The sequence below is a fragment of the Carcharhinus amblyrhynchos genome, chromosome 23, assembly GCF_965287045.1.
Source record: "Carcharhinus amblyrhynchos chromosome 23, sCarAmb.v2.hapA, whole genome shotgun sequence".
Taxonomy (NCBI): Eukaryota; Metazoa; Chordata; class Chondrichthyes; order Carcharhiniformes; family Carcharhinidae; genus Carcharhinus; species Carcharhinus amblyrhynchos.
This window is the reverse complement of record NC_137346.1, coordinates 35,031,654-35,175,832: the sequence shown is the minus strand read 5'-3', so window position 1 is coordinate 35,175,832 and position 144,179 is coordinate 35,031,654. Positions and strand designations below refer to the sequence as shown.

At 41.6% G+C, this 144,179-nt stretch overlaps 2 protein-coding genes across 4 annotated transcripts in view; both read right to left on the bottom strand.

Moving 5' to 3' along the window:
- Window positions 1-24,385: 24,385 nt before the first annotated feature.
- On the bottom strand, window positions 24,386-101,511 carry baz1b (bromodomain adjacent to zinc finger domain, 1B). Of its 2 annotated transcripts, XM_080210403.1 has the most exons (19): window positions 101,168-101,511; window positions 94,291-94,407; window positions 88,243-88,387; window positions 87,534-87,738; window positions 83,701-83,822; window positions 82,214-82,411; window positions 79,806-79,832; window positions 62,920-64,841; window positions 61,812-61,933; window positions 60,787-60,904; window positions 59,751-59,849; window positions 54,455-54,632; window positions 51,678-51,854; window positions 49,363-49,510; window positions 43,704-43,851; window positions 41,126-41,253; window positions 38,379-38,533; window positions 29,583-29,689; window positions 24,386-26,472 (listed from the first exon to the last, which is right to left on the bottom strand). In XM_080210403.1, exons 1-19 carry the CDS (start codon window positions 101,281-101,283, stop codon window positions 26,034-26,036), a joined length of 4,671 nt encoding a protein of 1,556 aa, XP_080066529.1. In that variant the 5' UTR covers window positions 101,284-101,511; the 3' UTR covers window positions 24,386-26,033. The 2 variants fall into 2 exon arrangements, with proteins under 2 accessions (XP_080066529.1, XP_080066530.1); XM_080210404.1 differs by lacking the exon at window positions 79,806-79,832.
- Window positions 101,512-125,682: 24,171 nt separating this feature from the next.
- The window catches only part of mks1 (MKS transition zone complex subunit 1), a 61,733-nt gene continuing 43,236 nt past the window's right edge, over window positions 125,683-144,179 (bottom strand). Inside the window, exons 13-19 of one of the 2 annotated variants that reach the window (XR_013889315.1) lie at window positions 141,622-141,691; window positions 139,346-139,453; window positions 135,190-135,320; window positions 130,821-130,903; window positions 129,384-129,481; window positions 128,190-128,583; window positions 125,683-126,886 (exon numbers count right to left, since the gene is read on the bottom strand). Coding sequence is in view for 1 of the 2 variants with exons in the window: in XM_080211103.1 (XP_080067229.1) it covers window positions 128,489-128,583; window positions 129,384-129,481; window positions 130,821-130,903; window positions 135,190-135,320; window positions 139,346-139,453; window positions 141,622-141,691 (585 nt within the window). In the remaining variant the exon portion in view is untranslated. Of the gene's footprint in view, window positions 126,887-126,960; window positions 128,584-129,383; window positions 129,482-130,820; window positions 130,904-135,189; window positions 135,321-139,345; window positions 139,454-141,621; window positions 141,692-144,179 lie in introns of those variants that run through there. The other variant, XM_080211103.1, reaches the window with a different exon arrangement.

Here is a 144,179-nt window from a genome sequence, read left to right as displayed (position 1 = left end):
GTAGGCTAATCCCATTTTCCAGCACTTGGTCTGCAGCTATCTGTGCTGTGGTGTTTCAAGTACTCATCTAAATGGTTAAATGTTGTGATGGTTCCTGCCTCTGCCATCCTTTCAGGTAGTGAGTCCCAGATTCCCACCACCCTTTGGATGAAGAGGTTTTCCCTCCAATCCCCTCTAAATTTCCCACTCCTTACCTTAAGTTTTCATAAAAGAAATTTAAAATTTGACTCCATCCTTAAAGTTACAAAGCCAATGTCCAGGATGGACTGGGCAAACTCGATTCCATTCTTTGTTTGTCCCAAAAATCAGTTTCAAATTGAATCCAATTCATGGTCCCCACAAGAGAAAGTATAATGATATTCACCTTTTCTCCAGAGATCAAGATTCACTCTGAGGTGCTTCAGTTCACTAATGAGGACATTACATATATTTCAATTTTTTTCATTACAGAGTGTAAAACTCTTTCTAAACAGTATATATATAAGTTATGTTGGTGTCTGAGGTGCTTCAGTAAAGTTACACACAAAATTAAACACACAGTCCACTTACTACCTCTGTGGTCTACATTGGCTGAAAGGCCTTGCATCTTGGCAACAGTTGCTCCAAGCTTCAGTGCGTTCCTCAGCATGTAGTCTACAGCACTCAGTCAAGGACAGTTCTTCACATTGGAAAATCAACAAGACCACTGAGTTGATGGCCCTCCAGCAGCAGTTGATGTTTATCTTGATGTGTATCGCTGGGAACAGCCCATAGAGCACAGAGTCTTACGTCACAGAACTGCCTGGGATGAAACTTGACAAAAACCACAGCATCTCTCTCCAGATCTTCTTTCCAAAGGCACATTCCCTCTGGGGGTGTGCGGCCAATTCATTCCCCACCAACTCCCCCACCCCCACAGTCATTTTAAGGGCTGAGTGTGGCAGTGCAGAGACTCCAGGCTTGTAGGAAGGATTTGACGGGGAGGGTCTTTCTCACCACCAGACAAGCTGGGTCTTGGTGCTTGTTTGAAAGTTCTGGTGATCAGGCACTCTGCCAAATGACTGTGACAGTTTGCTCAGGGAACATACGATAGGATCCACCATCTCCTTTACTCTGAGGGCCTCGAGGACATTACACACTACTTGATCGCCTTGTGGTCAAAGGAGTTTTTCTAAACAAATGGTTCACAAGATTCAGGTGGTGCAACACAGTCCAACAACTTGGAGCGTTCCACAGCAGTGCAGCCAGAGCCGACCTTCACAACACAGGGGACAGGTAGAACCTCAGTACGTGGTGACACAACACAAGGGACAGGTAGAACCTCAGTACGTGGTGATACAACACAGGGGACAGGTAGAATCTCAGTACGTGGTGATACAACACAGGGGACAGGTAGAACCTCAGTACGTGGTGACACAACACAAGGGACAGGTAGAACCTCAGTACGTGGTGACACAACACAAGGGACAGGTAGAACCTCAGTACGTGGTGATACAACACAGGGGACAGGTAGAACCTCAGTACGTGGTGATACAACACAAGGGACAGGTAGAACCTCAGTACGTGGTGATACAACACAGGGGACAGGTAGAACCTCAGTACGTGGTGATACAACACAAGGGACAGGTAGAACCTCAGTACGTGGTGACACAACACAAGGGACAGGTAGAATCTCAGTACGTGGTGATACAACACAAGGGACAGGTAGAACCTCAGTACATGGTGATACAACACAAGGGACAGGTAGAACCTCAGTACGTGGTGATACAACACAGGGGACAGGTAGAACCTCAGTACGTGGTGATACAACACAAGGGACAGGTAGAACCTCAGTACGTGGTGACACAACACAAGGGACAGGTAGAATCTCAGTACGTGGTGATACAACACAAGGGACAGGTAGAATCTCAGTACGTGGTGATACAACACAGGGGACAGGTAGAACCTCAGTACGTGGTGATACAACACAGGGGACAGGTAGAACCTCAGTACGTGGTGATACAACACAAGGGACAGGTAGAATCTCAGTACGTGGTGACACAACACAGGGGACAGATAGAATCTCAGTACGTGGTGACACAACACAGGGGACAGATAGAATCTCAGTACGTGGTGATACAACACAAGGGACAGGTAGAATCTCAGTACGTGGTGACACAACACAGGGGACAGATAGAATCTCAGTACGTGGTGACACAACACAGGGGACAGATAGAATCTCAGTACGTGGTGATACAACACAAGGGACAGGTAGAACCTCAGTACGTGGTGATACAACACAAGGGACAGGTAGAACCTCAGTACGTGGTGACACAACACAAGGGACAGGTAGAACCTCAGTACATGGTGATACAACACAAGGGACAGGTAGAACCTCAGTACGTGGTGATACAACACAAGGGACAGGTAGAACCTCAGTACGTGGTGATACAACACAGGGGACAGGTAGAATCTCAGTACGTGGTGATACAACACAGGGGACAGGTAGAACCTCAGTACGTGGTGATACAACACAAGGGACAGGTAGAACCTCAGTACGTGGTGATACAACACAGGGGACAGGTAGAACCTCAGTACGTGGTGATACAACACAGGGGACAGGTAGAACCTCAGTACGTGGTGATACAACACAAGGGACAGGTAGAACCTCAGTACGTGGTGATACAACACAGGGGACAGGTAGAACCTCAGTACGTGGTGATACAACACAAGGGACAGGTAGAACCTCAGTACGTGGTGATACAACACAGGGGACAGGTAGAACCTCAGTACGTGGTGATACAACACAAGGGACAGGTAGAATCTCAGTACGTGGTGACACAACACAGGGGACAGATAGAACCTCAGTACGTGGTGATACAACACAGGGGACAGGTAGAACCTCAGTACGTGGTGATACAACACAAGGGACAGGTAGAACCTCAGTACGTGGTGACACAACACAGGGGACAGATAGAACCTCAGTACGTGGTGATACAACACAGGGGACAGGTAGAACCTCAGTACATGGTGATACAACACAAGGGACAGGTAGAACCTCAGTACGTGGTGATACAACACAGGGGACAGATAGAACCTCAGTACGTGGTGATACAACACAGGGGACAGATAGAATCTCAGTACGTGGTGATACAACACAAGGGACAGGTAGAACCTCAGTACGTGGTGACACAACACAAGGGACAGGTAGAATCTCAGTACGTGGTGATACAACACAAGGGACAGGTAGAACCTCAGTACGTGGTGATACAACACAGGGGACAGGTAGAATCTCAGTACGTGGTGATACAACCCAGGGGACAGGTAGAACCTCAGTACGTGGTGATACAACACAGGGGACAGGTAGAATCTCAGTACGTGGTGATACAGCACAAGGGACAGGTAGAACCTCAGTATGTGGTGATACAACACAAGGGACAGGTAGAACCTCAGTACGTGGTGATACAACACAGGGGACAGGTAGAACCTCAGTACGTGGTGATACAATACAGGGGACAGGTAGAATCTCAGTACGTGGTGAGACAACACAGGGGACAGGTAGAACCTCAGTACGTGGTGACACAACACAAGGGACAGGTAGAACCTCAGTACGTGGTGATACAACACAGGGGATACGTAGAACCTCAGTACATGGTGACACAACACAAGGGACAGGTAGAACCTCAGTACGTGGTGATACAACACAAGGGACAGGTAGAACCTCAGTACGTGGTGATACAACACAGGGGACAGGTAGAACCTCAGTACGTGGTGATACAACACAAGGGACAGGTAGAACCTCAGTACGTGGTGACACAACACAGGGGACAGGTAGAACCTCAGTACATGGTGACACTCAGTGTTTGCATACTGAGGATCTACGTACAGCTTGATGCAGCCGCACTCAAAGGTGGCCTTCAGGATGAGGGCGACTTTGGATACACTTTTCCCTCCCTTATCCAGAGACTTGTACATGGTGCCCCTCTGGACATTCTGTGTTTGCTAACTCAGAAACTGAACTCCCAGTCATTATCGACTTCCCTGAAGCATCTGAGAAAACAGACCCTTCACAAAACCCCCTGAAAGCTAACATCCTCTTCCACCCAGCTCCCGAAGGATAACATCTCCCACATCCACGAAGATCAACGGTGAGATCATGGAAAATGTGGACCATTTTCCACATCTCTGGAGACTCCTCTTGACAAAGACATAGATGATGGGGGCAAGGTGTCACTGAACCACAGGGGCACTGGGACATGGGTTCAAATCCCACCACAGCACTTAATAAAAGTATGGAATATAATGCTAGTATCAGTAATAGTGATCATGAAATGATTCTAGTAAAAACCCATCTGGTACTCTTAAGGCCTTTAGGGAAGGAAATCTGCCATCCTTATCTGGTCTGGCCTATGTCTGATTCCAGACCCACAACAGTATGGTTGACTATTAGCTGTCCTCTGAAATGCCCTGGTACGCCATTCAGTTCATGGGAAAATAGGGATGGGGCAACAAAGGCTGTCCTTGCCAGTGATGCCTGCATCCCGTAAAGGAATAAAGAGAAAAAAAATCAAAGTTCATCATCGCCTCCAAAGTATCAACTCAGCTGTTGACTAACTGAGTCGAAGAATTTCAGGACTAATATCTCAAACCCAAAACTAAAGTCATAGTTTACTAGGTAGCAGTGACCCCTGTGCTGCTATATATGCTTCAGAGACTTGGGGAATCTACAGCAGGCGCCTCAAGGCACTGGAGAGGTACAACCAACATAATGGTCACAATGCCTTCCTAATCTGGCAGCAAGAGAGACATGTCCTGTCCCAGCAGCTGATCGTTCAAAACCAGCACTACTCGGTGTGACCATGATGTTAGTGTGACAGACACCTAATTCACAAAGCAACTCCGCTACTTGGAACACAGTGGTAGCAGCAGACTCCCAGGTGGACATTGGAAACACTTTAGGAATTTCCTCAAAGCACCCCTGAAGAGTTCAAACATCCTCACAAACGAATGGGGGACCCTGGCTTATGACCAACAGTTTATTTGCAAATGTAGTGAATACACCAAGAGACTTCATTATGAACATGCAAAGGTAAAGTTGAGTGAGTGCACAAACCTCCCAACAGCTCATCTACCCACACATCTGCTCGAATCCTGGACCAGGACTCCATGGTATATTGTGAAGTCTGACTTGACCTCACCAATTTTTCTATTTTGGCATTATTGTAAGGAAAGGATGCTTCACTCCAGGAATAATTTCAATTAATCTTTTATGTTTCAACAAGCTTTATTATTAAATATAGTCCTAACAAAGGAAACAGCTTAACCATTAACAATTGAAAAATATTTTAAAAATGAAAGAAAACTCCAATTTCTAACTATCACTATTTCAGTTCCAAATAAGCAACATTCTCTTACAGACTCAAAATTCCACTTTAAGTACAGTTAGCAACCATAAATGTACTTCCTGTTAGGAGTGTACACAATCTTGAAGCATTCAGAGAGGACTTTGTGCAGAGAGCAGCTTGCAACCTCAGTCTTTAAACAAGCCCCAGCCAGAACTGAAAGCTGTTACATACTTAGCTCCTCTCATTAACCATATTATCACATGATCCTGTCAAACAACCTAATCAAAAACCCTATGGAAAATCTGCATCTATAAAAAAGTCCATTAGCTCTCTCCTAAGTAAACACTGCATTGCTAAAATGAGTAATTATCCTCCTCTCCTGCTATCTGAGCTGTATACCCTCCAAACATACTGACTTCCTGTAGAAAAAACTTTAAAACAGTCTCCTTAAACATAACTATATATATATTTACATCTATAGCAAATATTATCATCACACATTCGAGTACCAACTGCCCCACATGAGACAGAGTCTGCAGATCACATATTGAACATTGCAGCATCTCCGAACCCATCAAACTGGAGTGGAAGCAAATCATCCTTAAAACTAACATTTGATTTTTTGCCAAAGGACCTGGGTTCAGATAGAGTTGGACAAAAATAGCCAGCTGGAAGAGTCATTTTGATCATGTTCAGTAGAAGCATGAAGTGTTGAGCTGGCAGCAGGATAGTAGAGGCTGGACCCGTGAGGACAGGGTAACAGCTAGTTTAATCTACACCAATGTTCCCTTGAGTCTTTTCTTTGCTAAACCTGACCTGTTTGTTACATTGAGCAGACCCTTTAAGTCTGTGGCCACACACCCGGACCATCTTAAAGTGAACATGGGTTGTGAACGGCCTGTAATTTTACTGCTGCAAGGCGGACAGCTTCGAGCGAACATTGGTCTCCACATGGTTAGGCCAAGAGCAGGATTTGCATTAGTGCAGTGCTCCCGAAACCACAAGTATTTTATAAAGACACAATCTGATCCCGGTAATGAAGGAGTAAGGCAGGTCTCCGCTGCAGATTGATCTGTGGGCTGTATGTGGCCATATGGTCGTGCAGAAAGGGGTAGGTGTGGCTCTATAACCTGCTGTCCTTTTAACCCTTAACTCCTGGTGTGTAAAGATGACCTTTGTCGAGGTTGCAACATCGACACAGACTGAAAGCGGGATTTACGGGCCACCAGCACCTGTTCTCAGTGTCTGGGGAAAGAAAAGCTCTTGTTTTGATTTTTCCGAAATCTGCGGTGTGTTGAAATGATTACAGGACTCGGACAGAGTGAAGTGGCATGAGATAATCAATCAGGCAGACTATGCCTGCGCTGACACTAACTTCAAGAGAGTGTGTGAGGGGAGGGGGGTGCTACAGGGGGAACCTGAACAAAGATTTATTAGAAGCTGGATTCTGGTGAGAACGTTCCGCATTTACAGTTGTACATAATGCTTCCCACATGCTGCCCCGCATGGCTTTCATTAGGGACAGGGTGCTCAGCAAGTGGAAAGCACCGAGGGAAATTTCTTCATCATAAAGAGTCCAGGCCTTCAGGAGGCTCAGAGGAACAAATGACAATTAACAAAATGTCCTTTACTTCCTTTCATTTACCAGTAAACAGCCCTTCAAAACATCACCCAATCACCCAGGCCTTCATCCAGGTAAACGCTGGTTCAATATCTGAAGCTACCTAATCGTGTCCACACACAGGATGTCCATCAGGGAAGGTGATGAGGAACTGGACTCCTGGTGGATTATTTCTTTATCTGTTTGAGGGGTACAGCTACGAGATCTGATCCAGGGTTGAGAGGTTCGGCTATGAACTCGCAAACCTGTCAAACAGCTGTAATCTCAGGATCCCAGCGTCATAATGAGCTCAAATCTACAGAAATCTGACCTGTGCAGATATATAGGTAATTGGATTACAGAGAATTATCATGTCAGGTGAGCAGCCCGCTGGAAGCTCTGTTCACATATTGTATGCAATCGTATTATTTGTTTGCACCATAAATGATCCCATTCATGTGATTTGCTGTCTCTGTGTGAGATGTGTTCATTCTGGAGGTTATTCTGTTGCAGAGATCTATTCACATTATGAGAGATTGCATTTTTTGAGATTTATTCATCCTGTTATCCAATCTCATTGAAGGAACTATTTACACTAGATTCAATCCCATCATTATGAAGATCTGTTTGTACGGTTTAAAATTATGTGTAAAGACCAATCTGATTACTTCCTGTCTCATGGAAACTGTTCCTTTGAGATGTTGGAGTATTCCAATACATGGACAGTTAGTCACACCTCCTTAAAAGTCATCAGCATCAGTCCAAAGATGTGCAGGTTAGGTCGATTGGCCATACTAAGCATTTTTATTATAGAATCCCTACAGTGCAGAAGGAGGCCGTTCAGCCCATCAATTCTGCAACAACCACAATCCCATCCAGGTCCTAGTCCCATAAACCCTGATATTCAGCCTACTAATCCCCCTGATATTAGCATCAATTTAGTATGGCCAATCAATCTAACCCAGACATCTTTGGAGTGTGGGAGGAAACTGGAGCACCCGGACAAAACCCATGCAGAATGTGCAAATTCCACACAGCCAGTGACCTGAGGCCGGAGTTGAACCCAGTATTGTTATTGGTGCAGGCTTGATGGGCCAAATGGCCCCTTTCTGCTCTGTAGGGATTATTTGATTCTCTGTTTTAGGTGGATAGATCAGTGTTATGGTGTACTGTCGGGAGAAAGTCATTGTTTAGGGTGTAAGGCCTCTCCACATGGTTGCATTATTGATTTTATTTATAAAAGCTATCTAACATCTCTGCTCCAATAGAATGACTGTCAGTTAGATCACGTCATGAAGTACCCAAACTTTTCCTTTTTACTGCTTCCTGGGATTCTGGGCCTTCACCATGCCTCAGTGTGTGGTGCCTCAGGAGATGGCAGCAGCTTCCAAAACCCCATCCATAAGTCATTCTTAATTTGAAGGAATAATCAACATGTGTCAGCTCAGAATGAACGAATAACCCAACTGAGAACTGGAGTTAAACTCAACAATAGCAATACCTTGTAGCTATAGCACCTTTTAACATAATGAACATCCCAAAGTGCTTCACAAGTGCTTTATCAAAGAGAATTTGACAAAGAATCTCATGAGGAGATACTTGGACCAAAAGCTGGGGCAAAGATGTAGGTTTTAATACCAGGCTTAAATGAGGAGAGAGAGAGAAGAGAGCCAAAGGCTGGAATTTTCCAACCTTTCATGCCAGGCAGATCTTCCAGTCCTGCCAATGTGTACAGAGGTTTCAGTGGCTCGCCAGCCCCCTCATGGGGAAACCTCTTTGGAGGGTGGAGGGAGGTGGAAGGGGCGCAGGCAGCAGAGTGTTGGAGATTTTATTTTCTCTCGATTGGTTGAGTGATGAGGGGCTGGGATCGAAACAATGTTGGAATAGTCAAAGCTACAGGTAGCATAGACTTTGAATGGGGGTGAGGCACTGTTAGAGAGCTGGAAATAGGCAGTCGGTGGCTTGTGACAGTGTCAGCGGCAGACAAAGACAATGGCTTTGGACTGCCCAATATTTACTGAGGCAGAATTTCTCTTCATGCAATACCTGATGGCAGACAAGCAGCTTAACAAATTACAGACAGTGGGGGAGTTGCAAAAGAGAGTGAGAGGTGGAGGTGAGGTAAAGCTGAGTATTGACAGAATATGTGTGTCACCAAACATACGCTGCTTTTGGACAATGTTGCCTCTTAGATGAGAAACAGGAAGAAGCCAAAGAGAGATGTGGGAATAGGAAGAGAAATCACTGCCGGAGACTCTGCGACTATAACCTGAGAGTGAAATCCACTGAGTGCAGTCCCACCCAGATGAACGATGGTGGAGAGGCTTTGCAGGAAACCAGGCTCCTTCCTTGAAATAATATGCTGGCCTCTATATCTCGAGATCTCATTGAGAAGCACCATCAGGGGAGGGGTGATTGATGTTATCTTTAATCAGAGGTTACCCTCTCTCAACATGCTAAAGTGCAATGCATTAACAAGACAATTATTCCCATTAGCACATCAAAGTGAGAAATTCTGCTTACTCTATGATGATACACGCTGATAATGTACAGCTAGACTGGGTCCTGCACTAACAAGACCCATATTCACCATTATGTTTGCAAAGTCTGACTTATCACTTTTACACAGTGAAGTTTTAATTAGACAGATACACAGCTAGAAACAGATACACTGACAGACAGAGAAGACCCACGGATAGACAGACAGAAATACAAACACATGGAGAGACAGAGGGGAACAGACACACAGAGAGACAGAGGGGAACAGACACACGGAGAGACAGAGGGGAACAGACACACGGAGAGACAGAGGGGAACAGACACACGGAGAGACAGAGGGGAACAGACACACGGAGAGACAGAGGGGAACAGACTCACGGAGAGACAGAGGGGAACAGACACACGGAGAGACAGAGGGGAACAGACACACGGAGAGACAGAGGGGAACAGACACACGGAGAGACAGAGGGGAACAGACTCACGGAGAGACAGAGGGGAACAGACACACGGAGAGACAGAGGGGAACAGACACACGGAGAGACAGAGGGGAACAGACTCACGGAGAGACAGAGGGGAACAGACTCACGGAGAGACAGAGGGGAACAGACACACGGAGAGACAGAGGGGAACAGACTCACGGAGAGACAGAGGGGAACAGACACACGGAGAGACAGAGGGGAACAGACACACGGAGAGACAGAGGGGAACAGACACACGGAGAGACAGAGGGGAACAGACTCACGGAGAGACAGAGGGGAACAGACACACGGAGAGACAGAGGGGAACAGACACACGGAGAGACAGAGGGGAACAGACACACGGAGAGACAGAGGGGAACAGACACACGGAGAGACAGAGGGGAACAGACACACGGAGAGACAGAGGGGAACAGACTCACGGAGAGACAGAGGGGAACAGACACACGGAGAGACAGAGGGGAACAGACTCACGGAGAGACAGAGGGGAACAGAGACACGGAGAGACAGAGGGGAACAGACTCACGGAGAGACAGAGGGGAACAGACACACGGAGAGACAGAGGGGAACAGACACATGGAGAGACAGAGGGGAACAGACACACGGAGAGACAGAGGGGAACAGACAGACAGACAGACAGAGAAACACAAACACACGGGCAGACAAAGAGGAACAGACACATGAACAATAACAGACAGGAACAGGCACAGAGATAGAAACAGACAACAGACTGCAGACTGCAACAGACACACAGACAATTACAGACACACAGAAACAGACAACAGGCAGGAACAGCTATACATATAGGAACCATAGAGGTAGCAGCAGAAGTAGGCCATTCGACCCATCAAATGTGCTGTGCCATTTGAAGAGATCATGACTGGTCTGATGTGAAAATCCTCAACTTTATTTTCCCACCTTATCCCCATACACTCTTGGTTCCCTTACTGATTAAAAATCTGACCATCTCAGCGTTTAACATAATTAACCACCTAACCTCTACAACCTTCTGCGGCAAAGAATTCCACAGATTCACTACCCTCTGAAATTCCTCCTCACTTCTGTCTTAACTTGCCTTTATAGCGAGGGGGATAAAAGTAGGGAGGTCTTGCTGCAACTGTACAGGGCACTGGTGAGGCCGCAGCTGGAGTACTGTGTGCAGTTTTGGTTGCCGCACTTGCGGAAGGATATTTTGGCCTTGGAGGGAGTGCAGAGGAGGTTCACTAGGCTGATACCGGAGATGAGGGGGCTAGCCTATGAAGAGAGACTAAATAGACTGGGTCTGTACTCATTGGCGTTTAGAAGGATGAGGGGGGAATCTTATAGAGACGTATAAGATAATGAACAGGATGGATAGGGTAGAGGTAGAGAGATTCTTCCCGCTTAGAAAGGATAGCAGGACTAGAGGGCACAGCTTCAAGATAAGGGGGGGCAGTTTAGATCAGAGTTGAGGAGGAACTTCTTCACTCAAAGGGTGGTGAATCTCTGGAATTCTCTGCCCGTTGAAGTGGTGGAGGCTACCTCGCTAAATATATTTAAGTCACGGGTAGATAGGTTTTTGACAGACAGGGGAATTAAGGGTTGTGGGGAGAAAGCGGGAAAGTGGAACTGATCTACTTCAGATCAGCCATGATCTTATTGAATGGCGGGGCAGGCTCGAAGGGCTAGATGGCCTACTCCTCCTCCTATTTCTTATGTTCTTATGTTCTTAACTCGGTCCTGTGGGATTATGCCTTCTGGTCCCAGACTTATCCATAAGAGGAAACAACCTCTCAGTTTCAAACCTGTCAAGACCCCTGAGAATCCAGTATATCTCAATGAGGTTGCCTCTCGTTCTTCTAAATTCCAACGATTACAGGCCCAACTTACTCAACCTCTCCTCATAAGAAAGTCCCCCCAGTATCTTGGATTAACTGAATGAACCTGCTCTGGACTGCCTCCAGTGCCAGCATATCTGATCTTTGCATGCCAGCTTTTTGTGATTTATGCACGAGAACCCCCAAATCCCTCTGTGCTGCAGCTTTCTGTGGTTTTCTTCATTTAAATATTCAGCTCCTTTATTCTTCCTATCAACATACATAATTTCACATTTCCCTACACTATATTCCACCTGCCAAGTTTTTGCCCGCTCACCTAACCTGTCAATAGCCCTTTGTCAATCCTTTGTGTCATCCTCACCACTTGCCTTCCCACCTATTTTTGTATCATCTGCAAACTTGGCAACGGTACATTCACTTTTCTCGTCCAAATCACTAATACATACTGTAAATAATTGTGGCCCCAGGACTTATTCCTGTGGCACTCTACTTAATTACAGGTTGTCATGCTGAAAAAACCCTCTTATTTCAACTCTGTCTTCAATGCTCTATCCACGCTAATATACCACCCCAATACCATGGCTCTTACCTTATTAAGTAGCTTTTTCAGTGGCACCTTATCAAATGCTTTTTGGAAATCCAAGTATATTACATCTACTTGTTCCCCTTTATCTATCCTTCTTGTGGCCACCTCAATCAGACAGAAATAATGGACAGGCAGAAACAAATTCAGAGACAGAAACAGACAACAGGCATACAGACAGAGACAGGAACGGGCACGCAGACAGGAACAGATATGCAGACAGGAACAGACAACAGGGAGAAACGGACAGAGACAGAAACAAAGGCACACAGACAGGAACAGACACATGGCAAGAACAGACATGCAGACAGGAACAGACACGCAGACAGGAACAGACAGGCTGACTGCAGCAGACAGGCAGACTGGAACAGACAGAAACAGATACGCAAACAGGAACAGACACACAGATAGAAACAGAGACAGAAACAGCTATGCAGACAGGAACAGACACACAGATAGAAGCAGAGACAGAAACAGCTATGCAGACAGAAACAGACACACAGATAGAAACAGAGACAGAAACAGCTATGCAGACAGGAACAGACACACAGATAGAAGCAGAGACAGAAACAGATACGCAAACAGGAACAGACACACAGATAGAAACAGAGACAGAAACAGCTATGCAGACAGGAACAGACACACAGATAGAAGCAGAGACAGAAACAGCTATGCAGACAGAAACAGACACACAGATAGAAACAGAGACAGAAACAGATATGCAGACAGGAACAGACACACAGATAGAAGCAGAGACAGAAACAGCTATGCAGACAGGAACAGACACACAGATAGAAGCAGAGACAGAAACAGATATGCAGACAGAAACAAACATACAGACGGAAACAAAACAGAGACATAATCAGATATGCAGACAGAAACAGATAGAGACAGACACAGACACGCAGACAGAAACAGATAGAGACAGAAACAGACACGCAGACAGAAACGGACACACAGACTGGAACAGCCGGAGACAGAAATGGTCTCTCTCTATTTTTCTTTGGTTTAGTAATTGATAAACTTACTCCTTCTTTGAAAGTGAAGTCTGGTCAATGTGACTTCCAAATAAATTGTTGTTAAAGTTGAAACATTCTGCCTTCTCAAAAGCTTCACCAACTGACCCACCTCCTGAGAGTGGATTGGTTGCTGGTTCCTGACCTGCCCCCATTATACCTGGATGTGGGCGGCGCTCTGTATGGATTTGAACCTTTCTAAGTTTCCATTTCTCACCTGATCCAATCCCCTGCATTTCTGGAAGTTACAATGGGCCTCACAGACCATGTGACACAGACTGTGTTTCTCTTTGTAAACCTGAACAAAACTCAATGGAGAAAACCCCAGCTAGGAAATGTTTTGTTTCAGCTGAACAAAATGATCGACTGCTGCTTATTATTTTTGCATGACAACAACAAGACTCGTTAGGCTGATTAACCAAGTGATTCCAATCATTCCTGCAGTGCTCACTTGTTGTGAAAGGAAACAGTGTAACTGTTTCTGGATTCATTTCACCATGTGGTTCCTCAATCCACACTGAAGAGGTCTACGTGCAGACACAAGGTCCAGCACTGAGATCACAAGGCAGCCGAAATAGATATTGGCCACTGGGGATCAATTTCAGAGGCATGGAATCGTCCGATGGGAGTATCCAATACCACTGAACCCTAGAAGGTATCTGGGGCTGTGTAAAGGAGTATGGGGGTTGTGAAAAGTTAAATAACTACTGTTCTCTCTTTCATTTAGCAGGACTCGTATATTACAGGTTTATGACAGCAATCAATGTCAGACATGTGCCAGTGGCAGTATTATTACAGTATGCCATCGCTAAGCGATCCAATGCAGCTGTGTAAATGTATTTAATGCTTTTTTAATGTAAGTTATGTATGGATCAGTGTGACAGAATGGACCATCTCCCCATTTCAGACACTAGTCTCCAAATAGTCGTTCGTGATCAACAGGTCGATCCCAGAACCTCAAAAAGTCAATTGGCTGCCAAACCATTGCAAAAAATGAATGGAACTCGGGCTCCTCACGATAATGAGCGAATCAGCTCACTGGCGGCCGAATCACAGGCACCAAAATGTGGACTAGGCTGGGTGAAGACAAAACAATGAGCGAGGAGCCAGGCACCTTCAAGACAGCAAAAACCTACCAGAGATTTTTAGATCTGCTTCCTGAAACTGTAATCTTTCTTCAATCAAGAACTGAGGTGGACAGTGAGCTGTCACGTGTGGTTACTAGACTTGGCATTTCTTACAGACATAAATGTAAAATTGAACAAACTGAATTGTGAACTGCAGGGGAGGAACAGAGACTTGTCAGACAGGATCAGTGCAGTGAATGCGGTCTAGTTGAAACTGGCTTGTGGTTCTCTCAGTTAAAGATCAAAATTACTAAGCACCTCCCAAATCTGGAGAAAATCCAACAACAGAAAGGGCTCCAGAATGGCATGGTAGCACAGCGGTTAACGTAGCTGCCTCACAGTAGTGTGACCCTGGTTCGATTCCTACCTTAGGTCACTGCCTGTGTGGAGTTGGCATGTTCTCCCCGTGTCTGCATGGATTTCCTTCCACAGTCTGAAAGACATGCTGGTTAGGTGCATTGGTGATGCTAAATATTCCCTCAGTGCACCCAAACAGGCACCAGAGTGTAGCGACTAGGGGATTTTCACAGTAACTTCACTGCAATGTTGATATAAGCCTACTGGTGACACTAATAATGAAACTTTTTAAAAACTTTTTTAATAAACCATTCAAACAAATTCTGTGAACACCTGAACAAATTGGAAAAGGAATTAAGGGACGGTTTTATGATGTAAACAGTTGGAACAAGTAATTATGTTTGTCTCAAATTCCTTTCTTCAAATGGATATGGAAAAACAGACAGCAAAATTTCATCAGGCAGTGAACTTCACATGGAAATATTCACCATGCAAAATGACAGCTGAAAGCTAGGCCAAGGAGCAAAGATTTTGGGGACACAGAGAGAAGTACCCTTTTCTGATATGCTGTGTAGTCAAGGAGAAGACCTCCTTTGGTTCCAGACCTGTAGATGGCTTTTGCCCAAGTGAAAATCATTAAGTCCAAGTCTCACACTCGGCTTACATTCACCCATCTGAAAGACTGTAAGAAACTAGGCATCTCAAACTATGAACCAGACTTCTCAGCACCCTTAGATAGTGTGACACCTGTACTTGTACACTAAGAATAGGTGAGTGTTATATATCATTAGGTTTTGGAGAGCTTTAGTAAAGTTGAATTTTAAGAGTCGATCTCATGCTGCATTTTGATGCTAAAACTGACCTAGTGCTGAAAATGTTTGGAGACCAGGTGCTATCACTTTAAAGTAAAACTACTGCTATTCTGCCCTACATTGATATGCTTTTATCAAAATCAATGACAAGACTGAGACACTTTTTACATCTCATTTGTGCCATGGTCCCTCCAGCTAAACCTGCCAATTCTGTGCTGGATGAGGCTGATTGTATTATTGAGAAAATTAATTGAGACGATTTAAACTAATTGCACGCAGGAAGGTATCATCACCAGAGCGGAGTTTAGATTATCGAAAGGCCCAAGTTAAATTTGTTGCACCATAACCCTTCACTACTGAAACCGCAAGAGCGTCCATTATAGCTTTGAAAAGTGGACTAGAGACCAAACTATAGTTTGAGCATTACTACCCAAGGTAGATGTGTTAGGCTCGAGGCCTTTGACATAATTCACACAATCAGAGGGCAGCATAGTTCCTTATAGTATAGCTTGTAGAAACCATTTTACAAATAGCCCTGCCTTCATTCTCATTATACTGCAGGATTTCTGTCGAGGATTGACTTCAAACGTCTTTGCATTTAAGGTCAGTTTAATGAAAAGTGTTGGTTGGCTGCAGATCCTCGTCCAGTGTTTGGAGCACTCTTCAGGTGGAAGACAACAAGTGGAATAGTTTTAAAATGTAGCAAATACAGAACTCCTTCATTGGACTGATGGCAGACAACGTTTGATACTGAGCTACATAAGGAGACATTAGATAAAGGGAGTGAAAAGCTTGGGTATAGAAGTAGGTTTTGAGGTGTGTATTAAAGGATATGTGTGAACTGAGGAGGCAGAGGTTTCAGGAGGGGGGACTGCAAGATGTAGGACTTGAAAGCACTGCCCCCCATTGGTGGGAATGAAGGAAGTCCGGGATGTGCAATAGGCCGGAAATATATTTTTGGGGAGTTGTAGGGCTGGACGCAGTTAGAGGAAGGAATGGGTGAGGCCATGGAGGGACTTGAAAAACAAGGATTAGAAATGTAAATAATGAAAACAGATATCATGAAAACCAATTAGTTTGTATGAGGTCCTTGACAAAACCTTGCAGCTATTTGGCTGGATGGTCCAGGTAGCATTGAGCAGAACTGGACAAAGTATCTTAGGCCATAGCAGCCTATGCTCAAGCTGACAGGCACTCCTTATAAACAGCAGCTCAGGAACTTTTCATCAAAACGTTTGAGAACCAGGAAAAACCCAAAGCAAGACCTGCAGTAGCAGGAATACTGTTACTGACGCAGTAACCGTCCTGGCAATATAGTCAGGACTTTTTCTACAGAACAAGCGAGTGACTGGGTGGCTGCCAACAACTGGAACAAAGGGCGGTGCTCAGAACAAAGCCTTTGCCACATACCTGCATGCAAATCGATAATGCTCCTGAAAGCACAATAATTTTACAGCAAGTTTACATCATTCTGAACTCCTTCAAATTGAAGCTGGCACAAAATCATTGAAACTTCAATTCAGCAGGAGGCCAGTTAGTGTGTGTGCAACATCAGAACAGGTCATGCTAATCCCACTGCCCTATATCAGTTCATCCCCACTCCCCAGCCCCCCACCTTCTACTGTTTATCTAATTCCCTTTTAAATGTCATGATTGACTTAACTTCAATAGTCAATTACTGTAAACTAGCTCAGATCCTGCAAACAATTTGCATGAAAGGAATCCTTCCAAACTCTCTTTCTAAACTTCGAGTGTTAATCAAAATATGTGCCCTCTTTGTTATTAATTCAGCTATTAGTAAGGAATCCTTCACCAATTGCATTCTCAAACCCTTTGAAAACTTTCAGCTATTTGAGTAGATCCTCTTAACTCTCTGTTCCAATGAACACAGGCCCAGTTTCATTATAATTTTAGGTTGTCTCTTGCCCTCAATAATGAATTTATTTTGCATATTTTCCATAGTTCTCATTTCTGACCTAGAATGGGATGATCTGAATTACTCATGGTGTGATCTGATTCATAGCAAGTACAATTTCATCACCATTTGCTTACTTTTCAATATAGAGTACTTCAGATGAAAGAATGGACTTGTATTTCCATTGTGACATTCATGACCCCAGGATTTGTATTCACTCTAGTAACGTTGGAAAGAGAGCAGCTGCATAGCAAAATCCCATACACACCTATACGATAATGACCAGAGGATCCGTGTTAGTGATGGATGCACTAGTGCGTGAATCACTAAAAGCTAGCATGCAGGTACAGCAAGTAATTAGGAAAGCTAATCAAATGTTTTCATTTATTGCGAGGGGAATTTATTACAAAAGTAGGAAGATTATGCTTTAGGTGTACAAGGCACTAGTGAGACCACATCTGGGGCATAATATACAATGTTGGTCATCTTATTTCAGGAAATTTGCAAATATGTCAGGAGCAGTTTAGAGAATGGGCAGGTTGTCATATGAGGAAAGGTCGGAGAGGTTAGGTTTGTGTCCACTGGAGTATAGAAGAGTAAGAGGTAACTTGATCATAACTTTTAAGATCCTGAAAGGTCTTGATAGGGTGGTTATGGAGAGGATCTAAAACTAGGGGTCATTGTTTAAAAATGAGAGTTTGTTTGTTTAAAATGGAAAGGAGTTGAGTGTCTCTGGAACTCGCTTCCTTAAAAGGCAGTGGAAGCAAAATCTTTAAATATTTTTAAGGCAGAGTAAGATAAATTCTTGAGCAACAAGGAGCTGAAAGGTTGTTGGGGGTAGGTAGAAATGTGAGATTGAGATTACAGTCAGATTAGCCATGATCTTACTGAATGGCAGAGGCTTGAGGGGCCTCCTCCTGCTCCTAATGCATAAGGGATAAACTTTGAGCAGGATACAGAGGCTGACTCCCTTACTCTGCGATAATTCTGTGGAATCTTTTACATCTGGCTGATGGAGCAGGGGAGCATTCATTTAACAGCTCATCCAACGGACAAAAGCTCCTACCATGCGGCACTCCCTTTGTACTACACTGTGGTAGTATACTGGAGTGTCAGTTTAGGTTGAGTTCTGAAGTGGGGTTTGCACCTACAAAGTCAGAACTTAGAGACAACAGCACCAACACTGAGACATAGCTAACACGTGTGTAATGGCTTTCGGTGCTCAGGACTCCAAGTCCATTGTTGATGTGATTTGTCTTTATTTGAGGATGGCATTAACCTATAGATATGTGTCTTAGAGCAGCAATTCACAGCTGTCTGATGTACAGCTGAGTTACACTGGCAGCTGTGCCTCCACTAAACTCAGCAACAAAGAAGGCTGCATTTTGTGTACTAGTCAGTTACTATTTGATGTCAAGAGATGGGCTCCCAGACACAAAATTATGCAGAGGTTTAAAAGAAACCAACTGGACAGCCTGTTAGATTACAGAAAGGATTTCTTTCCTCATTCTGTGATCCCAGCAGCACAGGTCAGAGACAAGGCAACTCACCCCCCACTGTGAGAGCAGTCCTCAGTTAAGAGTAGTGGATTGGTGAATTTACCCAGCGTGGTGTAAAACTTTAGCTCATTCCACAGGGCACTAAAACTGCTACCCGTCAATGAGAAGTTCAGTAATAGGTACCTGAGTTGCTGCAGGCTAACTTCAACCAATTAAGCAGAGCCCTCTCCTTGTCATCTCTTTAATGGTAAAAGCTCATGCCTGTTCATGGAATGGAAGCAGCTGCAGGTTTTCACAGGTGAACGCTGCAGCTGGAACCGGCTTAGTGAAAGTCAGGCCTTAAGGAAAGTGCTCAGCCCTGAGGCCCAGTCAACAAGCCAGCCCTTCCCCCAAATCCATTATTTCCCTGTGTTATTGAGGAGGCAGCGCGTAATCTGCAATTAACAGATAACTCACTCAGTCACAGGTGTGTGAAGGCCTCACTTCATATCTGGGGCCAGGATAAGCTCGTAAAACAGGATTTTCAGAACGATAGCATCTGATTTGTCTTGGTTAATATGACAGTTAGAATAAGGTCATGTCACATTGACAGCCTTTGAACAGAGTCCAGACTACTGTTTCATAGTTCACACTAGAAGATTTGTTATGCTAATAAACTTAGGCACTTGTTTATTTGTGTTACATTCCCTGAAGTATTGTTCTTGTTCTGAATCAGACTTATTCAGCAGTTTAAATAAACCCTGCAGGTGTCCAATTCGAGTGCCACATTACCCAGAACACAGACCAAAACTTCCAGCCAAAAGCAAGAGAAATCATAGCAAGACTTATCCAGAGAAAAGAAGAAATGTCAGCCAGGGTCCCCGTCCCAGATAAACACATTTTGTTGCTATGGAAACCTACTGATTGCATCGTTGGAAAGACTATCAAAGATGGCACTGGGCCCAAACAGATTGCAAAGTGTCGAAGTGGGATTAGTTTTGATGTTCCAATGTGTTTGGTACAGGGCAGATATGGGGTCACACAGGGTCCGGGTGAGTACAACTGGACGGTGCTCTTCAAACACAGATTATTCCCAAGGTATAGCAAGGAAGTAGTCATGTTACGAGATTAGCAATTCAGTGGCCTGGGTAAAAGAGCTGCAGAAATGAGTTCAAATCCCACCAGTAGAGTTTAGGAATCTGATTTTTTTTAAAGCTTTTAAAAAAAACTATTATTCACTAATCATCACCTGTACCATGAACATATTGTATTGTCACAAGAATCCATCTGCTTCACTAATGTCATTCAGGTAAAGGAAGCTGCTCTACCCACATTGGCTTATATATTATTCCAGATCCACAGTGAAGTGTTGACCCTTGAATGCCCTTGAAATGCCGAGCAAGGGACACTGTTCCAATCAAGAAGGTGGCTCATCAATTCCTTTTGAAGGCTAACAAGTACTAAGATCTAGCTTGGCTGATGGTGAAAAAGGCTCAGACGGTCAGATCCTTCCTACACACCCAGAGTCTCACACCATATGCATGTTGCTATCCAACTGGTTGTAATAGGGAAAGAGACTGTTGTCTATCTCCTCGTGGAACGTGCCTTTGCAAAGGTGGAGAGAGATGAGGCGTTTTTGTTGAGGTTCATCCCAAGCAGCTCTGTGACACAGGACTCTGTTTCAGATATTTTACAAATAAAGTATATTTTTGTTACAAAAAAGGTGACTATGAATGAGCAATGAAAGCTGGTCTGACCAGAGTAGTTACATCTCAGGGATAAAAACCAGCTGGCAGCTTTGGAACGAGGGAGATGTTACCTTTCAACTACAAATGTTCTGAGATTGTGGCTTTCTGTTTTAGGCTCTTGGTGTGAGACTTACATCTTAGACAGATGTAGATATGCTTCCAGCTGCTTATCCAACAGTAATATCTTGAAACAGGTTGAAGTAGGCATGCTGCTTCTAGGTACAATTTCAAGCTCTCTCTCAAGATTAATGCATGACTGACTGATGTCAGTGGTACATCATCAATTACATCATGTATTAGCATATCCCATCTGTTAACCTTTGACATTGCGAAGTCAGAAATTTCACTGCTTGGTTTGCCTTCGAAATTCCTGTGTCCAAATTAAAGACGATGAATCTTTTAATTATGATGTAGTCATTAAAAACCAAATGCCTATCTTGCCTCCTGATACAAATTATCCCAGAAATGTGAGATTTCTAATTTGTGAAGCAGGATATGCCTGCTTTAGTAAAAAGAATTGTTGAGAGCTTCTTTTAGTTATCCACTCATATTCTAGGCTAGTTAAAAAGCTCTGTTAGTTAAAAAGCAGAAGCTGGATAGGACTCCTCCCAACTTTGATCCATGTCCAAAGCATCAGGCAAAGACACATATATCAACCCCAAGATCATTTGTGACTACTTTAGTCACAAAACTGCAAGGGTTAAAAGCTGTTCTTATTGCCATATCCACAGTCAGATGTCCACTACTTAAAGGAATTAAGATGGAGCATCTTTTCTGGGAGATAAAAGTCATTTGTGGGTTGGAACACAAGAACTTTACAGAAAGTATTCAATGAAGAATAAAAGATAGACTTGGCCTAGCACAAGACTCATGACACCATCTGTAATTCAGACAATCGATTTGAGTGTTTGTTGTTCCTGGTTCATTTCCTGTGGAGCAAATGCTTAATGATCTGGAACAGTGCTTGGACAGCAAATGGACAATTTTGTTCTTTCTTTAGTCCTATGCTCAGTTATTACAGCGGGAACAACATCAATGACAGATACTTGCTACAAATGTTTTTTTTAATGCAACCATTAGCATCCAACCGACAATGATGATACAGAACTTACTTCAAGTTCAAGCAAAACAGCTGAAGAATATGGAGGACATGAAGGTGTAGTTAAAAAATGTAAAGTCACCATTAACCCTACAAAATTGAGGGAAAAAACAGCTTCTTGAAGTTTACATAGAAAGGAGCAGACCATTTGGCCCTTTGAGCCTGCTCCGCCATTCATTACGATCATGGCTGATCGTCTAACTTAATAGCCTTATCCTGCTTTTTTCCCCATAAACTTTGATCCCAAGTGCTATATCCAGCCGCCTCTTGGATACATTCAGTATTTTGGCATCAACTGTTTCCTGTGGTAATGAATCCCACAGGCTCACCACTCTTTGGGTGAAGAAATATCCGCTCGCCCCCCCGTCTAAATAGTCTACCTTGAATCCTCAGACCGTGAGGATTTTTGATTTTCTTTGTATGGGAAGCCATGATACACCAACTAGTGTGCAATTTCTGTGCAAGTACTATCTAATGAATCTTTTGAACCTTTCAAAGGTATTTTATTACCAAGTATCAAATATATAGGGAACATTCATTTTTTAATTAACAGGCTAAGGAACTGGTCAGTACAAGGGAGTGATGAAATCCACAACGTTTTTGATGAAAAGCTTGTAGTCTCACCTTACATTGTGGTACAAAAAATTGTTAAACAAAAACAATTGTACACCATGGTTGTGTAGTTCATCACACCACGTGTCACTGAATCATAAGGGAAATATTTAGAAACAAAGTCAATGATCTGAAAAGGTGTCAAATGACATTTTGAAACAATGGGTTGATTTAATATAAAAAAAAGCCACGCAAGTAATAAATGCATAGTAAAACTATGATTTTTGCTATGTAACTTGATGGGCAGCATTTACATTGTCCCAAGTGGCAGAGGAGGGGTGGGAGCAGCTCCAGTAATTAGCAGACAGTTCCATTAGGATATCACCACACTGATATTGACTCGCAATTGCCCTCTCAAGGGCAACCAGGATGGGCAATAAATGTGGGCCAGCCAGCGACGCCCATGTCCCATGACTGAATCAAACAAAATACAGTGGAACAAACTCTAGGTGCTTTGCCGAGTCAAAGTGGCTACAGAGCAAAATTCAATCCATGTGGGTAGAGGTTAAGCAGTTATCTTGAGGTAGAATGCTTACCTGTATATTTCATCTCCAGGAAGAGGTACATATTTTCTTAGCTGATAACTAAGCAAATAAAATTACACAAGGCAGGCAAACTCTTTCAGTGTGTGACAATTGACACATTCAAAAGGAAATTGCAAGTCTAGAAATTTCTTGACTGGTGGTTTGTTGGGTGGGGTGGGGGGGGAGACACGTTATGATTTGAGCTGTTGCATTACTTAACTCAAGAAAAAAATTGATGTAATTAGTTCAGAGCTGATAGATTAAGATATGTTATGCAATAAATTTAATATTTTGTTTTCAGAATTTATGACAACAATCTGCTTAAGGCTTGTGGGTTACCAATGTCTTCAATGAAAATACTGAGGCTAAACCACTACCCTCTGGACCAAAGCTGTGAACCAAGCTCAACAAAATACCAAAGCAAAATATTACAGATGCTGAAAATCAGAACGTGCTGCAAATACTCAGATCAGAGAGCAGAGGGGAATGTTAACATTTCATATTGATGGCCTGTCACCAGAACTGGGAGAAGTCAAGAGGTTTAGTAGGTTTTAAGCAAGTGTCAAAGAGAGGGTGGGAAAAGAATAAAAAGGGAAAATCCATGACAGTGTAGACGATAGGAGAGATCAAATAAGAGTTAGTGGTGCAGGGTCATAAAAACAAGAGTAATCAAAGTCCAGAGTTGCAGATACCCTCGTCTGGATTTCCCTCATAGATAAGCATGACTTCAATTGCCTGGAAGGAATCGAGCATAAGTCTGCATTCTACTCTTAAAAAATGGTTTTGAAGGTACTATAAGCACCAAATATACCAATGAAGCACTTCTGAAGTGTGCTCGCTGTTGAACTGCAGAACTCAATTACAGAAGTCACAGGTGCCATATTCAACAAGGGTGAAGAGAAGAAAGAGGACAGAGGGCAGCTGGCCTTTTTTGCAGCATTCCCATATTACAGACAGAACATACATGGGGGTCTGATTGCAAACAGAAAGGTAGCTATATACAAACAATAAAAGAAAATCACATAATGCACTGTCCTCCAACAGAAAGATACTCGCATACATACACAATTAATAGAAGGGCAAATGCACATCATGACAGAAACATACTACATCCTGAGAAGATGAGCAGCAGAGAAACTATAAATGAAAGCACATGCCAGAATAGAGCAGGGGGAAGTGAGGAAAACAGACATACCACAGAGGAGAGAGTAAGCATGAGAATAAGACACAGGGCGAGTTCTTGAAAGATGAGCATAGGGAGTGAGGAAGCAAGCCTGGAAAGATCACCCAGACTTGCATTCAAAGATCAGAGATATACTGATAAACTCAAGAAGCAAAGTCAATCTAAAAAGACAATATTCAAACCCTGCCAGCCAATGAAAACAGTTTCAGTCTTCAGCCAATCACTCTTTAAACAAATGTCCAAGAACCAAAATGACTACTTGACAACATTGACAGATAAGCCATTTTTATGCAAAGTTTTAAACATAATTGTTTTTATTTAAAAGTCCAAAAATGTTTTTAATACAAGCATAGCCCTCGCCAAACAACTACCACAGACACTTGGGAAAATATACAATGTCAAAATTCCACTGCTTTATTCTACATCACTTACCTACACAACTGAGAGTGACTGGGAAGGGTGAGAAAACGCCAAGTGGAAAGAGGGGGAAACCCACATAAAAAGAAAGAAAATTTTAGATCAGTGCTTTCCTTCCCCCTCCCTTCCAAGAAAAAACTGCAGATGTGAAAAGGACTTTGAAGGACTTGTTGCTCACAAATACTCAAATAATAAAGAGTTATTTATACAAACTACAGTAACAAAGAGGCAGATGGAAACAAATTCAAGTTGTGCCACACAATTTCTTTGACAACTTGAAGCACAAGAATCTTAATCTGGTTAGATCTACACATCCGTACGCACTGTACAAATCTCCGCACAAAAAGGAGTATTTTACAATTCTTCAGTTTAAAAATCTAATGGTGTCTCACGAGAACTATTTGGTCAACAGGAATGGGCAGACCAAATGAGAACCTTGCATGTCAAATGCAGCCAACAGGTGAGAGACATGGTAGAACATCTTCATTAAGTCTGGGTGCTGTTACCCTGCATCAGAGTGCATGGAAGCAAAGTATAATCTTTTCTCAGTGACTAGAGACACAATGGATTGAGCATTCATTTGGTTGGACCCTCAGGTGGTCCAGGACAGATGGTCTAAAGACACAAACCAACCACCCATGCACACTGCAGGTGGAACAGATCATACCTCAGTTTTGAAGTCAGTTGACTTGGAACGAAATTTCCCCCACCAGATCTGACATGTTCGTCAGGCAATTAGCTGCTTCTAGATCACTGTCAATCAATCAGGCGACAAAAATTACAAGATGGCTGGTGGCTCCAATGAAAAACTCAACTGATTGCTTCAGATGCCAAACATTTGAGGGTAGGGGTTCTCCCTTGGAAGGATCTCATTATAACAAAGAACTGTACATTTACAATATTGTGTGAAATAATTTTGCACATATTCAATCATATGGTCAAACCAAAAACACAGCTGGATAAAACAGATGCTGGTGATGCAATGTGTCATCTGGCACTGTCTGTGAAATGCCTTGGCCTGCGAATCAGCTGGAATTTCCATTCATTGTACACTCTCTCCAGCAGATCAGCATCATTAGAATGGGCCAAGGGCTGACCAGCTAGGGGCTTGTCTAATTCCCTGTATTGATCATCTCTACAGCAAAGATGAACAAATAAGAAAGAGTCTGTGCAGAAAGCAGATACCAAGGGACAGAAACCTTTGTGAAAGTTCTACACTGTGGTGATCAAATCAGTACTACAGAGCTCCTCGTCTGTGGTCTTAATTTCACAACCATTTCTAAAATAGGAACTTTCAGCCTTTTGTCCCACCGGTTCTCTCAATCCAACGAGATTTTTTAAAAAATCTGTAAGAGCTTTTGATTTCAACCTCTTTATATTCCTATGAAAATGTTCAGGTAAGGTTGAAGTTTTGTATTTGATCCAGTATTTTAAATCAGTCAGCGTAAACATTTAAAGTACAAACATGTCTGCAGTTTTCAAAATAATTACTACATCCATTATTCAGAAAGCTCAGCTATTCCCAATTCACTTCCGGCGTTTGCGCGGTGGGATGGAATGTTCACTTGATTCTGCCTCACTATCAATATACTCGTCACCGTCGTCTTCTTCCTCCTCTTCTTCATCTTCCACCACCTCTTCATCTTCCTCTTCTAGCTCTACCTGTACCAGTCTTTTCCGTTTCTGGATACTCTTTCGTGGTTTGCCTCGTTTGTAGCTGTAATTGGGAAGATGTTTTTGCATCATGTCAATGAAACAACGTTCTGTTTTTTCCACACAGGTAAGGACCTGGCTACCTTCCTGATTATACAGTTCTGCGTTATTAAACACCAGTTTAATATCCTCAAGAAATTCTTCGACTGTTTTGTAGGTACCGCACAAACATTTGCTTTGCATGGTCTGCAAGTCCATAGATTTGGTAATTTTTTCAAAATAATCTTCAGCTTCATCAGTTGTCACAGGCTCTCTGGAAAAGGGGAAAACAATGTATTAACTTTAGCTCTAAACAGAAAAACAGCAACAACTATTTCTATCAAATTCACTTGGTTTTAATGGAAATTCTACACTGGACTGATCGTACATCAGGTTACAATCCTCTGGAACGTGGGTCCTCTAGACAGAGTCTGGGAATGAACAGAAATAAAGAAATGCTGAAAGCATTTGAACAGATATTTTATCTGTCTTCACTGCAAAAGGTACAAATAACATCCTTAAAATACGGAGAAATTAAGTAAAAGGAGGGAGGATTTTAACAATTACAAACAGCAGAAAAAGGATTTTGAGAAAACTATAAGAACTAAAGGCTGATAAATCCCCAGGACCTGATGGACTTCATCCCAAAGGTCTTAAAAGTGGCTGCAGAGTTTAGTAGATGCATTGGTTGCAATTTTCCAAAGTACCTTAGATTCCAGAAAGGTCCATCAGATTGGAAAATAGCAAATATAACTCCTCTATTGAAGACAGACAGAAAGAAAGAAATTACAGGCCAATTGTCTTAACATCTATCATAGGGAAAATGCTACTATTATTAACAAGATTACAACAATGGCACATAGAAAATCTTAATGCAACTGGGCAGAGTCAACATGGTTTTGTGAAAGGGAAATCATGCTTGACTAATCTGTAAAAGTTCCAAAATGGAACCTGTACATCCAAAAAGCATTTGACAAAGTGCCACATCATAAGTGTGCATGGGGTAGGGTGTAACATATTAGCATGAACAGAAGATTGGTCAGCTAACAGAAAGCAGGGAAAAAGGGTCATTTTCAGGTTGGCAAAATGTACAAGTGGAGTGCCACAAGGACCAGTGCTAGGGCCTCAACTATTTATAATCTATATCAACGACTTGGATGAAGGGGCCGAATGTATGGTTACTAAATTTGCTGATTATACAAAGGTAGGTAGAATAATAAGTTGTGAAGAGTCTGCAAAGTGAATGGGCAAAAATTTGGTAGATGAAGCATGCTACGGTGCAGAGGGACCTCGGGGTCCTTGTGCATGAGTCGCAAAAACCCAGCCTGCAGGTGCAGCAGGCGGTCAGGAAGGCAAATGGGATGCTGGCCTTCATAGCGAGGGGGATTGAATATAAAAGTAGGGGGGTCTTGCTGCAACTGTACAGGGCGCTGGTGAGGTCGCAGCTGGAGTACTGTGTGCAGTTTTGGTCGCCGCACTTATGCAAGGATATTTTGGCCTTGGAGGGAGTGCAGAGGAGGTTCACTAGGCTGATACCGGAGTTGAGGCGGTTGAGCTATGAGGAGAGGCTGAATAAACTAGGCTTGTACTCGTTAGAGTTTAGAAGAATGAGGGGAGATCTCATTGAGACATATAAGATGATGAATGGGATGGATAGGATAGAGGTGGAGAGGCTCTTCCTGCTCAGAAAGGACAGTAGGACTAGAGGGCACAGCCTCAAGATGGGGGGGGGGGGGGGGGGTTTAGAATGGAGTTGAGGAGGAACTTCTTCACGCAAAGGGTGGTGAATCTCTGGAATTCTCTGCCCGTTGAAGTGGTGGAGGCTGCCTCGCTAAATATATTTAAGACGCGAGTAGATAGGTTTTTGATAGGCAAGGGGATTAAGGGTTATGGGGAGAAGGCGGGAATGTGGAACTGAGCCACTTCAGATCAGCCACAATCTTATTGAATGGCGGGGCAGGCTCGAAGGGCTAGATGGCCTACTCCTGCTCCTATTTCTTATGTTCTTATAGGAGAAAGTGTGAATTTTTCCACTTTGCCAGGAAAGATAGAAAAAAATCATTATTTAAATAGAGAGAGATTGCAGAGCTCTGTGGTACAGAGGGATTTGGGTGTCCTGGTATATGGATCACACAAAATTAGTTGAAGCATACAGTAAGTGATTAGAAAAGCAAATGGAATATTGTCATTTACTGAAAGAAGAATGGAATAAACAGTAGAAAAGTTTCGCACACTAGTGCAGAGATTTGGCAAGCCTATATTTGGAGTACTATTTACAGTTTAAGTATCCTTTTTCAAGAAATGATATAATTGCTTCGGAAGCTGTTCAGCGAAGGTTCACTCAACTAGGATAATGGGGTTATCTTCTGAGGAAAGGTTACGCCCCTATCCATTTGGGTTTAGAAGAATTAAGTGTGATTCTACTGAAACATACAAAATCTTAAGAAGGCTTGACTGGGAGGATGGTGAGAGAATGTTTCCCCTTGTGGGAGAGGCTAAGACTAGGGAGCACAGTTTCAAAATAAGATGGAGATGGGGAGAAGAGGGCCATTCATCTTTGGAACGTTCTTCCCCAGAGAGCACTGGAGACAGAGTCATTAAATATTTTTAAGGCCAAGTTAGATAGATCGACAAGGGAGTTGAAAGCTATGGGGTAGATGGGAAACTACTACCTTTTCTGGCAACATTATAAGCTTCTTGCAATTTAATACAATCCTTAATTTCTCCAGTAAGCCACAATTAAATGTGCACATTGCTCATTTACCACCAATTTTTTAAATCTAATTTCCCAATTTACACTTGTGAATTTGCCCCTAATACTTACAAATGCAAAATACTTGTTTCAGACTTAACCACATCACTTAAAACAAGTGAAATTCTATCATATTATGATCACTGAGTGAATCTTTGAACTGCAAGATTAATTAGCTCTGTCTCATACATCTGAAACAGCTTTCCTAGTTGGTTCTTTTGAGATACTGCGCTGAAGTTTAAATGTTTATTTATTAGTGTTACAAGTAGGCTTACATTAACACTGCAATGAAATTACTGTGAAAATCCCCTAGTTCAGCACCTGTTTTGAGTACACCGTAGGAGAATTTAGCATGACCAATGCACCTAACCAGCATGTCTTTCTGACTATGGGAGGAAACCATGCAGACATGGGAAGAATGTGCAGACTCTGCACAGGCAGTGACCTAAGCTGGGAATCAAACCAGGGTCTTCGGAGCTGAGGCAGCAGTGCTAACCACTAGAAAACTGGCTCAAATGTTTTCCACGAAGTTATTTTCAGAGCTACTTTTGCCAATTTTTATTTGTCCCGTCCAATCTATACAAGGAATAAAGACACCCCTATCAGGTGCAAAATGACTTTTTTCTCCTTACCTGAAGGGCCAACTATATCTGGATCTGATTAATTTGTTCAGGATTTCTTCACACTTTGCCAGTTCCAGGTTTAATCTCCGTGACTTGTATTTTGTTCTTTGTTGCACCTACAGGCACAAAAACAAAATCAGTGATTAGGAACACAACTATGTTTCAATATTTTGCTTTCTCATAAAAAAAATTCAAATAATCAGGATTGCAGTTTTTTTCTTTGGTTTTCTCTTCCTGGTACCTCACTCTATTATTCAGGTGTTAATCTCTCCAGTAAGGATGCCAGTCATATCAGGTCCTATCTTCACCTTTGTCCGTACAACACTATTTCAGCAGGGGTCACTGGCTAATGATCAGTGACAGCATCCGTGGTTAATTTTCCCACTAGTCCAAGATTATTCAGGCCAACTACAAAATCACTTCTACTGCCTCAGAGATCAGTTAACTCAGCACAGATGGGATTAAATCCTACATCACTAGCTCACATTTGGCTACACAGTAATTAAACTCACTGAGCAACTGACCACAGATCTTATTCCAACAGACAGAGGTCACAATCATTAACATTTCATATGATATCACAGCCTCACTAACTATAATCCTTGGTTTTACATTTTGTAATGTATGTATTTTATTAATAGTCCAGTCAAAGTTCTGTGCTAGTACTTGGTACTATGGCAAACTGCTGTAAAGCTCAGTTTCTTGCAGGTTCTAAAAGGGGCATCATTTGAGATTATCGTAAATGAATTTAGAAGTCTAAAAGTAAATTTTATAACATGCCTCTAAAGGTAAACACAAGTAACGGAATTGAGTATCCCCATTGGCTCCTTTCTTTTTGGGAGCCAGAATGAAGTCTCAGATTTATATATAAAATGCATCAGATATGAGGTAGAGTAAAGGAAATATGAAAACTGATGAATATTCATGACATCTATTAACTTTGGGAACAGGGATTGTTTATTCAGATGGTCCTTCTAAGAATTAATGGGTTGATCAGCCATCAAAAGGGAGATTGTATACAATCTGCAAAAGTAATGTATTTTTTTGCTCTGTGCTTCATGTCGCATTGCAGGGTTTCAGACCAAATACAACAAGCCAAGGAGTCAAATTCTAAAATTAGCAAGAATGGTGTTAATTAATTCCAAATGGGACAGTTGAAACAGAAAATAGGAGCCATATGTCATTCAACCTCTCAAGCCTGCTCCACCATTCAATATGATCATGGCTGATCCACTATCTCAATGCCATATTCCTCTCTCCTTTTGCTTCTTGACATCTTTGGTGTCTAGAAATCTATTTCCTTCTTAAATATATTCAGTGATTTGGCATCCACAGCTTTCTGTGGCAGAGAATTTCACAGGTTCACTATCCCCTGCATGAAGAAATTTTTCCCTACCTCAGTCCAAAATGGCCTACCCTACATACTGAGCCTGTGACCCTTTATTCTAGACTCCCCCAGCCAGGGGGAGCATCAGCCCTGTACACAATCTATCCATTCCATCAGAATTTTATACATTTCAAAAAGCTCCTCCTCATTCTTCTAAAAACTCCAGTAAATACAGGTCTAGTCAACCTAACCTCTCCTCGTATGACAATCCTGCCATCCCAGGAATCAGTCTGGTGAACCTTTGCTGCACACCCCGCGTAGCAAGTATATCCTTTGATAGGTAAGGAGATCAAAACTGTACGCAATATTCCAGTTCTGGTCTCACCAAGGCCCTGTACAGCTGCAGTAAGACATCCTTGCTGCTGTACTCAAGTTCTCTTGCAATGAAGGCCAACATACTGTTTGCTTTCTTAGTTGTTTGTTGTGCCTGAATTCTTGCTTTCAGTGACTGGTGTACAAGGACACCCATGTCCCTTCATACGTCAACATTTCCCGATCTATCACTATTTAAATAGTGCTCTGCCATCCTGTTTCTCTGTCCAAAGTGGATAACTTCGGATTTATCCATTATACAGCCTCTGCCATTTGTCTACTCACTCAAATTCTCTAAATCACTTTGAAGGCTCTTAACATTCTCCTCACCACTCACATTCCCACCTAGGTCTGTCTCATCAGCAAACTGGAAAAGATTCAATTTGGTTTCTTCATCTAAAATCATAAATATGCAAAGTGAGTAGCTGGGGCCCAAGCATTGATCCCCGCAGAATTCATTCTGAAAAAATCTCATTTATTCCTGCTCTGCTTCCTGCCTGCTGACAAATTTTCAATCCTTAACAATACATTACCCCAATCCCATGCACTTTAATTTTACTCATTAACCTCTTATGTGAGACTTTATCAAAAGCTTTCTGAAAATTCAAAAATACCACATCCACTGGTTATCCTTATTTATTCTATTGGTTAAGTCCTCAAAAAATTCAGTAGGCTTATCAAACATGATTTCACTTTCATAAATCCACGTTGACTTTGCTTACTCCTGAAGTGTCCAGTTACAACATCCTTCAAAGCAGACTCCACCATCTTTTTGCCATTGTGGTCAGACTACTGGTCTATAATTTCCTGTTTTCTCCCCTCATCCCTTTTTCAGAAAGTGGGGTTACATTTGCTACCCTCCAATCTGCCAGTCTCTTCCAGAATTTCAGAAGACGACAGCCAATGCATCCACTATTTCCATGGCAACCTACTTTAGTACCGAGATGTAGATTATCAGGCCCCGGGGACTTCATTCCCATTAATTTCTCTAATACTACTTTTTCCAATATTATTCATTTCCCTCAATTCCTACTCCTCATTAGTGTTTCTGAAAAGTTATTTGTGTCTGGTTCCGTGAAGACAGAACTAAAGTAGCTGTTGATTTGTTCTGCCATTTCTTGTTCTCCATTATAAATTCTCCCATTTAAGATATTTGTCTTTACTAATCCTTTTTACTGCGCACTTTCAATTTATCATGGATCTGCCTAGTAACAACAAGAATTTAACAAGGAATGATAGGATATGATCTGCCCGGCAACAAGATGCTCAAACTCAGGGCTCCAGGGAAACTATTTGCTCATCTTCAAAACAGTGTGCCGCAGGATCTGTTACATCCACCTAAGCAGGCAGATGAGGCCTAGTCTGAAAACACGGTCTATATCTAATGTCTACTCAATGCCTAATGGTATGCAGAACATCTTTGAGGCTGAGTTTGCTCCAATATAGCATGTTGGCAAAAGAAGATGCAGCGTTCAGCAGAGCGTTGGTGGATCTTCAATGGGATCCAGATAGGTAGGCCAGTCACTGGGGATTTTAGTTGGTTGAACATCAGTTGTGACTCAGTTGGTAGCAAACTTGCTTGAGTCACAAGGTTGTGTGTTTATGTCTCACCCCAGGACTGGAGAACAAAAATCAAGGTTGATGCTCCTGTGCAGTGCAGAGGGAAGATTGCACTGTCAGAGGTATCAGCTTTCAGACCAGGCCTTATCTGCCTATTCAGATGGACATAGAAGATTCCATGGCACTATTTTGAAGATGAGCAGATAATTTCCCCGAGTCCTGACCAATTTTTAACGCTCAATCAACATTCCAAAAGAATTATCTAGTCATTATTACTTTGTCAGTAGGAGATTGCTGTCTGCAAATTGTTCACCACATTTCCTATATTACAATAGTGACTAGACTTCAAAAGTACTTCATCAACTGTAAAGTGCTTTGAGATGTCTGGTGGCTATGGAAAAAGTGCTCCGTAAAACTAAGTCTTCGCTGGGGATTCTCAAGCCTGAATCCAGTCCAAAGAGTTGCAGATTAGGTAGATTGTCCATGGTAACTGCGCAGGGTTACAGGGATGATGCAGGGGTAGGGGCCTGGGTAACGTAGTCTTTCGGACAGTTAGTGCAAACTTGGTGGGCTGAAGGTCTTCCTTCTGCATTGTAGGGATTCTATGGACTCTGCACAGTCTATTTCTGCACATGAATGTGTGGGATGTCAAGAAATTATAGACTTCATGACAGTTCAATGGAAATATTATTCATGTCTGTTTGATAGCTTGATTGAGAAATTCATACATAGTGGCAGGTCCTAGCTTGCATCAGATAACTATTTTAAAATCCTACAGTTCGATAATGCAAATATTAGCACTTCTATAACTGGAAGACAAATTGATAAATATTGAAACACGAGCATAAAAACGATCCTCAATCATGAGGCTTGAGCGCATTGGTTTCAATACATTATCACACTTCCATCATTATGCTTTGATGTGTAAACATCCTTGTATGAAGTTCTGTTTTCAGTATTTTACCGTGACCAGTGATAAGGGCTGTAAACAGCAGACCAGATCTGAATGCTTGGAAAGAAATATCTATATTGGCACTGAGAATCTTACAGGCCCACTGCATCTTACTGAAATCCTTGTAACAGGAATAGCATGGTTTTTCTTATACAGTCCTTTTAATCACAATCCCGAGTATAGACACACATACATCCCTAAAGCACTCTGCACAGGTTTTATTCTCTAGAACCTGTCTGTGATAAATGAGGTTGGATTATCAGGTCAGGTCTGAACATACTGTTTATTTGGTCCCCTGATAATTGCCGCCCGTGAAAGACGACCCCACTTCTGTTTGGCTGAAGTACAACAGGACAGCTGTCAAGAGTGCTGCGACTCTCAGCAACCCCAGCAGGCCACCAACAACTGTCAGCAGTACAAACAGTCCGAGCCTGCGGCTGCATTACTGGGATTCTGATACTAATTGGACCTCCCAGCCTACGGATACACTGAGTCCTATTTTAAACCTTCTTAACAACCTATGAATCATCTCACAATAATCCACAAAGTGTAAGGGTTCAGAGCATCTCTGCCGAGATATTTGTCAGAAGTCTTCTGCTGATTTCTTGTTCCCTTTGTCGAGCCCAGAATAATTTCCTGGCGTCTCCTGCTTGATCTACTCCAAGTCGGTGAAGAAGAAAAGACCCGACAGCATAGCTGGAATGCCAATAGTGATTTCTCAACGGGAAGAATTTCATGACTCTGGGTCAGAAGGAACATTTTTGGGAGGCAGGGTAGGGGAAGAATATGGTGAATAGTGATCCTTATGGTTGCTAACTTGTCCATACTGAATACCTATTTTCTGAGATATGAACAATGTTAGCAACACTACAATTCCGAACTCTAATTGGTCATTGGTACTTTCTCCTTGATTGGTGTTAAGCACATGCTCAGCAGGGACCAAGTGCAACATTTGGTTTCTGATATTTGCTGTCCTTGGCCTGGTGTCCTACACCCAGGCTCTCTTTACCCTCCTTGCCCTAAGTAGGCCTGTTTCCAAATCCCTATCTGCCTCCAAAAGATTAGTTTCCTTCATGTTTCTCTCCTATTTATGGGTCCTGCAGTGAATAACAGATACTCTACAACTAGAGTTCACAATTGAACCTTTTAATTACTGCTTTAAAAAGTGAGTAGAGAAAGCATCATCAAGTTGGAGATCCACAACAAAGGCCGGATAGTCAACTGAATTTCCCTCACACCACTGCTAAGCCCTTGCAAAAACAGTTCACAATTTAAAAACAAATTAGATAGTTGGTGATGGGAGCAGGCTACAAGCCTTCACATTTCTGTGGTCATTAGCCTCTTCATAAAAGGAGGTTTGGGATTCTTTTGAAGCCCAAGAGAAGGCCATACAGCCTGGAGCCTTACTTCTGGAGAGATAAAGACAGAGAAAGGGAGAGACAGTAAGACAATGTGTGGTTGGAAAAAGCAAAACTGAGAAACAGAGGATAGTTGAAAGGAGACAGAGGACAGAGACAAACTTAAGTATAAATGGAGATCATCTGGCTTATGTGAAAAAAATGGGAACATAACAGAAACACACAGTTAGCCCATAAGAATTCTAAAAGAAATTATAAACTCTTAAATTGATCTGCTAAAGTTAAGCCAATGGACAAGACTTTATAAACTAATAGGCCCATCATATATTGAGCAATCACAAGGTCAGGATTAGCCCATGGGCTTCAGGATCCCGCCATCAAGCTCAAATTCCCATACTGTGGGGAACAGACACATCTGTGATGTTCAACAAATTGGGCAGAGAAAAAGGTGGCCTCACCTCCAATTAAGATGAACAAGAGGCTCTCTGAGCTGGAAGGCCAAAACCACAAAAAATGAGATAGAGACTCTTTCCAACCTTTTTAATGTTAAAAAAAATTAAAAGCCTTTTTCAGCTAAGCCACTATTATGGAGAGAAGTCTCTCCACAGTGCAGCTTGCAGCTGAAGTCAGGTACGGAGGGAGAATCTCTACACTTGCCTGAAGCACAAACATCCTTGGACTACTGCCAGGAGACCCTCTAGCAGCTGCCCGTTTCCTCATACCTTTGGGGACTGAATGGGGCATAGAAGGGGGTCAATTGGCAACCACTATTTCTCCCCAGTTCTGCTTCTGGAAAGTGGCCCCCAGTGAGATGGAGCTAAGAGACAAAAACCATGTCTGTTCACATTGGATACAAAAAAGATCTGCCCATAGAGTTAGTTGTGGCTCAATGATAATACTTCCACGCAAGTCAGAAGGTGGTGGGTTCAAACTCCATTACTGATCTTCAGCACAGAAATCAAGGCTTACACTCTAGTGCAGTACTGAGGGAGAACTGCACTTTGGGAGGTGTCGTCTTTCAGATGAGATTTCAAACAGAAACCCATAGTTGAGCACAAAAAAGGGCCTATCTAGGCCAATATTTATCTCCCAATCAGCATCATACAAAACAGATAATCTGGTCATATCACATTGCTGATTTTGGGAGCTTGCTGTACACAAAGTGCCTTCCTACACTATAACAATTCCTGCGCTTCGAAAATACTTCATTGGCTGGAAAGTGCTTTAGGACACCATACTGCAGAGGTTCCCAACTTTTTATACTTTGTGGCATACCTCTATGCTATAAAAAGAATTTGAGGCCTATTTTCTGTCTTTTTCCCTTACTGTGATTTCATTTTTAACTTCATGCCCTCTCACTTTTTTTTAAAACCGCTCCATCTCTCTTGCTTCTCCTACAGTTCTTACCCCCCTTTTAAGTTTACGCATTTTGTGTGGGCTAATGGGATTTTTGTCTTCAGTTCTAAGTCTCGATGGTCATGCGCACAGACCTAACCAACGTAAAAAATCTAAACTCTGCACATGCATTCCTTCCTGCCCACGTATGCACGGGAGGCCTGAGATTCATTGAGTCTTGCAGATGCCAAGCACAGAGCTGAAGATGAAGGTTAGTTTTAGTTTAATTACTAGATTTTGAATCTTTCTTTCATGGCAACCTTGGGGAGTCTTCACTGCACTTGATTGGGAAACACTATCCTGTAACCATGAAAATCAGTATGTAAACACATCTTTATCAGCAGCATTTTCTCTACATTTTCCCCTTTTCCTGATGAAGGATTTTCTTGGAAGGAGGGATTTTAGGATATAGCCAAAATATTTTTGGGCACAAATGCCAGGCTGCAGGCCAGCAAGTTTATGCTATAAACATTGTAATTTGAAAAGCTCAAAGCCAGAGGTAATGCATTCTGCTCATCATAGAGTTACAGATCTCTGCTGTTTGCATAAAAATATTTCTAAAGTGCAACAACAATTGATTCTTGGAAATATTTTAATAGGGCAAGGTTGCAGTGAGTGAACATACTGCCAATAAGAAATAATGCATCAACAGCTGGCAAGCAAGGTAATTAAAAAAACTCCCACAATAATGGAGCTTGATTATTACTTTCTGGAGGAGGTAGCAGCCTATAATTTGCTACTTGATGAACTCAGTCCAAACCAGGTCTTACATTTCAAACTTAGAGAAGAAACAGGCTGCAAACTCAGTGTAAGTACACAAGATTTCTGTCAGAATACCTGTCTTCATTAAATCATATCATGCAGAGTTTTTAAAAATTCAGTTATAGGGTGTGGGCATCACTGGCTCAGCCTGTATTAATAGCCCATCCTTTGTTGCTCTTCAAAAGGTAGTGGTGAGCTGCCTTCTTGAACCGCAGCATCCCTGGGGTGTAGTCGTAGATACACCCATAGTGCTGTTAGAGTGTGAACTGCAGGATTTTGACCCAGCGGCAATGAAGGAATGGCAATATATTTCCAACTCCGTATGGTGTGTAGTTTGGAGACAATTGCGTATGCAAACCTCAACAATGAGCATTTACCCAGTCCTCAACATACACTTCCTAGAGGGTATTCAAAAACCAAGCTGCTACCAGAGACAATTTCCTCCTCCCTAAATCCAGACCAGCTGAGACCATCTCCACCAGCCCAATAAGATCTGTACAGCTGGAGGCTTTTCTGGTTTGTACAGCTCAACAACTCAGACATCAGGATTCGGGAATGGTGTGGTAGGAAGCAGATGCAAACACTTAAATATGAAACACTGTGCACACTTTGTTCTACAGATATTAGTCTTGAAAATTATATCCCCAATGTCAGGAATACTACACAATCATCATTCCTGTTGAAAGTGTTACTTTTGGAACCAGATTTCAGGGGTTAGTACTATTTGCCCATTACTTGCCTCCAAGGCTAACATGCATCTTGCATTGCCTATGACATTTACATAAGCATTATTTAGATATGTATAATCTTGAATAATAAAGCAAATAAAAAATGAATTGGTGCTAAGAAAATAGGAAATATATTCATTTCTGTTCAAAATAAAACTACTTAATGTTTTCCAAAAGGCACTGCTCAAGAAGCTACAAGCTAGTTGCGTCCATCTCCACGGAGTTGATTATCTGTTAGCTTGAGTCTGGATTGCAGTGCACAACACAAGATTAAAGCATTTGCAGACAAGCACCTGTTCATTTTATAACTCTCTTGTTGCCAGCCCTGAAATGTTGGCACTTGGCACTCACCAGCTCATCAATGTCCACTCCATTGACAGGTGACGTCTTGTGTCGAGTGTTTCTGCCGTGACTGTGTAGGGACTGTTTCTTCCTCGGCTGTTTTGCCTGCCGCTGAGACCGGGCCTGAGGGGCTGATTTTCCTTTGGCAACTTTCCTGGATCTTGCTATAAAGAGCAAGATTCACACGTGATCATTATGCTGGCATAAAGATCCTTTCATACTTGCCACTCAAATGGCATTTCAACAGAGATTCTGTCTGATTTGAAGTTACATATTATCAACTCTTTCATCCCACCATACTTCTCCTTCCAATATCAAAACTAAAATAAAAGCAGGATTATTCATTTGTGTTAAAATGGAAACTTTAGTTTTTAAAACTCCCTGACAATTTTCTGCCGTTAAAGATGAGGCCTTGTGTTTGTCATGTTGTTCCAGTTCTGCACTCTCCTCCCAGGCATCTAATACCTTCCTCTGAACAAAAAACAAACAGATGAACAAGAAGCTGTTCAAATTGTTACAACCATGTGAGGGGCATGGAGTCCCCTGATTTTCCACTTCAGGACTGACTGTAACAAGGCTTATTGCGAATTTGGTGAGAATATGCTTTAGCAATAGTGGAGGAGTCCTACTATATATGCTTGCAGATTATAATGAATTAATTAGACAGATTGAGTTTAAAATCAAGAACAAGATAAAATTTATGATCCTATTTTGCAACCTTAAAAACTAAATAAATTGTAACCCTCATTGATATAATCTCACACATTCCTTGGGCCCCAGAAAAAAAAGGTTAGATGCTTTTTGTGAGCAGCTCATGTGATACAGCGATGTGGCTCAAGAGACAAATGCATCAAAGCCTGAACCCTACAGCTAGTAGACTATGCTAGCACTCCTACCAATACATGGTGAACCCCTGAAAGACCGGTTCAGTGGCTGCAAAGAGAACTAAGGTGGCAAACTATTTAATCAATACTCCTAGCCGTAGGGAACAAAAGAGCAACTGTGTCATGACAACATGTTAAAGCAGTAGCACAGCTGGGGAAGAGACAAGCGGACAATGTGGGTAATCTTTAAGTGATATGGTTGAAAGAATAAACTCCCATTGAAATTGTCTCAAAATTCTGGTTAAGTGGTTGTGGACTGTGAAGATAGTGGCCTCAGTATAGTCATTTTGGATATGTATCTAAAGCGTTTGAAATGAAGTAATAATCCTAAGGTTTTCTCCTCCACAGTGATATTGCGCTTCTGATATTGTTCAGTTTCTTGAGAAATATACGACTGGTCTCCCTATGCCCGATTCATCCTTCTGGAGTAGGACAGCCACTACCCAAAAGTCACTAGTATCAATGGCTAATTCAAATGCTTTGTTGAAGTCTGGAGCTGCTAACACCTTCTTGTTTGCTAGAATGAGTTATGAGAAGAGACTTAAAAGATCTTTACACAGTTCGTGAAACAAAGAAATATACGATTAACTGTCCTTTGGCTGGTTTCAATACACTGATTCAATGTTGCAGCCATTTTGTCTCTTCCTGGATTTAGCTTTACTGAGTGGATATTCATGTTTTATCTCCAAGAGGTCTTGGTTTGCAGTAGAATGCTGTATTCGGGATGGTTACTCTGCAATATACATACACAATACTTCCAAGGGCGCGTGACAGCTTTTTTCAGCTCTCTGGCTTGGTAAACAGTTCTTTAAAAACCTCGATGGCTGTATATTCCAGAGGAATCTGATTACAGTGTCTGCTGTACTCATTGTGGTGCAGCGTTGCAAATTCCATTTTTGATGTCTCATCTCAGAAACTTTTGACAAGTTTCAAGATTGTATGAAAGCCAACAGAGATGGGGTCTCTCCTACTTCTCAGGGCATTTGAGTGTTTGTTCCCTTTACGTTCCAATTAAATGGAATGCAAGTTGTGTATTACAGCTAGCTAGCATTATTTTAAGATTAGTTTATTAAAATCCACCCAAAATAAAGGTATTAGAAATTGTATTTGTCTTAAAGAAAAAAATCCTTGTAATGTAACCCAAAATTAATGCAGTCACAGGATGATAGTTAAGGCTGGGAAGTAAACACACTTCCTAGTTAACTCCACATTTTTTATTGAATTCCAATCATAATGGCAACATTGCAACTCACGCAAAGAACTTTAATTAATATCTATAAATTAAATTTAGCATAGGTCAAGGACAGGGCAATGCTTTGCAGCTCCAGTGCACAGTATCTTGTTGATACACTTGATGCTGAGCTGTGGCACTCAAATCACCCCCCCGCCCCCACTTAAATTCCCAAACACACACACTGGAGGAGTTGTCCCAGCTGTTCTGTACAGCTACCAGGAAACAACCTAAAATGGGGGAAGCAAAAATCAAAGAAAACTTGTATGTAAGAAGTACAAAGGTAATATTCAGATTCCATAGATGGAAACATATGTATTTTTGGAATTAATGATGTAGAAATTTCTATAATTTTGAATTTGAAAGTACTATTGGAAATAAATAATTGTCAAGTACTGATTTAATTAATAAAAATAAAAAGCTTTTATATCTGACAGTTTATGGTAATTCCCTTCAGTTGTCCAAATCCAAATCTTATCATTTAGCAGCTTATACAAAATTAAGTTAGGGGAAGTGGTGGCGGAGACAGAACCCTAAAAAAGGAAGCAGATTCCAATCTAACATGACATTGTCAATCCAAACTTAAAATCCAGCCATTAGACATTTGAAACTATTTCCTAGTAGCTAACTTCACAACTTACATCTAAGTCTGGGCCCTCCTCGCTCCTCATAGTCTTCGTCCTCTTCCTCTTCTTCCTCCTCCTCTTCCACCTCTTCTTCTTCCTCCTCTTCTTGCTCATTGTCTTCATCTTCCTCCTCGGCATAATTTCTAAAGAGGTAGTGATAGTAGGTGGATTGACTTAATGCACATTTAGATATTTCAATTCAGTTTTTAAACAGAGATATAGACTTACATACTGAGTGCCTCTCCATATTATCCCCTCCTTGTGACCTATGCTGGTAAAGCAATATCTTGATTTTAAATCTCTCATCTTTGTTTTTAAGTCCCTCCATGGCCCTTTCCTATCTCAGTAGTAATCTTCAATCTTAACCCTCCCAATATCTGGGCTCCTCTAATTCAGTAAAAAAAACATAAGTGCTGAGAAACTCTGCAGGCCTGGCAGCATCTGCTGAGACAGCGAAACATAGTTAACACTTTGAGTCCATACGACCATTCTGTAGAAGGCACGTATGGACTTGAAATGTCCTCTCTCCACAGATGCTGCCAGACCTGCTCAGTTTACCCAGCAATCCCTGTTTTTAATTACATAAATATAATGTCCTGCTGTTGCATCTCAGCTTGTTCTGGCAAAACTTAGAAAAACATCCTTCCTCCCATCTGTTCCTACCCATTAAGGGAGAATGGAGGGCAACAACTCAATTTCTGCTACAAGAAAAAAAGACAATGCAAATTCACTGCTCTGAAGTAAACTGTTTCGTGTCCTGAACTCTTAAAAATGGCAGTTTTAATACAATTTCAAAAGTCCATACAGAAAATAAAACTTCATTATAACATACCATGACAGAGAAAGCAGTTTTTGTACCAATCACACATACATGATTTAACAGAGTCTTGGTCAGAGTGTTATTATGTTTCAAAATTTGCAATGATAAGATAGGAAACTACGAGGATAGTCTTGAACTTCAAAAGGGCATAATTCGTGGATGAGGTAGACAAGTGGCAGAAGTAGCTTAATGCGAAAAAGTATAATGTGATTTATTTTGGCAGGAAAAATGTGGAGAGACAGTATAAACTAAAGGGAGAATCTCTAAAAGAGGTGTAGAGGAACCTTGGTGCATATGTACACAAATCATTGAAGGTGGCAGGGCATGTTGAGACAGCAGTTAATAAAACACATGGCATTCTAGGTTTTATATACAGGAGCATTGAGTACAAGAGTAAGGAGGTCACATTGAACTTGTATAAGACACCTGTTAGGCCTCATCTGGAGTACTGCTTCCAGTTCTGCGCATCATACTTGAAGATGTGAGGATCTTGGAGAGAGTACAGAGGAGATTCACAAGAATAATCCCAGAGATTAAGAACTGTAGCAATGGGAACAGATCGGAGCGGTTGGGACTGTTTTCCTTGGAGAAAAGAAGGCTGAGAAGAAAGTTGGAGGTATTCAAGAACCTGATGGGAACGCGCAAATAAGTCATGAGAAACCGTTCCCACTCAAGGGAGCATCAAGAACTAGAGAGCACAGATTCAAAATAATTGGCAAAAGGAGCAAAAGTGAAGTGAGGAAAGATTGTTTTTCACCCAGGGATGGTTGGAGTCTGGAACTAACTTCCTGAGGGGGGTAGTGGAGATATGTTTGAGATGTTCGAAAGGGAATTAGATTGCTATCTGAAAAGGAAAAATGTACACAGTTATAGCAAACGAGGCAGGGGAGTGGGACTAGGCAGAATGCTCTTTCAGTAAACCAGTGCAGGCTCGATGAGCTGAATGGCCTCCTTCCAGACTATAAAAACTCTGTGATATGAAATAGCTAAACCTCTGCCTGGACCACCCGAAGGTAAACTTGCTCCCCAGATGCCCAGGTCTCAACTCGGAGTCTATTATGGGTCTCTATGTCTCAATCCCTAGCTTTCTACTTCTGCACTCTAGACTTGGGTGGACTTGAGAGACGAAGGGCTGACAAGTACAACTTGAGACAGTGGACAGACCAGCTTTTAACAAAATCTGAACTGTTTCAAAGTAGGTCTGGCTAAAACAGAAGTAAATTACTGGTCAGGAGCACTGCCCCACAAGTTGATTGTGCCAACACAATCCAAAACAACCCAGTGAGCTGGTTTGATACAAATCTGTTCACCAATGGAAAGCATAGACCAGAATTCTATCAAAACCTTTTGACTATTTGATCAGTTGGGAATCCATATCAGCAGCAGCACAACCCATAGAAGCCCTACAGTGCAGAGGAGACCATATGGCCTATTGAGCCTGCACCGACTCTACCTAGACCCACTCTCTCCACCCTATCCCCGTAATCCTGCGCATTCACCACGGCTAATCCACCCAATCTACTAAGGACACTAAGGGGAAATTTAGAATGGCCATTCGACCCAACATACACTTCTTCGGAATGTGGGAGGAAACTGGAGCATCCTGGCGGAAATCCATGCAGACACAGGGAGAACATGCAACCTCCACACGGTCACCCAAGGTTAGAATCAAACTTGGGTCCTTAGCACTGTGAGGCGTAACTGTGGTGTAAAATATAGCAGATCAGAAGACAACATGATGACACTGCAATGATAAGCTGGTTGCATAGTTACCTATCACGTGTGCCACGCCTAGCTGTGGCTGGCTGACAAGCTGGACACAGCCATTCTCCATCTGGTATCACATAAAGAGCTGGTCTCAAACAGAATAAGTGGAAAGCCTTATTACATTCATCACAAAGGATCAACTTGTCATCTTCACCTGGAAAACAAGAAAACAAAACGTCAACCAAACACACATGGGTTTGCAGGCCATGGGAAATTCAAACTGGTGTTAGATCAGTTTTTTTTAAATAAGATTAAATACAAATATATAACCAGGATACATACAAGAAAATGTAAAAACAAGCAAATAAATCCTCCTTGACTTCCCAGATGACTACAGTATATTTTAAATAATGTCGCAATTAGATGTAGGTGTGCACAACAACATAAGCAAAAAACAGATACAAATTGTTGACCCTGCCTCAGGTGAAACCCAAATCAGAACATCCACTTACAAAAACTTAATTTGGAACAAAATTCTCTTTTTCTCAGTTCCAACTAATTTCAAAGCATCACATTGACAACACTATCCAGCTCTTATTTACAGGAGAAAACGTCTGATGAGACGCTTTAAAAATATTTTGGACAAGTCCTTGATTTACTGGAGACATTGTGAGCCATGTTACCATTGCATCAGTCTTCCCAAGATGTCCAACATTGAGAAATGAGTGAAACAGCAATGATGCATTTGATGGACAGATGGCTTTCAGATTCACACACTGATCAAATGGTATGATATTCAGCAAAGAAACTCCATTTAAAATTGTTTTAGAAATTGTACAAGGTGGGTAACCTTTACCTACTGAGCAAAGTCTGGTGAAACGTAAATCAAATACTTTGAACTGATCAAAGACAAACATTCACATTGCTTGCTTTATGATCCTATCCATAAACATACTTCACACCACTAACCTAACACAAAACAGCTCTAATTCATAGTAAGATTTGTTTTATTTAGAGAAATATTCCGAGTCACTTCACAAATGATGTCCAAAACCTTAACTAAAAATACACATAAGAACATAAGAAATAGGAGCAGGAGTAGGCCATCCAGCCCTTCGAGCCTGCCCCGCCATTCAATAAGATCATGGCTGATCTGTCGCTGCTCAGTTCCACTTTCCCGCCCTCTCCCCATAACCCTTAATCCCCTCTCCTATCAAAAACCCATCAACCCGCGTCTTAAAAATATTTAGCGAGGCAGCCTCCACCACTTCAACGGGCAGAGAATTCCAGAGATTCACCACCCTTTGAGTGAAGAAGTTCCTCCTCAACTCCGTTCTAAACCGCCCCCCTTTTATCTTGAGGCTGTGCCCCCTAGTCCTATTGTCTTTTTTGAGCGGGAAGAGTCTCTCCACCTCTATCCTATCCATCCCATTCATCATCTTATACGTCTCAATGAGATCTCCCCTCATTCTTCTAAACTCTAACGAGTACAAGCCCAGTTTATTCAGCCTCTCCTCATAGCTCAACCCCTTCAACTCCGGTATCAGCCTAGTAGACCTCCTCTGCACTCCCTCCAAGGCCAAAATATCTTTGCGCAGGTGCGGCGCCCAAAAATGCACACAGTACTCCAGTTGCGGCCTCACCAATGCCCTATACAGCTGCAGCAAGACCTCCCTACTTTTATATTCAATCCCCTTTGCTATGAAGGCCAGCATCCCATTCGCCTTCCTGACCACCTGCTGCACCTGCAAGCTGGGTTTTTGCGACTCATGCACAAGGACCCCGAGGTCCCTCTGCACCGTCGCCTGCTGCAGTTTTTCGCCCCGTAAGTAATAGTCCTTTCTACCATTCCTCCTACCAAAGTGGACCACCTCACACTTGCCAACATTAAATTCCATTTGCCATTTTCCGGCCCATTCGCCCAGCCTATCTAGATCCTTCTGCAGACTCTCCACACCCTCCGCACAATTTGCCGTTCCCCAATCTTGGTGTCATCAGCAAATTTCGACACTCTACACTCGGTTCCCTCCTCCAGATCATCTATATAAATGGTAAAAAGCTGAGGCCCCAGCACCGACCCCTGGGGCACTCCACTAGTCACCATCCGCCAATCCGAATAGCACCCGTTGACCCCCACTCTCTGCCTCCTATTTGACAACCAATCCTCTATCCACGCTAACACCCTACCCCCAACTCCATGTCCCTCGACCTTCTGCAATAACCTCTTGTGAGGCACTTTGTCAAACGCCTTCTGAAAATCTAGAAAGACCACATCCACCGGCTCTCCTCTATCCACCGCCCTAGACACATCCTCATAGAACTCCAGTAAATTTGTCAGACACGACTTCCCTTTAATGAAACCGTGCTGCGTCTGCTCTATCAAGCAATTCCCATCAAGATGCCTCGCAATTTCCTCCTTAATGACAGATTCTAACATTTTACCTACCACAGACGTTAAACTAACCGGCCTATAATTCCCCGCCTTTTGCCTGGCACCCTTTTTAAACAACGGCGTAACATTAGCCGTTTTCCAATCATCCGGCACTTCCCCAGAATCCAGCGACGTTTGGAAAATAACCACCAAGGCATCCACTATCACCTCCGCCATTTCTTTCAGAACCCTCGGATGCATTCCATCCGGTCCTGGGGACTTGTCCACAATCAGCCCCTCCAGTCTGTCGAGCACCGCCTTTCTAGTAACAGTAATGTCATTAAGACCCTCCAGTCCGACCACCTTTCCATCGCTAACACCCGGCAAATTATTCACGTCCTCCTCCGTGAAGACAGAAACAAAAAAGTTATTCAATACCTTAGCCATATCCCCATCCCCTACCACTAGGTCCCCTTTCTCATCCTCTAAAGGACCAACATTCACCCTAGCCAGCCTCTTCCTTTTTATATATTTGCAAAAACTCTTGCTATCCTTTTTTATATTAAGCGCTAGCCCAGCTTCATAGTTTCTCCTACCCTTCCTTATCAACTTCTTTGTCAATCTTTGTTGACATTTAAACCTCTCCCAATCCTCTTCTCGCCCACTACTCTTAGCTACTCTAAATTCCTCCGCTTTTAGTTTAACACTTTCCTTCACCTCCTTCGTTATCCACGGCTTATTACCTCTCCTCCTACTATCCTTTTTGACCATTGGAATAAATTTCCGTTGAGCACCAAGAAAGATCTCCTTAAAGATCCTCCACTGATCCTCAACAGACCCTCCCTCCAACGCACTCTCCCAGTCCACACTCGCCAATTCTTCTCTCATCCTACCGTATTCCCCTCTATTCAAACAAAGGACGCGTGTCCGGGAACCCACTTTCTCCTCCTCCATCTGCACCAGAAACTCCACCATACAATGATCACTCTCCCCAAGGGGATCCTTCACCACAAGGTCCCTAATTCTACCCGCTTCATTACATAGCACCAGATCCAAGATAGCTCGCTCCCTCGTCGGCTCCAACACACACTGTTCGAGGAAACTATCCCGGCAGCATTCCAAGAACTCTTCCTCGAGCCCCCCACGTCCAACATGGGTCGACCAATCAATATGCAGATTGAAATCCCCCATAACTACGGCCGTCCCATTCCTGCACGCCGCACTTATTTGCGCGTTAACAGCCCGCCCCATCTCCAGATCATTATTCGGGGGCCTATAGACGACACCCACCAGCGTCTTCCTCCCTTTGCTGTTCCTAATCTCCACCCACAACGATTCCACCCTCTGCTCCTTGGCTCCAATATCATCCCTTGCTACCACCGTGATGCTATCCTTAATCAGCAGAGCTACGCTCCCCCCTTTTCCCTCCTGCCTATCCTTCCTAAACACTTGATAGCCCTGTACATTCAGTTCCCAGTCCCTGTCACCCTGCAGCCACGTCTCTGTAATGGCCACCAGATCGTATCCATTTGTGTCGATCTGCGCCATCAGCTCATCCACTTTATTCCGAATGCTTCGTGCATTCAGATAAAGTGCTTTCATCCCAGCCTTCACCTGGACCCTATTTGCCGCAACGCCACCAACTATACTCACGCCCCCTACTCCCTCTATTATTGGGACATCCTCGGCCTCCACCCTTACATGTACACTCTCCTTAACTTTAGACCTCGTAAGGTCACCTACCCTCGCACCCTCCCCCCCCCCTAATTAGTTTAAAGCCCTGTCTACAGTCCTCTTTACTCGATTCGCCAGCACTCTGGTCCCAGCACGGTTCAGACCAACCCCATCCCGCCCGAACAGGTCCCACCTACCCCAATACTGGTGCCAATGCCCCATAAATTCAAATCCATTCCTCCCACACCAATCCCTGAGCCACCCATTCACTTCCTTAATCCTGTCAACCCTACGCCCATCTGCACACGGTTCAGGCAGTAGCCCAGAGATAACCACCTTGTCGGTTCTACTTTTTAATGCCATTCCCAGCTTTTCATACTCCCTCCCCAGATCCTCAGTTTGCATTTTGCCTACGTCGTTGGCACCCACATGTACTACAACGATTTTTAAAAAAGCAAGCCAGCATGGAGGGAACCCCCTACAAGAATCAACATGGCATCAATAGAATTGTGTATTGCCTTTTCCAACAACAGGGAGGTTGGGCAGGACACACGTATTTTAAAAAGATGAAAAAGCAGAGTGGTTCATGAAGGGAGCTCCAGAATCAATCCTAGACATCCATGAATGATGTGGTGAAACAGTAGGAGTCAGAGGAATAGAAAATTTGAGGGGATGCAGAAATGTTTCCAACTGCATAGTTTATCAGCAATTTAACTGAAAGTAATCAGCAAAATTCTTCAGCATTGTTAGCAACTTCACAAATCAAGGTTTAGGAAGTAAAAATAGATTAAGTTTGCTACACTAATACACTAGTGATTTCAGTCACAACCTCAAAAGCCTCGATCTTGTTAAACAACTATTAAATCAATTAAACCAATTAATCCCATTAAACCAGAGGAAAAAAGGGCTAGAGAGAATAACTTTTATTCAAGTATTAACCTTCCATCATAGATCGAAATACCTTACATTTCCTTCATATCTATTTGCAGGGGTTGGGTGGCCCCCTAGAAAGCTCTCGGCTTTGTTTGAAATGATGACCTCCCTCCTCTTGCTTACAACAGCATTACTCTCGGACACTGCACTGACTTCACAGGAGCAAGCCAGCATGGAGGGAACCCCCTACAAGAATCAACATGGCATCAATAGAATTGTGTATTGCCTTTTCCAACAACAGGAAGGTTGGGCAGGACAAAAAAAAAGGTATTTCCATTCAACTTCTCAACTCATTACAAATTCCTTTTTATTTGATATAAACGCAAAAGTAGATGAAGATGAACAGTATTGTGTTTGTGAGGTGTTCTTGGAATAAGACAATACTCAAATATAGCACTTGGTCTGTCAGCACCTGATAAGGGCAGGCAATATTGCTTGTTGAAAATCTTCCTCTACATCTGTTAGCAACATTATTTAGAAATATACTGTAATTATTTGAGAAGCCAACAAGCATTTCCTTGTTGGCTTTTACATTTTCCTACAATATATCCTAAAAATATATTTATATTTAATCTTAAGACCACATTATTAAGCTAGGGTTCCCTCTTCAAAAACAAGTTTGTGTCTTATTAATCTATATTTATGGAAACATCTAGGCAAACACATCTATTTCCTACTGGCTGGTTCCCAACAATTAGAATTTAAAAATCAATTTGTGGAGGACAGTCCAGTAGCGGCAGTGCTTACCCTTCTTACGGCACACTTTACACCGGGCATTTTCAGTCGACATGTCCCATTTGATACAGGCGTCCAACATTCCCAGCAACACATGCATACGAGAAAAGGTCTGTGCCTCTTGGATGGCACATTTCCATAGCTCCAGGGCAGAAGCAACCTGTGACAAGTTAGTCAAGATAAAATTAAACAAGAAAGTTTAGAACTAAGAAGAGTCTCTAGTCCTTTCTGTATGCAAATGATAAATAAAACAGAGCCACAGGCAGTCAGCAAAGCTTACAAAATCAGTTAAATCTTCAAACAGAATGCTACAAGGCAAGCTTGGCCTATTTCAGGAAGAAGCTAAAGAATAGATGGAAGTTACCTTGTTTAAGTTAAGTCTGTTGACGTGGAGAAGCATAGCATACTTATCATTTAGTATTGCTACAAAAAGACAGGCTACTCTGTAAGCAAATTCAACAGCTTTTACTTTACGGTGATTTGCTGCGAAATAAAGCAGTTTAATCTTATATCTAGCCTCATCTTATCAAATGTTTTCTACATTTGAAGAGAATGAAACACCCGAAAGTGGGCCAATCATTTTAATCACAATGGTGAAGTCTTCATATAGCTAGGGAGAAATGTGAACACTTCAAAATCAGGTGCATTTAAGAGCTGCAGAAATGGAATACGTTGTACTGAAATCTTCCCTTTCGGCATTGTTTTCACCATTAACCTGATATAAATAAAAACATTTGGAAATTACAATCACAGATTCCTCCAAAGCAGGTTGTCATTTCTACAACCAATTCCACAAAGCACAAGCAGCTAATATTCAACTTTACGCCTGGACAGTGAACTCCTCTACCTCGGGAGTCACGAATTCCAATTATACTTTTATTAGCTAAGCACTTCCTAGCTAGGCCAACAGATAGCAGGTTTCAAATGACGGTCTCCTCCCTAGCTCAGGTGCAGAAGGCCAATCAGCCATTTCGCCATGCTACAGCAGGCAGTGAACAGAACACGGATTGGCAAATTGAACCTCACACCTTCTGGTCTGCAAACTCAATGACATATTGGCTTACAAAGTGAACTACTAAAGTGTCTTATTAAAACATGCAAGTCATTGGAACAGTTATTAGTTGTATTTAAAAATCAGAGCGTTTTATTTAAATGTAAATACTAATTGAAAAGTTGACTCCTAAATCTGCATTGAGAAGAAAAAGAAACAAAACATTTGAGACCAGCAGTTAACACTGAATCACTCCTGGCTATCTGCTACTCTCCAAAGTATGAGAGTTTCCCCTGACTGTAAACTGAATCCAACTATCTGTTCTTGCTGCCACTGGCTAGACAAGTAGATAATAACAATCAATACTTACTACACAGGGCTAGATTAAATCAATGTGTTTATTCAGCAATTGAACAAGCCTCATGTTTTAAGTAAAAACTAGCAGCATAATAACCTACTTCACAAAAGGGAGTAATCAATTACTGCCTGTTCTCAAACATTACCCCTCTCCAAAACTACAAGTAAATTACTATCATGTTGAGTTACACTAACCCATACTGCCCCCTGTTGTTCCCTTCCACACAGTGCAATACAGCTGTATTCAACCACATATCAAATAAGTCAGTTTTGTACCCATCACTCCATCTCACATAGATGAACTTAACAGCGAGTAATACAACATTTGCACTGATTTCAGCAAATTTTAAGGGAGAATGTGAAATTTTCACAGAATGCACAATACATCTTTCCCCAAAACTGGAAAAAACATTTTCAAATTAGAATCAGTGGTAGTGGGAACAATGTGAGGCAAAGACAGACACTGACAGGCAGCTTATCATTCAATATTAGAATGGCTTGGTTTAAACGTAATTTTCCCTTTATTGTTTTGGCACAGTTAAACGAAACAAGGCTGCACTCCAATGAACTGCTTTTATATTTTGCCATTGAGTGGTGGGTTATATTAAAAGCAAACAACTTGTAATTTTTCAGTGCCTTTAATGCAGTAAAGCATCCCAAGGTGATTAACAGGATTGTAATAATTGAAAACTGACAGTCAAAAGAGACATTAGGCCTGATGACCAAAAGCTTGGACCAATAAGTGTAAAGGGAAAGACAGTAGCATCAAAAGAGAGGATTAGGGAAAGAAATCCAGTGTATAGGGCCTGGATAGCTGAAGACAAGGCCCTGGTGGTGGACTGAAGGGGGCAAAACGCAGTTTCCAGTGTTGCGGGCAAAGCACATTGCCATTTCTGTTGGACTTCAGTTCAATATAATGCTCAGTCCAGCTATACTTTAATAAAACCATCAGCTATTAGGATGAAATTCCAGAACTTACCTTAGCCTCTTCAGCCATTTTTTTCTCCTCATCTATTTCCTCTACTTTTGTTTCCTCTCCTGCCTTCTTCTTCTTTTGCTTGGGGGCCATAAAACCTTGCAGGAATTTCTTTATTATACATTCCTGCAGTGTGATCACACACTCACCCAAATCCTTCAGACTATCCAGTGAGCGTACCTGGCAGAGTGTAAAAGCAGATGATCAGCCAGCAGTGATTCTTCTAACAACAGGTCAAGACAGACCATAATATGTAGGAACAAAAGGCCATATGGCCCATCAGATTTGGTCCACTATTCAATGAGATCACAACTGATCTGATAATTGTCCTCACCTCCACTTTATCCCCATACACCCTTGATTACCTTGCTGATTAAAAACCTTTCATCTCACAATTTCAGCCTTGAATATACTCAATGACCCAGCTTCTATAGCTCTGTGGTTAAGAATTCCACAGATTCACTATCATCTGCCAGAAGAAATTCCTCCTCATCTCTGTCTTAAAATGACAACCCCTTACTCAGGTTATGCCCTTTGATCCCAGACTCACCCACAAGGGGAAATAACCTCTCAGCATCTACCCTGAGAATCCTACATGAAATCAATAAGGTTGCCTCTGATCCTTTTAAACTCCGGTGAGTAAGGCCCAAACTACTCATGGTGGCACAGTGGTTAGCACTGCTGCCTCTAACACCCGGGACCGGGGTTCAATTTTGGCCTTGGGTGACTATGTGGACTTTGCACATTCTTTCCTCTGGGTGCTCCGGTTTCTTCCGCAGTCCAAAGGGTGGATTAACTATGGTAAATGCGAACTGTTATGGGGATAGGGCAGAGGGGGAAGACCGGGGTGGGTTTTTTTTAGGAGAATTGGTGCAGACTTGATGGGCCAGATGGCCTCTTTCTGCATTGCAGAAATAACACGTATGGAAACAGATCCCATTACCTTTATAAGTAAAGCATTCCAGATCCCAACAAATTGGTGAAAAAAATTCTCATATTCCCATTAGATCTTTTAGTCATGATTTTAAATCTATGACTTCTAGTTATTGACCAGCTAACCAGAGGTAATAACATTTTCCTCTTCATAAAAATCTTTGCTATGTCCAGTTAAGCAACCTAACCTTTACAACCTCTCCTTAACCTAATTCTTGGCAACATCATGGCAAGCCTCCTCCATGCCCTTTTTTTAAAGACCTTTACACCTTTCATGAAATGAGGTCCAAATTGCCTACAATACTTTTACTGTATAAAGATTTATAAAGTTATACAATGATTACTTTTGCTTGGGGTTCATAAAAAGAATACAATACAAGTAATCCATTTGATTTTGTTTAAGCTATCAATCTGATCTGCCAATTTTCAAGGATTAGTGTAAATAGACGCTAATATCTGATAAACTTTTCAAAATTATGCCATTTACAGTATATGATCTTTCGATATTAGTCCTTCAAAGTGCTTCCCTTTACAGTTCTCTGCATCAAACTCCATCTGCCATGCTGCTGTCCATGTCATCCATACCTTTCCAAATACAAGTTTAATGATGTCCAATAACCTCCCCACTACTTACATGAGGCTAATGGGTCCACCCTCTAGTACTCTGGCATGACTCTTGCATCCAATAAGATTGAAAGATTGTGCCCAATGTCTCTGCTATTTCTATCTTTGCTCCTTTCAGAAACCTAGAATTCATTTCATTTGGAGTAGGAAATTTAGCAACTTGCAGAAAATCTTTTTAGAAAATTTTCTCCATCTCTAACTGTCCAGAATATCCCTCTCCTCTTTTAGCATAATCTTCACATCACCCACTTCCTCTGTGAAGGTTTTGTTTAAAGAAGAATCCTTCTCAAGACATGAGTTCCTGGCTAGACCAGCAATTATACTGCCCACCCCAATGCCCTCGAGGTGGTGGTGGTGGGCAGTCCAAGTGGTGTAGGTACATCCAGAGTGTTCCAAGCTTTTGACCCAGTGATAGTGAAGGAATAGTAACATAGCCCCAAGTCAGATGGTGTGGCTTGAAGGGGATGTAGCAGCTGGTGATGTTCCCATGTGCCTGCTGCCCCCATCTTCCTAGATGGTAGAGGTCACTGGTTTGGAAGATGCCGTCTAAGGAGCTTTGGTGAGTTGTACTTTTGCAATGTGCTCTGTCTCTACATGAGAATTTTAATAAGGTATTAAATAAGCCCAGCTTCCTAGGTAACTACTAACACTTTATACATTTATAAAAGGTTTTAGGACTCAATTTAATTTTGCTTGCTAATCTTTTCTCTTTCCCTTCTGCATTAACTTTTTCTAATTCCATCCTGTATAATTCTTACTCTTCCTAGTTATTAATTAAATATTGACTCTGACTTTATATTTGGAGGATAGTGGAGGCTGAACAAGAATACATAACCTCAGCTGAGAAAAACATTTTTATAACATAAATACAAGTTGTTCTTTTAAAGCTTGATATGTTCTCAGGAAATGTGCAAATCTAAATTTGTCTCAACAGTGGTTTGGAACAGCTATACTTTGCTGGGCTGGGACCCACAAGTTTTACTGTCCCCTTTCAGTGAGACAACAAAAAAAAACAACTGGTCTTGAGCCAAAGCGTCATTCTAACATTAAACTGGAAAAGGAAACACTGATTTTATTAGTGCTGATTTGCTGGGAACCAAATCTTGGAGTCTGACTGACTGTTAACAAAGAGACATTGTGCTAACGTCTTCTGTATAATACAGCTGGTGGCCATACAAGCACCTCTTTACTAAAGACAGCAGCAAGTCTGTATGGTTACTCACTCTCTCTTCAAACTCATCACATTTGTCCATGTACCCCAGTCCTCCCTTTTGCAGTCGTGTTGCTACTTCAATCAGGTCAGTTCGCAAGTAGTTGAGGAGCTCCTGATGGCCATCACATGTCTTGAGGCCAAGATTTGGTTTCCGTGCCAGGTGAAGTGAATGAAGGATATCTTGAAACCTATAAATAGAATTTGCCACTTTAAAAATTGCAACAACTCTTGATTCAGCCAAAGACTATATCTTCCAAGACTATATAAATCAGACCAACTCCCAGATCAACAGAAGCTTTGAGTCAACATATTTCAAGCTGACAAAGATTCACGTTCTAAACTCAAAATGAGCGCATACAGTTGACGTTTGGAGGCAATATGAGCTTATTTTCTACAGTAATGGATTGTAGTCACTGCAGCTAATCATAGGAGGACCGGTGTGTTCTCAGAACTCCTTTTACGATGAACAGGAGCAAAATTATACTGATGGTGCTCTTGCCCAGTTTGAAATTGTGACTTGCTTTGGCCTACAGACAAGAACAGAATTGGACTCAGCCATGACAACCTGAGCCCATTCCCCCTCCACTCCAAATTAATCAAATAACCAAGAGTATTCAATAAGTAGACTTAAGAGTGGCCATTTTACAAAGTAATAAAAAGCATCTGACTTTGTGAAACCCAATTCCGAAGCTAGTTTCCTCAAAAGTGAAAAGCAGCAATTGTCAAACAACTTTGAATACTTCAGTGCCCCCCTCCACTCCAACAATAAGTATTTAATTGAATTTAGAAATAATATAATTTGATTGATTGATCAATCACCCATCACACCAAAAAGTAATGTGACCACAGGTCAAAGAACAGAGCTGATCCTATTTCTGTACTCACCTGATCTGCATACATAAGCTTCCTTCAGCAAGAATCCATTAGTCACCAGGTGCAGGAAGCAACTTATATTTCCATTGCACAACCCAGAGCTTCAACGACAATTCCCCAAATGAGGTCAGCTTTCTCAGCATTGACGAAGGATTGGACCTAGGCTTTCCTGAGCTCACATGGTGCAGACTTCATCGGGACAATATACTTAAAACCAGCCATCAGCTAATCATCTCATTTCAAATTCTTTAGCAGATAAAAGCAAAATGATGTTGGAGTGTTGTTGAAACTGCACTCACCCAGGCAAGTGGAGAACATCCTATTACATTCCTGACTTGTGCCATGTGGATGGTGGACAGACTTTAGGGAGTCAAGAGGCAAGTTACTCACTGCAGAATTCTTAGCCTCTGATCTTTTCTTGTAGCCAATATACTTATATGGCTGGTCCAGCTCAATTTCCCCAAATGTTGGTGGGAGATTCAGCAATGTTAATGCAATGAATTTCATAGGGCAATGGTTGGATTCACTTTTGTAAAAGGTAGTCATTGCCTGGCACTTGTGTTGCATACATGTTACTTGTCAGCTGGATATTATCCAGGACTTGCTGCATTTGGACATGGACTGCTTCAGTACCTGCACTAAATTGGACAGACTTCAAACAGATTTTGCGATACTAGACTGGGCGACCATGAGACGCTGTGGGCTATCAGCAGTAGTAGAATTGTATTTGACCACAATCCTCATGGCCTGGCATATCCTACAGCTTACTATTGTCACCAAGATCAACCTTGGTTCAGTGAAGAATGGAGGAGCACATGCCAGGAGCAGCAACAGACACACCTAAAAATGAGGTGTCAACTGGTGAAGCTACAATACAGGACTATGTGTGTGTAAAACAGTTTAAGCACCAAGTGATAAAGCCAGGTGATTTCCCAACTGATGGATCAGATCTAAGTTCAGCTGCATCCGATTGTTAATAGAGATAGATAATTAAATAACTCACTGGAGGAGGAAGCTCCATAAATATCCCCATCCTCAATAATGGGGGAGCCAAGCACTTCGGTTGCGAATGGTACTGAACATTGAGCTGTCGACAGTGAACATCCTCACTTCTGACCTTATGATAGAAGAAATTTCATGGATGTAGCAGCTGAAGATGATTGGGCCTATGACACTTCCGTGAGGTATGCCCACAGTGATGCCCTAGAACTAAGATGATCAGCCTCCAACAACCACAACCATCCTCCTATGTGCCAGTTATGACCAGCGGAAATTTTTCTCCCTGATTCCCATGGACTCCAGTTTTGCTAGGGCTCCTTGATACCGTACCTGGTCAAATATTGCCTCGATGTCAAGGCCAGTTGCTCTCTCCTCACCTCTGGAGTTCAACTGTTTTGTCCATGTTTGAAAGAAGACTGTAATGAGGGCAGGAGCTGAGTGGCCCTAGCAGAATCCAAACTGAGCAGGTTAGTGCTCAGTATATGCCACCTGAGAACACTGTTGATGACACTTTCCATCACTTTAATGATGATCAAGTGCAGATTGATGGGACAATAATTTGCCAGGTTGCATTTGTCTAGTTTTGTCCAATCAGAACATACCTAGGTAATTTTCTGCATTGTCAGGTAAATGCCAGTGTTGTAGATATACTGGAAGAGCTTGGCTAGGGGTGCAGCAAGTTCTTGAACAGAAGTAGTATTGCTGGAATATTGTCAGGCTCCCCATAGCCTTTGCATTATCCAGTGAGGCAGAGGTAAATCATTCACTCAACATTTCTGGCTGAAGATTGTTGTAAATATTTCAGCCTCATCTTTTACACTGAAGTGCTTGGCTTCCCCACCATTGAGGATGGGGATATTTATGGAGTCCTTCTCCGGTGAGTTAATTATTTACCTCTATTAACAATTGGATGCAGCAGAACTGCAGAGCTTAGATCTGATCCATTGGTTGGGAAATCACCTGGCTTTATCACTTGCTGCTTAAGCTGTTTTGCACACATGTAGTCCTGTGTTGTAGCTTCACCAGGTTGACACCTCATTTTTAGGTATGTCTGGTGCTGTTCCTGGCATGTCCTCCATTCTTCACTGAACCTGGGTTGACCTTAGTGACAATAGTAAAGTGCAGGATATGCCAGGCCATGAGGTTACAGATTATGGTTGAGTATAATTCTACTACTGCTGATAGCCCAGAGTCTCATGGTTGCCCAGTCTAGTGTTACAAAATCTGTTTGAAATCTATCCAGTTTAGGCAGTGGTAGTGTCACATAACATGAGGGTATCCTCAATGGGACTATCTCTCTACAAGAATTGTACAGCAGTTCTTTCTAGTTGGTTCCCTCACCATCTGCTGTAGATCTAGTCTCACGCTATGTCCCTTAGGGCTCAGTCTCAGTTGTGCTACTGACCCAGTCTTGGTGATCGACATTGAAGTACTTGACCCAGAGTGCACTATGTGCATTTGCCACCCTCAGAGCTTTGTTCACATAGTGTTCAACATGGAGGAGTACTAATTCATCAAGGGGGGTGGGGTGGGGGGAGAGAGAGGAGGAAGGAGAGAGAGAGAGAGAGAGAGAGAGAGAGAGAGAGAGAGCCCATGACACTCCATGAGGTGCACAGCTGACGTTGAGGACTCCCAGGACAACTTCCTCTTGCCTGTACACCATTGCTCGGTCAGTCCTACCAGTGGGACAGAGATGGTGATGTCTGGGGCACTGTAAATAAGATATGATTCTGTGAATATGACTGCATCAGGCTGTTGCTTGACTGGTCTGTTGGACAGTTCTCCAAATTTTGGTACAAGCACCCAGATGTCAGTAAGGAGAGATCTGCAAAGTCGATCAGGCTGAGTTTGTATTGTTTCCAGTGCCGAAGTTAATGGCACATAGTTCATCCAGCTTCGTTCCTTTTAGGCTTGATACAACCAAGTAACTTGCTAGGCCATTTGAGAGTCAATCACATTATTGTGGATCTGGAGTCACATCTGGAGGCCAGACCAGGTAAGAATGACAGATTTCCTTCTCTGGAGGAGATTAATGAATCAGATGGAATTTTACATCAAACTAAAATGGTTCCATGATCATCATTAAACTTTTAGTTCCAAATTTTATTGAATTCAAATTTTACCACCTGTCATGGTGGGATTTGAATCCATAGCATTACTCTGGGTCTCTGATTACAAATCCAGTGACAATAACACTATGCCACAGCCGCCCCAAATGCGTTAAATAATTTGTGTGGAAAACTAAAATATATTATTGACCTCCCCACAAACTAATCCCTACTGAATTCAACTGTTTAAACCAGGGTCAACATGTCAGAAACTGAGTATAGTGGTTGAAGGCCCAGCCCAATCCAGTGAAGAGAAGGCATAAAATATAACTGGACCTTATAACAAACAATGGCAGTGGAGAAATTTTATAATGAACTGTGTACTATAACAAACACTGCATCTTTAAAGATGCTGGTCACTAAGATTACACAGCTGAAATATTGAGTTACCGTGCATGGCGCGAGAATATTTTTCATTAACATTACATCAAGGTCAAGCTTTTCTTTAAATACTGATCTTACTCAAGCTTTTCAATAAAAGCCTGAGGTGGCTGATTACGGAAACAAGATCTTGAGAACAAATAGTAGCACATACTTTACATAGACAAAACACTGTAAATCCACTGAAGGTATGTATTTAATGATAACCCTGTATTCAGTAGTTACAGTAATGCAATACCACAGTAGTTTAAGCTTAAACTTGCTAGTTAATGGTACGAGCCAACTGCACCCTCCCCAACCCCACATTCGTTTGGTAAAGAGCGTGTAATATATTGAACAGGAAGGCTCCATATGTGATTCCAGATCTGTGTCCAATTACCCAATATCAGCCAGAGTAGTAAAATTGACCGTAACTGCTCCAAATCAAAAGAAATCTGGGTGCAAAAATGAACTACAATTTCCCTCCCCACCCACTCAGAACCAGCACAAACTGCAAATGGACAAAGGAGGAATGCACCCAGCTGGTATGAATGTCTTTCCTTGGTCAAACAGACTGCTGCTATCAAATGAAGAACAGCTACATAGGTGGGATATTCAAAGCTGCTTGACATCATTGAATCATAAGCTAGTATTAGTAGTGTGTCTTCAATAGAAGACTTTCAATAACTACAGTCAGGAATGCAAGAGATTCCAAGGAGAACAGTGATGCTAGTAGTATCTCCGTTAAAAAGATTTCATTTTTTTCAATTTAGGTTTTTCATTTCCTCTGTACATTACATTAAAAGAAACGCAGCAATAAGTAGTATAGTTTATAATTTCAGCTAGGTAAGTCAGCAATGTCAATTTGAAGAAAGTACATAAATGTATGCATAGTTCGATTGTGGCCTAATGAGGGAATTATGCCTATCCCTTAATTAACCAGGTGTGTGAACACTGAAGACTTACTTTTTCTGAAGGCGCTCTTTAAGTGCACTCTCTCGGACACCTTGTGGATGAAGACAGTTCATGAGCTCTTCGAGCTCTTTTTGGGTGTCACAAATAAACCTGTGGATAGAAACCAATATCAACTATTATTTTTGGGGAAGAAGAAAGCATTACTCATTAGAAATGATGAGCAAATAACAGAACAGAAAATACTGAAATGCTCAAACCCCTTAAATAATGTTGTGACTAAAAACCATAAAACATTAGTTTGAATAATACAGCAAAATAAAGGATTTGAGTTAGAGAGCTACCTCAAGCAGAATAATACCATGGCAGTTGGCAGTACTGTTCCATAAAAGGGCAAGATCAAGGCAAAGGATTGGGGAAGACGCAAGGAAGATACATGGTCAGTGTTGACATATTGCATGCATATATATTTCAACTCTGAAACAATGTTTAGGGTGCTATGCATACAAAACATTATAAAACAACAATGGAGGCATTCTAAACTCAAAAGTGGGGCTAAATTTGTTTGAAATGGTATCATGGACATCCTTTATTCTTTACAGAAAAACACTCCACTTCTGGTTCAAAAGGTCTAAAAGTATCCTTAGCTTTTCTCGGCACAAGCATGTCTTAAGACAGTTTCTCCAAAAGGGAATGCTGAAACTTCAAGCTTAAGACCCCAGAACCGGTTCTGAAATTGGTTCAAGTTTAGAGGAGAAAAAAAAGTCTCAAGGCTTTTTTGTTTGGCAGAAATTTCTTTCACTCCTAAGATTGTGACTTAGCAATCCAGCTCATATAGGAGTTGAGATGGTAAGCACTTGACCTCAGAAAAGTGGCACATTGAAGCTGGTTATTATCCAGGCCAACTGCCCGAGAAATGTTCAGAGATCCAGCGCACTCCCGCTCACTTGAGCACTGCAGAAAAAAAGACATTTAAAAAGTGACCAGATTCTGAGCAGTTTCACAAACTGTTCATAATCACAAAGGCCAACACGGTTGAGCATCTAAGCAGTTAAAGGTGAATACAGCGAGATGTGAAAGCTGAACATACCATAGATTCTGCCCTTGTTTAGGTACAGTGGTTTCAATGCAAATTTCTGCAGTATGGGAAGACCCCTGGTGGCCACTGTCATTTAAGCTGCTTTCAGCAATGCTGTCATCATCATTACCTAAAAGGTAAAAACATCTTCATTAAATTTTGTGTAATTAACATTTACCTAACAGAATCAGTTCTTATCAAGATAAACCAAGTCTAAAAATATCAGTATTCTCTCAATTACATCTACATTTCCATTTCACACCTCAGTCATCACTTGACCTCTCTGCACAGGTTAACCAATCAGTACCAGGAGTTAGGTTGACACTGCATAAATGACAGCAGAATTTCATTCCAACAGTATGCGCTGAATTTGAACTTAGCTCCTAGAGTCAAACCCCTTGCATCTGTCTTCTGGAATGTTTTCAATCCGCACGCACACAGACACACAAACACAGTATAATCAATCTTTAAATTATTTTAAGCCCTTAATTCTAAGTCATTGAAACTAAGAAAACAAATTATAAGGTGGAGAGACTGACCAAAATTCACCTATTTTCTGCAGTCATGTGGAATTCAAGGCAGACTCTAATGGAAATAAATGTTGTAGCAGTACCAAGCCAGTGAAACTGGCTCCCAGGTGAAGAGAGCAAAAGCATAATTCTCTGCTCAGCCAGTGCCCATATTTACAACTCCCCTTTCATTTGGCTGCTGAAGCTAATTTTAGTAAGAACATCCGAGACTTTTGTATCACAGTGTCTAATAATTAGATCATGAGAATAACTGATATTCTTAGTCACTTTAAGGCAGGCAATTCCTGATTACCATAAAGAAAGATTTGCATTTATCTAGTGTTTTTCATGACACCTGAAATCTCAAAGTGCTTTATAGCCAGTGAAGATTTTTTTGGAATGTAGTCACTGTTGTAATGGTGGAAACAGGCTACAGGAATTTATGCTTTGGCACTGATTTTCTCAATTTCTATGCCTGCTGAATGGTAGCTTATTTCATGTGAGAGTTGATAAGAATTGTAGTCTTACTTTTAGAGTCCTGATCGTCTTCTCGGTACTCTTCAGGAGGAATAAAGCTGTAATCAATGCTGTCATGCACCCAACCTTTCTCTACATACAGGCCAGGTACCAGATCAGAAAACAGCCAAAACCTGCAAGACAGAAATTACAAGCCTGTTCAGATGAAGACAAACCATAACAAGAGTCCGCATCCAACATTTCGTTCCAACAGTTTCCATTATTAAAAACATCAGCCTGAAATAATTAACAATGGCTTTTTTTTTAAAGAAAGAGCACAGAACATCAAGCCATATCTTACAAACCACTGCACAATGTAATGTAGCTGTATAATCAAAAAATGAAAGCAAGATATTCCTTTATCCTTCAACTTCACCCAATTAATGGAAAATCTAAAACCTACCCACTTTGCACGTGTGCTCCAGTTCCCAATGTGCAAAACAACTTTAACAAGCCCTCCTGTTTTATCAAGAGCTGAAGATTCTGAAAAGCCATCAGGGTCTGACTAATTTTTTTAACCACAGGTTTGCTCAGTGAAGGTGTGATGACTTATCTCAGGCCAATATGGCAGCAAGTGGACCCAGGAGCAGGGAAAATACAACAATTTTTATTTCTATTTTCAGGCATGCTGCTCTTCTGTGCCAGATTCCTCTCTAACCCACCATCAGCTTAACGACCAGGGACTGCCCCTTCAATTTTCCTTCTGCCACTTGGATTTGTGCTCCCACCTGTTGGCCAAGTACAGCATCCTGCCAGGTTTGGGCAGGAGGCTCACTGCAAAGATGCTTGAGGCTAAAGAATCAAACTTACTGTCATGCTATAGGCCAGATGCTTCATTGCCCACCTGTTCGCTCTATGCTCAGTGTTAACATTTTGCTGAGTATACTGAAGCATATAGCACGATTACGAACTTGCGCTCATGATTGCTCGCTAACTGTTCAAAAGTTCAGAATCATGGTGAACAGGAAAAGGCTTTACAGTGTCCCTCCTTACAGCTAAAGTGACATTTCCAGAGACCCCAAAGACCCAACTACCTCATCAAAAGATTGGGTACCATCCTGACAGAAGCCAAACAAAAGAGGCAAAACACTATTATTTATTTGAAAGAGAAACCAGATACCTGTTGTGGTTGCGGTCTGTGCCCAACGGTGATCGATGTAGGACAAGTTTGGCTTTTGCAATTCCCTCCTGGAAAGCCTTCTCAGCTGCTGCTTTGTGCTTGCGGATCTTCTCTACCACCACCCTTTCTTTTTCCAGCTTTTCCCGCTCTTCTTTCTCCTTTTTTGCCTGCAATGCCATCAATCGCCTGCTTTTAATTGCACTGATGAGATCTTCACTGCCATTGACATCGGTTAGTAAGTCACTTACACCTTTGTCCACTTCTAGCTTTTTATCAAATTCCTTCTTCTTCTCCAACTTTTTCTTTTCGCCAATTTTGTTGCTTTCCGGTTCTTTCTTTTTTGCCTCCATTTCTTTTTTCTTCAATTTTTCTGCCTTTTTCCGGTCATTCTCCTCTTTTTGCATAGCTAGCCTCTCTTTCCACAGCTCTGCAGATTTATGCTGCGAGTCCTCCATGTGATCCTGAACTGAATAGGTCATCAGAATCCGATGGCAGAGTGCTGATAGAATCTTCACTTTCTCTTCTGGAGTTAGTTCAAAAAACTCAGCAGTTTCCAGCTTATCCAGGAATTCATCTGCAACCTCGTTGTCTTCAAACCCCACAGAATCCTTGCTGTCATCATTAGTTTCTGATGTCTCGCTTTCATTCTGCATATCTGATTTTCGCATGCAGAGCCGAACCAGCTCTGATGCAGAGTGCAAGGTGAGAGGAATTTCAGAGAGCTTCATCCCCAGTTCTCGATAGTCTTCTGCAATTTCATCTTGGAGCAAAGTTTGGAGGAGGATCAACAGAACTCTGTTCAAATAGAGGAAACCCCCCTTTTCAGAAGTCAATGCTTCCATCAAGGAGACTGCTGTGATTGGATACTGGTCATCTGGCATTAGCAAGCCAGCGTAACAGCTGAGAAATTCAACCACCATAGCAACATCACCAAAAAGCGTATTGGGGAGCCCTTCAGGTGTATCAACCAGTTTTAGTGCAGGCAAACTCTTTCCTGTAAGAGTTTGATCTTCAAACCTCTTCTGTTTTTCCAATTTTAATTGCATCTCCTTTTCTCGCCGCTCTTTGGCCTTTTCCTTTAGTTTCTCCTTTAGCTCTTCGCGCTTCTTCTTGAGATAATCTGCTCTTTCTTCCATTGTCATCAAAGCCCATTTCTTCTTGTGCTCCAGTATCTCATAACGTTTCTGCACAAGATCACCAACCTCCTCTGGTAGGCGAGCACGTTCTTCAGCGGAAAGCACTTTGGCCACCCGAGTGATGAACGCAGATACTGCGCCCTTTTTCTCCTCCTTCCCCTTGTTGTCTTTGTAATATCGAAGGAATTGTAAAGCCAAAGGTGGCAAGTATTTCTGAGGTTTGGTAACAGATCTCGAAGCTCCTCCAACACCCTTCGGAGTCTTTCCTGTCTTGGATGAGCTTGATTTTGCCATCTCAAACAGCGTCATTTGTTTCATCTTCATCTTTGGAGTTTTCAGATTTTTTTTGGGAGATTTGTTGCTCCCTGAAGACTTCTGTCCATTGAGCAACTTATTCTTGTTCTTGGATTTCTCTTTTTTATTACTTTTATCCTTACTTTGCAACTTTTTTAGGTTCCGAGCAGCGTTGGAGCCCTTTTTGGGAATGTGAAAGTTGGTATTGAGTTTGGTTGGTGTTACAATCTTCATTACTTCCTCCAATTCTTGTTCTGGAGACCTTTTGGAACCAAATGCCACTCCAGTCCCATTCATGGCCTTTTTCACATGCACATGACCCCATAATGTTGGGCTCAAAGGTGGGATCTTCTCTTTGCTTCCATATTTCTGTTTTTTATTTTTCTCTTTGCTTGGGTCTCCATCGCCTTTTGCTTTTTTTGAGTGCTTACCCTCTGGTGAGACTGTACTTTTCCTTTTTCCCAAATTCACAACAGGATTATGAATCATGTACTGAAACAAATGCAAAAATTTATTAATACTTAGCAAGGGCCAACATGAGTACAAATTTTATACATTACACTGCAGATACAAGTCACCAGCTTAGTCACAACTAAAAGTGCTTGAAATGGTGTCTATTACAAATTTACAAGACATCTTTAATGCCCTCTTTTTCTGGGATAGTTTTGAAAGATAAAAATGTGATAACTTTTACTCTGTTCGAACTTGGTTATTGCCCTTTGTGTGACCCTCACCTCTGCTTAAAGTTAAAAGGTCTGCAACTTCAAGTACAGCTGATACTGAACTGGTTTAGTCACCTATCAACAGATATGACTGAAACACATCAAGCGCTCTGGAGTCTCACTCCCTTCTGCAAGGCTTCTCTGGGATCACACCTTGCTCTACTCTCAACTCTTTCTTCCAAACCCACTCCTCTGCCCTCACCGTTAAACAATAACGAGCTGATGAGCTTCTTTGCTATGAAGATGGAATCCAGTCTGCTGCTCCTGCCTTCTCAAGGGGGCAAATCTCATCCAGGCTCTTCGTCACCCACTGGAGCATCCTAGTTTCCCTCCCATCTTCTTCAACCTCCCTTCCCCAAGCACTCTTTTTCACAAGACTGGTCCTCTGATCCCACTGCCACAGTGCTGCTGGCCACCAAAACTTCCCTTCCTGATTCTCACGCCAGGAAATGGTTTCTTCTCCTGATAACGCGCACCTCCTTTTCAATATAGGACTATCAATGCCCTCTTCAAATAAGACACTTAACTGTCTTCTCCAACCAATATCACCTGATATTATGATGAACTTGGTACAGACTAGTAACTTTAAAGAAATTCAAACTCCTGGTTATGAAGTAAAAGCATTACCCCACAAGGTTTCACATTGGAAACAGGCTTGTCCAGGTTTTCACATTTCTAATTTTCCCTTCATCAAGGAGGGAAATTGCAAATTTTGGAAAGATAATGTTTGACACAACATTAAATATGCATTTCAAGGAAACTGAGCTATGAAAAGAAACAACTTGCTGAGCAAATTAAAAAAAATCAAAATAATGAACTAATTTAAAAAAAGGAATAAATAGAAATGAATACTAGAGTGTGATAGGGAAACTCAATCCCAGTCTTAGGGTGCTCACTCACTCCAACATCCAGTGACTCAGGATGAGAATGCACACTGGTGCGTGAAAGTGAAGGTGAACGAGAATGCTGAGACTGGGAATGAGCCAGATTTACCTATTCCCTACTCAGCAGTTAATGCATTGAGAAATCAGCCAGGGATTTGCTGAGCAGCTTTACAGCATTTTCCAAATATATTGGGCGGCATGATGGAACACTGGTTAGCACTGCAGCTTTACGTGCCAAGAACTCTGGTTCAATTCGGGCCTCGGGTGACTGTGTGGAGTTTGCACGTTCTCCCAGTGTCTGCATGGGTTTCCCCTGGGTGCTCTGGTTACCTCCCAAAGTCCAAAGACATGCAGGTTAGGTTGATTGACCATAATAAGTTGCCCCTTAGTGTCAGGGGAACGAGCAGGGGAAATTAGTGGTGTTATGTGGATAGTGCCTGGATTGGATTGTGGTCTGTATAGACTCAATGTGCCAAATGCACTGTAATGATTCTCTGATGTCACCTGAATGTCCATCAAGATTAACAGGCTACAATGTGGCCCGGAGGCTGCGAATCATGTAAGCCTGTTGTATACGAACATCTTTACTGTACAAAAGTTAAACAAAGCAAAGACTATTAACTTACTATATTTTGTAAACACATGAATAAATTTCAATGGGGCACACCCAATTCCACTTCCATTTCCACCCAAGAGTTTTCCTATACTTTACAGGATCCCAAGCCTTTATTTTGTTCTCCTGCACGCTGACAAAGATGAGCCAGGGCTCTCAGGAATTCAACTCGAATCTCTTCATTGTCTTTGCCATTCTCCAAGGTACAAGATATCTCAGGATCCTTCCACTAATATCCAAACAGGTGAACTTCCAATTTTCCTTTTACACCACGCAACTGTGGACCTAACTCAAGCATCAACCTCATGTCTTAGTGACTTCAACTTAGAAACATAGAAAATAGGAGCAAGAGTACACCATTCAGCCCTTCAAACCTGCTGACATTCAATATGGTCATGACTGATTTGCTGTTACAAGATTTGATAATACAATACCTTCAAGAAACATATATCATGTTTCTTGTAAGAGGCAGTATTTTGTTGCAAGGAGTCAACTTGCTTGAAAAAAAAATGTAGCTCCATGGTGAGACAGCAGGATACTATTTTAGCTAATGGTGTGCTTGATCTAACCAGACTTAATGCATTTGTGTTTCTTCAGAATAAAGTTTTGATTTTTTTGATTGACAGGGACTAAGTCAAGTACCAACTGGAGGAGCTAAGCTAGCAGGGAAGGTACACAGTTACTCTGTCATTCTAAAACAAGCAGTTCCTGCCTGGTTCTGAAAGAAGCAAGAGACATCTCTCTGACTCTTATCCCTGGAGGTTGCCTGGGAGCTTCAGGGCTGGCAACCTGAGAACAAGTATGCAAGCCTGTGATTTGCTAACTGATTCTGAAAGAGGGGTTTAAGTCTGAAAGGAATATTGCTTGAATTCAAACTCGTTGGGGGAGGTTACCAGTTAACAGCTGTATTTTGTTTAAGCATTGTTCAATTGGTAAATGTTGAGCTCATTAGTTTGTTATAGTTAAACTCTGTTGTTAAATAAAGTTTTTGATAAAGGCTTCCCAATTTGTCAGTAGAATCACACCTGGAGTGAAACATGCTATCATCACACTAATGCCAAAATAGCAAGTAGTTGGCATCTAGTCTAACTTCACAATATACCTTGGGGTTTCTGATCCATACCCTAATACAGCCCCATTCTCCTATGCTCTCCCCATTCCTCTCAAACCTTTCATGCCTAGAAACCTATCTTTTTTCTTCTTAAATATATTCAGTGGCTTCGCCTCCACAGCCTTGTGTGGAAGACAATTCCACGGGATCACCACCCTCAGTGAAGAAGTTTCCCCTTATCCATCTGACCTGTATCCTGAGACTGTGATCATTTGTTCTAAACTACACCACCCCCCACCCCAGCCAGAGGAAACAACATACCTGCATCCAGTCTGTTGAGCCCTGTCACAATTCTATACATTTCAATTAAGTCACCTCTCTCATCTAAGCTCCAGTGAATATAGGCCTAGTCCACTCAACCTTCTTGTATGACAATCCTGCCATCCTAGGAATCAGTCTGGTGAACCTTCACTGCAATCCCTCTATGCCAAGCATATCCTTAGATAAGGGAAATAAAACTGCACACAGTACTCCCTGTGTGGTCTCATCAAGTTCCTGTACAGCTGTAGTTAGATCTCCTTGCTCATATACTCAAGTCCTCTTGCAACAAAGGCCAACAGACCATTTGCCTTTCTAACAGCTTTATGTACCTGCATGCTTTCGCAAATCCTTTTGTCCCTTTGCCAATCTATTGCCATTTAAATACTCTTTGCCATTCGTCCCTCCATCCAAAGAGGATAACTTCATATTTATCTAGGTTCAACTTCATGTATCATTTATTTGCATACTCACTCAATATGTCTGAAGCCTCTCAACATCTTTCTCACTACCACCTTCCACCAAGTTCCGTGTCATCAGCAAACTTGGGAATATTGTATTTAGTGTAACGTACTGAAGTTTCTTAAACTTCAACTCATACAAAAATCTTCTGCTCATATCATATTCTGCATCAAATCTCACCAATGCAGAGCATGTACTCACTGACCCAATTTGTCCCCTGGTACCCCAAGGCCTAGTTTATAAAATCTGACACCTTAATTTGCTAATGGTAACCACTCCCATATCTACATTCCTTTCCCAAATTCTTTGTTCTGGATGGAACCTTGAACGTATGTTCTCTCAGCAAATCAGCCCCCACCACTTCAGCGAACCCCCCCATCCGCCTCAGCAAACCCAAGCCCCTCTCTCACCTCCACCTCCCCCAAGCCCCCCCCAAACACCACCTCACCCATCCCAAGCCCCTTTGCCCCTCTCACTTCCCTCAAACCCCTTTGCCCCTCCTTCCCTCTCTTGCCTCTTAAGGCTTTCAAGAATCTTCATTTAAAAACTGCCTTTTCAATGACATTGTTAGTCGTTAATAGCTCCTCCTTTGGTTTCTAAAACTCCTGAAGCTTTTCTTTCTACATTATATTGCACTACAAAAATGAAATTGTTACTATTAGCTAACAACCAGGATCAATAGAGCTTACATACTTGTCAGGCTATTATGGAGTACTATTTTTACAGATTCCTGAAACCATTTTTCAAGTCTTCTAAATCAAATCACTGACCCAATTTACTTGTGCAATTAAAAAGCTAAGTACCCTTAATTATTTTTATTCGTTAATAAACTATTAACAAGGGAATTTAAGATCATTGCGCAGTAAACAGGAACGTTTGCATCAACTATGCAGTCACTATGGAGACAGCACTGTCTAGTGATGGGAACAGATAATTTAACTATTGGACTGCCTATAAGTGCAGGAAACACAGCTCCTGGGCATTTTTAGTTCTTATGCCCTGATTTAACCATATGAATTAGCCATGATCGTGGAGAGAAAAGGGCGTGATGAAAAGTCAGGTAGGTGAAGCTGATCTATGAAAATGTTATGTTCAAACGTGAAATTTTTCTCCATAATATTTGTGCTCTCCCCCTGCCCAGTTCAATTAACTTTTTACAGTTTCCTTTCTGTTTTTAAATTACATTTTCATATTTTTGTAGTGTTTTAACTGTTTACTACCTGCCTTTCTGAGCCGCTCTCTATATGCACTAAATTTAAACTAATGATGATTATACCAATTGAAAGCTACTTTTAAAGGACAATTTCTTTTAAGTCAAAGAAACATTTATAGTCAGAGATTAATAAAGTTCCATTAACAATATCAGACACAGTCCATTAACTCAGAATTATTTCCTTCTAATGTGTAAACTCATTAGTGCTCACTATCAAAATACATGTGCATGTGTAAACTTTGATCAACAGTCAGAGATTAAAGAGTCCTAAAAGAAGCAATTATAAGTAGACCAGTGCACATCTAAATTAGGAAACCTGCATGGGGGGGGGGGGGGTGGAGTAGTGGTGGCAACAGTTCTGAATACAAGATGAAAGCAGAGATTGTAGTTTTCCCTGTAACAATCCTTTGATACCATTCTGCACAGTGAGAGCTGAATCTCTCCACATTTCAAACCCACACAAATTTCAAAGGTAAACTCTCAAATTTGAAGGAAGCTATCCAATAGCAGAGTGGTAATATGAAATAATCCAACATTCTTTCTCCAAAGCAACGTTTGGAGATTGGGCAGGAAAAGTTCAATAGCCTGTGCCCTCATTGCAGGCTTAAAAAAAAAACAGTGCTTTCTGATGTCTTTAAGTGTGACATCAAAGCAAAGGGAGAGAAGTGGCAAAGAGGTAGAAGACAGATATGATGGGTGGAATAGCCTATTTCTATGCTGTAATTTTCTATGATTCTAACTGGTGGCGGACGTACAAAGGAATGCAGATGTTAGGGACATCGTTCTTTTATTCCTTTACCACACATTAGTTACTGGCACTTTCGTTCCCCAGCATGATGCCTTGCTGCTCATCACCTCTCATTTGAAATAAAAGAAAATAGAAGTAAAAGATAGGAAAAATAGAGAGAGAGAAATAAAGAGGGAAAAGATAAATATAAAGACTAACAGGTAAAAGCAAGAGCACATTAAACGTGATGCACTTGATTATTTAGTCCATGTACATACAAAATCAACTAGTACATATTAAACACTTTGTATATACCATGAATTTTGTGTAAAATTTCATCTATTCATTAAATTACTTCCTTCTCGCTCAACAATCCATCTCTTGAACCCTCCTTGTGCCATCTATTCTCATCAATTACCAGCTGAAACCTAACCTCCATTTTCTCCTTCAAATATGTCACCATATCTCAGCACGGCGATGAACTCAATCAAAAATCACTGTTCAAATAACTTCAGTTTATTTTCCACCTTTCTCACAGCAGTGTGTGTGTTCTGGTCAAAATCATAAATAATAGTCTATGGCTATACTACAATGCATTTTCCATCTTTGAAAAAACTTTCTGCACTATTTGATGCAAAATCATCTCTCTACTGCCCAGTCCCATGGGATTGCCCTTACATAATTTCACTATCCATGCTCAGATGTTGAGAGTTCCCCAAGAATCTATTGATGCATCCTTTCTCAGCAGCTGCTCATGGAAAACGTGTATATTTACGATCAAGTTTCAGAAGTTATTTTGCCCATTTCCATGTGGTCAGACTGCTGTACAACAACAAATCACAACTGAGACAAAAACTTTCCAACTGAATTGCAGAAATATCTAAACCATCCCCCACCTAAGGTACTCTCAACAGACTGGACCAGACCATACAAAATCTTGCATCTTTTTTGTTGCAGAGCTGAGCTACAAATTCCACATTCTACTTAGCTCTAAGACAATTTGTTCTACTTCAAACACTTCACGTGAGCCTCTACATCACTGACACATTTATGTAAGCTTCTGTTATGCTCATAATTCTCAACAACCATCCTTGCTGGCCTTCCATCCTCCACAAACTACAACTTAATGCCACCATAGCTTTATTCTACCTAAACTGTGCAATCTCCTGCAGTAGAGATGAGCTTCCTCTCAAACCAGCGTCTCCCCCCCCACAATTCTTTGTTCTCTCGGCAACTTCAAAACCGTATAATCTTATAATTTGCCCCTTTTGCCAAGGTTTTGCCATTCTCTCAGTGAATCATAAGCCTATTCTTTCTGTTTAACATTCCCACTTAACTTTTCTCCAGTCTCAGCAAATGAGTTTAGGATTAGTTCTACATTAGAGGCACTTTATAAATCCAAGTTGTTGTACTCTTCAACTCACCCAAATAAAACAAAAAAGAGTTACCTGAACTTTGACTACAATGCCCTTTATACTGAAGTAGCAAGCACAATTCACTGCCTAAACTTGCATATGAAAAGCTATCTGGGGTGAGAGATTGGAAATAGACAAGCAACAAAAGATTGGTCAGAAAGGTCTCCCCAACAGAAGGTGAAAACGCAGACCAAGAATCTCTTAAACTGATGATAATTGCTAAGCATTGGTAGGATAAAGGTGACTGAAGAATACAAACATAGCCCTCTCTCAGAACATTTGACCTGTACAGAAAACCAGAACCACAACATTTTTCCTTGCTTATTCGGCCCATTTCTGGAAGGTAACAATGTCAAGTAATCTAAATTCAGACATTGGGATTTAAATGAAAAATAAGCAGCCAGAACATATGCCACAACAAGGAACAGCTCTCCCACAGACTGAAGACGCCACATTTTATTGCTACTACAAAGCTATGGCCAAATATTCTCCTTCCTTAAGTACAGAAACATGCATTCTTCAGCAGCCGAATCTCAAGCCTTTATTAACTCCTGACTGCTCTCACCCAAGCACATACACTTAAATTTCATACAATTTTTGTCACCCTCCATTAGATACTCCAGTTTAAAATCCTTACCTCCACTCTCTTTAAGACAGTCAGGAACTGGTTTACAGTAGAAAAGCTAGGAGACCCCATGAATGTGACATTAAAAACACATTTAGCTGTCAGACCAGAGCTGGAGGATGAGTGTGGGGGAGTGAGTTATTGTGAGCCAAGGCCGCAATCAGATGATGATGATATCATCACAGATTGATTACGTCACTGCTTCCATACAAAACTATTTAAAGCAAGTAGGAGCATAAGAACCCACTTCAGACATTTAGGCAATTAAATCTTGCCTTTTAGAAAATATAAGCGTATGCGGCAGATCTTATCTCTCATATTCTATCACTTTATATAATTTCATTTGCCTTCCGATTTTCAGCATCACCACCTCCTTCCCACCCCTCCAATGGCTCACATAAGTGAGCAGGAAGGACATCACAGCTGAGCCCAATGTCTTCCTTAATCTGGTGTTCTTACATATCCACATCCAGCAAGAGGTCACTGCATAGAAATTTTGCTCTCCTTAACCAGCTGGCAAATAGGCCAATAACAAACAACCCTCCTGCCAGCCGAACTATATATATTTTAACTATACACCTTAGCCAAGCATTGAGGGCCACAGTCATGTCCAGAAACAATGTTTTTATATACAAAACTCAAATATTCGTCCATCAGCATATAAAGATTCAAAGTGGCGAAGTTGACTTAAAGGCATTTGCAACATGTAACCTGGAATTGTTCATATTTCCTTCTGCTACAAAGTGAACAATGAAGATGTACATACCAACTTAGTGGGGGGGGGGGGGGGGGGGGGGGGGGTCGGCGGCAATGGAGAGAAAAGAGGTCGAAAACTTGAGCTTCACCTAATAGTTTTGCTCCTCACCATAGCCTTTTTCCAAAGCGGTTGCTAGGCAGTGCTTAAGAACAGGAAGCTTCATTAATTCCTCACTGCTCTCTAGTTCATCAGCCAAAGGGAGCAAGTAGTCCCAACATTATCCAACTGAGAGAATCATAGAAACCCTACAGTGCAAGAATTGGCCATTCGGCCCATTGAGTCTGCACCTACCACAATCGCACCCCAGGCCCTACCTCCATATCCCTATATATTTTACCCGCTAATCTCGCTAACCTACACATCTCAGGACACTAAGGGGCAATTTTAGCATGGCCAATAAACCTAACCCACACATCTTTGGACTGTGGGAGGAAACCAGAGCACCCGGAGGAAACCCACGCAGACACGAGGAGAATTGTGCAAACTCCACACAGACAGTGACCCAAGCCGGGAATCAAACCGAGATTCCTGGAGCTGTGAAGCAGCAGTGCCAACCACTGAGCTACCATGCCTCCCTCCACTGTGCTACCGTGCTGAGAGCATACAACTAGGTGCACTCCACCACAAGTTAAAAATTATTTGTGCATACTAAATGCAATTACATCCTTTTAGGAGGGTCCAATCACCTTTCTATATAAACATTAATCAACTGAAATGACACTGTTCAATTAAGAGCATTTTAACAAAAGAAACTTTGTGGCATTCATTATGGTTCTGAAGATACGAATCTTCCTTCAAACTTTAGAGTAGTGTTACCAAATGGACGATCAGCCAATGCTCCTACTTTGACACTGCCAGTTATTTCAAAATAAAGCTTGCCATCAGTAATAAATTTTAAAAGTTAAACTAGAAATTCTACAGTATGCAGATAGCAATATCAGGAAGGAGAGGTAGTTTTAAGTGATCTGTGGTCATATTGCTGGATATTAGAAATAAGATATGGATTTAAGTGAGTTTCATTTAGTATTTTGGTGTAAGAACGATAAAACGCTAGTTATTTCATGATAAACAAAGATTTTTGCATGTATGTATATATGCGCCTGTATTGTGCTTCAAGAGGTTAAGACATGAAAGGTAAGCAAAAGCAGCAGAGACAGAGTGAGCTATTGCTTAGCAACCAGGGACACCTTTAAGGTAAAAAGCTTGAATTTAGTTTTAGCTGAATATGTAGCAGTTGGACTGAAGATAGCCCCCACAGCCATGTTAGAAGCAGGAAAGCCATACAATGGAGTAATGGTCAAGAAAGCTAGTTCCAGAGACAAGGTAATAAAAAGAGGTTTCAATGAAGATTGAATATAAATTTGAGATTTGAGCAGGATACTGCTCATTGAAGTTAAAGACAGTACTGGGGAGAGCAGAGCTAATGAGGTTGGCTCAAGTAAAGCTAGTCTGAAGCAAAGTTCGGTGTCCTTATTTCCAGTTTTTGAAACAACAATATTCTGTTGGGGACTGAGTACTTGAGAGGTTGTGTGAAAGTTTGAAAACTCATGTCTATTCAAGACAAAGGACGACTGAAAAGAGTTGGAAATCCTGGTGGCAGACTCTTGCTGTAAACAGCCAAGAGAAAATATCAATTGCAAGAAGATTCTAAAGCTTGTCAATCAGCTAACATCTACTACTTGGTTTCAGAGTGGGGTGTTGTCTGGCCACACTTAGCCTGTGTTTACTGAAAACCTGTTAGCACAAGATATATTTTGTAACCTGTGTTATCTTTTAAATCTGTGTGCATTGGTGAAGAGGGAATGAAGGAGGATTGCATTATAATCAAACTTTTCATGTTTAATTTTTTTTGTTTTTAAAAGCTAATTGGCATTGCTGTAACTCTGTTTATCCATGCTTTCTAAAACAAAAGTAAAAGTTATGGTCTTTTGGGTCAGAATTTCAGTCTGGAATGTTCTCAACCACGATTGACATTAACTAGAATCATAACAGCAGATATGAGGAGAGAGCAAGAATGCTCAAGACAAGGGCATGTTTCACATGCACATCTAGAAAACTGTAACTCTGGTATTACCACTGTCTCCAGTAAGGACCAATCTCTGTAAAGAATAACTATGTAGTATCCAGTAATCTAAATTTTGATGCTGAGAACAAAGATCTAGCCATCTATCTCACATCTGTAAGGAGGAGTGCCATCCATGGGCTGGGGAAAATACCACAAAATTTAGACTGTAAGTCTTCACTGCCGAACAACTTGCACTAAACATAATTACCTAACCCTTATGAGATAGTGAAATTCCATGAAACAAATGCAGAAGGTACAAAACCCCAGTTGATGACAAAACAAATCCTGCTGGCAGAATGTCAAATCCAATAACAGCAATGTCCACGGTAAACTGAAATTCTTCACTCACAACCTGGATTAGTTGAATTTGTCTGAGCTTGTCATATGACTGAGCTAACCAGAGCAGAGTTGGACAATGTAAGAATCACAGAGCACTGGGCAAGCCATCATTTGACACAGATCTCTCTGTGAAAGGATGTGCAAAGCTTGTGAGAACGGCCAAGTTTGTGGGAGATTTGGAAGTATTGTTCATAAATGAGAATTTTAATTTGATGCAGCAAGTGGGAAACCAGGGCACAAGCAAACATTAGGAAGGAGGGGAAGACTCCACCATTATGAAACACAAGGCGAACATCTTAGAATAGTCTGACTGTCTGAGCTTCAAAAAATAAATACAACTGCCCCTGTCTCAATTAGCCAATGATAGAAACCACAGGATGTGTGCATTACTACTGAATGATAATTACACTCTTTTGCAGCATCAGGCCACATGAACATGGCAGCTAGTTTTCATGGAAAAACTTTCAAAGCTACAGCTCACCCAAATAATGTCTCTTAAAACATAACAACTCTGAAAGATTGGTAGTACCACATCTAAGTTGAAGTTTTAGGAATTTACTTCTGATTGGCTACTAATTAACAGCATATGACCAGCCAATGAAATGTGAGATTGAGTATCTGTTGGCTACTATCTCATACCATGACCTAGCAAATCAGTCTGAGGCTCGTCATATCCACTCAACATAGAGAACTGGGTCCTTTTATTCCCATAGCCTCAAAGCAGGTGAGACTTCTCCACATACTCTATTCTAGGCCAGTTCCATAGTTTTTCGCTTATCCACGTACACTATGACGAGTGAACAAGACATGACAATTTATACTTGCTTCTATCCTGTTTCGCGCAAGCTTTTTCAGAATTGTCATGGCTAGAATAAAGGCTGAGATTTTGCAATACTGTTGGTAGTTCTTCTCCACAATGGACACTGGCCACCCAAGCTTCCAAGAAAACATACCAGGCAATAGGTGTGAGGATGAACCAGGAAATGTCCATGTTAAATTTGCATGACATGCTGGCTTGACCTCTACTGGAAGAGTGAGTCCAATTCTGGGATCACATTCCAGAGAGGATGTGAAGGCGGTGGTGCAGAGAAGATTCACAAGAATTGTTCAAGGGATGAGGAACTTTATGTGAAGAAAGTTTAGAGGTTGGGGCTATTCTCCTTATGGGCAGCACAGTGACAAGCACTGTTGTCTCAGCACGAGGAATCAGGGTTAGATTCCAGCTTTGGTGACTGTATGGAGTTTGCATGTTCTATCAGTGTCTGCATGGGTTCCCTCTGGATGCTCCAGTTTCCTCCCACAGGTTAGGTGGATTAGCCATGGTAAATGCATGGGGTTATAGTGAAAGGGCAGAGGTTGAGCCTGGCTAAGAAGGTCTTTTGGAGAGTCAGTGCAGACTCAGTTGGCTGAATGGCCCCTACTGCACTGCAGGGATTCTATGGTTCTAACAGAAGGTTGAGAGGAGATTTGGTAGATGTGTTCAAAATCATGAGACAGAAGGTTTGAGAACCAGAACACCAATTTAAGGTGATTGGGAAAAGAAGCAATGGCAACATGGGGAAAAACCTTTTCTTAAATGAAGCAGTTAGGATCTGGAGTGCACTGCATGAGCGCGTGGTGGGAGGCAGATGCAATCATGGTTTTTGAAAAAGTGGGTCATGAACTGAAGAGGAAAAATTTGTAAGGCTGCAGTAAAAAGGTGGGATAGTGACACAAGGTGAATTGCTTTGGAGAGATGGCATCAACACAAAGACTCCTTCTGCGCTGTAACCATTCTATGATTCCATGGAGCAAAACAGGCATGAGAACTTTTGAGGACAAGAACAATTAGGTGCCACTAGCCCCACCCTGACTTTTCATAGATCGATTCCCCTCTTATCCATCCTTGCAGTACATCATTCCCTCCAGGAATGAATCCAATTGTCTCTTATTGCCATCTGTTTCAATGGTCTTTTATGGTGACATATTTCATAAAATAGCCTGCATTGTTTCCAAAAGTTAGCAGAAATCCAAACTTCTGGACGTATCTAAAGATAAATGAATTGTCTTACTAATTACTTATTCCACAATTGTATTGCCTGATGAAAAAAAGACAAAGAAAGAATAAGATTAGGAGTAGGAACATTTGGCCCTGATCCAATTCAGTAAGATCACGGCTTATCAGATTGTGGCAAAACTCCATTTTCCCACCTGCCTGCTCCACAAAGCTAGACTCTCTTGTAGATCAAAAATCTATCTAACTCAGCTTGGAATATGTTCAAAGACGCAGTCCCCTTGCTTTCTCTGATGGAGAGTTCCAAAGATTAATGACCAGAGAAGAAATTCCTCCTCATCCCCATCTTTAATGGAAGACCCCTAATCTGGAAACTGTGTCCCCTAGAAATAGATTCCTTAAGGCGAGATTCCTTCTCTGTCAAGCCACCTCAGAATCTGCTACATTTAAGCAAGATCATCTTTCGTTCTTAACTCCAGAGTAAAGGCTCAGCCTATCTTTGCAAGTCACCCCCTTCACCTCAGGAATCAGCCGAGTGAACCTTTTCTGAACTGCCACCAATGCAAATACAAAACAAATAAGGGGACCAAAACTATACATGAAAGTCTGGGTGCTGTCTCACCAGTGCCTTGTGCAGTTTAGCAAAACATGTCTACTTTTATACTCCATCCTCTTGGCTTGTAACTTGTATTTCTGATATTTCCTGAGATGGTATATAGATTCTAAGTTAAGTAAGCTAGGCAGAGTTCTGAATCACCCTGAGAATGATCAAGATATTCTATCTAGAACTAGACTAAACTACTTTGTCTCTATTTCAGAATTGTATTTCAAAGTGCAAGCCACAGGAACCTAGCAAAAAAAATGAAACAAAGGGAAGGACACTGCCTCAAACCCTGGGCTAAGGAGAACATTTTCCAGCCTTTATGTTTATACCATTTTTAGCACTTAGCACTGGGAATTTTTTTTTGCATCTTAATAAACATCAAAGCAATGATGTTAAAACTGGCTGTTAATGCCACTTGATAAACAGTACAGCACATCAGCAAAGCATCAATTAAACAGTCTGGTCTTAATACAATTATAAAAACATTAAGACTGCAAGCAAGTTGTGTCCCCATCTCTTCAGAAAGCACATTTCTAATTGCTACACACAATGGAATCAAAGCTGAAGCATATGCAACAGATTGAAGGGGAAAGGGGTAAAACGTGTGCAATTGTGATAGAATTGAAAGGTACACGATGGAAATTTTATTAATATAACCTCTGGATGGGGTTGTGTAGAATTGGCAAAGCTCATCCCTAGTTCCCCAACAGGTAATGGGCTGTCTCCTTGAACCAGAGTGAAAAGTCTGACAACACCAGGTTTTAGTCCAACCTATTTATTTGATAATATACTCACAAGCTTTCGGGGTTAGCCAAGGGGCTAACCAAGGGCCCCTTGGCTAACCCCGAAAACTTGTGAGTATATTATCAAATAAATAGGTTGGACTAAAACCTGGTGTTGTCAGACTTTTCACTGTGTTTACGCCAGTCCAACGCCGGCATACCCACATCCTTGAACCACTGCATTGCCAACAGTGGTCACACAATGCTACATCAGGAACTCCAGCATATTGAATCAATGATGGCAAAGGAATTATAGTTTGTGTCCAAGTCTGGATGTTGCGCGAATGGGAGGGGAAGAAGGACAAAACAAAAGACACAGTGGGTATATGTGGCCATTTCAAAGCATATTCAACTGAACCAAATGACGTTTTACACACGACTGTACCATTTAAGGCTGTGGAAAAGTTCGCCAGCTTTTGAAGAGATCTTTTAGCATTACTTGTTACTTGGGGTTGGAGAAAGCTTCACCACTGGTAACAAGCTATCTTTCAACCATCTGAAACAACTTATAGCACAGAATACAATATTTTTGTTCAGAAAAAAATTACGTTCTTGAAAGAAAGCATCAAATTTGAAAATACAGAATAATTAAATGCACAAATACATTAAGCCCACATTTGGATTTTCTTGGAGTGGGGATTTTGGCTCGTTTAAAATAATGCCTCATTATTTTCCCAATGGACTTTAAAAACACTGGCTAGAAAAGTTATCCTTGGCACATTTCATCTGATTCTTGAAGGGCTACACAAGGATAAGCATATATGAGAAGACAGCAGCAACTTAACAAGTGAACAGCTAAAGATAACAGCCACACAGTGTGAACAGACACACAGCCACCACTAATAGCACAATGACTCATGCAGACCAAGCTGACGTAGCAGTTTACCTCATCATCTTCCATCCACTTAGGAGGCTGCATTAATTATCAAGAAATTCACATTAACATCCCACCATTGCTGTGCTGATATCAGGCTGAGAGATTGACAATTGCAAATAACAGCGTCTCAGCCCAAGTAAAAAAATATCTTCCCACCCACCTTAACCAGCATATCTAAATTGTAGAGACCAGAGGCTCTCCACTTTCAGTCACAGTCAAAGCAGAACTGATTTTAGTCACAGAGGGTAAGGACCTCGCTACCCAAGGTTAAGTAACAAGGACTAAGAGTTCCTGGTCCTGACTGCTATCGAATGACCCATGCTGAACGTACCCTGAAAATACATCATTTGTCAGGATGAAGCTCAACACAAAAGTTTTTCCATCAAATATTGGTCAATAATCACTGTCTATACACAAGTAAGGGAATGGTACTGGTGGATACCCAATGCAAATGGAACCTGACAACAGCATCTTCAAAAGGGCATATTGGCAGATTAAAGAGTAGCAACAACCAAACATGTTAAGACAGTTTCATGCACACTGGACCACAAAGTGATACTTACATTTCAGATCTGGGAAACACTGCTGCCCCAAATCCCTATAATCACCTCTAACACATTATATGAAAGCCAGATTATGTTGAAGTCCTATAGGGTACTTTGAACTTAAATTGCTGCCTTCTACTGCAGGCAATTGACCAAATATCACTGATGAGTTTGAACTTGAAGTTGTGAGGAGGAATTTCAGGTTAGCAATTTAAATGTTTTAGGACACAATGCTTGAATATCTAATACAAATTTCATGTGAAGCCATTCATGGATACTTGGATGTGATTCCATACACAAGTATTTAGCATTGATCTCTAATTAATCCCATAAATAGGAACATGCTCCAACACACTTACAACATCATCTTATGCAGGCGAATCCAACAGTGTTCATCTTCATGCAGTGCTTTTAACATAATAAGATGTCCGAGAAGCTTCACAGAAGCATTATGAAATAAAATATGACATTAAGCCACAAAAGGAGAGTTTAAAATCAAACAACCAAAACCTTGGTCTGGGGGGTAGGTTTTAGGGAGTGAATTGAAGGCAGAAAGTGAGGTAGTCAGCTTCAAAGATGTACAAAGGGAATTCCAGAGCTTGGGTCATAAGTAACTGAAAGCAAATTCACCAAGTGGAACAATTAAAATCAGGGATGCGCAAGCAACCATAATTATGGGACTGGAGAACATTCATGAGATAGGGAGGAGAAAGATCACAGAGTGATTAATAAGGATGAAGATGTTGCTTTGTAGGTCAGTGTGCACAGTGTTCCAGCAGATGAGCTCCCGCAGATATGGAGGCAGAAACAGGTGGTCTTAGTGATGATGCAAATAATTGCTCAGAAGGCTCATCTCAGGATCAAATATGACACAAAACTAAAAGACTGGTTTAATTTCAGACTGTTAGGGATAGGGATGGAATGAATAGTTAGGGAATATGGTTCAGAATGGAGAACTAAAACAATGGCTTTAATCTTCCCAATATTTAACTGGCAATTTAATTTCATTTATGCAATGACAATAAGTAGTTCGATACTTTAACTACTGCCAAGAGAGTTGTTGGTGAGAAAGAACTGGGCATCGTCAGTGTGCATGTGCAAACTGACATCTCACAAATCATAATTCCACTGCTCTGCATAAAAAGCTGAGAGCAACTGTGTTCTTAATTAATGTCCAAATCTATCTATTCGGAACAATATCACTGGATCACAATCAGAAAGCAGAATACTTAATTCATTTTTCCCTCCCCAACCCAAAATTAAGGCAAACGATGGCTCTCCAACTGAAATCAGTAAATACAGCACAAATTGTGGATGGTATCACAAATCTTTGTACAGCTCACTCACTGGACAAATTTACTGAGCGAACACGTATTGGATTCTTCAACAGAACTGCATAACAATGGGCTTTTTCAAACACCGGTACCTGGATTCAAGTCCTGCTCAGACTAAGGGGATGAAACTTTAGTTTTAACCGTACAAGTGACCGACCAAAAGTGAGTCGCCGAGTATACAAGATTCAACAGCATAGAATATTCACTAACTGGACTTTAAATCTCACCTCAAAACTACAAAGGCGAAGTGTGAAACTATTTATTTATAAGTGTCACAAGTAGGCTTACATTAACACTATAATGAATTTGCTGTAAAAATCCACTAGTACACGCTTGCTGTGAAGATTGCCCCAATGAATGCCCTTCAGTGAAGCTGACACCAAGTTACTTTGAGAAAACAGTAGGAAGGGATTTACTCTGCACTTAGTAGTGTCATGCCTGAATGAAGAATATATAAAACAAGCACTTCTCATATCAGACTCTTTTAGTCCAAGCACAAAATTCATGCAATTACTTTTGAGAAATGCAATGTAGTTACCTTGTATGGAGACAGCAGGAAGTCACTGAATTTACTGGGCAGTGAGTATTTCTGTACAAGTGCATCTTCCACCACCCAGGGTGCATTTTCTCCCATCCCCATTCGCATCGAGTTGTGCCTGATAAAATAGCGCAGAATCTCCTTGTTTGGCGGCCGCTCCGAGCGGATGAGACTTTCAACTGGTACATTACTAATTATCTAAATTAGTAAGAAAAGGACTCCCTTTAGTTACACATTTTAAATTGAAGTCTATAAGTATCAAATATATTCTCCTAGAATGTAACCAGTGGTGCAAAGGATGTGCCCAGGTATCCACAAGATGTCAAGAGTTAGCAACCAGCAAATGCTAATACAAATAGCAACAAAAAATGGCATCAACAGATCAGAGAAGTCACACCCATCCAGTACAAAGGGGATATGGAAGGAATAGAGACTATAAAGCAGATACTATTGGGAATGCATGAAAAAAAACAAAGAACGCTACAAGTTTAAAAGGGTACAATTAAAAAAGATTCAAATGTATCAAGTAACGATACTCTAAGGTTGGATCTGCCCCAAAACACATCATACAAATTAATTGTGAATTACCCCACACCATGCGCACATAGTGCTGAAGAGCCTACAAACTTTGCTGTCTCAATAATTTTTATTAACATCCATCAGTGTAGCCAATATCTCTCTCATCTACACTTAGGAAATGTTCCTCATTTCTTTGCACCATCCTCAACTCTACTATTTCACCGCATACGGTCTTAAAAAAACTAGAAGTAAGAGACTGAGAATGAAATAAGGCGATGTCAATTGAGTTCTTAGCAGGCACGGACCTACACAACACAAAAATACCTCTGCTAATCTCACTCCGAACATGGTTTCTGATTTAGAAGACAAAAAATTGTGCGCTGCTGCAATAGATGCCATTCTGAGGCTAAAATTAAAATCAATTTTTGAAAGTGATGGGATCTTTACTTTGCAGCTGACTCTATAACTGATGTGGGAATGCTCAATACTGCTACAGAGATGTGTTGAAATGGAAATTATTCTATTCATAGTTTGAACACCTCAGACCTCAATGAGCATAAAATTCTCATTTCCTCATCCCAACCCGCCTAAAAAAAAATTAAAACCATCACACACACACACTAATTCACACAGAACCATTAGAAGACTGACATCAATATCCTTCAACGGAATTGTCAACACAGTGGCTACAAGCTGCTGTTATCCAAAGTAAACTAGCTTAGGAACATGAAAACATCAAGACAGAAAAGGCCAGTTGGTCCATCTAACATATTTCATACAGCTGTAACACCCGATGCCATCAGGTAGGAAATTCCCCAACTGCTAGATATCAGTTAATAACCTGAAACCACCTGTAAACATTGTTGGGTTTAAACTAGTCAATCTACATTTGGAAAAAAACTCTTAACAGATTGACCAAAGGTGCGTGATCAAAGAACCCAAATTGAAAAGACAGTTTTATTTCTCACTTTGTCCTCTTCCTGTAGCTTCACATCATATTTGTGGGGCAGAAATTTTGGATGGACCCATTTCTTCTCTTCCTTCTTGAGGCTTGTAGGTAGTTTGCGTGGTGATCGACGAGCTCTGTCACCTGATAACGCATAACATACTTGTTATTTATTTTGCAATGCTAACTGTTCAGCTGTCTCAGTGCAGACAAGATTCTGGTGACAAGGCAGCCAGTTCTTACATTACTGCATGTAACAGACCAAATCATTCTGGACAAAAAGGTCCAAAAGGCATGAGTCTCATTTGTAGGATTCTACCATGCTGCCTAGAATGGAATGGGAACAGCTACTTTTATCTGCATGTACCTTTTATCACCTTTACTGCCTACACCTGCAAGCAAGCAGCTTCACTGATTCGATAGTCCTAACCACAGTGGCCACAGGTTAGCACTGCTGCCTCTCAGCGCCTGGGATTTTGGTTTGATTCCGAGCTTGGGTGACTGTCTGCGTGGAATTGGCACATTTTCCCCATGTCTGCGTGGGTAACCTCTGGATGCTCAGGCTTCCTGCCACACTCCAAAGATTTGCAGGCTAAGTGGAATAGTCATACTAAATTGCCCCTTAGTTTCCAAAGGTGTATAGGTGAGGTGGATGAGACCACGGTAAATGAACCAGGCCTGGGTGAAATCTCTTTCGGAGAATCGGTGCAGGCTTGATAGACCGAAAGGCCTCTTTCTGTACTGGAGGGATTCCATGGATCCATAGATGTGTGTTGTAAAGCAGAAATAAAAATCAGCATCAGCTAACCCCAAAGCGCCAATTTTTAAAACTCAAAGGTTCACATTTTAATTAATTAATTAGATTAATAAAAGTCAAAGTTATTACCAGTAATAATGACCATGAAATTACCACAACTATCCTCTGAAGCAAGGGTGATTAAGTTTGGACAGAAAATACTGGCCTTGCCAGTTTGCCCACATCATATGAAAGAATAAAAAACCTCCTCTGCCATTCACTATAATCCAGGCTGATCATTAGCGGTGTGTCATAGGGATTAGTGCAATTGCCCATTTTGGTAGGAGGAAGAAAAGGTATAATAATCTAAATGGTGAGAGAAGGCAGGGTTCGGAGGTACAGAGGAATCTAGGTGTCTTAGTGCACGAATCACAAAAGACTAATATGCAGATACAGCAAGTAATTAGGAAAGCTAACATAATTCACTGCAAGGGGAAGCGAATTCAAAAGTAGGTGGTTTAGTTGTACAAGGGACTAGCAAAACCACATTTGGACTACTGTGGACAGTATTGGTCAACTTATTTAAGGAAGGATATAAATGTCTTGGAAGCAATTTAGAACAGGTTTACAAAATACCTGGAATGGACAGGCTGTTTTATGAAGAAAGGTTTAACAGGCTAGGTTCAAAGCTGCTGGAGTTTAGAAGAATAAAAGGCAACTTGATTAAAAGACAAGATCCTGAGGCACCTTGACAAGATGGATGTGGAAAGGATGTTTCCTCTTGAGAGAATCTAGAAATAGGGATCACTATTTAAAAATCAGGAATTGTCCATTTAAGATAGAGATGAGGCAAGAATTTCTCAACCTGGGTTGAGCGTCTTTGGAACTCTCTTTTAGAAAAGGCAGTGGAAATGGCATCTTTGAACATATTTAAGACAGAGGTGGACAGATTGTTGGCAAGCAAGGGGGTGGTACATTATCAAAGATAGGTGGGATGTGGATTTGAGGTTGTCATCAGGTCAGTCATAATCTTACTAAATAGTGAAGCAGGCTCGAGGAGCTGAATGGCCTACTCTTGCACCTCGTTCAGATGCTTGTATATTTTAGCTCCAAATTGTGAAACACAAAATCTAGTCAATTACTGGAAATTAAAGTTTAAATTTAGCAAAGACTTTGGGAGATTCAGAAAATCTTCCACCTCACTGAGCCAACTGGTATTATTTGCAAGTCATGCACACCTAACATAGAAAAACATTATTACAACAGCAAAAGGTTTTCAAGTCAGGGATTATTATGCTAGAACACCTAAAATTAACAATTTAACAAGAGGTAACTGAATAATATTTCTGTCCAACCCCATTCCCCCAATGTTCTCTGTAGTTTTATCTGCCTTTGCTTGCATTTTACAGTACCAGAGACAAATTCTGTTTTTGCTGAATCTGAGAAAAATTTATCCAAACCCTGTCCTTTCCCCAGACCTTTTCCCCCTTGTAAATATTTACCCCTTCCTTTGTCACCCTCATGCATCATGCTAAGTTATTGCAAGTCCCAACATCTATCTGTGCAAAATATCCTCCCAATCTCACCCTTTTGATCTGGCAGATTACAGAGTTCTTGGCTAGCAGAAAAACGTTTCCCCCTTTTACTCCAAAGCCCTCAAATTTGAGAACCTATATTAATGTCTTTGTTCAAATTCAAATCTCAGTTTCTCTATCTTCTCCTCATAGCAAAGTATTATTGCAGTAAATCTCTTTTGCACTCTCTTCAGGACATCCTTCTTAAAACCAACCAGAAATGCAAACACCATTTTAATTAAACGTTAACAAACAACTTGTACCAGGTCAGCACTATCTCAACTTTAAAACTTTGTATACTTGTCTATAAACCACGGAATGGCTTTTTTAAAAAATTAATACAACTTGTTCCACTGATCTTCATACTTTTAAGAACATAAGAACATAAGAAATAGGAGCAGGAGTAGGCCATCTAGCCCTTCGAGCCTGCCCCGCCATTCAATAAGATCATGGCTGATCTGTTGTGGCTCAGTTCCACTTTCCCACCCTCTCCCCATAACCCTTAATCCCCTCTCTTATCAAGAACCCATCAACCCGCTTCTTAAAAATATTTAGCGAGGCAGCCTCCACCACTTCAACGGGCAGAGAATTCCAGAGATTCACCACCCTTTGAGTGAAGAAGTTCCTCCTCAACTCCGTTCTAAACCGCCTCCCCTTTATCTTGAGGCTGTGCCCCCTAGTCCTACTGTCTTTTTTGAGCAGGAAGAGTCTCTCCCACCTCTATCCTATCTATCCCATTCATCATCTTATACGTCTCAATGAGATCTCCCCTCATTCTTCTAAACTCTAACGAGTACAAGCCTAGTTTATTCAGCCTCTCCTCATAGCTCAATCCCCTCAACTCCGGTATCAGCCTAGTAAACCTCCTCTGCACTCCCTCCAGGGCCAAAATATCTTTGCGCAGGTGCGGCGCCCAAAACTGCACACAGTACTCCAGCTGCGGCCTCACCAATGCCCTATACAGCTGCAGCAAGACCTCCCTACGATTTTAAATTCCCAAATTTCAATGCTCTACTAGCTTCTGGGATCTGGGTTGTTGAGGAAATGAATGGCCCAAAATGAAAAATGTTTCTTCCCAGCTGCTTTCAAAATAGAGATATCTTGGGCATTCAGTTTGAGATCAGGAGAGATAGTGAGGCTAAGGATGCAGTTACTGGCTGAAGAAGAGGCTGCAGCCAAATTTTAAGGGGTAGCAGCTGATGAGACTTGCAGTAGACATGGCAAAATTGTTTTCTTTCCAAAGATAAAAGATTTTCAATGCCACGGGGAAGTTCAAGCTGCAGCGATTAAGCCATTGGCAGAACACTGGAAGTTGCAAGTGAGCTTTACAAGTTGAAGGAAATTCATGAATATAAAACAGAATCAATAACAAAACAGAATTGTGTTTACTTACTACAGATCATTTATACAAAGAAATGCAATGAAAGAGGTGACACAAGAGTCCTTGGGATCTCAGAGTTAATGGAAAAATCCTACCAAATCTTCTGCTACCACATCTTTGTGCTTGCCCATTCTACTATATTTATGATGTGACTGAACACATACTAGTATTGCTGTCCCTCTTGTTCTCCTCAACTTTGTTGCAGGCATCCAAACCAAGGCTCTCGTGCACCACCTGACTGGAGTTCTCCTTGTCACTGGAAGGTGAGTCACAGGATCCATCAGTTTTCTTCTCAGAGGATAATTCTTCCTTTGGTTCTAGAGGATGGATTTTTACCACCACTACTTGAAGAATTTTGTTTTCCCCAACCTAGTAGGAAGGAAATTTTTCATTAATTGTGATTTGTTTACAATCTTTACAGACATCTATGTCATAGTAGAAAAGCACTCATTTTTGCTGTTGATGGCAGAATTATTAACATTAACATGATAACCAAATGCAAATATAACTAATTTGTTTTAGCAAAGGGCAATCCATGGCATTTGAACTCAAGTTCCAGAGATGACAAAGCAATAATCATCTCTGCCAGAGTTAATTGGCTGTTTTTCACAGAGTTTTATACAATGAATGCAGACATTCTAAGCAATATCCTGTCTAACTCTGGTGTCCATGAAGTGCCATTTTCCATGAGGTCATGGTCAGCAATCAGGACCTTCAACCCTGCTTCATTTTTTGTCTTGCCCAAGGACTATCTGGAATATTAACACCACAGCCTAGGGAGTACAGTTGGAAATTATGGCTTTGATCAGGGATTATATCTAAACTAAGCTCATGGAAATATTTAAGCTAATAAAAACATCTTCTAAGACTGACCTGGAATTCACAATGTTCTCCAATTGCAAACTTGGTCATGATCTCCATCCATGTTTTATCAACTAGCTTGTCCAGAGATAATGTATTGTGATGAACTAATTCTAACACAGGCTTTTCAAACCACACTGGATATTCCTCCTTTAGCCTGCAAAGAGGAACAAAGCAAAATAAGGTAAAAATGTTATATAATTATAATTATGAGTCAACAAATAGCAATTTAGAGAGGATTCAAAGAAACGTGGCCAAAGAAAGTCATGATCAACTGTTGCCAAGCTTTGGTTTTAAAAGCGTGTTAGTTGTAGAAAATAAAAATGATGAGTTTGAGGAATTGGGGACGAGTCAGGCAAGGTGAAAAGACTCAATTCAACTTGTAGATAGGGGACTTTGGGGTGAGAAAAAGCTTCTAATGAAAACTTAGTGGGTAGCTGCAGCTTAAGCCTGTTCAACATCCCCAAGGGCCAGTTACATAGTTATGCCCTAAACGATAAAATTCCCAAATTCAAGTCCCATTTAACTTTGCTGCTACAAGAAAGGTAATTCTCCTTTCCTCAAAATACATTAGACAACAAGAACTTCTCTCTTTCCTAGAATCCAATCACAACATGCTCAAGCATTTCCCTGGCTATATTAACATTTAGTTGTTTTACGTAACAAGTCTCCATAACTCCACAGCTGCACTGGGCCAGCAGATGGTAAAAAGTCTGACAACACCAGGTTTTAGTCCAACCGATTTATTTGATAATACTCACAAGCTTACTTGTTTACGCCAGTCCAACGCCGGCATTCCCACATCATGACTACTATCGACCCAGCAGATGGTGCCAGACTGCAGAAATATTCGGTAACTTACAAGTAGAAATTGTGAATCAGATTCACATCACTAGTCTCTTTCCTGAAAAAGTGCTTTCATATCCTTTTTTTAAAAACATAAGCAAATGCCTTGCCCACCCTCCCCTCCTCCTTTCTTGGATATCTCAGGCAATTAATTATTCTTCACTTACGATTCCAGTCAAAAATCTGGCATCCTGAAAGAGAGTCTGATCTGATCCTTATCTATCATTCTCAGCCACTCTCACAATCTGAGAGGGGTCAGTGAATAGCAGTCAGAAGCAGGATCCTTGGCTAATTTTTCCTGCCTAGTTGGAAGGAACTACTGCCAAGTAGTTACCATATTCTTGCGCATTTTATCCAAATTCCACAGTATTCTAGCATTTGTGACAAAACCTCCATCTGCCATAAACTGTAAAAGCCACATTTTAATACAGGATGGCTCTGTAGCTTTTACTGACCAAAGTTAAAGTGACTTTCACAACTTGGTAACATCAAAAACTTCCCCAATCCAGCTGAAACTCGAGTGATTGTCATTTTGACAGTACTGCTCAGTGTTGTAATTAGGATTTATGTGCAAACATGGACATATGAAGCAACATCTTACATTTATATAGTACCTTGAAAGTAATGAAACATTTTAAGGTGCAACACAAGGGCATCATAACGCAAAGTACTACACCAAGACAGAAAGATATTATTTAGGTGACCAGAAGCTTGGGCAAAGAACTAGGTTTTAACAAGTGTTTTAAAGATGGCAAGTAAGCTAAAGAAGCAGAGAGCTATAGGAAAGGAATTTCCGAGGCTGGGATCTCAGTAACCAAAGGTATAGTCAGCAAAGGTTAGATGATTATGATTGGAGATGTACAGGGGCCAGAATTAGGTGAGTGCAGTTATTTCAGTGGGTTGGAGGAGATTGCAGGGATAGGGAGAGGTGAGACCATAGAGGGGTTTGAAAATAAGGATGTGAATTTAAAAGTCAAGATATTGTTTGAACAAGAGCCAATGTAGGTCAGCAAGCACAGGGATGACGAAGGGAATGGGAATTGCTACAAGACACAGGAAGCAGTGATTCAGATGATTTCAAGTTTACAGATGGTAGAACGCAAGGAGTTCAGCCAGCAAACAGAGTGTTTGAATAGTCGAGTCTAGAGGTAACAAATGTATGGAGAGTTTCTTTATATTTCAGGATTAATGAGCAGTTTTAGCAAACAACAGCAGGATCCGATAATGTTTCAAGTAGCCCAGTCAGATCTGCCAGTGGACAGCTAAGGGAATTGCACCGTATCCTTTCAAGTCTGTATTCCCAGGACTTGAGTTAAGATAAGGTGATACTGGGGGAATGACCAAAGTGAGAGAAAGCAATGGTTTTATGGATCTAGGACATCAAAGGAGGAGGCAGGGGCATAGTTGAGTATATCTGTAGTTGTAGAAATGTAGTGTCAAAAAAAAACTGCATCAGAAAGGCCATGCGTCTGAACTGGTTTTATGTCGATGGAGAATATTTTAAAGTTACATTGTTGTATGAACTAATGGTCACTACTTGCATGCCAACAGCAAAAGTCATTTGAGGTGATGAACTTTGAAATATTCCACAGGTATTGAATTGACACACGAAGGTGTACTGGCTTACAACACTGATACCAGCATGCTAAATGGTCAACACCAATATTATTACCTCTTCCCCTCACTATGAAATCTGACCTCAACTAACATTGACTAATAAATGATACTTTGATAGCATAACGATAGGCAGATATTATTTCCTAAAGACAATTCCTAAATTGAATTGTGAACCACATATCTCCATAATTACTGTTTGTAAGCAACATTCACTTCCTCCACCTCTCAATATAAAGCATTTAAAATATTAACCATACATTTTCCCCTCTGAAAATAGGAATGAAAAGTGGGTCTCGAGTTAGAGCAGATCAGCTCCCAGATTTTGCATCCCTTTAATTTCAGTGCCAGAAAATTAATTTGGATGCAGAATAGACAGCTGACCCACACTGCCTGCTTTCAATCACTTCCAACTTTCAATCAGCCAGAATGAATGATGCTGATGTTTCACTTTTAAGCAGCTCTCCAAGGCCTTACCTGAGTGCCACTCCTCTCCATCTGACAGCCTCAACAACCAAACCCCTGCCTCACGGGTATACCACAGAAACTACTCTGTTCAGATACATATTTACTATAAAAGTCATTTGGTGGCAGTCAAGATCTTGGCAGATTCTGATTTCTTTACCCCCACAAACATTCCATAGACTTAGGCCAATTATAGATTCCTAACCTCAATCCTGTCAGAAATTAGGTAATTTAACCAGATTAGAAATCAAAGATAGCACTTTAGCTACATAGCTCAGTATTAGACAACAGGCCATAAAGATAACACCATTAAACATTGGAATAGCAAATAATTACAACTAACTCTCATGTTATTCCTCTAAATGAATATTAACAATCTCCAATTTACACTGGTGCGGTTTTGAAGTTCCCAATGGATTAGCTTGGTTGCTCGCTTTTCTGTTTTGATGAACATGCGTATAATAGGAGGCAGAGAGTGGGAGTCAACGGGTGCTATTCGGATTGGCGGATGGTGACTAGTGGAGTGCCCCAGGGGTCGGTGCTGGGGCCTCAGCTTTTTACCATTTATATAGATGATCTGGAGGAGGGAACCGAGTGTAGGGTGTCGAAATTTGCTGATGACACCAAGATTGGGGGAACGGCAAATTGTGCGGAGGGTGTGGAGAGTCTGCAGAAGGATCTAGATAGGCTGGGCGAATGGGCCAGGAAATGGCAAATGGAATTTAATGTTGGCAAGTGTGAGGTGGTCCACTTTGGTAGGAAAAATGGTAGGAAGGACTATTACTTACGAGGCGAAAAACTGCAGCAGGCGACGGTGCAGAGGGACCTCGGGGTCCTTGTGCATGAGTCGCAAAAACCCAGCTTGCAGGTGCAGCAGGTGGTCAGGAAGGCGAATGGGATGCTGGCCTTCATAGCGAAGGGGATTGAATATAAAAGTAGGGAGGTCTTGCTGCAGCTGTATAGGGCATTGGTGAGGCCGCAACTGGAGTACTGTGTGCATTTTTGGGCACCGCACCTGCGCAAAGATATTTTGGCCTTGGAGGGAGTGCAGAGGAGGTTTACTAGGCTGATACCGGAGTTGAAAGGGTTGAGCTATGAGGAGAGGCTGAATAAACTGGGCTTGTACTCGTTAGAGTTTAGAAGAATGAGAGGAGATCTCATTGAAACGTATAAGATGATGAATGGGATGGATAGGATAGAGGTGGAAAGACTCTTCCCGCTCAAAAAAGACAATAGGACTAGGGGGCACAGCCTCAAGATAAAAGGGGGGCGGTTTAGAACGGAGTTGAGGAGGAACTTCTTCACTCAAAGGGTGGTGAATCTCTGGAATTCTCTGCCCGTTGAAGTGGTGGAGGCTGCCTCGCTAAATATTTTTAAGACGCGGGTTGATGGGTTTTTGATAGGAGAGGGGATTAAGGGTTATGGGGAGAGGGCGGGAAAGTGGAACTGAGCAGCGACAGATCAGCCATGATCTTATTGAATGGGGGGCAGGCTCGAAGGGCTGGATGGCCTACTCCTGCTCCTATTTCTTATGTTCTTATGTTCTTATAACTGAAGCCACTAGACTTTAAATAAACACTAGGATAGGAATATTTGAGATCTTGGACTCATTCTCCCGGATGGTCAATTTGGTTATCCCAGTAAAAATGGAGATAACCTCCATTCTCTAGAATAGAAAGTGAAGCTACTGAAGCTTTTACTGAGGTTAGCCTGTATCTGTTGACCAATTTCAAAATGATTTTTCTGCACTCTGGAGTACTTGTTTGCACTAACAGTTGACAAAGAATGACATCAGTAGATCTGGCAGCATAATCAGGTTCCCAGTAGGACAGCATGCAGCTATTTTAAGCGGTTATCTCTAATAGTCATATTAGTTGAAATTTAATATCCAACCAATTAATTCTGTTGAGGAAGATTATGCCATTTTTCGCGAATTTGAGAAACTAAGAAGATGGTCGAGTGTCATATGAAGCTTGAAAATAGTCTCAAAGAGGATGAGGTGAATTACAACTTCACAATTACGTGATGCCAAGTCTTGTTTTAAAATGAAGGCAGCTGTTAGCAAAAGACAAAAAGAACTCCTACAGTTTGGGTACTAAGAATGAGACAGAGGAGGAAACAGTGCAATGTCCCTACCTTTCAATAAAGCGAGAACTGTACTTTAAATAATGGGGAAATGAAGTTTATCTCAAAGTCATGCCAGGAACGTACTCTAGCCATATAGATGAGAGCACATGTTTACATTCCATTTTTTCCTCCTTAATCAGATAGGAAGTTTAACATGCAAATTACTTTTGTATATCATTTCACAGGGTAAAACCTCACAAATCAGCCCCTTTTCCGAACCATTATACTTTCAGGGAAGCTCAATAATACTATATTTCAGAATTTGTCTCCCTTCACCCAGCCTGTTTCAACAGTTTCCCCACTGATAGTTAGAGAACCTACTGAACATTCAATGACTATGAGATGCCCTTAAATCTCTCCATCCTTACGAGCATATCCTGTCTTTCAACACAGTAAAAAGTCTGACAACACCAGGTTTTAGTCCAACCTATTTATTTGATAATATTCTCACTAGCTTTCGAGGGGACAGCCTCTTCGTCAGGTGAATGGAGAGTTTCAACACAAGCAGGATTAAAAAACCCATAATAACAGAAAATGCTGGACAGATTCAGGTCTGGCAGCATCTGTGGAGAAAGAAACAGTGTTAACACTTCAAGTGCAAAGAAGACTCATACTGGCCTCAATGTTTCTCTCACCAGAGATTTTGCCAGACTTGCAGAGTTTTCCTGCATTTTCTGTTTTTATTTCAGGTTTCCAGCTTCTCCAACATTGTGCTTTTAATTAACAATCCTATACCACATGACCCTGTGTTAACAGTCTGAAAAACTTACGCTGCCATCACTCAACTAATAGGACTAAATCCAAATATATATTACAAAGTTGAAACTGGTTCACACACTGTGTTCTATCAACATGGGCCACAGTCTAGTTATTAATTAGTTGGGACACTCTTCTAAGAAGGATGTTACATAAGTCAAATACCCCATCGAACTTTATGGAATTCACCCCAGCACCAAATTGCTATCAACTTATTGAATGTACTTGTAATCAACAATACCATATACTTACAGTTCAGTTACTTCTTGCTCCTCTTCCCAGGCCTCCTTGTGAGTGAGTTGGTTGCTGCCTGTGCTTTTACATGTCCAAATTCGCTCTGCATATCTGGACAATCGAGATTCATATTCTCTGAATATTGGCTCAGGAAAATAGAGGAAGAATTTCAGGTTTTCCCAACAACACAAAAAGGCATTATACCATATTTGTACTTCTTCATACCTTTGACATACTGTTCCCTATATCCAACCCACTGAATCCAATTCTCCCGTTCTAATTCACTTAACATTCAGTCCTCACATTGACTCAATCTTTTCATATTTTTCCTCAATATTCTCATCTTTTCTGCTGTTCTGAAAGTACCAGCTCCTGTAAAGTACCGTACCCCAGGCACCTCCAAGCTTTTCAGCCAAGTGGCCATTCAAGTAAGTCTAGAAAGTAGGTGTTTGCAGACCATTCGACTGTGGATGTCCATAGCAGTGCTCAATTCTGTTCTTACCCGTCACCTACAAACTTCAATGACAATAGCAAACAAAAATGCTGTAAGTGCTCGGGAGAATAAAACATTCAGGAAATCTGAACAAAGGGTCCATTAGAATTTCAAAGCGAAAGCAAGTCATTATTTTGGTTGGAAGCATTGCATCAGAGCTGGAAGATAAGCCACTCCCTTCATAGGACGGAGCAACAAGTCAAGTTCAGTACACCAACTACTGTTGCAAAGAACCGGTACATAGATTTATTAGTCTGTAGTTTTTATTTGTAAAAAAGGCTAAAAAGAGATTCAAGAGCAAATTTTACCCAATTTTGTCATTTGAATGTCTTTACATTGCCTCTCAGAGCTGCTTGTGAAAGTTTGCAAGCACAGACAACGTCTCCTTATCGATGATGTCAGTGCAATTTAGAGCCAGTAGTTTGTCAGGCACCGGAAATAATGGTCCGAGGCCAGTAGTTATTGTGCAACTGTAATCCCTGAGGATTCCCATCAATGCCAAACACAACATTTTCTGATAACAATGATCTTGGACTCCGACCATAAATTTCCAAAAAGGACGGCCATATCTGCCTAGGCAACTTGCAGCCCAATAGTTACAATTCCTGCTGGCATCCTCCATAATAATCAAATCTTAAACGTTTCAGAATTATGCCAGGGTTACAGTCAGTGTATTGTATCTTAACAAGGCTACTGTTATCTGCCATGCAAATTCATCACCATTTCCAATAATTATCAGACAATAATGCATCTGTAAAGGAGTGGAATTATTGAGAAACTTAGGTGCCTATGGAGATTAAGTATAACCTCAATGTTTCATTACCCTGGCACCACCAATAAGAAACATTCGAGCATTCTTCCTTGAGGGCTCCTAAGCTGCGCAAAGTGGAGCTTGGGGATGGGGGTGAGGGCACACATCCAATGTTTAAATTAATATTCATGTTAATCTGCAATTATCTCAGTCATTAATAGCAAGCCTTCAAATAATAAATTAGTATTTATCTGCTAATTAGGTAATAATACAAAGTTCTTTGCAAATCTCCAAGCCCACAAGATTGAAAGATGACAATCAGGGTGTACTTGGTTTTGTAGGCCAGAATGCCAGGATCTGGGTGCCATATTGACCCACAAGTTGTAGTTTTGACATTCCTGATCATTATTGCTATTGCAGCACATGCAAGTTGGAATTGCAAGCAATAGCTGGTATAACCAAATTAAAAAAACTCTCTTTCTCATTTCATTTTGCCAGTTCTTTGAATTAGGACTCTCTTAACCCTTTTAAGGAAATACAGCAAACAACCCAAATTGCTCACTTCCTGTTCAGTGCTTTCCAAAGGCTTCTAAAGCACCTTGATTTGCTTGTGGAAGTTGAGAGTTTCTCTAGGGTGCAGTATTTTCTCTATTTTTACTATTCAAAGTGCCATTAATTTCTTCGTAACTGCCGAGTTGCCAAAGGTAAGGTACACTCAAAAAGCAGATTTCAGCAGATTCTGCAAACTTACAAGAGAGAAATAACTCAAGCAAATCAGGCACCATGTAGATAGAGAGATGGGGAGAGAGAGAGAGAGAAACAAAGGTAATGTTCCACATCAATAGCCTTGAGTCAAAAATGGAGGTTAGAGATACAACATTCAGAGGCAAGAAATATCAGTGAGTCAGGGGTGACCAAATGTCAAAAGAAATGATGGATGGCTATAACAAAATAAATAAAAGCTGAGGTCCAGAAGAGCTATAAAGGGCAACAGCAAAACCATTACCAGCATCCATCTCAAAAAACGGGAACAGTGATTAGGATTTCAAATTGTTGAATTCAGTGTCAGATCTGAAAGGTTCAAAAATGCCAAATGAAAGATGAAGAGCTGTTCTTGGGCTTGAGCTGAACTTATTTTAATAGTAGCGAACAAACTCAGGCTGAAACTATATACATTGAAGTGCGTTTCACACTCCTCAAACCCCTGCATGATAGTTGTGACAACAGCACATCACAATTATGGTAGTAATTCCATACATGCAACTCAGGATGGCATGATGGTCAAGCCTAGCAGCATAACATAAAACATGGCTATTTTTAAACTTCTCCAAGCCATACACAGATCTGCAAGAACATGTGAATGCCATTCCAACTGACAGAATAACACTACAAAACAGGAACACAAAGGTAGAGAGAAAATCTAGAAAGTTAATACTTCAAAAAGATTCATGGTTATAACTATTATGACAATCTGCAGAACTGCCATTAGAATTTTAATAAAATGCAATGTGAAAAACTCTAATTTTGTACAAAGATGTATGAGAACGTCCCCAGGACTGGAAAACGGCAGCTGAGGAAAGATTGTGTAGGCTGGGGCTGTCCTTTTTGGAGCACAGGAGGCTGAAGGGAGATTTGACTGAGGTGTACAAAATTGCAAGTGACCTGGATTGAGTAGATTGGAAGGATCAAGCTACTTTAGCAGTGGGGACAATGACCACGGGGGCATAGATTTAAAATTATTGGTACTAAGTTGAGGGGAGATGAGGAAAACCTTTTTTTCACCCAGAGAGTTGTGGGCGTCTGCAACTCACTGCCTGAAAGGGCAGGAGAGACAGAAGTACTCAACTAATTAATTTGCTAGTTAAAAGCACAGCCAAGCATTGACACCATCTTAATTGAATACCAGTGCCATTGAATATGTTCTATAAGAGATAGGAGCAGAATTAACCCATCAAGTCTGCTCCACCATTCAATCATGTCTGATATTTTTTCTCATCCCCATTGTCTTGCCTTTTCTCCATAATCCCTGATCCCCTTATTAATCAAGAACCTAGCTCTGTCTTAAAGATCTCCATGACCTAGCACCACAGCCGTCTGCAGCAAAGAGTTCCACAGATTTACCATTCTGGCTGAAGAAATTCCTCCTCATCTTTGTTTTAAAGGATCATCCCTTTAGCCTGAGGTTGTGCCCTCTAGTTCTAGCTTTCCCTACAAGTGGAAACATCCTCTCCATGTCTACTCTATCCAGGCCTTGCAGTATACTGTAAGATCCCCCCTCATCCTTCTAAACTCCAATGAAGATAGACCTAGAGTCCTCAACTGTTAATCATATGGCAAATTCTTCATTCCAGGGATCATTCTTGTAACCTCCTCTGGACCTTTCCAAGGCTAGCACATCCTTCCTTAGATATGGGGCCCAAAACTGCTCACAACACTCCAAATGGGATCTAACCAGGGCCTTATACAGCCTCAGTACATCCCGGCTCTTGTATTCTAGCCCTCGGGATGAATGTTAACATTGCCTTCCTAACTGCCAACTGAACCTACACATTAACTTCTTTATGTGTAGCTTAAGGTTAACAACAATCTATTATCTAAACAGGACTAAAAGATTCCATCACTAAAACGTGTGCTTACACTGTGGTTTTGAACAGATGAAATTTTGCACAATGAAAAGTATCCAGCCATGCAATTAAATTTCAGGCTTGGATTGCACAAAAGAAACATCTGATCAGTAGGGAACTGGTCACGGTAACAGCAGGAGCAACAAGAAGTGATTAGATGATATCCCACATTAAAGGGCATTTGTTTACATATTTATTGCAATTCTTACTGCAGCCTACAGGTATTAATACATTAAATTGGTGTTTTGACAACAATGTGACATGTTACCCAGACTGACCACTATTATGGAAAGGGTTTTACAGGTAAATGCAGGATTTAAAATAAAATTTCCAAGCAGCCATCAATTTCTAGTTGTCAAAAATATAACACTGGATTCAAGTCAAGAGATTTCTTGGTGGGAGGCAGTTGCGTATGTGTAAAAAAAATCACCAATCACATGTAGAGTAAGCTACAACAACTATGGAATCACTTCTTTTTGTGTCTATCTGGGAATTTACATTACTGGATTGAATGTTGCCTGGGACATGTCTGTTGAAAAGTTGCTTGCTCAAACCATCTCTAAATAGAAGTGGGACCTACATCGAGGATTTGTCATCATTGAAGAAACGTAACCATTGCTGCTTGGCCTTTTCTGCATTATCCTGAAAAATACATGATCGGGTATTACCCGTCAGTAATAATGCAAATCAGCAGCAGTTTCAACAACCAGTTAAACTATGGACACTTAAGATCACGATCTTGTTCCCACCTACACTTTTCCAATGGACATCGCCTGCTCACTATCAGTACTGGAAAAATATAACTAATCTTTTCCTAGCTCAGGGATACTAAGATTGATTGTAACCAATGGCTACTCAAACTGTATTCAGTAATCTTCACTGCTTCAATACTGCCACAAGACCTCAGGAGATGTCCCATATTTTTAAAGTTTGGACAGATTCTTGAGACTTAGACAATTCTAAGAAAGTTGCAACGTATTCATAAATCGTAGTTGGTGTGTACACAGTTCCAGAAGCCAACACTACAATAACTCCTTTCTCAGTGGTGTTAAATTTAGATGGTCGGGGGCAAGAAAGATCCCATGACCATAATTCGCAAGTCTTTTCTAAAAACGTGAAATGAAGTTTTTTGACTTTTCCCAGTCTTTCAGCACCATTCACAGACACACAAGGACTGATCAAAATGAGCTTTGCTTCCAAGTATAAAACAAGCTTGAGATAAAACACCAATAAATACCATTCCACCACAAGAACTGACAGCTACCAAGTTTCTGCACTCCTGTCACTCAACCCCTAGTCTGAAGAGTTCACTGAAACACATATAAACAAGCACTGACCAAATAAAACAATTTTACAGCACTTTTAAAACATTTTTAAGGCTCCCAAACATGAAACATTACACCCAAAGCAGCTTGATAGCCAGGAAGCTACGATGGGTAAAGTTCTGAACTATGACCTAAGTTAAACAACTGAACTCGAAGGATATATTCAGAAGATTGCAGTATCATTCTTACAGATCTCAGTGAAAGCAGTATGCTATTGATCAAAATAATATGTGCTCTAAACTCCAGATTCCAAACTATGATAATAAACAAACTGGATATGTTATACAAACTCTTGGTTTAACTCAAAGTTTAAATTTTATTTTATACAAAGTTTTGCCCTTCTCATAAATCCTTACGAGCACATTTAAACAGCAAAGTTTGCATGCAATCATAACACCTTCCACAAGGCATATCAAACAGATTTGTGAGCCTGAGCCACTAGAAGAGTTAAGCAGGCATAGCAACCAGCTAAGGAATGAGAAACAAATGAATTAAGTCTTTTTGCTGCAATTGAAGTATACATTACTTTCAGAAGAATTTAATTTCCTTTCCACTTACACTTCTTAAGCCTTTTGTTCAAAAACTAGCATCTTCTTAAAGTGTTTCGAAGCAATTGCCTAAACTCCCCTCTGTAAGTCAAGTATAAAACGTCCCATGAATGACTAGGTAGTACCTCTGTAGTTTAACACATATCAGAAGTAAAAAAAAATTCATGAATACATCATTTCTTGTGTTCAGAACACAAGAAACTGCATGTCAAAGAAAAAATCTGAACTATTTAAAAGCCTCCTACCCCTACTCCATGCCATTCTTGCAAAATTAATTTTCAAATCAATAGATATGAAAGTAACAAAAATATTCTAAAAGCTCCCCATAAGATAGACACATCCATATTACAAATGGAATATTAGAAGTAGCTCATTTATCTCTGACTAATAATCAAAGCACACAGCAGATCCATTAGCATCTTATTAAGGGAATAGATGAGTTAACATTTCAGACGGGGCTCCTTTTATCACACCCGTTTGGTTCCGGATGCTGACCTGCCTGAGGTGTGCTTCCAGCACTTTCAGTTTGTAGTTCAGATCTCCAGCATTTGCAAATTTCGTTTCTACAAGAAGCTAATTGATTAAACACATCCAAGGTGATCAGAAAAATCAATTTGGGCAACAAACTGCAGAAAGTTTCAAATATAACTTAAACTGTTCACTGCCTGAACAAGAAGGCTGATGCTGCAGCAACTTTAGAAGTAGGCAGGGAAAGGCTGGACCAGTCCTTTGACTGTAGCTGTAGATCAGGTCCAGTGATAAAAAGGAATTAAATAAGGATCCTCAGGTCGGCCACAGTTTGAGCTAGCTGGAAAGTTGGCTGCCCGACTTCACTCAGTCTCCTTCAGGGTGGCACAGTAAAGCTGTCTGAGAGTAGGCCCAGGCTGGCACCATCAGGCCTCCTGACAATGACTAACTTGTGGAGTTGAAACATTCACTCGGGAGGACATTATAGCGGGTCAGGCCAGCGTTGACACGCAGTTTGACAACACGGCGCTCTTCCCCCTCTCTCACTCCCTTTCCCTGGCAGCAGGAAAGTCGCCGGCTCCTGCCCTCAAAACCTAGGCCCTGTCCCTGGGGAGAAGCCGTCTCTCGCCCAAGGCCGGGCCCCCCGGCTCCGCCTAAAAGAGTCACCGGCTCGGCTCTAAGGATACTCGTTGCTCCTGAAGCCCTCGCCGCTGTGCTCGATCACATAGATGGTCTCCTCCGCCGACAGGTCGGTGAGCGGCTTGGCCAGCGGGAATGGCTTCCTGCCCAGCAGCGGCGCCATGGTCCAGCCAGCCGGCCGGCCGGCCGGCTCCGGGAAGGGAGGGAGGGTGGCCGGCGGGGAGGCCGGTCAGGGACTGTCCGCAGCTCCGCCTGCCACCCCCCGGGCCACAGTGAAATGGAAGACCGCGATCCCCGCACTCGGCCTCCAGCTGGAGAGTTCAAAAATGGCGGGATTGGGCCGCGGCTCCACTTCTCGCCGGCAGCTCGACACCTCCCGCCACCGCGCAACCCGCAGCGGCCAGCCGGAAATCCCGCCCATCCCGCACCCCCATTGGCTGCAGCCCGGAGCCCGCCACCCGGCCTGAGCCCGCCCCCCTCCACTGATTGGACACAGCCGCTGTCCATCAACCGCCAGTCAGCAGCGCGGGGTCTGATATCGCTGAGGTGAAAGGTTAGAAGCGGCGGTTAACCGGTGAGGGGGAAAAAGTACTTTTTAAACCCGGAGTGATTCGCACAGCAAATTGTGTCTGCGGAAGAAGCGGTGCTGCACGCGTCAGATTTCCGCATTTTAAATGAAAATTTGTCCTTTAATGAAAACATACGCACAATGTGAGACGAGGAAACCGAACTTGCTGTGCGATTCGATTGGACCAGAGTGGATGGGGGGTGTGTCCAGGCCTGATTGATGTCCGCTTCTGTTCGCCGATTGGTTCCCCAGCCGTCAATTATCAACTAGGGTGCCAGCAAGTGTGGTTGTGGATGAAGTGGGTAGTGGGGACGCGACAGACAAACAGGATTCAGGCTGCGTCTGAGAACTGTGAGGCCGCCTTAGAACTTCAAGGAGCCGAACACAAGCTCAGCATAGCAGCAGGCCGCGCTGGACTGCACTATAAACATCCACTCAGCCTACTACCTGCAAGAACTGGGGTGGAGGAGGAACATGGTTCCTCTATAACTGGTTGTGCTGTCAACATCATCATTGAGAGCACCTTACACGCTTGAAAAAACGTTGAGTCGTGAACTGTGGTGTGATTTATTTTAAATTTAAAGTTCATGTTAGCGCTAGGCTTGTTTTATTATTGTCCCATAGTGATTTGATTTATAATTGTCACATACAGTGAAAACTCTTTCCCGGTACAGACAAAGCACAAGTTCATCGAGTACGTAAGGAAGGAAAGGGGAGTGTACAGAATATATTGTGACAGGATATTGTTTCAGTCCTAGTTAGAATGTAGAGGTATTCTCATTCAAAAGTCTGATGGTACCAGGGAAGAAACTGTTCTTGGAAAATTACTCAACTTAATAAGTTTTAATGTATGTTCTTATCGAGGGTTTGAATTCAGCAGCTGAAATTTTATAAAAAATTTAATGTATAGAAGGTGTAGGATATGCTTGACTTTATGATTTACTTCAAACTGTTGTTGGTTGAGCAAATGTGGCAGGCATTTTTTGAATATAGCAAGACTCCAAACAGTCGGCAATGTGGTGTAAGGCTAACTAATCAATTTGATGGTGATAGTAGAGAGAAGAATGTTGACTGACAGAGTGCGCTGTTTTGAATGGGATCTTCAACATTCATCTGAACTATCTGGAACAGCAGATAAGGGCCTTCACACAAATGCATCAGAAAGAGACCAAGATGTTGTAAAGGATAAAATACATTTGCACAAAGCATTAGTTATTACCAAAAGAACCAAAGGAGAAATAAGAAATTTCTTCACAGTGTGGCTTAGTGAGCTCTGTAAGGCAAGAATGATTAAAATTACTGTGAAGTCTGATTTAAAAAGACAATTAGATATGTACTAGAAGAAAACTAATTTGGAAGTTATGGGATGTGCAACAAACATCTTTACTTATTAAGGACCAGATCAGAAACTCCAACACATTTTATGAAGTTAGCCTCGACCCTAACTTTCACATTTGATTTGTTTCACTCCAGGTATAATTTAAATGACCCACTAGAAAGCTTTTATCAAAACCAACTTTAAGAATACAGAATATAACAAAAATAATTAGCATAACTTTTACAAATTAAAATACTTAAATATGACAAAGTGTAATTCTTAATCACTAGCTATCTCTATTGTTCCAATTTAGCAGATCCCTTCTTTAGAACCAGTTAGCAGAAAAACCAAAGATACTTAATTAGGTAGTATATTTCTAGCCCTTTCACATTGTGGAGAGTGATGCAGGCAGACACCAGTCTTTTAACTTTAATGCTGCAACTTCCATCCGCAAATAGTAGAATCTCAGAAGAAAAGATTAGTTTCCTGGCAGATTCTAGTCTCCAGACCTCAGAAGAGAAAAGAGGGGCACTTCTTCTCCCAAAAAGCTGACTGGGTTCGAGTTCTCTAAGGCTGGCTGTATCCAGTCATATGGCCTTACCTAGCAATCAACCCCCACTCCACAATATCCCGAGGAAAAACACAAAACTAGAGAACTCGCCAATAGTTCAGATCAAAACAAACACTGCATCAACTAAGGTCAATTATGTTGCTGTCGTAACAACACAGTGCTAAGATGCAGACAAAATGGCCCCAATAAAATGAAACAGTCTAGTAAACACATTCAGCACAGAAACATGACTAAAATACATTCCTTAAAGGCAAAGTATCATCACAATTTAAATAGCCTCATGTACTACAAGATTCTTTGATTCTGTATCAAGGTCCTACAAATATGTGAATAGGCAGAATGGCAGATTATCGTTACATTGCTTTTTTGGCAGAATGTCAGCTGGATTTCCAGCCTTATCTGTGTCCAGGGACCTTTAACATCAAAAGCAAAATCCCACAGATTCTAGAAATCTGAAATAAAATGTGGAAATTACAAGTCTAGTGACACTGGACAGAGAAGAATTATTAATGTTTCACAGCAGAAACTTAACTAGATCAGCCATACAATTACTCTGGCTACAGGAGGTTAGAAACTGGGAATTCTGTAGCAAATTGCTGCAGTAATCTTCTTTATGGCATACACTCCTGTCACTGTGCAAGGGTGATGGAAGAAGTGAATGTTTACAGTTGCGAATGGAGAGCTGATCAATGCAAGCTGCTTTTTCCTGAAACTGCACTCATCCAGGGAAGAGGAAATGGTGGTCAGGCTTTGGGGAGTCAGATGAGTCCCCAAAGCCTGACCACCATTTCCTCTTCCCTGGATGAGTGCAGTTTCAGGACAAAGCAGCTTGCATTGATCAGCTCTCCATTCGCAACTGTAAACATTCACTCCTTCCATCATCCTTGCACAGTGACAGGAGTGTATGCCATAAAGAAGATTACTGCAGCAACTTGCCAAGGCACCTTTGACAGCATATACCAAACTATGACTTCCATTATCTAGAAGGACAAGGAAAGAAGTCTCACAACACCAGGTTAAAGTCCAACAGGTTTATTTGGAATCATGAGCCTTCAGAGCACTGTTCCTTTATTAGGTGATTGGAAATGGAGATCTTCAGCGAGGAGAACAACCACTACAACACCATATAACCCTGCCACAGCAACCGCTGCAAGACGTACCAGATCATCGACACGGCTATCACCATCACACGTGAGAAAACCACCCACCAGCGACACAGTACATATTCATGGGACTCGGCCAATGTTGTCTAACTCACGCTGCAAGAAAGAATGTCCTGAGGCATGGTACATCAGTGAGACAATGCAGATGCTATGACAATGGATGAATAGACACCGCATGATAATCACCAGGCAGGAGTGTCATAAGAACATAAGAAATAGGAGCAGGAGTAGGCCATCTGGCCCCTCGAGCCTGCCCCGCCATTCAATAAGATCATGGCTGATCTGTCGTGGCTCAGTTCCACATTCCCGCCCTCTCCCCATAACCCTTAATCCCCTCTCTTATCAAAAACCCATCAACCCACGTCTTAAAAATATTTAGCGAGGTAGCCTCCACCACTTCAACGGGCAGAGAATTCCAGAGATTCACCACCCTTTGAGTGAAGAAGTTCTTCCTCAACTCTGTTCTAAACCGCCCCCCCTTTATCTTGAGGCTGTGCCCCCTAGTCCTACTATCCTTTCTGAGCGGGAAGAGTCTCTCCACCTCTATCCTATCCATCCCATTCATCATCTTATACGTCTCAATGAGATCTCCCCTCATTCTTCTAAACTCTAACGAGTACAAGCCTAGTTTATTCAGCCTCTCCTCATAGCTCAACCCCGGCATCAGCCTAGTAAACATCCTCTGCACTTCCTCCAAGGCCAAAATATCCTTGCGTAAGTATGGCGCCCAAAACTGCACACAGTACTCCAGCTGCGGCCTCACCAATGCCCTATACAGTCGCAGCAAGACCTCCCTACTTTTATATTCAATCCCCCTCACTATGAAGGCCAGCATCCCATTTGCCTTCCTGACCACCTGCTGCACCTGCAAGCTGGGCTTTTGCGACTCATGCACAAGGACCCTGAGGTCCCTCTGCACCGTTGCCTGCTGCAGTTTTTCTCCACGTAAGTAATAATCCTTCCTACCAAAGTGGACCACCTCGCACTTGCCAACATTAAATTCCATTTGCCAGTTCCTGGCCCATTCGCCCAGCCTATCTAGATCCTTCTGCAGACTCTCCACACCCTCCGCGTAATTTGCCGTTCCACCAATCTTGGTGTCATCAGCAAATTTCGACACCCTACACTCGGTTCCCTCCTCCAGATCATCTATATAAATGGTAAATAGCTGAGGCCCCAGCACCGACCCCTGAGGCACTCTACTAGTCACCAACCACCAATCCGAATAGCACCCATTGACCCCCACTCTCTGCCTCCTATTTGACAACCAGTCCTCTATCCACGCTAACACCCTACCCCCAACTCCATGTCCCCTGACCTTCTGCAATAACCTCTTGAGACACCTTGTCAAATGCCTTCTGAAAATCAAGAAAGACCACATCCACCGGCTCTCCTCTATCCACCGCCCTAGACACATCCTCATAGAACTCCAGTAAATTTGTCAGACACGACTTCCCCTTAACGAAACAGTGCTGCGTCTGCTCTATCAAGCAATTCCCCTCAAGATGCCTTGCTATTTCCTCCTTGATGACGGATTCTAACATTTTACCTAGAACAGACGTTAAACTAACCGGCCTATAATTCCCTGCATTTTGCCTGTCACCCTTCTTAAACAATGGCGTATTTTTAGCCACTTTCCAATCTTCCAGCACTTCCCCGGAATCCAGCGACGTCTGGAAAATAACCACCAAGGCATCCACTATCACCTCCGCCATTTCTTTCAGAATCCTCGGATGCATTCCATCCGGTCCTGGGGACTTGTCCACAATCAGCCCCTCCAGTCTGTCGAGCACCACCTCTCTAGTAACAGTAATGTCATCGAGACCCTCCAGTCCTACCACCTTTCCATCACTAACACCCGGCAAATTATTCACGTCCTCCTCCGTGAAGACTGAAACAAAAAAGTTATTCAAGACCTCAGCCATTTCCCCATCCCCTACCACTAAGTCCCCCTTCTCATCCTCTAAGGGTCCAACATTCACCCTAGCCAGCCTCTTCCTTTTTATATACTTATAAAAACTCTTGCTATCCTTTTTTATATTAAGCGCTAGCCCAGCTTCATAGTTTATCCTACCCTTCATTATCAATTTCTTTGTCAATCTTTGTTGACATTTAAACCTCTCCCAATCCTCTTCTCGCCCACTACTCTTAGCTACTCTAAACGCCTCCGCTTTTAATTTAACACTTTCCTTCACCTCCTTCGTTACCCACGGCTTATTACCTCTCCTCCTACGGTCCTTTTTGACCATCGGAATAAATTTTTGCTGAGCACCAAGAAAGATCTCCTTAAAAATCCTCCACTGCTCCTCAGCAGACCTACCTTCCAACGCGCTCCCCCAGTCCACATTCGCCAATTCCTCTCTCATCCTACCGTACTCCCCTCTGTTCAAACAAAGGACACGCGTCCGGGAACCCACTTTCTCCTCTTCCATCTGCACCAGAAACTCCACCATACAACGATCACTCTCCCCAAGAGGATCCTTCACCGCAAGGTCCCTAATTCTACCCGCCTCATTACATAACACCAGATCCAAGACAGCTCGCTCCCTCGTCGGCTCCAACACACACTGTTCAAGGAAACTATCCCGGCAGCATTCCAAGAACTCCTCCTCGAGCCCACTGCGTCCAACATGGGTCGACCAATCAATATGCAGATTGAAATCCCCCATAACTACAGCCATCCCATTCCTGCCCGCCCCACCTCCAGATCATTATTCGGGGGCCTATAGACGACACCCACCAGCGTCTTCCTCCCTTTGCTGTTCCTAATCTCCACCCACAACGATTCCACTTTCTGCTCCTTGGCTCCTATATCATCCCTTGCTACCACCCTGATGCTATCCTTAATCAGCAGAGCTATGCCCCCCCCCTTTTCCCTCCCGCCTATCCTTTCTAAACACTTGATACCCCTGGACATTCAGCTCCCAGTCCCTGTCACCTTGCAGCCACGTCTCTGTAATGACCACCAGATCATATCCATTTGTGTCAATCTGCGCCACCAGCTCATCCACTTTATTCCGAATGCTTCGTGCATTCAGATAAAGTGCCTTCATCCCAGCCTTCCCCTGGACCCTATTCATACTCACGCCCCCTACTCCCTTTATTATTGGGACATCCTCGGCCTCCACCCTTACCTGTACCCTCTCCTTAACTTTAGGCCTCGTAATGTCACCTACCGTCACACCCTCTCCCCCCGCTAATTAGTTTAAAGCCCTGTCTACAGTCCTCTTTACACGATTCGCCAGGACTCTGGTCCCAGCACGGTTCAGACCAACCCCATCCCGCCCGAACAGGTCCCACCTACCCCAATACTGGTGCCAATGCCCCATAAATTCAAACCCATTCCTCCCACACCAATCCCTGAGCCACCCATTCACTTCCTTAATCCTGTCAACCCTACGCCCGTCTGCACTCAGTTCAGGCAGTAGCCCAGAGATAACCACCTTGTCGGTTCTACTTTTTAATTCCGTTCCCAGCTTTTCATACTCCCTCCCCAGATCTTCAGTTCGCATTTTGTCTACATCGCTGGCACCCACATGTACCACAACGACTGGATTCTCACCCTCCCACTCCAGGTTCCTCTGCAGCCCAGATGCGACATCCTGGACCCGAGCACCAGGCAGACAACACGCCCTTCTGTGCGCTTTGTCATTGTGACAAAGGACAGTGTCAATACCCTTCACCCCACTATCCCCAATTACTACTACGTTCCTTTTCACCTTCTCTTTGCCTATGTCCTGCGTCTGCATCACTGTACTGTGTGCAGTTTGCTCACCAACCTCACCTCCCTCGTCCTCGTCCAGACTGGAAGCAAGAACCTCAAACCTGTTATGCAGATTGAGAGGCTGAGGCCTCTTCTTGTCCCTTCTTGTTGAGGAACATTTCAGCAATCAAGGGCATTCAGCCTCCGATGAGTAAGCATTCTCCAAGACGGTCTTCAAGACACCTGACAAAGCAGATTCGCCGAGCAGAAACTGATAGCCAAGTTCCGCGCGCATGAGGATGACCTCAATCGGGATGTTGGGTCCATGTCACACTACATGTAATCCCCACCATTTTGCTTGGGCTTGCCAAATCCTACTAACTGTCCTGCCTTGAGACAATTCACTCCTCTTTAACCTGTGATTATCCCTCTCCACTCGCATTGTCTGTCTGTAAAAACTTGATTACCTGTAAAGACTCATATTCCAACCATCATCTTGAAATTGCATCTGTCTGTATATGCCACGTTTATAAATGCAACTCTCCACTCACCTGAGGAAATACCAGCATTCTGCAAACTTGCGATTCCAAATAAATAGACTTTAACCTGGTGTGAGACTTCTTACTGTGCCCATCCCAGTCCAATGCTGACATCTCCACATCATAGAAGGGCTAAGGACAGCAGACACCTGGGAATGTTACCTGTAGGTTCATCTCCAATTGCACACCGTCCTGACTTAGAACTATATTGGCGATGTAGACCCTGGGTCTTGGAACCCCCTTGGTAATAGTGCTTTGGGTGTACCTATAATTCCTTTCAATTTAGCATAACCTGTAATTAAAGTGCCCCATGATACACAGGTGTTTAATAACAGCAAAATGAAGTTGACCTGAATGGAGTGCCAAGAATATATCACATTTCATACTCATGGACCATGGCAGTTCAAGAAGATAGCTCACCATCATCTGTTCAAGAGAATTTAGGGATGGACAATAAATGCTGGCCTTACTGATGTTACAAATGAATAAAAAGTATGAAAATAATTCATAATTTACTGAACTGCTAATGCAGTGAAGTATGCAAAACTTTTTCCACCTTTATCAGATAGCATGTAACAGAAAGAACATAAGCATATTCACAATTATGTGATTATAGATATATTCTTGGCACTCCATTCAGGTCAACTTCATTTTGCTGTTATTAAACACCTGTGTATCATGGGGCACTTTATTTGCAGTTCATGCTAAATTGAAAGGAAAGGACTTTGAACGGTTTCTTTTTCATTGAGAGGAACTAAAACCTTTCTCTTATTAAAAAAGGTATAGAGATATGTTCAATGATGTCACTAACATTTCAAGCTGAACAAGGACCTGGAATAGTTGAATCTACATCTGTGGCCCCAAACAAAGAAGCTACCTGTCAGTATCAGAGAAACTCTCAGTTCATTATGTCTCTTAAGAGATAATGATCCCTATGGACAGCACAGACCAAATTCAAAGAGAGCTTTACGAAGGTCATCTGCATATATAACCAGACTGGCTAACAGGGGTCTGGTTGCTAACTCAAAGAGCCCCAGAACTTCCTTTCAATTATTAATGATTGCGACATTCAACAATCTTGGGGATCCAGATGAGTGATACAGGTCCTTAAGACAGTGTGGAGAGGTGGGAGTCATATCACATCAACCACTGGCTTGTGGAACAAATAATATTGTCCTACGGAACTACAAAGTAAGTCTTTTTTTGCCATCTAACATCCTCACAGATAAGGAGTTCTGGCCCCATTAACACTGCTTCTGCTGGAAATTTTGTACCATTGCCTACAAGACTGACATCTCTACATGTCTATTTCATCATGAGAAGTCTACACCACTGCAAAGTGAATTATCCAGCATCAGTTTTCAACCTGTGCACTCCGTAAAGGAATACCTAACGGACTTTGATTCTGACTCTGGAACCCACATGAAAAGAAATGTTTCTTCTCTCTATGGTCTCTGCACTGTAAATCTCTCCTTTTTCCAGCCCTCCTTTACTCTATGAATGCAAAGGAGGCAACACTGTAACCCTCCTCCCACATTTTGAGTGTGTGCAAATAAACTTTATCCTGTCTGAAGTTTGCTGTGGAGTTATTAATAGAAAATTGGATAACACTGAATCTGGGGGACTGGGAAATACACCACTTAGAAAGAAAAATACAGCACAGGAACAGGCCCCTCAGTCCTCTGAAAGGGAGAAACAAATCAAAACACTATTCTGCTTAGATAGGAATGGTGACAGGATGACTCAAAACTGTTTAAATTAACTCCCCTCCAGTCTAGGGGCTCAGATCTGGGATTATCCATTTGAATTTGACCACAGTCTTAAGACGAGTCAAATCTGATAAAAGCGCCAAAACAGAAAATCCCAGGAGCAGGAACAAAGTTTCAAACACAAGCAAATTCCCTTTCCCTAACAATGAGATGATGGCAACATTTGATGCCCAGATGTGGATTAAACAAGAAAATTTGAACAGTGAAACCGTGGCAGCTCGCAACACAGAACAACAAAAAGCTGTAGCTAGGGAATTACAGTTAAAATTGCCCAGTAAATTGAAGAGAAGTGAGCTGATCCAACTGTTGGGAGAACATCTGGATCCCGTCTTACCAATATAGCAATTAGATGTCGGGCTTAACCATGATTCTAAATCTCCTCTCCAGTAAAATTTGAGCTGGAAATGCTCAGAATACAGCTCGAATATAAGGAGAGAGAGAAAGAAATATCTTTGGAAAGGGAACAAGAAAGGAAAAGATAATTCCATCTCAGAAGATTGGAAATGGAGCTAACAGATCAAAGGGAGAGGGAGACCAGGCAGCTGGAAGCTGTGAGGGAAATCTCCCTACCCAGAACCACTATCTGAGTACTGCAGGTATTCCAGATTCGTTCCCAAATTCAGAGTGTGATGTGGAGTCATATTTTTTGCCACTTCTGAGAAAATAGCAGAATAGCTAAAATGGCCATCAGAGATCTGGAGATTTTTAATTCAAGGGCAGTTTTAGGGGAGAGCTCAAGAGATCCACTCCATGCTGACTCCTGTTGAGTAAATGAATTATAAGCAGACCAAGGCTTCCATCCTAAGTGCTTACAAGTTCCGGAGAATAATCACCAGCAATTCTGTAACAATTGCAAAAAGCCCACACAAACCTACAATGAGTTTAAATGGCTGAAGCAAATTGCATTTGACTGTTGGATAATCTTCTTAAGAATCCCACGCATGTGCAAAGGATTGCGTGAGTTGGGATTGTCAGACTAATTCAAAAGTTAGTTGCCCTTCAACGTGCAGAAGCACTTAGAGGAGAAAAGAATCCCTGCAGCCTGTAATGGAGCTATCTGCTGTGACTACTCCAATCTCACCCAGAGACCTGGAAACTCAGACAGATCTTTTCCAAACCATCTGCATTAATATTACAAAGATGAGCAGGTTGACCTAGATAGGAAAGCACACCCCCTCCACTCCTCCCACCCAAAAAAGGAGGGTGCGAGAAACCATCCTACAGCCCGAAAGGAGAGCCCCTGGAGACCGATGTGTTTCATTGCAATAAAATAGGCCATTCCAGACCTAAGTACTGGAGATTGCAAGGGAAGCCTGTAGGTCTAATTGTTCTGAAGGACATCTATTGACTGGTGTAGCAGAAAAGGCAAAGACTCTCACTACAGAAACATACCCTTTGGAATGCATCGTACTATGTGTTTCAGAGCTGGACAAATTTCCAGGGATTTTCTGAGTTTTGCCTTCTCAGTAAGTGTCCCCATACACATCCCAGAACATGAGAAAGTCCAATGTACTGTCAGGGACATAGGAGCCACTCAGTTCTTAATGTTGGAGGAAACTTAAACCTACCTGACAGATGTGTTTGCAACCTTCCATTAGGTCTACCAAGAATGTTACCTTGCTCCAGTCCTTGAGTTGGTAGCAGTTGTTCCTGAACTACCAGCAACAAAGATCAATTCATCCTCGGAAATGATTTGACTGGCAGCAAGGTGTTAGCCACTAAGAGTTTCACAGCAGAATCCTGCTGGGAAAGATCCGAATGGTGAAAATGGTGTAATAACACCCATTAACATTGAGGAGCGCTGCTCAAATGTAGCACAACTGAAGACAGGCCAGTAAAATGAGAATATGTAGCTTCATAGAATATCTTTGAATTAAATAGTGACCAGAGAAATCCTAGTTAGAGCAGGGAAAGAGATAATGAGGGAGGGTGGCTAACATAGTATATGAGCCTGAAGGAAAGCCAGCTATTACACCAGGCAAGGCCAAGGTTAAGGAATTGTTGGATGTACAGTTGGCAGAAACTTTTTGACATTAAATAGGGACAAAGGAAGTTGGCAAGTGAGATGCCTCCTCTAGTCAAAGAGCCCAAAGGGTGGTACCTGGAGTGACATTTGAGGTCAGTGATGCTCCAGGAACATGCGACAAGTTAGGAGACTATCTCCTCCAAAACCAAAAGCTCCAGCCAGGAAGACAACAATCAGTTTCACCAAAAGATTTATGGTGAATTTAAATTGGAACCAGGAAAGTTCCCAAATTGGCTCAGAAAGAGTGAGGGTGATGTTTCATTTAGTTGAAAATCCAACATGAAGTACAGCGAAAACTGGCTATCCACTAGAAGGCAGAAGTGCTATCATAGACATGGAGCCTACTATCCAACTGACTAACAGAGAGATCCAATCAGATTGGATCCCATACTCACCCACCTTAATGTAAAATCACAAGACAATCCAACAGGGTGCCTCCTACATTTAAAACAATCTGTTTCCAAAGCCTAACTTAGACTTAAACCTCAAAAGGAAAAGGTAGCAGAGAACCACAGTTGCTGCTGTATGTTTGACAAATCAGTGATAATAAAATAATGGACACACACTTCTTTACTTCCTATTCTTCTTTCGTAAGACCATGTATTAAAACAAATAGTTTTTTTTGGTCTCTGAAGTTGAGGAATATGAGGGAATCAAGACCTCACACTGTATACTTTTCTGAAATGCATATAATTATTCTCACAGCTTTTTCCAAAACTTTAAAAACTGGACAAATACCTTTCAAAATGGCTGAATCTGTCTGTCTACAACCCTCAAAGAAATAAAGCTACCTGGCAGCATTGAAGAAATTTGCACCTCATAACAGTAACTATACATTGCGAGATGCACAGATCAAATTCAACGAGAGTGGTTAAAAAGGCCATCTGCATTTCATAATCCAGGTTGGCCAATAGAGTATAATCAAACGCTAAGACAAAGAGCCCAACCACCATCCTTTCACTTCATAATGGTTGAGACATTTAAACATCTCAGGAACCCAGATGGGAGATACACACTGTTGTGAATGTTGCACTTGTGAGGATATAAGAAAGTGGAGTCACAGGACACAGGTTAGTTGCAGTGAACAAGGCAGGTTGATTGAGAAGTTGTTCACTGTACGAAACTCGGGCTAGACTGATTAAAAGCCTGCAGTCACAAACTAAACATGTGAGTAGACTCAAAGTGGCAGCAAAACATCTACCCAAATATACAACACACATCTTTTGTCAAAAACACTCTGAAGAGGTGGTTGTCATGTGACATGGATCTCCAGCTTGTGTAACCAGTAATATTGCCCTGCTAAACTACAAAATCTTAGTATGCTATTTTACCCTTTACCTTGCAGCAATGAAGAAATGGAACTCTGGCCAAATTGAATACCCAGCCAAATCTACTGTTACTGCTGGAATCTCTGTACCATCACTTGTAAGAATGAGTCATATCTGCATGATTATTTCATTGTGTGAAGTGATCAGGAAAAGTGAATCTTTCAGCATTGGATTTTCAGTTTAGCAACTTCCATGAAGGAATACCTCATTTCTCAGAAATGGACCCACATAAAACAATATTTATTTTCTCTGTGGTCTCTACGCTGTAAATCTTTCTTTTCTCTATCCCTCTTTTACTGTATGAATACAAAGCAGACAACATTGCAACCCCACTCTCACATATTGAGTGTGTGCAAATAAACTAACCCTTTGAGTTTATCCCCATCTTCAGTTTGCTGGGGTTATTAATAGGAATTAGATCACACCAAAACCAAGGAGTTTGGAAATGTGTCATCGCTTATAGATGGGGAAGCAAATTAAAACATATTTCTGTTCATAGATGGGTGGTGAGAAGAGAATCAGTGTTATTTAAATTAATGCCCCAACCCTCCTCTCTGTAACATACAGAATTTTATCTGAGTGAAAAAGTGATTAAAAATAAAAGCGAAGGAATGTCTTTGCAATCGTAGCCGGTGTAAAATAGAGTAAAATGAGTTTGTCTGCTGCAATTTCCACATGAAAACATAACATTTGTGGAAATACTGTAATGGAAAGAATGGAATCTGAGCAATACTAACTGTGAGGGGTTTTCTCAGGGCATCTGTTTAACAGGGGGTTTGAGTTCCTCTGGGAATCGTTACCAGAAGAATGGCCAACTACCCACAATCTTGCTTACAGTACCACTAACATAGAACAATGATAACCCCCTAATTTTGTCCTTATGTACATGCAGGGATCTTGCTCTGTAATCTCCATGCTCAGTAATTGCCATTTCTGTCCTAATAACTTCTGCAACTCATCTGGATTACTGTCTCTGATGTCTGCTGCACTGGGGCTGGTACTTGGGGTGGCGCCTCAGAGGGTTGCCTCACTCATCTAGGACCTTCCTTCCCTCCTCCCTTCAGTCAACAGTCCTTTAAGTCATGATCCTTTTTCTGACAATTACAACATTTATTACTCTCCATGGGTTTGCTTCAACATTCTCTGGCTCTTTCTTGCCCCACAGACAAAGCATACTCCTTTACCTCTAACCAGGGTCTGTGCCTGTGGCTGAGGTTTATTGATCTGCACTGGGATTATTTTAATTTTTTTTATGATTATCTTCTGCTTTCATAGCCCAATTCATAGTCAGGACTGGACTGAATCCTTTTGTAGGATTTTTTAAGTAAGCCTAAACACGTCATCATTCCTGTTTGGGTCAGCTACCCCTCCAGCATCTGCTTAAGCCCTGAACATTCTTTCCCCATATTCTTCTGCTGATTCTTTGGGTTGTTGTTAAACTATGGTTATCTTGGTTCAATTGGCACTTCCTCTGCTGATTGTCCATCCAATACTCCTTCAAAATCGGTTGTATTTTTGTTGCTCATTTTGGCTGTTTGCCAATATCCAATCTCTCCCTTGCAAATCAGGGGGTAGAGAATGCTACCCAGCACCAGCAACTTCCCCTTCACTAACATCCTCACATTGTCCAAAGTTAAATTATGAACTTCCTTTAATTCATCCATATTTTCCCAAAAGGCCGAATTCTGATGATTTTGTTGTAATGGATCTAGTTTATCCATAAGCAATTGCTTCTCTGCCGCTGTTATCAGCATTTCTTGTGTAATGATAGTAAGTTGTCCCATTCCACCTGCATGAGCTTTTGTCACAGTTTGCATTTTGGCCATGTTAACAGACAAAGGTGTCTCAGTACTATCACTCTGAACTAATTTCTCACTAGATTTTCACTAAAGGTTGATGCCAGAGCTCTGCTTTGGTGAGTTTGGGGAACATTTCACTGGACCTTCTAATCTGTGCACAGAGGTTGTGCTTACCAATGAACAAACTTTAGGTTTCCTCTAGGCATCATGCATATTTAACCAGAAACATTCAAATCACAAGTCTATAAAGTATCACTCTACTATTCAGTAAAAATCATTAATCCTTATAAAAAGGATGAATTATGCTTAGACTTTAAAGACTCCAACACGCTTACTTTTCATTGTTCTAGTACTCGTATTGACAAAACACAATGACCATTTGTCTTGCTGAAACTATTTTTTTTACAAACCGACATCTTGAATTTAATATTTTCTGCAGTGTTTCAAATCACTGTTTAAAAGTTTGTTTTTCTGAGATGATTAGAAAAGAGTATTGTGATCCCTATAGAGATTGATAACTTCTAAAGTAAAATTTGAACTTTGTGACTGAATGAATCACACTGACTAAGTCATGCTGTGTGATTCAGTCAGTCACAAAGTTCAAATTTACAGCAAAAGTCTTAAAACTTTAAAATTATGCTAAGTTTTAAGACTTTTGCTGTAACAAATTAGAATTAACATTAATATTATTTTTGCAGGCAGCGTATAATTCAAACTATACAAAAGAACTTCCCCTATTTAACTGTTCACATGGCTGACTGCCCACACCTCCACCTGTATGGGATTCCCCAACTGCTCCTCAATTTGACTACCCTTGACCCAACAGGATCCAACCCCACATCAGCCCAAACACTCCCCTAGTACAAAGAACCTCCGCTCCCCCCACACTCAAGCACCCCTTCCCCAATCCACACCCAATATCTAACTCTCCCCAATGGCCAACTGCTCCCCCCAACATCCAATTCCCCATGATGTTTGAATCCCCAGCCATCCAGATGTCCGAATCCATCAGGCCCACACAAATCCGAATGCCCCTTATGACCAAACGCTCCACACTTCCATGTCAGATCCTCCCACATCCCATGTCTAAACCCCACTCCCCTGATCGGCTCCTCTGCCCTAATGTCTAAACCCCTGTCCCTATCATCCTGCATCCCCACCTTTCCCATTTCCAGTACTCCTTCACCTTGACACCTTGATGTCTGAATACCCCACTCTCTGATGACCGAACACCCTAATGTCTGGACCCTCCATCCCCCAATTTTCAAACCCTCCAATGCCCATGTCTGAATGTCCATCCATGTCAAAATCCCCCACCCCACCAACGTTCAAATCTCCATTCCTAGATCTTAGAAATTTACCACCTCCATTTCAAACAGACCTTTAAACTCACCTGTTATGGCAGCCAGTGCTGTAAAAAGAGATGTGTCTTCATTTGGTCTGCCCATTTTGCTGCTGGAGCTCGGGAGCCACTCCACTGCTCAAGTCCCACCTGGCCTGAATCAGAAAGGTCAGTTGAGACAGCTGCTTTAGAATTTAAGCTGGGAAGTCGGCACAAAATAGCAATCCATTGCTGATTGCCACTCTGAAGAAGCTTATTATTTTAATTTAATGCCTGTACCCAAAATCAGTATAGATTGTTCTACAATTTTGCTTTTACTGATTTCTCTTATGAGCAACTTTTTCAAATTTTTAAAGAAGTATTCAGTGTATTTTGCTCCTGCCTAATAGTTCTAAAGCCTGAACTTAAACTTTTTCAAAGTGTTGCAATCTCCATAGAAAATAATAGCTAAGAAAATTTTCTTTTTGTAGGGAAACTATATTTTAAACTACAGAAAGGAACATTTCCTTTTATTTGCATCATCCTAGCCACAAACAGTCCACAGTTGTTCCCGACTTCCTATGGGATCCTGCATTCTCATTTTGTTGAGTAGTAACTGTGAGTGACTGTCCTGAGGTGCTTCTTGTTAGATATGTAAAAGGGTTCTAAGTTTCTTTAATACTTGATTACATGATTTGATGGTGATGTGATTAGGATGTTGTCACAGGCTGCTGTTTTACTTTGTTTGTATTCTGTGCAATGCAGAAAACAATTCTTCAATAAATCTGTTGTTGTTACTTTGAATCCACATGTGCAAGCTATGTTCCTTTCTTTCTGTTAAAATCTACAGCACCTAACATAGTTAGGATGTTACACTTTGTTTAGTTTTTAAGAGAATTTCTTAAATCCATCACCTACAGTAAAGCCTGTTCCCATTATCCTGATCATACAGATAAAACCCCCAGAATCCATAGAAAGCTGCATCTTCTCAAAGATAGGCCATGTCTGTCCCACATTCGGCTGTGGTAGCTTGCCAAGCCAAAAACAGTTAACAGCCTCTTTTCTCTGCTGACCAAACAGAACCTCTGCTGCCACTTATATTCATTGACTTAAAGGAAATCTGTAATCTGACCTAAAAAATAGCTTTGTCTTCCCTCTTCCATATGACATTAAACACAAACTTGTAGCTCAGTAGAAATACTAATGCACTATCTTTAATCCCAACTCTAATAATTTGTGTTTTCAGCCAAGAATACATAATAATGCTTAGCTGAGAGCCCATAATTCCATTAGGTTATATAATCACTTAAGTCCCAGAGAAGATGTTGCTTGATTGACATCTTGATGCTCTCTGATCTATATTATCAAATTTAGAATATTTATTTACACAAGATAAGCAGATTTCAGATGTTTGCAGTTTCTTCTATCGATACTTTAAGGGATTTGGATTATTGACAAGTTTTTGGACTGTAGTAAAAAGGAGTTTTTTTTTCAAGAAAACGTTATCAATTAACCACGTTTTTTAAAAAACACACCCCACCGTCAATGTAGAATACACTGCTTCTATACAATGCATTGTGGGTGAATGTGCGTGGGAGTGCCATAGTTTGGCATGGAGAAATTAATTTTGAGGATGTGACATTTCTGTGAACAGATTGAGCAGTACCTTTTCATTTTGATTTCTATTTTAATCACAATTTTGAAGTTTTGATAAACTTTGTATCTTCTGTTCTCTTTAGGAATATTGAAGTTATTCTTAGAATAAAAGAACATAAAAACACAAGAACTAGGCCATCTGGCCCCTTGAGCTTACTCTGCCATTCAAGATCATGGCTGATCTTTTTGTGGACTCATCCACTTGCTCATCATAACTGAATTTCTTTATTGTTCAAAAATATATCTATCCTTGCCTTAGAAACATTTAACAAGGTAACCTCAACAGCTTCACTGGACAGAGAATTCCACAGATTCACAACCCTTTGGATGAAGAAGTACCTCCTCAACTCAGTCCTAACTTTCCTGTCCCTTATTTTGAGGCTATGCCCCCAGTTCTTGTTTCACCCTCCAGTGTAAACAACCTTCCTGCTTCTATCTCATCCATTCCCTTCATAACATTATATGTTTCTATATATCTTCCTCCTCGCCATAAAATTCATAGCCTGTCAACACTTGCTTTCATGTAGCACCTTGAACATAGTACAACATCCCAAGACACAAACAAAATTTGGCACCATGTCATTTGATATTAATACATATAAGGAGTGTCCTCACAGACAGGATAGAGCAAATAGATTTAGGGAGGGATTGTGGAACTCAGAGGCTAGACCAATGCTTCTCAAATTGTTTTTAATCGAAGGACTTCTTGTCAAATGAATCTGTGACCAGACTACCCTAACCACATTACATGGTATTCCTAATATGATATCCTACTCCTGGATGAGAGTGTTGCATGTGAAGCATTCACTGAGTCAGAACTTTATGACACAGAAAGAGGCCCTATGGCTCATCATGTCTGCATTGGCCATCAAGCACTTATCTATTGTAATCTCATTTTTCAGCACCTGGTCCATAGCTTTGCATGCTATGGCATTTCAAGTGCTCATCTAAATGCTTCTTAAATGTTGTGAGGGTTCCTACCTCTACCACCCTATCAGTGAGTTCCAGATTCCCATCACATCTGGGTGAAAAGATTTTTCCTCAAATCCCCTCACCTTAATTTATGCCCTCTGAAAATTGATCGCTCTACTAAGGGGAGAAATTTCTTACTATCTCCTCCATGGCGCTCATAATTTTGTATATCTCAATCAGATCTTTCTGCTCTAAGGAAAACAATGCCAGCCCATTCAACGTCTCTTCATGGATGAAATTCTCCAGCCCAGGAACATCCTGGTGATTTTCTTGTGCACCTTTCCTAGTTGCAATTACATCCTTCCTAATAGTGTGGCAACCAGAACTTCACACTGTATCTAGCTGTGGCCTAACAAGTGCCTTATACAGTTCCATCGTAATCTCACTGCTTTTGTATTCTATATCTTGGCTAATATGTCTCCCTAACCACCTTATTTACCAAACCTGCTGCCTTCAGAGATCTATGGACATACACCCCAAGGTCTCACTAGTCCTCTGTACTTCCTAGTGTCTTCCTGTTCATTGTTTATTCCCTTGTTTTGTTAGTCCTCACAAAATGCATCACCTCACACTTTTCAGGGTTAAGTTCCATTTGGCATTTATGCAGCCCATCTATATTCCTCTGAAATCCAAGCCTCTCCCCCTTACTATTTACCACACCACCAATTTTTCTGTCATCTGCAAACTTACTCCCCACATGCTTGTCTAGATTATTAATATGCACTACAAACAGCAAGGGACCCAGCACTGATCTACTACTGAACAGGCTTCCAGTCACAAAAACAATCAACCATCACCCTCTGCCTCCTGCCACTAAGCCATTTTTTAATCCATTTTGCCTTGGATTCCATGGGCTTTTATCTTCTTGATCAGTCTCTCATGCAGGACCTTGTCAGAAGCCTTACTGAAGTCTACGTAGATTACAGCAACTGCACTGCCCTCATTTACACACCTAGCCACCTCCTCGAAAATTCAATCAAATTTGTTAGACATGATCTCCCCTTGACAAAGCCATGCTGACTATCTTTGATTATTTTTTACCTATCCAAGTGGAGATGTATTCTATCCCTCAGATTTTTCCAATCATTGCCCTAACATTGGTATTAGAACCATGTTTTTCAGAAAACATATTTACAGTTTGCAGTGAATTGCCAGTGTGTACTTCTTGCTGCAAAGTCTATCCTAACCTTGGCAGGGGCGCAGAGGGAGAGTAGAAACCCAGAGGGAGCAAGGGGAGAACATAAGCAATGGGAAATATTGATGAGAGCAGGTGCAGGGACAGAACAGAGTTCATTTCCAGCAGCCACTCACTCTGTTACTCTTGACCATGACATCTCAGATGATCACTCATCTGTGGGCCAGCCTTGCACCATCAACATCTTGTAAGATCTCTCTCAACACCTACTGGCCTAGACAGCTCAAGACATGGCCACCAGTGAAGGAGCAAAAGAAGTCAGGGATGCACAAAAAATTAGAAATTGAGTAGTACAGTTCTGAGATTGGAGGTAGTTACTGAGATACATTGACTTTAAAAGGCAGGTAGTCTCAATTTAACATCTCATGCAAAATATAATCATGTGGCACTCTATTGATTTAGTGTTGCCTAAATTATGGAGCTTGAACCCACAATCTCATGAGGATAAATATTATTAATGGCACAAACTTTTAAGAGGCAAATTCATAATGATTGCTGATCACGTATCCGAAATAAATGTTTTGTTGAATTATCTGTATTAGCTAATCAACTGCATATGGTGCATATTCTAATCATAGAATCCAAAAAAAACACTCATTCCACCAAGTGTACAATGAGAGCTTTGATTCCTGATCAGCTTGGCACATTAATTTAAATTGCTAACAGCATCATCATTAACCCGGAATCTGAGTTAATTGTGTGTCGCTTGTGAACGTCTGGCTATATCTTTGCAGATATGATTGTGATTGTAACAGAGGTCCCTCAAATTAGTACAGTAGCAACCAAAATACATCAAATGTCACCACATGCTACTTACAAATATTTCCAGAAGGAGCTAAGGGTAAGGGGCTTGGATTTAGGTATTTATGTAAATAGTACGGTCAATTTCTTTAATTAATGCAATACTAAGTTTATTAGCAAATTTGAATTCTATGGACCTAACGGGTTAAAAACTGCCTCAATCCTTCAGTTTAGACAGAAAACACCTGTAACAGCATGGTTAATACGTTGATACAACGGTCAGGGATTCCCTGTATATTTGTACCAAAAAAGTGTAACAAAGTGGAGCACAAAAAAAGTTGACAAATTATGTCATGTCCACAATTTCTCGATCATCTATGATGATTGTGCAAAATACCAAAGCTGCTTCTCAACATAGATGTGTCCCCACACAAGTGCAATGCAAGCAAGGCTCCTCAATTCACCTGATCTAATATTGACTGAAATGGGATTGATCATATTTCTGGTATTTTAAGGCAATTGTTTTTTTATTTCTCCAATATTTCTTCTCCTCATCAAGATTACAAATGTATTTTTGTATCTTTGAATGGACCTTCGTGACATCAGAGTCAATATGAAAAATTCAAATGGTTTTCATTTTCATCCATAGAGGGACTTACAAATATAGCAGAAGTTTGATATTTAACACAAGCTTTATTTGGTTAAACTAAATTCCATTTATTTTACATGTTGTTACTATATGCCATACTGTATTTTAAGGAGATTCTCAACATATTTTGACATAATTTACCAATGGGAAGATCTGGCTAAATTTTGGTGCAACTTGCCTGCTGTATCAATTAACATGCTGGGCCATGTTGGTCTGTGGCTGGAAATTGGGCAATAATATAAACCTGCTGAACTCATCTTGGACCTTGGGCCAGATTTTCTTTTTGGAGGTGGGAATCCCAAGGTGGGAATTGGGAAATGGGCTTAATCCCACCATCACAATCCTGTCTTCACCTTGAGACTGACAGTTGTAGAATATTCCAGGATTCCACTAAATAACCTGGAGGCAGGCCTGCTGCCAGGGGTCGGAAGTGGAGGCAGGTCTAGTCCAGAAGAAGCAGGCTAAAATATCTGCCTGTCCCAAAAATTCTTGTCCTGCTGCTTTCCATAAAATCAATGGCTCATCTATAAACAGTTGAACTTTCTGATCACTTTAGACATCTCTTCCCCACTGTCTCATCTTATCCCATTACACAGTTTTTGAACAGAACCCTCAATTCACAATCTAACAGCTGGAAACTGATGAATGACTCATAAGGATTGTTGAGTTAACCAACTGCAAACCAACTATGTCAAGCACTTGTAAGCCAATTAGGTAGTTAGATTGCAAAAAATCAAACTGCCCACAAAACTGAGTAAACAGACTCTGGAATTGCTTTCTCAACACAAGAGGAGAGGTGGGGGGTGGAGGGGGGGAGAGGGGGAGTAAATTAAACATTTACGCTTGTTTAGACTACCCTTTCAGTGGTGTGAAATGTACTCTACCAGTTTGTCAATTAGATAAACTTTTCTAACCCATCTGAAGACTTTTCTATATTCTGAATGTTGATACATTTGGCAGCTTGCCATCTGGCAGAAGTAACAGTCTGATAAACATGTTGTTTAATGGGTAGTTACAAATTCAAAACACAGTTCACCTTAATGAACACAAATGCAGCTCATTCCACTGTAGTTCATTGAAGAACTGTAAAGGAGATAAAACCATTTCACTTACCTTTTAATCTTCTTCCATCTTCAATCCATGGTTCACACCTCCACACAGCTGGTGTAAAACCCAACAGCTATTAAAAATCAGGCCATCTCCATGCAAATGAGAACATTTACCTGGGGCAGGTTTTTTGATGAATCCATAAGGCTGTCAGTTGTCTGCTTCAAAGGGCCTAATCTCTTCCTCTATCCCATGTGGAAATAGCCATGGCCAGGATTGGAGGCCATCCCAGCTCCATTTGGCAGCCATTATTTTTCTACACCTGCTTCCATTTGACCCTATCAAGACCATGAAAATTCGATCCTTTGCCTTTGAAACTTTAAATATATATTTCCTCTAAAGGTTTTAGGAAGGATAATTAACCCATTACAGACTTTATTTCATAGATTATATCTGTGTATGAGCCATTCACAGGCTCCTCCAGTCTCAATTTCACAATTGTTACTGATAATTCTTCAGAATATATCACAATCTATTAAAAACAGAGAAATATAGAGCAGAGAACCCTGTTAAAGAGAGAGATTTGATTCATGTGAAGATAAACCTTATTCAGAAAAAATGGGTGCGGGAACGGAGGGGGAGATTTGGGCGGGGCATAAATAGATTGAAGCGTTTAGGTGTTGGATACTACTGGCTTTTTACTTCTTTATTATGGCATATGCTTCATTTAAGTCTAATGAGCAACAGTGGTACAAGTGCTGCAATGCAATGTTGGATAGTTTTGGTCTTATTGTTTTGTTCAGCAGTGGCTTCAATGACTGTATTGGTGCATTACGTGTGAATTCAGAAGGTGGTCACCATGGCTATGTTAACAATTGTACTGACTGAGCAACTTTTAAGCCAGTCTAATTGCCTGTGTGCATATTATTCAACTCATGTAACTTCCCAAGTTAAAAGAAACATTCCCTTTATTGACAAGTTACACATCGATAGAGAAGAGTCTATAGATATGCTATACTTGGGATTTCTAGGAAGAATTTTATAAGGTGCCACATCAAAGAAATAGAAGTTCATGGTGTAGGGGACAACACATTAGCATGAAGACTGACTGACTACAGGACACAGCCTCAAGATAAGGGGGGAGGCAGTTTAGACCAAAGTTGAGGAGGAACTTCTTCACTCAAAGGGTGGTGAATCTCTGGAATTCTCTGCCTGTTGAAGTGGTGGAGGCTACCTCGCTAAATATATTTAAGTCACGGGTAGATAGGTTTCTGATCGACAGGGGAATTAAGGGTTATGGGGAGAAAGCGGGAAAGTGGAACTGATCCACTTCAGATCAGCCATGATCTTATTGAATGGCGGGGCAGGCTCGAAGGGCTAGATGGCTTACTCCTGCTCCTATTTCTTATGTTCTTATGGTAGAAAACAGACTATGAGTAAATGGTCTTTGATTGGCAGTGTGTGATGAATGGAGCCCCACAGGGGTCTGGGCTAGGGCCTCAATTTTCTTTACAATTAACATCAACTATGTAAGGGAAAAAAGGCATGGTGGCTAAATTGAAAGTCAACACAAAGACAGGTAGAAAGTATATTGTGAAAACAAATTGGGGGGGCGGGGGTGCGGTGGTGGTAATTATCCAGCTCATTCACACCAGCAGGATTTTCTGGTCCCAATGCAGTGAACAGAGATTTGGCTGAGCGCCAAATTCTCTGTTTGTGGCATCACGGCATGAACAGCCATATTCTGGCCATAAAGTTTGCAGATATAGATTAGTTGAGTGAGAAATCAGAAATCTGGCAGATGTAATGTAATGTGGGAAAATGTGAAGGATGAAAAAAAAGCATGGTATTACTTAAATGGAGAACAACTGCATAATTCCAAGGTGCAGATGGATCTAGGTATTCTCCTGCAGGAGTCACGAAAAGATAGCATGCAGATACAGTATGTAATCATGAAAGCTAATGGAATGCTATCCTTTATGACAAAAAGAATTGAACACGAATAAGGAGCTTATGCTTCAGTTATACTGGGAATTGGTGAGACTGTATCTTGAATACCGTGTACAGTTTTGGTCTCCTTATTTAAGGAACATTGTTATTGTGTTGAAAGAGTCAAGCAACAAAAAAAATTGTTCTTGTGCAATAGATACACACATGAAAAAACTAAATTTACAGAAGTGCTGGATTCACATATCCCCCTCTTTGCCCCTCTCCACCTTCTACAGATGCACCTTGAAAGTATTCTATCTAGTTGTATCAGAGCTTGATATGACTCCTGCTCTGTCCAAGACCGCAGGAAACTACAACGGGTCATGAACGAAGCCCGATCCATCACTCAAACCAGCGTTCCAACCATTGACAGTGTCTACACTCCTGCTGTTTCGGAAAAGCAGCCAGCCTCCCACTTCCTCTCCTCTTCCTCCTCCATCTCTTCTTTCCTCCACCTCTCCCTCTTTCCTCCATTGTCCCACCTTACAGCAGGGCTGTTCTAATTCAGCATTCATCGACATAGAGGCATTGGCTCACGAGAAGGTTCATACAATAGTAAGGGATAAAAACAGAAAATGCTGAAGAGAGAATTCTTAATATTTTGTGTTTTCAAATTTCCAGCATCTCAGTGGTTCACTTTTGCAATAGTTAAGGATTTTCTTTCAGTTCCATGTTGATATGAAGTATTAATACAGGAGATGCAACTTAGTTTCTATGCTCAAAGAAGAAATATATAACATATAAACATTTACAGTAACAAAGCTCTAAGTACATCAATAATATCACAGATTCTTTGCTCACAAATGATTCTATGCGAACACATCATCTCTCTGTTGCAATTCTGAAGCTTGTTCTCATCCACAGGATAGAGGAAACCCTTCTCACATAGACTGAGACTTTGTTCAATTGAAATTAAATCAAAGTCCCGGGTGGGCTTATGACCTTTGAGGAAGAAAGTTGACTGGTGGTGATTTAACCTGAGGATCGCCACACCTCAGGCGAGGGACAAGGTTGAGATGGTGGGTCCTTCATGGATAACCTCAGCCAGAACGGAAACGGAACCCACGGTGTTGACGCTGCTCCGCATCACAAACCAGCTGTCCAGCCAACTGTGCTAACAGCTCTGTAGGATTCTCTGCCTAGCAGGATGCCTTTTGCAAATCAAGATATCACTTTTTGAACCTTAGGCTGAAAACCATTTTGTTCTGCTGCTAATTTCCTTCCCATCCATTCCTGTAGAAATACTGTCCATAGACAGTCTTCAATACCATGCACAAGTGGCATTCTTCATCCGGGAGGCTGGATGGATGGTAGCAGGTTACTGAAATTCATCCTTCCACCAGTACAGCTCTGTACCCATCTCTATTCCATCCCAATGTTATAAATTCATAGATGTTCCTTCTGGACCTCATCTAAATACAAAAGTGTAAAATAGGTGAAACAAATAAATTAGCCAGCACAATCACTAATTTACCAATGACATAAATAAAATTGAATCAGATTTATTCAAAGAGATTGAGATTTTTACTCGTGTCCTGTGGATCACATTTTATAGTTCAATTCATTTTCCTTGGCTTTGATTACATGTAGATTGTGTCAGACAATTCAAGAGGTATTTGACAAATTAGGTGATTGAGCAATATGCAAGAGTCAAAATATACTGAAGGGAGTATTCTGAATTTTTGCTGTTATCTGATGCTGCAGGTCTTTGGTGGTTTTCTACATTGTCTATTTGTTAACCGTATAGCTGACTGCATTGGCGACCAAGTGTTTGATAATTCCAATTATTAAGATGCTCTGCAGTCCAAGTGAGGGCACAGTAAGAAATGAGTCAGCATTCTGATCAGTTTCTTCACTCTGGACAGCTGATTACAAATTATTCCCTCCCCTCTCCTGTTAGCCCAACATTCCTCCATCACCAAGGAGGAGAGACAGGATAGACAGTTATTTTCCCTGGAGCAGGGGGGACAGGGGTTCTGATAGAGGTATACAAAATTATGAGAGACAGAGATAGGATAAATCATAAGAGTCCTTTCCCCATTGCAGAGGTGCCCAAGACCAGAGGGCATAGTTTAAGGTGAGAAGTAAGTAGTTAAGAGGGGATCTGAGGAAAAATGTTTTTACCCAGAGGATGTGGAAATATGGAACATGCTGCCTGACAGGCTGGTGGAGGCAAGTATTCTCTCAACATCTAAGAAGCATTTGGTCAAACACATAAATCACCAAAACATAGCAGGCTATGGTCCAAGTGTTGGTAAATGGAATTAGTATAGATTGGCATTTGATGGTTGGCATAGACATAGTGGCTCAAAGGGCCTGTTTCTGTGCTGTATGACTATGATCTTTCTCAACTTGATGTTCTTCAGCTGTGGCCCAGAATGTGTAAGTTGGAAAGCCTTTATACCACAGAGGGCTGAGACAAATACTGTGTTTATCCAACATTCAGATGTGCATCTATCTTCACAAAGAGTTCTTGGACCACAGAGGGGAAAACCATTTGAATTTTCTTCTTCCCCCTGCTTTGTAGTGTCCCTCATGCTACTAATGAAATCACTTAGTTCAGCACTAACCAGGAATCAAAAATAATACCTTCTGGTTTGTATAGATATATACTACTCGGAGTGGTGTCTGTAACCCCGAGTTATGTGTAAAGGATTCTCTGAAACATTTAGCAGTGCTGTCCAGGATTAATGAATATCCTGCAGGATAGCTTACTTGAGCTTGGACTTGTTTTGCTCTTCCTTATCATGACTTACACGTGACGCTGAATAGTAGAAGCACTGGCCCAGCTAGTAAGTCTTGACTTTATGAATCTGCAGCTGTCTCAATGAGGCATTACTTCATTCACAGTACTATTCAAAATAGATGCAGAGTCACGGCAAAATGATCCAGCTTGAATTAATGCAAGCTCCTGAGGTTGCTCCTCCAATTATGCTACATATTGGATTTCAGTCAGTTTAACTTCTCAGCCCACATCACAGGCCAGGACAACGGAGGTTAACTTATCATGCTGCTCAGTCAGACTGAAGAAGTATAGATGTGTGCAGCAGGTCTTTTGAAAGGTTCTCTCGTGCTTCATGCATACGTTGCTGAGCTCGCTCAAATGCCGCTGAGTGAAGAAAAGACAAACATACAATGGAGATGTTTGGAAATGAAAAATTCATAAATCTTTTCAAACTGTTACCTTATTAGAGAATAACATAGTGATTCCTTTCACACAGTGGAAGGAAAAAGCTGTAAGGTGCCTTGTTCCAACCTGAGAATATTTCCCAATACCTGAGTCAGGGTCTTTTATATTTCCCACAGCACCCTTTGAGATTTCAAAGCAAGACTGTGAAGTTAGCATAAATCTAGGACATTTATATGCTGTACCACTGGCCACAACAAACTAAACTCAGCTTACCTGGGACCAATGTTTCCTTTTAAATGTTGTTGCTGTTGCATGTGGCAATTTTTTTTAGTGTGTGGTCTCTTTAAATCTAACCATACGCACGTTATTCCTCACAGAACAAAGCCTGTGTGGCACCTCTGAGGCCACTGTGTGGCCACACAACTTAGCATCAACAATGCCTCGGACCGTTACAGTCAGCAGGCAGAGGAGACTTTAATCCCCACCCAACCTAGCTAAAATTCAACCCTAGATTTCCAGACAAAATGGGATGGTTCCTATTACAATGCCCTATCAAAATCCCAGAATACTCAGTGCCTTACACCAACAGGGCATAGACACATTCTAACACACAGCGGTGCAATAACATGGCACAACCCACTCAAAATACAAAAATAACAAAGAAATCTGATACTTAAGCAGTAATTTTCCACGTCACAAATAAACACTATTGATCAAATGTTAATGTTGAACTGTCACGCGCAGTCTTGCCATATGGTCGTACTTCCACTATCACATACCTATCACAGAGTGAAGGGACGCCTGATGAGAAAGTCCTCCCATACGTTCCAGAACATTCTGTGATCTCCTCTTTGCCATGCTTGAATCAAGAAAAGCCCTATAAAAACACAACATAAACTCAATAAATTCATTCACAGCACAAACTTCAATTTAATAAACATGGCATATAGTCACCAGCCATTGCCTCAGTAGCTTAGCAGCAGTGACAGCCATCCAAGTGGCACTATAACACTACGCCTTTATTATCCCTTTGCTACATTTCCTACTGAATTTTCTCAGAGAGATGCTCCTGCTGATGGCCCTAGCTTGATCAAGTGGATTGCCAAGACACCAAGGATGCCTCAATATGGCAAAGCTTTCTATCTCTCGTCCTGCCATTGCTACAGAAAGGGTTTAACGAAGTCTGGATGCTATAAGCAGGAGCACACCAAGGGCAGCCTCACTAAATCTGAAGACAGCTTTGCCCCTCTCCCCTCGCACTAATTGCACAGACATCTGTACACGGAAATATGTAAGAGTCATAGAGGTATACAACACAGAAAAAGATTCTTCAGCCCATTAAGTCTGCCCCAGTCAAAGACAAACCACCTCACTGTTCTAATGAATGTACGCCTCCTCAATGAAATAAAGTGGGAGAAATTTTTAATATTTCTGCCACCAATGATGATTGACATGGCTGGCAGAGATTAGCTACAATTTAAAATGACTTACTTGGCCAGACTGGAAAATGTCCAAATCTTCACCATGTACAGGAGATGCACTCAAGTGATTATCTAATGGGTCACCTGACACTGACCCATCCCAGCAGGCCCTTTAAAGTTCTGGCTGTTACCATGTTCTGGGTAATAGCCTGCAGCCTTAGAGGCTGGATATCCCACCCTCCAGAACTCACTGTGCAGGATGTCACTCTGTAATCCAACTTCGCCGCTAATTCACAGCAATTACTGTATTATCGGGCATGTACCAACAGCAAGACTGAACGCCATGATTTCTATGTGCAGAACCCACCCTTGGAGTGCCACCATGTCACCCAGCAGCTCATTGTCTCGGTACAGAGCAGGCACTGTATCTGGGATTTCCTGATTTGCAAGGCTCAGTTTCAGAGCCGTGCCTTACCCAACAATTACAGCAGGAAGGCCTTAAACTACTTTTTTTACTGAGTTAAAAAACGTCCATCCTTGCTTGCTCTTAACTTTGCAGTATTCACTCATGTGGAACATCTCCTACTAGCCCCATCCAATCACAAAATACAATCAGCTGGAGTGCTGACTGGTCAGATTATTCAGTCCGCACACTCCATACAGTTAATAACTCCCAAGTCATAACTGGAGAGGTAATCAGGGGTACCAACTCCTAGTTGGTAAACATCACTCACCTGGTCCAGCAACTCAAGTCACCCAATTTGTCTGGTATCCAGACATCTCAGCTTCACTCACCTGCACTGCTGCATGCAATAAAGCTTGATTGTAACAGTTCCTGTGGTTGCTGTTCTGAAACCAAATCGACTCAATCTCTCTCCCTGAAATGCAAATATGAGAATTTAATTTCACCTACCCTTTGGTCACATTCCATACCGTTCCACCACCCAATTATATCATCCTGTGTATTTTATATCATCCTCTTATGATGATATTAACTGTTCATAAATCACATCCTCCTCCTTCCTTTTGTTAACAATTTGCATTTATGAGCATCTTTAATGTAGTTGGAAAAAATGCTAAAATCCGTCATCGTAGTTGGAAAAATGCTAGAATCCATCAAAGAAGAAATAGCGAGGCACCAAGAAAAGTATGGTTTGATCGAGCAGACACAGCACGGATTCGTTAAGGGGAAGTCGTGTTTAATGAATTTATTGGATTTCTATGAGGATATGACTAGTGCGGTAGACAGAGGGAAACCGGTGGATGTGGTGTTTTTAGATTTCTAAAAGGCGTTTGATAAGGTGCCTCACAAAAGGTTGCTGCAGAAGGTTAGGGTGCACGGAGTTGAGGGTAAGGTGTTAGCGTGGATAGAGGATTGGCTATCTAATAGAAAGCAGAGAGTTGGAATCAATGGGTGCTATTCTGGTTGGCAGTTGGTGACTAGTGGAGTGCCGCAGGGATCAGTGCTGGGGCCTCAACTGTTTACCATTTACATAGATGATCTGGAGGAGGGGGCTGAGTGTAGGGTGACGAAATTTGCTGATGACACGAAGATGAGAGGAAAAGCAAATTGCGTGGAGGGTGTGAAAAGTCTGCAGAGAGATCTGGATAGGCTGAGCGAGTGGGCGAGGACCTGGCAGATGGAGTATAATGTTAGCAAATGTGAGGTTATCCACTTTGGTAGAAATAATAGTAGATGGGATTATTATTTAAAAGGCAAAAAGCTGCAGCACGCTACGGTGCAGAGGGACCTGGAGGTCCTTGTGCACGAGTCACAAAAATCTAGTCTGCAGGTGCAGCAGGTGATCAAGAAGGCGAATGGAATGCTGGTCTTTATAGTGAGGGGGATAGAATATAAAAGCAGGGAGGGCTTGCTGCAACTGTACAGGGTGCTGGTGAGGCCGCAGCTGGAGTACTGTGTGCAGTTTTGGTCGCCGCACTTGAGTAAGGATATATCGGCCTTAGAGGGAGTACAGAGAAGGTTCACTAGGCTGATACCAGAGATGAAGGGGTTAGCCTATGAAGAGAGACTGAATAGACTGGGTCTGTACTCGTTGGAGTTTAGAAGGATGAGGGGGGATCTTATAGAGACATATAAGTTAATGAAGGGGATAGATAGGGTAGAGGTAGAGAGATTCTTCCTGCTTAGAAAGGATAGCAGGACTAGAGGGCACAGCCTCAAGATAGCAGGGGGGGCTGCAGTTTAGATCAGAGTTGAGGAGGAGCTTCTTCACTCAAAGGTGGTGAACGTCTGGAATTCTCTGCCCGTTGAAGTGGTGGAGACTACCTCGCTGAATATATTTAAGTCATGGGTAGATAGGTTTCTGAAAGACAAGGGAATTAAGGGTTATGGGGGGAAAGCGGGAAAGTGGAACTGATCCACTTCAGATAAGCCATGATCTTATTGAATGGTGGGGCAGGCTCGAAGGGCTAGATGACCTACTCCTCCTCTTATTTCTTATGTTCTGATTGCGGAAAAACATCCTAAAGGCACTTAATTGATGCATGAAATGAATATTGAGCCAAAAAATGTGATATTAAAGGGACAAATAAACATGGCAAATGAAAATGTCTTGGGTCACAATCAGAGGGAAATTTGTTGGAGAGCACAGTCATAGAACAGGAGGAAGTTACAGAGATGGGAAGAATTGAGGACACAAAAGGACTTAAACACAAGAATTTTAAACTTGCAGTGCTAGGAAATGGAGCAAACTTTCAGTCAGGATAGGGTTAATGGAGGAGGAGGATTTGGTGTAGGACAGGATATGGTCAAAGTTTGAATTGAGCCAAAGTTTACCAAAAGTGGAGGGTCTGTGATGGTGTCTTTTAAAGTGAGGGGCTTTTTACACAGCACACCCTACACTGTTTTGGCAGGGCGTTACCTGAATGCACTGATCAAGTAAGCCTGTATAATTAAGGACAGAATCCTCTGCAACCCTTCGTCTGCCTGCACAGCCATCAGCTGATACACTGCTGAAGAATTTTGTTGTGGTAGGGCATACTGAATGGAGGTTCCTGCTTGCTGTGTCACATGAGGGCTATGGGCATTTTGAATGAGGTAGAGTCTCTACCTTCCACTAGACACCATGCCGCTGCAATAGAACTTATGCTTATTTAGCAGGAAACTTCCTTGTCTCAAGATTGTTCCAGCTATCCATCACCTGCTGATGCAGTTGGTGGCTGCAGTTCACTCCAAACGGGGTACAGAACAGGGGAGCAGTGTAATAATCAAGTCATCAAGAGATGACCAAGACATGAATAAAGATTCCAACAAATTGGCTGAAGCAGGGATGGAAGATGTTACGAGGCTGTTTTTGCGATATGGAGCTCAGCTTGGAATAGTATATAATGAGTAGATTGCAGCTTAGCCTGAGACAGTGGTTGAGGAGGAAGACAAGAGTTATTGCAAGATTTGAAGGGATTTGCTTTGGTTTTCTGAATGATCAGCTGGAGGGAATGGTGCCTCCTCCAATTCCAATTTTTTCTGCAGGGTAGCAGTCTGACAATGCAAGGGTGCAGAGGGAAAGAAGGTAGTGTGGAGGTGCAGAAAGTAGTTTTAGGAGGGCAGTGAATCAAAGGAGACAGGGCAAGGAGAGATGGTATCACAGACGAGCAGTTGTTCAGTCCAGAGGTTGAGGGAGGGAAGAACAGAGGATATCCAGGAGAAACACAGGGTGGTCTTGAGGAGGATAAACATTGAAGATTTTAAAAGAAATGAGGGGATGACACAAGGTGAGATGTTTGAAAAAAAGGGAAGTACTCAAGGAAATGGGTAGCATGACACTATATCATCGTGGTTTGGGCAGGTGGAATATACAGATAGGCAGGGAAATTTCCAGAAGTGGCATGGCAATCCTACCTTTAAAATCAATCAGTTTTCAGTCACAACTAGTCAACGTCAAAGGAAATATCCACAGTAAGGTCCTGAGACAACTACATGAATACTTTGCATAACAAACCATTTCTTCGTCCCCCTTGCACTTGAACACAGTCCACCAGCCTTACATATCAATACATCAGGTAATTGCTTTTCATGATGTTTGTTTAGTTGAAATACTTTTATTATTCAGAGCCAGAGAGAAGGGATCAAGTAACACCATCTCTACACAATAATTGCCCACTAGGAAATGAAGGGTAGAATATACATCCCAATTATTTTCAGAACACAGATCTCTAGCATCTGGGAATAACTAGTAGGATATTTGTAAGCAGACCCCAAAGTCAGACCAAACCTACTTAATGATTCTACAATTCATAGAACTCTGGGATGATCCATGGAACTAACTGAACAACAGTGAAGGCTTTAGTAATCAGGAGTGAAATCCTCTTTTGTCTTTGGATCATCCCGTCTACAGCACTCCCCACCCACCCTGCACACACCCCCACCACACCCTCAGCCCCACACACTATCCACTTTCAATCTCATGCCCAAAGTCCTGCGCATCTTTTTTAGTTAATAGTAAAATGAAAATTTTAAAAAATCCACACCAAGTTTAAGCTGTCAATTGTAAATGATCTTGAAAAAGTCATCAAAAACGTGGAGCCAATGAACAGAATGGGGCAAGTGCAAGCTAGCATCCAGAGATTGAACAGAAGCAGACCAGCAGCTCAACATAGAAGCGGGTTCTAATAACTGCTGGTCCCTTCTCCATAACAAATCCAATCGATGCCCTGTGATAACTATAAACTACTCAATCCGGGAGGTTGGATATTCATTAACAGATTGGGATTTTTCTCTTAATTTTTGCTGTCCATTTTCTTCTCTCGTCTACGGAAGGCACCATCTTCCCTTGGGTAAGGCAACGTGGTCATAATTGTGGACATCTGCAGAGTCAAATCCAATCCCTCCACAGCCAGCATATAATGAATCGTTCCTATAGCAATGGTTGCTGGAAAACAAATAGGAGCAGGAATTACAGCTGACTTTTCTTCTCCCGCCCCTTGGAAAATGAGATTGACTGCAGCACCCCAATCAAAACCCTGGCTGGAATTTACTGCTGCAGCACAGGCAAGGGATCGAAACCAAGACCTTTCTGCTCTGAACTGATCAGTACAATACAGGATGAACTTTACAATCTGAGCGAGTCTGTGAGTGAGCGAGGGGATGGTGTCATTTTTTCTTGATCAAGAATTTCACATCCCTCCAGTTATTTCCTACACTTACCTTGAATGTGCTTGGTGTCCGGATGTAAGTCATATCTTCAAGCTCAAGCAAGCCACCGACAAAAAATCTGTGCATTTCTGATGTTCCAGGGAGGATTGGTCTCCACGTCTGGCATGTCTGTGTGTAGCTCCCTGAAAATAAAAAGAGGTTACAACATTAGGGCCGACATAAGACAAAAACATATGGGATACCAAGTAACATAAGAACATAAGAAATAGGAGCAGGAGTATGCCATCTAGCCCTTCGAGCCTGCCCTGCCATTCAATAAGATCATGGCTGATCTGAAGTGGATCAGTTCCACTTTCCCGCCTGCTCCCCATAACCCTTAATTCCCTTGTCTATCAGAAATCTATCTACTCATGACTTAAACATATTCAACGAGGTAGTCTCCACCACTTCAACGGGCAGAGAATTCCAGAGATTCACCACTCTGAGTGAAGAAGGTCCTCCGCAACTCTGTTCTAAACTGCACCCCCCCCCCTCTTATTTTGAGGCTGTGCCCTCTAGTTCTGGTTTCCTTTCCAAGCAGAAAGGATCTGTCTACCTCTACCCTATCTAGCCCCTTCATTATCTTGTAAGTCTCTATAAGATCCTCCTTTAGCCTTCTAAACTCAACGGGTACCGGCCCAGTCTATTTAATCTCTCCTCGTAAGCTAATCCCCTCATCTCCAGTATCAGCCTAGTGAACCTTCTCTGTACTCCCTCCAAGGTCAATATATCCTTTTGCAAATAAGGGGCCCAAAACTGCACACAGTACTCCAGCTGCGGCCTCAACAGTGCCTTGTACAGTTGCAGCAAGACCTCCCTGCTTTTATATTCTATCCCTCTTGCGATAAAGGCCAACATTCCATTCGCCTTCTTGATCACCTGCTGCACCTGCAGACTGAGTTTTTGCGATTCCTGCCCAAGGACTCCCAGATCCCTCTACACAGTAGCATGCTGCAACTTTTCACCATTTTAATAATATTCCATCCTACTATTATTTCTTCCAAAGTGGACAACCTCACATTTGCTAATGTTATACCCCATCTGCCAGGTCCTCGCCCACTCACTCAGCTTATCCAGATCTCTCTGTAGACTTTGTGTCCTCCATGCGATTCGCTTTTCCACTCATCTTCGTGTCATCAGCGAATTTTGTTACCCTACACTCAGCCCCCTCCTCCAGATCGTCTATGTATATGGTAAACAGTTGAGGCCCCAGCACCGATCCCTGCCGCACTCCACTAGTCACCAACTGCCAACCAGAATAGCACCCATTGATTCCAACTCTTTGCTTCCTGTTAGAGAGCCAATCCTCAATCCACGCTAACACTTTACCCCCAACTCCATGTACCCTAACCTTTTGCAGCAACCTTAATTTAACTTTAGTCACTAACCTTTCACTTCTAATATCTAGCCTCAATTCCAGCATAGACAGAAGGGATGATAGGGTCCATCATAAAATGAGACAAGAGTAAACATAATGGAAAAATACTCATGCTGCAGAAGTCTTGATTAATATTCAAAATGCTTTCTATTTTCTCAGACCCTGACAGATAAGCTATGAAAACTGAGCTTGGGAAGTCTCAATCCAATTCACACTTCACATGAACTATCATCACAAAACTCAGTTGCTAATCTTCTTTCTTTAATCTCAGTTAGAACACAGAACATTACAGCGCAGTACAGGCCCTTCGCTCCTCGATGTTGCGTTGATCTGTGAAAACCAATCTAAAACCCATCTAACCTACACTATTCCAATATCATCCATATGTTTATCCAATGACCATTTAAATGCCCTACTGTTGCAGGCAGGGCATTCCACGCCCTTACTATTCTCTGAGTAAAGAACCTACCTCTGACATCTGTCCTATATCTATCACCCCTCAATTTAAAGCTATGTCCCCTCCTCTAGCCATCACCATCCGAGGAAAAGGCTCTCACTGACCACCCTGTCTAATCCGCTGATCATCTTGCATGCCTCCGCTAAGTCACCTCTTAATCTTCTCTCTAACAAAAACAGCCTCAAATCCCTCAGTCCTCATAAGACCTTCCCACCATACCAGGCAACATCCTGGTAAATCTGCACCCTTTCCAATGCTTCCACATCCTTCCTATAATGCGGCGACCAGAACTGTACACAATACTCCAAGTGTGGCCGCACCAGAGTTTTGTACAGCTGCAACATGACCTCCTGGCCCCGAAACTCAATCCCTCTACCAAGCTAACACACTGTATGCCTTCTTAACAACCTGGGTGCCACTTTTCAGGGATCTATGCACAGGGACACCGAGATCTCTCTGCTCATGCACACTACCAAGTATCTTATCTTTAGCCCAATACTCTGTATTCCTGTTACTCCTTCCAAAGTGAATCACCTCACTCTTCTCCGCATTAAACTCCATTTGCCTCCTCTCAGCCCAGCTCTGCAGCATATCTATGTCCCTCAGTAACCTACAACATCCTTCCGCACTGTCCACAACTCCATTGACTTTAGTGTCATCCGCAAATTTACTAACCCTTCCTTCTACGCCCTCGTCCAGGTCATTTATAAAAAATGACGAACAACCCCAAAACAAATCCTTGCAGTACACCACTAGTAACTGAATTCCAGGATGAACCAGCCAATTTCTGATCCAAACTGCTAAATCACCCTCAATCCCATGCCTCCATATTTTCTGCAATAGCCTACCTTGGGGAGCCTTATCAAATGCTTTACTGAAATCCATATACACCACATCAATTGCTTTACCCTCATCTACCTCTTTGGTCACCTTCTCAAAGAACTCAATAAGGTTTGTGAGGCATGACCTACCCTTCACAAAACCGTGTTGACTATCCCTAATCAAATTATTCCTTTAATTTAACTATTCCTCAGTTAGAGATCATAGCCAGCTGATGTGTGAAAACAAATAATCCCATAGTTGATGAAGTTCTTCTAAGGTTGAGAAAATGGATGCTATTGGAGGCAGAGTAAAATGAGCTTTATTCTGCATCTAAGTGTGCTAAACTTAACCTGGGATTTTTCACTATCTGGTATCAACACTAAGAAAAATGTTCCATTCTCCAACACTGTCACGAGGAACACAAAATATATAAAAAGCTTCAATCTTATTTTTTGAACTGATGTTCTTCTGGGCTGTCCCAGCATTAAACATGGGGATACTTGTTTGTCGTTTAATTGTACACCACTATTCATGACTGGATGCAGCAGAACTGCAGAGCTTAGATCTGATCCATTGGTTGTGGAATTCACTAGCTTTGTCTATTGCAAGCTGCTTCCACTGTTTGGCATGCAAATAATTTCAATAACTTTTGATTAACACAACCTGGCAGAGGTATGCAATCTAACTGACTGCCCTCTTCACTTGCTGCTGCAATCAATGCACATGGTTTGTTGGCATGACTGTGATGGGGACCATGCATAATGCAGGCTAGAAAACTTGACCGGTTTGGGTCCCTGCAGTTTGATTGGCAGGAATAACAGCAGGTAGCTCTCAGTTATATGGCAGGTCACAGAGCAGAGGTGGAGACGTACAAGAGAAGTGTATATGGAGCATGTCTTCTTCGCACCAATTCTGAATGGGCTGAATGTGGTGGTAAATGGGGAAAGCCAATAAAGTTGGGCATGCAGCTCATTATGATCATGGCCATTTTAGGGCCTTGGTAAAGAGGGAATCGGCATGGAGGTGGACACGGATCACACCACTCACTTTCCACCCGACTTTACCAAGTTTTTGTGCCTGGAAACAGGTGCAACATGATGGTAAAATCAGGCCCTATGAGGGGACCTCAAATGGGGCAAGAATAAATTTTCTTCTTCCCATGCAGCTTATTGAAATCACAAAAAGACCACATCAACTTGGCTCTGACGCTCACTGATTCTTAAACATTCCTTTAACACTCACTGTCTCGGCTCAGAATAAGAATGGCAGAGGAGCACTGTGGGCAATCACAAAACCATTCACACCAGGGATCAATATCAAGGAGGGGCAATCTCACAAGTAAATCAAAAAAAAACAAAAATAATGAAATATCAGACAAGAGGAGAAAATGTTGGAAACATTTGGCGTCTGTAGAGAGATAGACCAGCTGCTGCTTCAGGCTTAACTCTTCTTCAGAACAGTTATTGATAAGCATTTTCTGATTTTGATTCTGATTAGAGAAGTTTTCTTACCAGGACTATCAGGGATTGTGATGTAGCCGTATCCCTCAATGCGGCATCTCTGCCAGAAATCACAAGATTGCACCGCAAAGTAAAGCACAGGCCATTGCGACAGGAAGCCTGAAAAATTCAACTAATATCGGGTTCAGAGCAACACAAAAACATCTCCCACTGTTACCAATGTGATGCAGCTGAGGTGCTGAGACACACAAGCAACTGGATGCAGCACCATACAGGAGATCCTTCCACAAGAGACCAGGAAGCACTGAGTTGCAGGTCAGCTTCACAAAAGGGGGGAATGGGAGGTTCTCATTCAATGGAAGATTTGATTCAAAAAAACCCTGTGCGGCAGACTCAGTAATCCTTGCCTGGCTGTAGGGAGGAAAGCAGTACAGACAGGCAGTATTAATGTTAGGCTATCAATTTTAGCTTGCTATTAGGAACAGAAGGCACAGGTTATTGCCATTCAGCTCCTTGAAAACCAATGCCCCAATAGGCAGGGTAGACAAGCAGCAGGAAATTTCCTGGTAATGGTATGTGGTGCAGCTTTAGCTGATTAAACTTCAGCAGTTATCCTCTGAGGTTCTCAGCTTGTGTGTCAGCTCCTTGAAATTATGTAAGTGAAGTACCCTCTATAGGAAGACAGTGTGCCCTCCATATCTGATAATATAATAAAACAAATCAACACCAGTGACTTGGTCTGAATACACTTAAACATTAGCTTGGGTTTGCACATATCTGACATGTGATTAATTTACAAAAAATCCAGAATTCAGCATTAGTATCTTTCCTTTAACATTCAGTCTCCAGAAAGACATTTAAAGATGCTGATAGGTTATCTCAAAATTCAAGTGCTTGTGCCTCAAGGGTATCGAGAGACATAACACAAGAGACGAAGTAAGCAGAGTCTGAAATACTTTGCATTCTTGAGTTCAATGTCACATTCAACTCATAACATTTGGTTTAAATATTGTCAAGCTAACAGGAAACGCTATCTCAGCATCTTGTATGTCTTTGGCTGGGCCCCATTGCAGCTGACCCCTGTATAAACAAATAACATGATGTGAAAAAGAATTTACCAACTATTAGAAGCAAGTATGCATGTACTTATCCATGCAGAGATCTCATAAGTGTAGAGAGTATGAAGTGATTACAGTACTTATCTGTTTTTTTCAGTTTGATAGGTAGGACCTGGGAACAGATATGCAGAGCTGTAGATTCTGATCTACAGCCAAAGGCTGATCATTATACCTTTAACTATTGAACCAAGTTTCACTGGAAAAATCTTCTACCCTCGCCTCAGGAAAGATCCCTGATCCATCTAGGTTGGATGTACATTTTCCGCAATATGGGCATAACGAAAAATAATAAACTGAAGTCAGTCAGAATTGCTATTTCCAATTGTCATACAATTACATCTCATCCAAATTACATCTATTTGGATGAGGTACAGCATTATTTCAGACCCAGTGGAACTGTAAAGCAACAGAAGACAAAAAAAAGTAGGGAAAGTAGAGCTGAACAGTGACCCAAGGCTAATCACCTCCATTTGGTTTTGGTTACAGGGTATTATTTGCATTACTAACAGAGCATTTTGGAGCATCGCCTACTCCACAATATAAAACATAACAAATCCCAATATGAGACTGCAGCCCAGGGTGACTGGTGCTCCATTTCTCCAGCTACCCTCACTGCACCTTCTTGATGATGTTAGACCTGCTGAAGTGAAGTGCAGAGAGCGCAAACACAAAGTAAATAATCTTTTTTAAATTCCTGTGTGGAATGTGGAAATCGCTGGCAAGGTTAGCGTTTATTGCCATCTCGAAGTGTTTTATAAGAAAAGGTGGTGGTGAGCTGTCTTCTTGAACCACTTAAGTTCATCCAGTGGGGTATTCTCTCAATGCTATTAGAAAGAGAGTTCAAGGGTTTTGAAACAATGACCAGTTCCTCCCTGATCAAACATCCTTTAAGAGGAGATATTGGTAGCAGTAATAGAAGCTCACCATCGCAGACTTGCAGATTGTGGGGAGAATGAATTGGGATTGGGAAAGAATTAACTCACCGGAACCTTCACAAAAACAGAAGAAAGTTGAGAGTTTCTGCATCTGTCTATGTACAAAACAAATTGGATAGCATTCTACAATTCTATAGATACAGAAAAACACTTAAAATTACGAAAACAGAATTGAGACGGGCATCTCATCAGTTGATATCTCAAAAATTCCACCTATACCAACATACTATGGGACAGATCAGTTGCTTCACGAGAAAAATGGGAAACAACTCACCCTCAGTTTTATCCTCACTTCTTAAGGTCATTTCAAAGTTGAATGGATATGAAAAATAGGCCACATTCTCCTATTTAAAATAATAACAGTTATTACAACAAGACATAGCACTCAGCACAGATATTTAACCTTAAACAATGGCTCAATTTTAACTTGCAGTACTTGAGATTTTCTTTTAAGAATTTGCAGGTGGAAACCACTAAACGTGAAGTACACTGAAATCTCATTACAATACTGCTCCTTTTTAAATCTTTGGGCTGTAGCACATATCTATTTATAAACCATTTGTAGACCATTTGTGTCGGCTGTGGCTCTCGTCTTTAAATGAGGAGTGCTATGAGACTAATAACATGTTCATTTTATTATTAGAATCCAAAAACCCTTGTATTTTTATACAAGAATGAAATTGGAAGGTTCAAGATTTAAAATAAAAATATTTACTCTGAATACTTAAAGAGTATCACCACTAATAAATACACCATCTCAAATAGTTGTGCTTAAAAAATATTAAAAGTACAATAAACACAGGTGCTTAAGCTTTAAACCAAACTTTTTAACCCAATTTTCCTTGTACACCATTTGAATTGTAACCCCAATATATCCAAGTCCAATATTTCCCAGAAATTGGAAGATTAACCACTTTTGTCTAAGTACTGTTTCAAAGATTTGTATGTGGGCTGAGAGTTTTTTGACCTTCTGCTTATTTCCAGCAAGGTTGTGCCTTCAAATCTCCTCCAATTGTCCCACTGTTGTAGACTCACAGTTCAACTTAGGCATTGCTAATATCTTAAGCAAAGCCACCTTGGGTCAGAACTCTCAGAGTTCTAATATTCTTTAACTCTCAAGTCCTGCATCTAAATTATTCTCTCTCCTGGTAGCTTTGTTATCTCAAAATTTCAACTCACTATTTGAAACTTAAACACTTTTGGCCAGCACACACAACTTCAACTGAACTCTGATTGAAAAAGATCTTTCCGGGAGCAAGCTTATTTTAAATTAAAAACTAAAATCCTGCTCGAAACCAAAGCCACAACCACAATCTACTTGTCCCTATAACTAACTTCTTGTTGATGCTTCTTCTTTCATTTCCTCTCCTTGGAAATTTGGCTGCATAAGTTGTTAGAAGCAAGGTACTTTACCAGAAATCATCTCCTAATGAAACCTAATTCTTAAATGGACCATCATTGCAATGTAAAACATAGATTTATCCAGAAAAGCACCCAGGCTATCAGAGAATGTTGAGTAAGACCCACAACAGGTACTTGAGCACAACATCTAGAATGACAGTCCAATGTAGCACCGGTGCATTGCTGGAGATGTCAACTTATGAAGGATATGTTAAACCACGTCTGTTCTGTGACAATGAATGTAAAAGATCCAATCACATGATTTCAAGAAGAACAGGGAAGTTTTTCCTGGTGTCATAAAATTATACAAACTTGCATTTGTACTGTATCCTTAACGACCATCGGATGACTCAAAGCTCTTTACAACCAAGTGCTTTTGAAGTGTAGCCACTCTTGTAATGTTGGAAAAGCAGTAACCAATCTGTTAACAGCATATTCCCACAAATAGCATTGCGATAATGGCTGATATATTTTGGTGGTGTTGATCGAGAGATAAATATTTGCCAGGACACCAGGAAGAACTCCCCCACACTATATAAATGGAATCTGTTTTTGCTAATAGCCACACATTTAACATTCCCATCTACCTAAACAATAGCAAAAGACTAGTTATAACGTTGAATTGAGTGGTATGATTTAGATGAAGAGCACAGACCATTCATTTTGCAGCCATTAAAAAGACATGATCAAAAGAGTATTAAGTCTGAAAATTCAATCATGTATAGTTTAATGAAAGAATGATGAATGACTTTTCCTTTATATAATGCCTTTTATTCTCTGTTTCATGTCTACTCAGAGATAGAGCACCTCCAATATAGCAATATTTCCCTAGTACTACACTAAATTATCAGTATTAACTTGTATACTTAATTCCCCAGAGTAGCAATAGAACCTGCAGCTTTGTTATTCAGACATAGCTGTAGTAACGCTAGAGATCAAATTTGCTCTTTTGTGATTAAGAACCAGTTAGAAAATGCACATGTTGGTTCCATTTTATATTTTAAGAAGCCTCATAACACCTGGTAAAAGTCCAACAGGTTTGTTTAGTATCACAAGCTCATGATACCAAATAAACCTATTGGACTTTAACCTGGTGTTGAGACTTCTTACTGTACCCACCCCTGTCCAACGCTGGTATCTCCACATGTTGAACTTTAACAATATTTGAACTACACAAAAGAGTAGGAAAATGTTGTAAATATGCTGCAGATCTAGATCGAACATCAAGTTATTTGACTTCAGAGAGGTATCTACCTAAATATTAATCAGTCTTTCAAATGCTGCCAGAGCTGCAGGATATTGAAGATTTTAGAATTTTTAATAGGCAGATTTATAACCTGCTTCAGTAGTTAGAACACAGTCACCTATCTGAAAATGTGGAAAATTGTTCAGGTATGTCTTATGTACAAAAAACAGGACAAATCCATTGGG

Excerpts from the sequence above, each read along its gene's own strand:
- baz1b (XM_080210403.1), bottom strand. The coding sequence starts at position 101,283 with ATGGCGCCGCTGCTGGGCAGGAAGCCATTCCCGCTGGCCAAGCCGCTC. Across the intron at positions 51,855-54,454 it reads GTGATGAGTTTGAAGAGAGA|GTACGCTCACTGGATAGTCT; the intron begins GTGAGTAACCAT and ends ACACTCTGCCAG. Across the intron at positions 26,473-29,582 it reads AGATATAGTTGGCCCTTCAG|AGAGCCTGTGACAACTGATG; the intron begins GTAAGGAGAAAA and ends CCCCTTTTCCAG.